Source organism: Polyodon spathula, chromosome 4 (genome assembly GCF_017654505.1).
Source record: "Polyodon spathula isolate WHYD16114869_AA chromosome 4, ASM1765450v1, whole genome shotgun sequence".
In the NCBI taxonomy this organism is placed as follows: Eukaryota; Metazoa; Chordata; class Actinopteri; order Acipenseriformes; family Polyodontidae; genus Polyodon; species Polyodon spathula.
Genome location: NC_054537.1, coordinates 85,722,173 through 85,828,915, shown reverse-complemented (window position 1 = coordinate 85,828,915; position 106,743 = coordinate 85,722,173). Strand labels below are relative to the sequence as shown.

Sequence of the window (106,743 nt, the reverse complement as noted above, 5' to 3'; positions counted from 1 at the left end):
TCTCGAGGGAGGATCCTCACCCTTTAGAATGGCGGCTCTACGTTCAAATAGCGGAGCGCATTTGGGAGCGGTTTAGCAAAGTCTGAGCCGGTCTCTGCTATGGCGGAAACGACTCACTGCCCCTCATGGTTCTCCCCCCACCGCTTTGTCGGTCCACTAGGCGTCTGGACGCTCTTGTAAATGTACCCACCAGTAGCCCAGTAGCCCATACCACTGCATTGCAAATGTCCTTGACAGATGCACCCAGGAATAAAGCCAATAAAGTTTCTGGATGGGCCATGTTGGCCAGATCATAGGCACTCCTGACCGTGTCTGCTATCCATTTGGACAGGCTCTACTTAAACAGGGCTAGATCATGGGACTTTGCCCCATAGTAGACAAAAAAGTTGTTCAGACTACCTTCAACTTTTTGTCAACTTTTCAACATTGTACACCAGAGCCCGCGCTGGGCAAAGCATATGGAGCTGCCGTCCTCTCCATCAGTGGTAAGGAGGTGGATGAAAAAGCCATCATCAGAGGTGGCGATGGACAGCATGTCCTCCTGTTGTCAATCTGCACTCATAGCCCCCTGAGGCCCCAAGGGGACAGGTGGCGCCGAATGTTCACACAGTAATTCTGTGAACACCGTTCCTTGGTGGGAAACAGCTGGCCAGAGTTTTTCTATCAGCCCTGAGTTCGCTGATCGCTTGGAACAGCGACTCTTCATCCTCGGGGAGGAAAAAGACGAGGAAGACCTAGGGATGCCCTACTGTACAAGCCACTGGCAAAACAGCACCAAGACAGTGTGTGAGAGATTGCAAGCAACCACAACAGAAGCAAGTATCTTGGTCCTGGCACTTAGTCTCTGTGAAGGCAGAATAAGAAAATATTTCTCAACAAAATAAATTGTATCAATTACATCAAATATAGAAACCGTCTAGTAATTTTAGCCTAAGCCAAAACGAGAAATAAATAACTCCAGCCAGAGCTATTGCAGCCTGGGGGGAAAAGCACAAAGTCAGCAGACTTATGCTGCTTTATCCCTGGGAATGAGCGACTCAAGCCACTGGCTTCACACAGGGCACAAGGCCGCAGTGCACAAATACATGTAATCAGTAAAACTAATACAACGATTATTTTTAATATCACATATAAATTGTGTAAAACACAATAAATGCGAAAATATATAGCAGAAAAAGTAACAAGTACTTATCTGAATCAGCTCTCCTGTCAGGTCAGTTCTTGAAAGGGAAAATTGTGTTGAGTTCTGTGACTGCACTGTTTGTACATTCTCTGGGGAGGGCCATGACTGTGTCACAGCTTGTCGAGTGACTTTGATGCATCTTATTCAGGTTTCAGGTCTTTAGGTAATGGTTACATTTCGTACTTGACAGGGAACAAATTTTATACTCAAATCCAGAAAACATATGTATTATTCTGCAGATTCCATTTAAGATACCTGTTTGGTTTGGTTACATATGATACACAATGGTGTGCATTTAGTTCAAACTTTCATCAAACTAGGACAATACCTTTCATATACCACTTGTACCTCCATGTAACTTCTTGTGAACTGCAGACTGTTCCACCTTAAACTAATGTAGCATGGTTTTAAAAGAGAAAGTGTCCTTCAATTCTGTGTTGGAGAATTGTATTTACAAATACAAGAATCTAGAGTGAAGTAAAGAAAGTTTGCATGAATACTTGTTATTGCACAAAATTTAAAATAATATTAACACAGATTAATTGAGCTGCTGAAGGCTATGTCATGTAACAAATAATTTAAAATATTGAAATTATTAAACAAAGGAATGTAATCTGCACTTTCTAAAGTAATGAGATAAATAGTTATTCAAAACGTATTGCAAAATTAAAAAATGATTTTGCTACCTCTAATATAAATCACAGTATAACAGAATAGTTTTTCAAATGTTAGAATAGTCTTTATTTTTAAACTTTGACAAAATACCCATAAAATTCAAAGCTTTCCACCGTTACAAAAATATGTATCTCTACAAACTGTTTCCTTTGTCCACAATGCCAGTAATTATTAAAAGGACAGCATAGTAAAAACTTAGCAGCCTTCTCACAGATGTGCATTGCATTTCAGGCAACATTCCCTTCCACCCATACCATACGTACAACATTATAAATAAATCAGTTTAAATTAGTATTCCACAAATATACATTTAAACCATCTCTGATTGTATTATGCACAACAAAAAAGCAGACTAATATACATAAAAGCTATTTCCTCTTATATACTGGCAAGAAAACCAGGTACAGTATTACACTCAAGTTTATTTTGGTCCCACAAATATAAACAAAATAGTGATACCATAACACAGCAGCTCATCTTTAGAAAAGGCAATCCAGTTTCAAGTCAACTTGTGTGTATAACCCAAAGGACTTTATCTTCTTGTCCCGTAGTGCAACTGAGCATATGAAGTGGAGCCTGTAAAGGGGAGGAAAAAAGAACATATTAGCATCTTCACAAAACACAAATGCCAGAGCGTCTATACAGCTATTGTTCCAGAAAATTGACCGCCAAGAATGCTGGCGCTTTGGTTTCATGTCACAAAGAAAGACTCAGTAGCGTGCAAAATGTTTTGTTCTGCATTACCTGACTGTACGCTCCCAAGTCTCCTTTGCAGTGCATCCAGTCTGTGTATATAATCTGTAAGTGCTCTGTCAGGATCGTAATTCTGGAGATGAGAACAAGCGAGGGAACCTGCACTTGACTCAGCTGGCTGACACCTACAGTAGAACACAAACAAACAAACTCTTACTATAGCTTCCACAAGTTATTAATAAATAAATAAATAAAATAAAAGACCACCCATCTGTACAACACCCTGCTCATTACCATCTATAGCGTTATGTGGTTGTTCTTCAGGATTCCAAAGTTAATATTTAAGCATGCTTGCAATATATTAAAACTAAATTGATGCCGAAGAATACAAAATGCATGTCCTACCTCTGCTGCAGTGAGAGAGCTGACCTTGGAGATTCCAGTCCTGATCTCGCTCTGCTGGAGGTTCTGCGGTCTCTGTATGTTTCAACACCCCCAGGATGGAGTGGGGAGCCTGTTCTTGCCTCATTACCTGAAACAATTGAAAAGTCATTTGTACCAATATTATAAGGACCTAATGCTGTTTTGTTTTACATAGGGATGAGAAATGTTTTAACAAAGATACATTTTAACTTGAAATCAAGTTTGTGTAAATACAGTCCTTTTTCGTTAACTATCCAAAAAAAAAAAAAAAAAAAAAAAAAAAAAAAGCTGTTAAAATTAAAGTTCCATTGTTACTCATTGCGACTGATCTCTTACCTGTTATCTGCCCAAATCCATTTCTGTTAACACTGGATGATGGGCTTGACACTGAACCTGCAGCTCTCTGCCATCTTCTGACTAGAAACTTCATTCTGAAATACAAAGTGACTTTGTTCTAACAAGGTAGTAAAGATGACATATGATTTTAGCAACCTACACAGCGAAAACTAAGATCATACATATGTCCTTAAGGCACCCGACTGTCTGAAAGACAACAACACTCATACTGTATGGGAGAAAAATAAATATATCTAGATGACACTTCAGAAGGCTTACCTGGAAATGGCTATTGTAACTCTGACAGCGGACCTGAATCTGGTAAAACCTCTGCAGCGATGTGTTACTATCTCAAGGCTGTGAGACGGCTGTCCACCCATTTTAGCAATAAGGGAGAGGGTAGCCTCTTCACATTCCTGAAAGCCTCCCAGCAACAGCAGCAGGTACTTCTTCTGGTAAATAAGAGCCTTGCGGAAACTTTCTGCCCGCAGGTATTTGCCATAGATCCTCTGGGGATACAAGACAGGCTGTTAAAATCTGAGAAAGATTAACTGCAAACTACAGCACATCACAACTGATGTCAACAGTGTTTTTTTGATTGGTTTTGTACAGTTTATTGCACAAACTGCAGGCATGGCCATTTTAACACTACAAGGTTTGAAGGTTACAGATTATATAATATGTACAGCTGATCCTGCCTCTTATGACAGAAGTGTCTTCTTCTGAGCATGTTAGGGTGGGCAAGAGGACTACAAAGCAAAGTGCAAAAGCACTCAAAGTAACAAACCTTTAATGTTAGACTGTCCACATCAGACCCTGTCATATCTCTGTACAACGCTTCGCTTCTAAGCTCTGCCCTTAGATTGTTCACTTCTGTTTCCGCTTGCTTGAGTGATTTTTCAAGGTTTTCTTTTTCTCTACTCCAGGTCTCTTGATCAGTTGTGAGAACATCAATGCTATCCTGGTTATCCAGGGTCTTCCTGTTGGACTTTACAAAACAGGACATGTTTAATTTTCCACTGTCATTGTAAAAATAAAAAATAGTTGGATAAAAAAAAAAAAAAAAGTATATATATATATATATATATATATATATATATATATATATTTACTTGCTAACTGATAAATATATCATTAAAATAAATAATTGTACAATTATGAAAATTCAGTGAGAAAGCTTACATTAGGTGGAATTATGGAGCTGGCTACTGTAGAATGGTTAAGTTTTTTCCACAGTTTTTTGAAGAATTTAATGTGAATCACCTGTTTTTATGTTCAATACTAATTTGTGTTCCCTTGCAATTAACAAATCTGTAAATGTATGGAATACAGTGAATTCCCCAAATTATGATCACCAACAGGACTAAAAGTGTCTTTAGTGACGTAACATAGTTATGTACAGTATATACAGTTAAAAGATATTAAAAACAAATGGTAATAATCTGATTTTGTACTATATAATTCATATATCATTGGTGCCTCCGAATCTGCTTTCAGACAATTGCTGGCATCAAATTGAAGTTTAAAACTCAGCACATCAATACTTTGCTATTTTACGAAAGAAAGAACCCACTGAAGTTTAAATTTAATTTTCTTTTTTTTTTTTTAATTTAGTAGTCGCCAACTGAGTTTCCCCCAGTTTGATATATTCAATTGTATTTTAAACTCAGCTCACAGCTACCACCCCTGCGCGGTGAAGACGAGCACACACTGTCCTCCGAAGTGTGTGCCGCAGCTGACCACTTTTTTCTCTCTGCAGGCTCTCCATTGCAGCCACCCACAGATACAGCGTCGGAGGACAACGCAGCTCTGGGCAGCTTACAGGCAAGCCTGAAGGCACCCGGTCGCTGGTTGCAGTGAACCGAGGACACCCTGGCCGACCTAAGCCCTCTGTGTTTGGCCAATTGTACTCTGCCCCCTGGGAACTCCCGTCCACGGTCAGCAGTGGAATAGCCTGGCCTCGAACCGGCGACCTCCAGGCTACAGGGGACACCCTGCACTCCACGTGGAGCACAGTTACCGGATGTGCCACTCTGGAGCCCTTTTAAATCTCATTTTCAATGGTACACACTCCATTGCAATCTCCTGTTACCAACCTCAGTAGATGAACTGATTTAGTTTTCAGCTGACGGATCATTAAGCAAGGAGACCAGACACAGATGTTTATAAAAGTCGTATTTGACCACTTACATAATGGAGTCCCCCGAGGCCTCGCTGGCGGGAGAGACGGACCTCCTCCTCCAGTTTAATCAGAGAGTTGCGCAGGTCGTTCTTCTCCTCAGTGAGGCGGCTCACAAACCCTGTGAGCTCTGCGTTCTGCCTCAGCAGCCGCTCTGTCAGGGAGCTGGAGGAACTACTGCCTGTGGGAAGCAGCACACTCTGCTGGAGAAACACGGTACGTTAGTTTCTGGCCAAATGGAATGAAATTGGCAGACAAATTACCCCTCATCATGTGACCAATAGGCAAACACAGCAACCATTACAGCTCACATGTATCCCACATTTGACTACTGTAAACCATTCATATTTACAGCCTTATTTGTTTTACTTAAATCACCATACATTTTAACAAATAACTTTCAATTTAAAGGGTCTCAGTACATTGCATGATCAGCAGTCAAACAAATAAGCAATAAAAAGAACACTACGAAATTGGCTGTCACACAAACTCACCAAAGTGATTACAGATGTTTCAAGTGAAAGACCTTTATAAGTCATTGTACATACCACTGAGATAATAATAATCTTTATTTTTATATAGCGCCTTTCATAGTGGACTATCATCACAAAGCGCTTTGCAAGATACGAAACTATTCAAAATAACATGACGTCAAATTTAGCAGGCTGTGTAGCAGATGCACAATTCCAAGTATTGTAAAAAACAGTGACTGGGTTTATCCACCTATTCCTATTCTGTAATGAAATGTGTACGCATTAACCAGGTCTGACTGCGTTAGGCTAACAAAATCGTGAAGTGCATCCCCACACTGACATTTATAATAACAGTAAGTCACACTAAGTCTCTTATTTACCTCTCCTTTAGGACGGATTGCTGGTAGCTGCTGAAGCTGAGACACAATGTCCTGAATGCTGTTCTGTAGCCAAATAAGATTTTCATCATCTGCTGCTTCGAATGGGATCCTAACACAATGCAAAAAACAAAAATCAATAAATAGAAAAAACAACAAAAAAACAACGGTTTTATTAATTTTATTCACTATGGTTTTAATTTATTCCTGGCTTTTTAACTCTCCAACTCTCCTTAGTGCAAACATCATTAATACTGCAGTCGGTAACATAATCAGTTTTTTAACTGGTTGATCACAAATCTTGAATTCTAAATTCAGTCAATTATCTTACCTGCTGGACACTTTGCTTGCCAGCGTTTTCACCTTAGAAGCAATTAACTGAAGTCTCTGGATGATGCCGTCAAGATGCTTTGAGTCTGCTGCTGCAGCTGTTCCTCCATTGGTTTCATTTAGAGAGTGACCGCTGGAGCCTACTGTCTTCTGCTGCAACACCCACTCTCTCGTTCTGTCGACAGGTATGTCTGCTCTACAGAGACTCTGCATTGTAACAAAAACTTTAAATTATTAAATAAATACATTAAGTAAATATTATTTAATTATAGTTGGAATTTTCATCATAAGATTACCCTGCTGACTAGTTTGGTACACACTTTTCTTATCACAAAAATGTAAATTATATCCCAGGTAAAATTTCTAATCACTGGTCCTGTGTTTATAGCTACCATTTGCTTATCAGACAGCTTACCGTTTGAGGATCAGGCTGATCTGTGTTCTCTCTCTGGTTCTCCTGGTGCTGCAGCTTGCTGACGCTCTCCTGGAGCTGCTCCCTCTCCTGCTGTAGTCTGACGACGAGCTGCCTCTCCCTGTCCAGCAGCCTCTGGAGCTCTTCATCCTTCAGCTGCAGCTGCTCCAGTTTGTCCTGCACCAGCCTGTAAGCCTCCTGCTCCTTCTGCAGGGCCTTGCTGTGGAGCTGCCTCTCCTCTTGCAGCTGCTGCCTCACCTGCACCACCTCCAGCTTGCGTCTCTCTATGTCTTCCAGCAGCTGCACAATACGGGCGTGCTTCTCATCCACCTGGCCTTGGAGGTCTCCAAACAGCTCTTTCATGGTCCGGACACCATCCTCCATCTGACTACACCCAGCATCGGTTGCAGAGTGTCCTGCCTCCAGTCGCCACTGTGTACTCAGATTCAGCTGGCCACGCAGCTCTTTCTCCTGTTCCAGGGCGCTGTTCAGCTCCAGAGACCGGGCCTTTTCTGAATCCAGTAGCACCTGCAGCTCTGATATGCGGCTCAGCTCATGGGAGAGCTGGGCTTGGTGAAGGGTTTTTTCTGTCTCTGACTTGTGCTTCAGAGTAGCTGCTGCCTGTCGTTCCTGCTCCAGGAGGGTTGAAATCTGGCTGTTTTTACGTTTCTGGTCCTCAAGTGTGAACTTCAAGTCCTTATTTTAAAAGGGGGCAAAAGTATGTACAAGTATTTTGTAATGTACATGGCTTTGAGTCAAACAAATAAGTAAATACACTATTGCCAATGTGCCTTTCAGAAATTATAATTTGTAAAACAATTTTTGGAAATAGTTTTTTAATAAGTTAACTGTTTAATTAATGTGGTCATATAAACAGCATGGCCACACAATACCCAATACACATTTGCTGTAACTACCTCAAAGTCTTCCTTTTCTCTTTCTTGTTTTCGTTCTGATTTACACTTCTCGTTTTCAAATGCCCACTGAAGCTCTCTGGATTTCTTTTGCTCATTTGCCAGAGCATCATTTAACATGTCCATTTCAGCAGTCTTTTCTGAGACTTCAGTCCTGTTAAGATATTTATTGGTAATTAGTACAATGTTTTTGGATATGTTTTTGGAGAAATTACTCAAATAAGAAACCATTAGTACCCTCTAGTAGTAAAATTAGTTTTTATCCAAACAAAACAGACAGGCTTTATGAATGAATGTAACTTGCTTTGGTTGCTTGCTTTGCAGGATCCACTAAAGGATAACACGGTTGTATTTTTATTGAATGGCTTGGTTAACATTTTCTTCATTCTGTAAGAAGTATCAGCTGTCTGTCAAAGGTTGCATTACTGCAAACTAACCTGAACACTGTAAAGCTGACAAAAAAGTCACTTGGTTCAGTAAAATAGATAAGCAGCACATCAGATAAATGAACACACTGGCGAGTCAGGGGAGCACACTGTTTTGTGGCTGCTGTTAACACACTGGCAGCTATTTCAGCCCTGCCTCTTAGAAGATGCTCTTTTATTGAACCCTTTATTAATATGTTGTCAACAGAATGGTCAACAAATAGAATTTTAGAATTGCGATTAAAACAAAACCTATATGAACATAATTTAGATCTTTTATTTAGCACTATGTAAATCACAGAATCTACAAAATGACATTGCTGAAGCCATAATAGTAGTACAGTATTTCATGTTAGATTTCTAAAATGTCACATTTTTACATTTGTGCCCATTTTTTGGTTAAGTAAAAAATTATGGAAAACTACAAAGCGGTGTGTAATTCAATATGCTAACGTAACATCAGTCGGCAGGTTTCATTCGACTTTATGAAGCAAAATCTGATCATTCTACAGGGTAATGCAAAACTTTTCTATATAGATGTACAAGCTCATTGATTCCATATATTAATCTACTGCTTGGTATGTTAGTGTTAAAATCAGTACAATACTGTAGAAGAAAAAAAAACAAAAAAAAACAAAACCAAACAAAACCATCACCTGAGAGCTTCCAGCTCTTTCAAATGTTTGTGTTGTGCTTTAAGGGTTGTCTCGAGTTCCAGTTTTGTTTGCGCAAGCTCATTCTTAAGTTCAGCTATCACCATCTTCTCAGAGTGGAAACGATCCTTCAGTTCACTTCCACTTTCCTTCACACGATTCACCTCCAATTCTACAACACTAGCCTGATTGTCCTGCAATGTATAGTCCTGATGTCCATCTAAGGGAGATATAAAAATATAGTTATTACAAAGTCTATTAGTCCATAGTTAGACATGCATAGACTTGCACTTATATGAGAAACAAACCACAAACCAAGGTATGCAAAAACCAATCCACTCTTTTTCTTTGCATCTGTGATAGCGTAGAACGCTGTGACATCAGGCAGGTGGCAGTCTAATTCTGCCTTTACAGAGACTTTTCAAAAGTGTTTTGGCTACATTTAACAGATCAACACCATTTTATGGAATTCAAGATTAAAATACTATATAGGATTTTTGCATAGTTTCCTTATTATGAGCTGGAATATGACACTAAACAAGGACTGACAACATATTAAGCGTAATCTTTTTTGTATACCAAGTATATTTAAAAACAAATAATAAAAAAAGCACCAGAGGTAACAAATAATTACACAAGAAACAGCTATCTATCTAGGTGACATTGTATTGTGAACAAATAAAAAATGTGAAATGACTTTCTCCAAACAAATTATGCAGGTTTCTGTTCTAAACCATATACATCTGTGAACTGTGTTTTTAACCTGTGTGTTCTATGAAACTGTACTATAAACATTAGCTACCAACTACAAGGTTAATTATTTTCTATGAGAAGTTGAGTGTGCACTAGGCTTGTACAAATTAAAATGGAAACCTTGTCGTTCAGTTTTGTATGGTTCTAGTGTTAACTTCAGAATTAAACAAATTCCCTTTGAAAAATTTCATCAATATCAATCTTTGTTAAATAAATTGTGTTTAAGTATTGTGAAAAGGGTCCTGTATGTATATTGTGTATATTACATACAGTAAGTATATTATGCAATTATACTGTATGAATGATGCCCTGGAATTATTTAAATGCTTCCTACTGTCCCTTTATACCACACAACAAAATAAATAAAGTACCAGTTTGAATTAATTGTATCCTGTTCCAGACATTGTGAATCACATATAGTACTAAAATCCAGTACCTGAGCTTGTCTGCAGTGCCAGCTGTGCTGCAGCCCTGTCACCTCTGCTATCACCTTGCTGAGCCCTTTGCAGCTGTGCTTGCAGCTGCCCAATTTCCATCAGCAGACTATATCTGTCAGCATCCTGAAGGATCTCCATGGCATCCCTGTTCCGAGCATCCTGGCAAGGCAAAACATTGTTGGAGTTTGTATTTTCAAATAAAAATAAAACACTTCCATGGGGCATAATATAAGGAGGAAAAACATTAGATTATTATCATAATCAATCAATATTTATTTTATACAGCGCCTTTCATACTGGACAACCATCACAAAGCGCTTTACAAGATAGTGAGGAACAATGCATAACACATTAAATAACCCTGGTTCCCTGAAAGACAAATGTAACCATTACCGAATGGGTATTTACTAAGGCTGAGACGATGCATCATATCATTTGACAACTATTGATAGTCAAGCCTGTGCATCGTTTTTGTGTAAAGGGTTTAAGCAAAGAAAAGCTTTTATTTTTTTATTAAATTTGGAATCGACCACTGTTTTTTGCTTTAAGCGCAAAACATGTGTCTGTTCTCCACTTGTAGAGCTGCTGCTTAGACAAAGCTTGACCATGGGACTTCGCCCCATAGCACACACAAAAGTGTTCGGACTGCCTCCAACTTTTCATCCTGTCAACGTAGTACACCAGCGTCCAAACTGGACAGTGTATGGAGCTGTTGCTCTGTCAGACTGGAAAAGGAGGTGGATGGAAAGTCTCCAATTCACAGACTGGTTGGCACTGAATGCCGAGATTCCTGGCCCCTGTAAAAATTAAGCAGGCTTTCGCTATCAAGAATGCCTGCATCTCACTTACAGGCTTTGCAGAGGTGATAGCATGTAAGAAAACCACTTTGAATGATAAAAATTTCAGCTCAGCTGAATGCAGTGAAAGGGAAGCAGAGCTCGAGGAGGATGAGGAAGACCGTAAGGACGGTTTTCTGCCTGGGCTACTTTCCCGGGGCACAGAGCCCTGGGGTGAGGATGCAGCCACCTTTCTAAGAAAGGGTGATGGAGAAGAGTGCTGAGCAGAAGTAAGGGATGCACAGTGCTCCTTAGAGCTGTGGGATAACCGTTTCTCAAGCGTGCACTTGGAGAAAGGGGCACAAAACCTGCAGAAGCTGCAATTAGCCAGTGCCTCTTTGGTGTACTCTGGCCCCTGGCAGACTTCAGCACCAGGTCGGTACAGGTATGGTATCCGATCAGAAGTGGTTTGGTATGGGTCGGTGACTTTAGCACTGGGATGGTACAAAGACAGTAACCTTGGGAGAGCACAAAGTCAGCCAACTTATGTTGCTGGATCCCTGGCAAGGAGCGACTCGAGCCACCGGCACAAAGCCACAACAGGGCGTAACAAACAAGGCTGTAGTGCACACAATATGTGTAATTAGTAAAAACTACTACAGCGATTAGCATAATATCACATACAATTTGTGTGTAAAAATACAATAAAAACAAATATATACAGACAGAAGCAATAAGTACTTATCTGAACAAAGCCCTCTGATCAGGTCAATCTTGAAAGGAAAAATGCACTAAGATCTAGGAGCACAGTCCTTTTGTGCCCTGGGGGCGGGGCCATGACTGTTTTGGTATACAATTTTCAGGATTTAGTATTTATACTTGAAAGGGAAACTATTCTGCCCACAGAACTGTAATTATTATTATATTTCAACATTCAGAGTTCTTCCTAGACTCCTGCTCATAGTTAACTGGTCAAAACTTTACAAGATTTTTCACCTGTTCACGCAGCTGGTTTTCCAGCTGGTTCAGATGTACAACTATGTCACTAGTCTCCAGTGATGCCACCTGAGTTTCAAGTGCACTCTTAAGAACACTGCGCTCCTTCAAAAAGACTTGCTGGATAGCTTGGAGGAGTTCTCCACGCCAGTCTGCAACACCTTCAGCTGATGCAAAATTCAAAGAAATCTATAGGGCACAAATAAAAACATGTCTGTCATTGCTTTTTAGACAGTGAACAAAAAAAACCCAAAAAGCTTCAATGTTGTTTTTGGCCATACCATTATAAAAATATTGCTTGTTTTACCATTATGTTTTGAATGAGTTTTCATTACTACTATACACATAATTCTTGAATATATTTTTGTTTCGATTAATATGTATTTACCTCAGTATCTCTGTGAACTTGCATCTTGGTAATCAAATCCCTGAGTGACTCAACCGTAGCCAGAAGTGCCTGCCTCTCCTTCTGCCAGCTTTCAGAATACTGCTCTGATGTTCCCATCTCCCCTTCAATGCAAGGGACCTCGGACAGGGAGAGCACCTGCATTCCCTCCTGATGTACTTCTCGCAACAAGTACTAGGGAAAGAACATACATTATTTAATTAAGTGTTCTCTTTTAAAAACAATTGTGCTGGCAGCCAGTGCAAGTAGAGGAGAAAGCGGGGTCACAGTTTAAAGATATTATGCTAAGATTTCACATTGCTTTGACCAACTGTTTGTGTCACTAACTACAGTCATTCCATGTGATACTGTACTCAATTCTGTATTTATTGCTCTAGTATCCAGTGTTGTATAATGTATATTTTAAAATTCTGTTAATGATTTGGAAGTCTGTCAATGGTCTGGCCCAATCTCTGTATACTGTATTCCTTCGAATTTAAGACGCAGACCAAATTTACCACCCTCAATTTGTGGAAAAAATAAAACATCAAATAAATATGCATTTACAAACATACAACCTCAATTAAGCTGTTGCATTGTACAAAACTGACACAAAACAGTGTTGTTGTAATTTAACCACACAGCTTGTTTATTGTGCGACGTACTGAATAATACTTAACAGCAGGAGCAAAGCGGCGGTCATTTTGGCGGTTTTTGGTTTTAAAATGTAATTTTCTCCAGCCGTGTAACACGTATGGGGCTGCAAGCTCATGCACCTTTCTGTCCGTATGTAGTAAATATTCTCACAAAGCATGAAACGTGGGATTGCAGAAATAAAGGAGATATATTACATTATACCTAAAAGCCTCGGGAGCAGTCACATTGACGGCCACTCAGAAAACAACTGTATTTTGATTATACAAAACGGTAATCTACTTTATTATTTTTATTTACCAGTCTGCAATATGTTTAGCTGTAATCAGATTAGTCTCTACTCTTTGCCTGAGTGAATGACTGACTATAGTCTATTGTTTTCAAATTAGCCTTTTGAAAATAAATACCAGAGACCGTGGAGTTTTACTATGCAACATAATATGGAGTTGATGTTTTGGATCAGATGGCACGGAAGTATTCTGTGAAAGCTGGCTCCCGACGGTGGTCTGTTCAGGTGTTTTACAATGTATTGGACCTAGCAGCCATCAACTCCTGGATAATTTACAAATAATGCACGGAGAAGAATTTACCAAGGACAGAATATATTTTACAGTTAGTACAGGAACTTCGCAAGAAGCATTTGGAACAGAAGAGACTGCCAAGCGTGTACCCACAGCTGAAGCTGGCAACACCATGGAGAGCCGCAAGAGACGCCAATGCCAGGTTGGCAAGTGCAATGATTGTGGCATACTCAATTAAAACAAAACAAAAAAAAAAAATTACATCTGACCGTTTCTTCTTTCGTTATACAATTTAGTGTTTTGAATACAGCTGTCAGAAAGACTGCTGCGGGGCTGCTAGGTATAAGTATATCTCCAGTCCTTCTAGTGTTAATATGGCATATCTGTCATACACATACCACTCACTCCACGCATCACGCATCCCGGCAACAGCAAGCACAACATCAGGCAGCATGTAACCCAGCAACCACAAAAGCACTGACCGCATTGCAAACACAAACAACCAGAACCTGTTTTTCTCCCAATTTGTGAACTGTGGTATTGCTTGACATGTCGAAAAATACGGTGGTCTGATCAGCATTGCCAATCTGTCCAAGCTGGTACTGTTAGTTAGAAACGATGAAATTTTAAAAGCTTCTCTTGGTATTCCTCAGGAAGCTAATGACGCTTCTTTGTAAAAAGCTACCTGTATAACATGCATGATTCGAAATCAGGCAGAAGTCTTTGTTGTCATTTCACAGCAGCAAGTCACTTTGCTGCTTGTGTATTCGGCCAGACGTTTTGTCGTCTCTTCTTGGCAGTCATTCACGTTGCTGTTGGTTTACTTGGATAGTCACGTTTTTTGTTGCTGATTTTAATACACTCATCACTATACTGTGCTCGAATTTAAGACGCAGGATACTTAAGCAAAAAAAAATTTAAAAAAAAAAAAAAAAAAAAGAAAAAAAGAAAACTGCATCAAATTCGAAGGAATACGGTACCTTAAATCTTAATTGTTTAGAAAGAATTCAGGTGTCAGGTAATTCATTTGGGACACACCGCAGATTGTAAACATTTGACTGTTGTACATTCCAACCCCTCCTTACCTTTATTCTGTCAGGTAGTATCTCTGATGAAGTCTGAGGCATTTCAATGTCTCTCCTGCCTTCCTCTGGAGTTCTTCTGTACTCCTGGTTTTGAGTGGAAATGTCATAATACATCCTCTGACTCCAGTCTGAACTGCTGTCTGAAAGGGGTTGACAAAATGTTAATGAGAATTTAACAAATTCATTGCAGTAAATTATATAACCTAGCTTAGTACTTTAAACATATACAAAAGTACTGTATACATATCGTTCACCTGAAATAGAAATGTAACCAACACTGAATGGGTGTTTACTTCCTAAAGCGCCGAAACCTGAATATTGTCTACCAAATCTGTCATTTTTCCTTCAAGCCTGCTGCAATTATGGACGTAACGACATTGAAGGTTAATGGATACATTTCTATTTCAGGGAAACTGGGCTGATAATGATAATGACCTAACCTTTCCTTTCAAGTACGAAATGTAACCATACCTAATGGGTGTGTACCAAAGCTGGCGCAAGGGTAAGATTGCTGAACGATTAGAATGCTACCCTGTGCGTTAACCCCAGTAACAAGTAGCTAGGGTGAAAAAATTGAGGGAAAATTTTACCTCTATGTCTGTTTTGTAAAGGTCGACTGAGAAGCTACCCTTAACACTAGTTCCACAATCAGGGTTTTCAGGAGCCACGACATTTTGTCTGTAGAACCTAGTGAAGACATAGGGAGTAGCCCACACCGCTGCTTTGTACCGCTGCTGTCCTTGACAGATCCACCCTGGAATAAAGCCCACGAAGTTGCAAGGTTGCAAGTTGGCCAGTTCAGAGGCAATCTGACCGTCTCTGTTCTACACTTGGACAGCCGCTGCTTAGACAGGGCTTGACCATGGGACCTTGCCCCAGAGCAGACAAAAAACTGTTTGGACTGACTCCAACTTTTCGTCCTGCCAACATAGTATGCCAGTGCCCGAACTGGGCAGAGCGTATGGAGCTGTTGCTCTCTGTCAGACTGGAAATGAGGTGGCTGGAAAGCCTTCAATTCCACAGACTGGTTTACATGGAACACCAAGACAGTTTCCGGCAAGACGGCAGGACTGGTGCGGAACGTGACTTTTGTCTTGGCCAATGTAAAAATTAAGCCGGCTTCCGCAATAGAGAATACTTGTAATACCGCTGGGGATGTGCTGTCTGACTCCACATCCTCAGAAGGACACCTCAGCTCCTGATCGCCCGGGGAAGAGGGGGCAGACAGGGCTGGTGGCGCTGAGCACTCCGGTAGTAGCTGCATGAGGATTGTTCCCTAATGGGAAATAGATGCCCAGATTTTCTCCATCTGCTCCTCTTTGGCATGCTCTGTGCAGAGGCAAGAAGAGGACCTATCGTAATTGTCCTCTTTAGGCAGATCGGCCTTACAGATCTCAAAGGGATGGAACCAGGGCATGATGCAAGAAACAAACAATGCAATATATAGTATACAGTTGCTGCCTCAATCTGCTTATATATAAATCGACCAGGTGGATCAAGACCCGAGCGGGCCCTTGGCACCAGGTCGGTGTAGTTAACACCAGTTCTGTACTGCTCTGGCACAGTTCGCAACTGGGTCGTTACCGGTCCGGTGACTTTAGCACAGGGTTGCTAACGGGATGGTTCAGTACTGATTTAGCAATGGGTCGATAAAGGGTCGGTGCTGGTATTGGTGCGGTAACCTCGGTCCCAGGTCGGGAGCAGAAGCAGTTTGGTGACCTCCGTACGAGGCCACTTGGTTGCAGTACAGTACAGTAGAAGCCATTAGCAAAACCACTCAATCAGTACCAACATGATACTGAGAGAAACCTGCTTGTCAGAATAAACAGTCAGTACCAGCATGAGACTGAGGGAAGCCTGCTTGTCAGAATAAACTAACAGCCTTCGAAATGATGATGCTAATTGCTGTTCAACAAAGCGGCATCAAGACACGATGGTTGTAATACAACCAACAACTGCTCTTACTATAAGCATGTCAAGCACCACGGTACAGGCAGTCCTGCATGCAACATCCGTAAAACAGATAAAAAACAATGAAAAAAAAAAAAGGTGTTTCAAAACACAATTACAAATCAAAAAATACATCAAAAAAATTATATATATATAATGTCTCATATTGGCAAAAGCAACAAAAATGAGACAAATAATAAGCTCCAGTACAAGCTATGCAGTCTGTGGGGAAAGCACAAAGTCAGCCGACTTCAGATGCTGGGTCACTGGGAAGAAGTGACTCATGCCGTGGAGAACAAGGCCGCATCGGTACGTAACCAGCAACAGACTGCACAAAATAAATAAATAGAAAAACAATTTCAGCAATGCACTTAACATCATAAAACAAATTGTAAAAACACAGAAAATATGATATATATATATATAAGCAAAAAAATGTACTTATCTGAACAAGACTCTCTGTCAGGACAGTCTTGAAAGGAAAAATGGTGCAGAGATATGCAATCACAGTACTTTTGATCCCTTGGGGGCAGGGTCATGACTGCGTTACAGGTTCAAACAGCAGCTTTGGTATAAAGTATTCAGGATTCAGGTCTTTAGGAGGTAAACACCCATTAAGTAATGCTTACATTTTGTACTTGAAAGGAAACATAATATAATTTCTGTACCCTCTTCCCTGCGGCTCTGAACTTAAGAGACAGCTTTCAACAGAATAACCCAGAAGCCACATGAAGTCACATATTTGAACATAAACATTTGTGGTGAAATGTGTGTGTACATGTCACAAAGACAGACCAGAAACAGGAACCAGGAAATAAACGACAGAGAAGTGGAGTTGAGTGGAGCTGAGCGCTTGCTTGCGTTCATCATTTAATGAAAGAACAGAACAGTAAATAAAAAGGCTGTAACAAACAAAAACACAGGACACAGCACTGGTAGCCAAAATAAACAGACAAACAAAACGGACTAACACTAAACAACATGGTGAGCTGATATTTTACTTTACGTTATTATTTTATTATTATTACCTCCGTCTCCACACCTGTTCTCCACTCACCGAACACACAATAACCCTGAGTGAGTGAAAACATGCTGCTTTTATGCAGCTGTACCGAGACTCGATTGCTAATCAATCATTCAACTGGAGCTGCGGTACAACTGCACGTGAATTAATAAAGTGCAATTCCCTGTGCTCACATATTATTACTTTTTACTTGCACGTGAAGTGCTGTGCAATTCTCGTGCCTAAATACAAATATACATTTTACACTCGTGTTACACAGACCCGTTTATATCCCGTGTACCAATGACTATACACCAACATTAACATACAACATATAACACAAAATACACACAGGGGCGGGCACTTTGCCACAGTATATAACAAATCACAATTTGACAAATGGTTCAAAATATAAATAACTTACCACTAGTATATCCATCTCTAAACTGGGAAGAACCAGGCTGTTCAAAAACAGAAGCAGGGAATCCCTAATATAACATTTACAAAGTGTGGTTAGATGCATTTTAATATAAGCACAAAATAAATAAATATAAAAAAGGTAAAGCACTGAATGAATGAATAAATTACAAACTGACCCCGGTAGCTCTCATCTTCTCTAAAAACGCATTTAAGGCCTTGCATTGCTCCCTCAGAATCTGAGAATCACTCTTCAGAGTGTCGCTCTCACAAATGTGTCGTGTCTCCATGTCCATTATTTCAGCAGCATGAAGTTCCTGCATCTGACCAATCTTCTCTTTGTACTGTCTGATCACTTCTGTCAGTTGCTCTGAAGAGCTGCTATTCTGTTTAATGAGATCAATTTGGATTTCAGCATCTTTACACAAAACATTTGGAGTCTGGACGCCCCTGTTCACGTTTGCAGGCTTATCGGTTTGAGATGCAGAGTTCTTCCTCACCAGTGAAGGTTTCTCTTTGGTTGAAGTGTGTTTTGTTTTATCGCAAACAATGTCAGGTTTTCCCTCAAAGAGTTTGGTCTCTTTTTTCTGATCATGATGGCCCAGCTCCTCCTCTGCCTTTGCCAAAGCTTCCTTTACTTGTTTAAGATCTTCCTGAAGCTGTGTGATTGTCAAATCCCTCATCTAAACAAAAGTAATTTGTAATTAAAAACATTTTAATAGTTAAGTTTCTTTGCTTTTGTGTTAAACTACTAACCTCTTCAAGCTTAATCATTCACAGTTCCTTGTCCTTGTTCAGTTGTCTTTTACATTGAGCGAACATTCTTCTCGTATTTTCAACCACTTTTGTTTGAAAAATCATAATAGTGTATGTTTCTGTATTTGTGATTACTGCTTGGTAGAATAAACAACGTATACATGTTAATGTGTGCAGCTATTCATGGTACCTTTTAGTGTAATTGTAATTATACAGATGAACCTGCTTTACATTATGATTGCCGTGCAGGCCAAATTCGTGATATAAAACGGGTCAGGATATAAACCAGGTTTCACGTTTGCCTAGGACTGCACATTACAAGTACAAGAAAAAAAAGAAAGAAAACTGTTTAAAAAAATTAAAGAGCAGTGTTTTAATTCTGTACATTTAGTCGTTCTTTACATTTAATCAAATGCATATAGTTTACTACAAGCCAAAGTGTTTTGTTTTGTGCATTTGTACAAAGCCTTGGACAAATACGAGTGGCGCGGCATTGCTTGCGGGGTGGCGTGCGGCAACACCACTTTGCTTGGTGGATATACATCAACGGTTTTGAAGCGGCGATAAAAAAAGAAAGACTGCCCACCATCTCCCTGTACTGTACAACATTTCTCCTAATTTCTTAGCATAACCCCTTTCATGGTAAGCCAATATACCTGGACAGTCTGGAATTTTCTATTGCTTCTGCTTACATACTAGGCTATATATAAAATAAGATGTGAATAATACCTACCTGGCATCCTTACAGCTGTGCAACAGATGTTATTTATCATTTAAACATCCTTGAAATTCTTAGGTCTTACAATCAAATAGCTCGGGATGCTGAGAAACTTCAGCTATCAGTAGCTCCTCCATGTTAATGGATATTCGAGTTCATCATGACATGACATATCCCACACCATTGTCCTGACTGGCCAGGCTCAGATGTGCCGCTGCAGGAAAATGTTTAAGCAGCAAAATATCGTTCACCGAGCGATACTTTGCCGTTCTAAAATTCTGCCGCTGTAACAGTTTTCCGCAATGTAATTTTCTCGTCAATGTGTGTTCACTCTAATTGAAATAAAAGGTGAGCGATATGTGTGGTATTTTGCCGCTCCCGCTAGCGGTGCCGTGCCGCTCATGTGTGTCCTAGGCTTAAGAATTTGGCGACGTTGGTGTTTTGTAACTGAACTGTATCCAGTTAAGACTGCCCACACAGCATTTGACAGGCTGCACAAAATGTCAGCTTATCAGCAGAGATCATTATTGGGTGTTAGTTGTACTGAAAATGAATTATTATCCTGTGGTTACTTAGTACAGCCCGCTTTTGAGAGGCTGCACAAAACGTGACAATAAGATGACATGCAAGATGATATTAAGAGCGGTAACTTCTCAAAGAATCTTGTGGTTTTTGAAAAATCATGATAATAAACAGGGTACAACAGTAAGCGAGATGATATAAAATTGATTCATGTGTAATTGCAATTACTGCAGCTTAACTGTAATTCAACAAAATAACATTGTAATTGTAATTTCAGGAAACAATTATGCTGCAATTGTAATTATAATCCTTACTTGTAAGCCCTCCTTAAGTTTTTCTGCACGTTCCCTGTAGCTGTTCAATTCTTCTTTTGTGACAGCAGCTTCGGATTTAACCTGCTGAAGCTCCAAAACCAGTTTAGATATAGCAGCAGGTTCAGTAGTTTGTGGTATGTGTTTTGTAGCCTGATAAAAGATTTACATGAGAAGATAAAATTACACCATACTGCTATTTGTGGTAAGTCAAAAAAGCTAACCAACATTCTGCATTAAAATGGTTTAATTATGGCTTGTTTTAGTTTATTAGTTAACACTCTATTCGAAACGGCAGCACATCATTAATTGTAATTCATCGTTATGCTTAAATTTTTTAATGCTACAATGTTATATTGCAACAGCTTCACATTTGCCATCTACAGCTCCAAAACAATTTTACATACATCAGTTTTTTTGGAAATCAACAAAACTTAAGTGAACAAGTTGAGTTGGAATTCATTTGATGGACAATCATCTCTGATTATGCTATATCAGCTTTATGAAAATACTTTCTTTATGATATGTATGAAGCATAAATCTACTAAATCCATTGTTTTCCATCACAAAATACAATAATTGGATTTTTCTATTTACCTGTTGAAGATCATCTTGAAGATTTGCAATAGTCAATTCTCTTTCCTAAGCAAAATAAATGTCAAATTTAGTTAAATTTATGCCATTGGTCATAAAACCAGTATCCTGTATCAAGCTGCTTGGGAGATAAAAATATCACTTTACTTGTAAAGGGGTATATTGTGATCATATGCCAATAAATATTTACTACATTTCACTAAATTCAATATATTTTTATTTAATTACATTTGTTTTATTTACTTAGAAACTAGGAAACATTTTTTTACAAAACTAAGGAGCTCTTTTAAAGATGTGTTAATGCAAGACTAACAAAACACATGGTTTTCTGATTCTTACTTGCAACTCATCTTTATGCTTTTCTGCACACTTCCTGTAGCTGTTCAATTCTTCTTTCATTGAAGCAGCTTCAGACTTGACCTCCTCCAGCTCCAGAACCAGCTTAGACACATCAGCTGGTTCATCCCTTTCAAGCTTTGATTCTTTTGCCTATGTAAGCATATTTAATATATACCCTATTAAAACACTTATCATTATGGCAGCACCTTGACTCGGTATACGGTAAGTGTCTACCTATGTGCTATCTATACCTGCTGTACTACAGTAGGCGTTTCCACTGTACTAATCATAAAAACAACAATGAACTGGTGCCTTCTTTGGCGATACAATGGTGAACAGCTTCCTGACATATTACTTAAAATATGGAAGACATGCGCAATACATTATGCTATATATGTGAAACAGAAAGCTATCAATTTTATTTTATTTTACGTAGCCAAAGGAAAGTTTTGCTACAGCATCCTTTACCTGTTGAAGATCCTCTTGAAGCTGTGCAATAGCCAATTCTCTAACCTAAACAAAAGTACATTAAAATGTCAATACGATTTAAAACTATTATTATTATTATTAAAATGTTAACTTTATAAAGCTAAATAATTAAATGTAATTATTTAGTGTATTTTCTATTTGCTCTTACTTGAATTTGCTCTTATTTACTACTGAATTTATTCTATTTTGTAACAACAATTCACCCTGGATATGGGCTTCTGCACAAAATAAATAAATAAATAAAATATAACAAAATACTGACACATATCATAATTCATTAGAGATTAAATAATAAAAAGCAGACTTCTAATATGCTGTGAGCTACTAAACAAACACACCATCAGACATTTCAACAAATCACAAAAACAATATTGTATTTGCCATAACACAGGAATTCTAAATACACAGGAAATCTCTATACCTCAAACTAACAAAATAAACCTTCAGGACATATTTTCTTTTTTAAAACATATTTGTATTGGCACAAAACAAACAGCAGCATGTCCTTACCTGCAACTCATCCTTCAGCTTTTGTGCCTGCATACTGTAGCTGTTCAATTCTTCTTTTGCAATGGCAGCTTCAGACTTGACCTCTTCCAGCTCCAAAACCAGTTTAGATACAGCAGCGGATTCATCACTTTCAGGCTTTGATTTTGTTGCCTATGTAAAAAAGTTTTATTTTTAATTTTAATATAAAAAATAATGAAATTACCACTTACAGTATATTAATTGATCAATACATTTATTTTTATGTAGCTCCTTTCACAAATTTGCCTCAAAGCGCTGAAAGGAAAAAAATAAATAAAACAAATAAAAACATTAAAAGAATGCAGAAATGACTTATTACTTAAAAGCAATACAAACAAGTTATAAATACATACGTATAAGTAAGTAAATACATGAATAGTTAAAAAGCATTAAAAACAAGTAATGAAAAAACTATATACAATTTACAGGACTGTGAACACTCTGTCATAAAAGTAAGCTTTCAGTCTTACTTTAATAGCAGCAACAGAGGAAACCTCCCTCACAGATGGTGGCAAGCCATTCCCCAGTTTAAGAAGAGAATGCTCTGCCACCTGCATTTTTTTTCTGTATCCTTGCAATGTTAAGCAAGGCTGCACCCTGTGATCTAAGGGGCCGACTAGAAGAATATGGAGTCAGGAGTTGTTTTACATATAGGGGTCACAGGGAACCTTTTGTGTATCTTGAAGAATTGCACACCACAGTGTGTTTCTACTTTAGTAGTCCATATCTACTGTGACAAGTTTCCCACTGTACGGGTCACAAAAATAAAAATGAAGAGAAGCAATCTTTGGCGATGTTATGAGGGCTAACATGTTACCATACTACTAACTCATTATTTACTTATATAAATATATTTTTATATTTATGGGATATGTGAAGCAGGGAGCTATTAATTTGACATTTTATATAGCAAAAAAAGGAAAAAAAAAAATCAATAAAGCATCCTTTACCTCTTTAAGATCATCTCGAAGCTGTTCAATAGTCAATTCTCTTACCTGAACAGAAGAAATTCAAATTAAATTTTATTCAACACTCTGGACACAATTTTATTGGGAAAACCTTTGGAATAAATTAAACACAATACAATACAATACAATACAATACAATACAATACAATACACTGTACCAAGTTGCTTTATATGTATATAACATATACTGATTAACTGCAACCCTACCAACAGGGGAAAAAAACACAACCTTTTTCATTGACCCTTACTTGCAACTCATCCTTAAGCTTTTCTGCCAGCTTCCTGTAGCTGTCCAATTCTTCTTTTGCAACAACAGCTTTAGACTTGACCGTCTCCAGCTCTAAAACCAGTTTAGACTGGTCATCAATTTCAGGCTTTGATTGTGTGGCCTGGTAAAACATAGAACACATGCTGACTAGACCAAATATAAAAATGTATGAAGGATTAATGAAAAAAAAGAATAAAAGTAGACTATTCATATGCAATGTGCTACAGAATAAAAGGAATCAAGAATGCCCCAACATTTAAATGTAACAATTCAAAGTACTATAGTTGCCATGCCACAGGAAATGTAAATACCTCTACATTTCTCTATCAAAATATCATTAGCAAATTACTATTATTTTTAAACACATTTATATTGGCACAACACAAATAACTGCATGTCCTTACTTGCAACTCATCATTTTGCTTTCTTTCCTGTTTCTTGTAGCTGTTCAATTCTTCTTGCGTGGCAGCAGCTTTGGATTTGGTTTTCTTCTTACCGGAGGCCAGATTAGATGCAGTAGTCGGTTCATCCCTTTCAGGCTTTGTTTTCAATGCCTATCAGTGCAAACCATTAAAATAATGTAATAAAACATGTACTCGAATGGCAAGACTTGATATACTGTATGTTTCTAAATGTACATGCATCCTTTACCTGTTGAAGATTCTCCTGGAGCTGTGTAATAATTAGTTCTCTTACCTAAAGAAAAGGAATTTGAAATGAAATAGAATTAACAGTTCAATATAACAAATTACACTCTTAACATTGTACCTGCTTTAAAGTATTTATTTCAATTAGATCTTAATATAATTCAAAGAACCATAGTACTTTGGTATATACAGGTTTATTGCCCATTTTCTGCAACCCTTACAATAAGCAAAACATTACACTGTACTTTATACAAATAATTATCATGGAGTTAAATCTTGGTTAAATCTAGTGGAACAAACAAACAATCAGTCAGTGATTCTTACTTTCAACTCATCCTTAAGCTTTTCTGCACGTTCCCTGTAGCTACTGAATTCTTCTTTTGTGACGGCAGCTTCAGATTTGACCTGCTCCAGTTCCAAAGCCAGTTCAGATGCAGAAACACTTTTGTCACTTTCTGGCTTTGTTGTCCTTGCCTAATAAGGGGGTTTAAAGAAGATCATTTCATTTCAACATGCTACTATTTGTGATTAGTTTTCAAGGCCCCCCATGACATTAGGCATCCTCACTTAGGACCTCCACCCAAGACTTAGATTTTGATCCCATTAGTGAGAGAGGTTGTTCTTTTGTACCAGTAGAACAACTACTGTATTCATTATGCTCAGGGTAATTTCTCTGACATTTGGTTTTATTTATTTTATTGGCATATTTGTATACACCTCAATAGTATTATTACACACATGGGTACTGACTCCACACTTTCCTTGCCTATGCTGCAATGCCTAGGTAGAACATGCCTCAGTTAGGATTGATGCATTTGTAAAAACTTTTTTTTTTTTTAATTTAGTAAATCAGCAATTATTTTATTATTTCCCCCAATTTGGCATATCCAATTATTTTTAGGCTCAGCTCTCCGCTACCGCCCCTGCACTGACTCGGGAGCGGTGAAGACGAAGATACGCTGTCCTCCGAAGCATGTGCCGTCAGCTAACTGCCTTTTTTTCAAACTGCAAACCCACCATGCAGCCACCTCAGAGATACAAAGTCGGAGGACAAAGCCGTTCTGGGAAGCTAACAGGCAAGCCTGCCTGCACCCTGCCAGACTACAGGGGTTGCTGCTGAGCGGTGAGCTAAGGACACCCTGGCCGACCTAAACCCTCCCGTCGGGCGGTGCCCGGCCAATTGTGCACCTCCACCTGGGAGTTCCCGTCTACGGTCGGCAATAGAATAGCCTGGACTTGAACCAGCAACCTCCAGGATATAGGGTGCATCCTGAATTCCACTCCGACTACCTTTACCAGATGTGCCACTTGGGAGCGCAATTGTAAAAACTTAACTCAATATCCTTGGTTTTGTGGGTTTGTTTTGCAAACTTACTGTTAAAAAAGTAGTTTTTTGCAATTAATAAATTATAACGTGCATTAAAATAGTTCTCAATACAATCACCCTGTTTTGTTTTATAATGAAACATACTGTTAGCACAGGTACGAGTTGACGTCAGTGTTACAGCTGAAATAACCCCCAGCACCTAACAGCAGCATTTGTGTAAATTTATTTTATCAAGGTCATTTGAGGAGAGAACATTATTGTATGTGCTACAGTCCAACTGCTCCCCGGCCACCAATTTGGGAACCCTCGGCCTACTGAACTTTGGTAATGTAAAATACATGCTTAATATGTTTTGTTTTTTTCCATGATTGATGCAACAAAGTTTTTACTAATGAACGATTCATAAAACAGATAAAATTATTAGCAGATGTTTGAAAGATCTTATGATGGATCGGAAAGCAAGGAAAACGAATCAACATACTAAACATTTAAAATGTAAAGTTACATTTACTTGCCTTAGATGTTTGCACATCCAGTTTTTCTGCAATAGGCTTCTTCATTTGGTCCAACTGAGCCAATAACTGTGCTAGCTTCTTCTCATACTCAACCACACCCTCTTCTGTGCTGTGGACCAGCTGCCTTTGCAGATCTCTGTCCTTCTGCAGCTCAGCTAGCTCTTTGTTCAACTCTGTGAGCTTCAGTGTTAAAACAGATAATTTGCTTTTAGGTTGATCTTCTGTTTTACTGTCCGGCTTTTCATTATCCAATTCTGTAAAACCATGGGTTTTGTCCACTGTCTCTGCCACTTTTGCCATTTCTCTCTGCCCAGTAACTGTAACAGAATGTCCCTGCAGTTCTTTAATTTGGCTATGAAGCTCTTTGGTATGTACTTTAGACTGCTCCTGCACTGCACCAAGCTGTGCTTGGCTTACTAGAGCAGCAGCGACCTTCTCCCTGAGTTTGTCTTCCAGTTCAATAATCTTTTGCTGCAGGAGTTCAGTTGTGGCCTGAGCTTGCACTTCTTGAGAATGACACAAGTCCAGCTCTGCGTTCTTCTCTCGGACAAAAGCTTCAAGTTCTTCCTGTTTAGCTTCCAGGTTGGTTATCTTAACATTAGCACTTTCTTCTAGCGCCTTTATTTCGGCCTGAATGACTAACACAGTAGCTGTCTTTTCTTGTAAGGCTTCCTCCAACTCAGCTGTCGTGTTGGAGCCCTTTTCAACAGACATAACTGATCCCTCCTCTTGTAAACATTTGTATTCCTGCAATAGACGAAGGTGATCAGCCTTTAGGGTTTCCAGTTCTTGGTTTGCCAGCTGTATTTTAACCTTCATGCCTTCAAATTCTTCCTTGGTCAGGCTAACCTCTTTGCAGCCCTTCTCTTGCATCTTTGGAGTGTCCTTCTCTTCTACCATCATTTCCAGAGGGTGCTTTAAACTTGAAGGCTCCTCAGGGTCATCATCCTGTGTTTTGTGCTCAATCTTTGCCAACTCCTGCTGTAGTGTTTCTATTACTTCATTCAGTTGCTCAATTTCATCTTCACTTTTCCTTTTCAAGCGCTCTTGCTCACTCTTTAGACATTCAATTTGAGATTCAAGCTCTCTCATCTGTTCATTCTTTTCTTCTATCACCTAATATGCAATAGGCAAAGAGAAATGGATACCAAATCCTAAATCATTCTTTACATTAATTCACATTACAAATAGCTATGATAAAGCTTATGCCATGTTTTGTTTTGCTATAGACAAGACAAATTAAAGAGATGCATTTTATCTGAAAAACATAGCTACCTTGTTGTCAGATGCAATTTCCAGTTGCTGTTGGCATTTATGAAGCTGTTCATTTAGATGCTCAATTTCTTTATCTTTTTCTTGCATGATCTGAGAGAACTTCCCAATTACAATACGATGGTCCTCAATCGAAACATCATCAGAGTCATTTAGAGACTTCTGCAAAGCTTCTACTTGATGCTACAAACATAGAAGAAAGGAATTGTTCAATTGTGTAACACATTCTCATGTTAAGTGAATTCCCTGGAGCTATACATGGGAGGCTGGTAATAAAGCAATATTGAAAAAGGTGGCTCATAAGCAATACAAGTGTTGAAAGGACTGCCACACCCTGCACAAATAGGTGTTTTATATGTTTCGCTCTGTAGTGGAATAGAAATGAACAGCCATGGCCGTTTACCTTTAACAGTGTATTCTGGTGGTTGAGCTCCTGACATTGGGTGCTTAATTCCTTTCTTTGGATTTCCATTTGCATGTGTAATTGCTGGACCTCCTCGTTCTTATTCTCAAGTTCCTCTCTGAACTGCTCCAACTGCTCTTCCAAATTTGAGATCTGAAAGCACAAAGAAACCAAAGCAGACACAGAAACAAATCAGTAGACCAATTAAACCATCTTTAGCTGGGCAAGTACTAAATACAGTGCAGACAAGGTGTTCTACGTAGCTACAACCATAATATATTTGACGTCAGGCAGGAGCAAAACACCAAACTGCATAAAAGTGCATATGCAGTATATAAAAACTAACTAAATAAATAATTAAATAAATACATTTAGGAAGTTAGCAATTGCTAATTAGTGACAGGGATTCTGCATCATCTTTTCTGGAGAAAAGTTAATACTGTGCAATATGGTTGTCAAAACACCAACCATTACATGTCCTAAGAAACCTGATGACTGACACAATATAACTGCTGGCACAACATATGCAACTGCTGGTAATTGTTTTCTACATAAAATTAATGGTGTTAAAGAAGAGGATGGAAAAACATTGACGGCCATGGCTCATGAAGTGATAAACAGGCACTATCTGGTAGAAAAGGTTAACCATTAGGCTGGTAAGACTGGATACCTCTTTTTCCTTCCTGTCCAAGGCTTCACGTTCAGTCTGCAGTTGTGCTTCAAAGGTTATCTCTCCTTTAAACTCAACTGGTGTATACTGCTTTCTTTCTTCCACCTTAAAAAGATGGATTATTATGTGCTTGTTGCTTGTTCCATAAGGGGGTTGTATTAAAAGCATGGTAACTGTTGAATAAATCTTTGTAAAAGTTCTAGAAAGGCAAATGTTGTACCAGGTCTTGCATGCTCTCACAATTTTAAACTTTAACCCCCAAAACAAACTTCTGCCCTCATTAATGCTTTTATGTGATCACAAATGCATAACTGTACATGCAGGCCAACAAAAACATACCTTTTGTAGCCTGTTTGAGCTGCTTATTAGCGCTTGTTCCAGCTCTCTTATCCGACACTCTAGCTTTTCAATCTCTTCATTGCGCTCCTGCACATCTCTCTGTAGCTGCTCCTTCCCCAGTGCAAGCTCACTACACCGGTCTGTTTTATCTTTTAGCTGACTGGTCAGAACTTCCACCTGGAAAGAAAGTTTTTAAAAGAGAACCATGAAGAAATAATTAAATAAACAAATAACTAAAGAAATACTTAAAAAATATTCAGAATGTAAATTCATTGTGTGAATATTTAGCTTTCGAATTATAAATCTGAGCAATTATAATTATAAAGTCTGTGCCTTTTTCCTTTCAGCAATCAAAAACAAAAAGCTCTAAAACAGAAGAATGATACAGTAATTTTAAAAGCTTTTTAATAATAAAATAACTTTTGTATGCACAGTTCTGGTTTTGGTTTCCTCCCCACGAACAAAACAAAACATGTCATAATGTCAATAGGTCTGTTTGATCAAAAGATCCTGCAATACAGGTTCAGGACTAATTTATTGTAAATAATCCCCAAAAAAACATCTCAAATACGGCGCTGTCAGTTGCACATGGTAATGTAAACAGTTTTGTAAGCAAACATGAGTTCACAAAAACAGCTTTGATTGATACAAAAATATGATATTTTCTTTAAAAACATTTACAGAATTGTTGTACCTCTTTGTTCCTTTGTTCTGTGCTGGACTGCAATTTCTGGGGATACTTGAGCTGCTGTTCTAGTTTCTGTATCTCCTGTTGGAACACATCCCTTTCATGCTCTCTGTCAATAGCCTGCTCCTGTGAATCAATTATGACAATAATATGAGCTTCATGCTACTTTCAAAAAGTAGTTGCTTCAAAATAAAATAATAATAGTCTATTTACCATAAGATGCTAACACTCAAACTATTTAAACCAGTGTAATTACAGGGAAATGTAACTGAAACTGACTTTGGGCATTTGAAACAAAATTATACAGTATGTTTTCATATATGCATGGGAACCACACGAACCAAGTTTTATTAAAATGTTCTATCTCTGCATCTGTCGCCTGTATTGGTTCAAGGTTAGTAATACACTGCTGACAGTATTAACATAATTATATAGTTATAAACCTCTGAGTGTTTGTTTGTTTCCGTGTTTGTGCATTACTAATAATCTTGCTGTTTAGGGGTTACCCCAGAGTGGTTAAACAGTACGCGTATAACTGTGCTGCTGTGGCCCTTGGGTCTTGTGTGACTGAGTTATCAGGTCCCTAAATCTGCTTTATTAGGGTAACAGGACAGAAAGGTAACATTTGTTACATTTACTAAAATAAAAATAATAATAAAAATGGTTTTAAGAAGACCAAATTCCCATTGGGTCTATGTACTGATTTAAGTCCTATGCAGGATAGCCACTATATGATTGTTAACTTTATTAAAAATGTGCACAGATTAATCTACCGATTAATCAACTAATGCCCATAAATTTACAGATCAAAGTTTGACAGCCCTAATATTATATATAACAATTCTGTGGATGGTGTCATGATTATTAGAATAGAATGTTCATTCCCAGAGGTTCCAAACTTCCCAGTTTGAAAATAAATTTTGTTCCTTTTGTTTTTGAGGAACATTTGTTTCATAGCACTGATTGATCACGCAAACTGATGTCTTCAGCAGTGTGATCATCACTGTTGAAGTGACAGGCTATTGTAAATGCAGTGGTGTTAATGCGAATGCTTAAGTGTTCTACAAACCTTTCTGTTAATCGCCTTTTAGTTTCCCCAATATACAATTTGTTGCTTTTTTTTTTTTTTTTTTAAAAATGCAGTAAACTATTCCTTTAGGTGCATGTAAAATGTTCATGAATGTTGAATGCAAATTCAGTGCCTCTAATCTCTGTTTCAGAATGAATGTATTTACAGGTATTACATTGTGGTCTATTACATGGATATGTGCCTTTCAAAGGTTCTCCAGAAGGATGAATAGCACTGTGTACCACATATTCTTGTCTCTTCTATAAGACATCAAGGAGAGGTCCTGAAAATAGGTGCTATAGATGGGTCTTGTTGTGAAATTGTTGTAAAAGGTTTATTTGCACAATTGTCTGTATCTTTCTGTTGGTATGATGGTAAGTGAGGACCAGAGGGATTCTATCAGCTGTGTTGTTATGTTGTTATTATATCAAGCATTTTTTCTATTTATTTGAAATGCGGGATTTAACTTTAGTGATGATCTTATCCGGAAAGCAACAATTTCCAAAAAACACACACATTTTTTTGGTGGTAATTCCAAAGATGTCGTCAATGTACCTAAGACATGGTTTAGGTGTGTTTCTATTGTGTTACAACTGATCCCGCAAATAGGTAAGCATTTTAATTCCCATGTTAACACCCCTAACACAATATCTGGAGTGCAAAAATTACCATCAAAGAAAAAACAATTCAATGTGAGCACAAGTTTAGCCAGTAACAGAATGATATCTGTTGGATATCTGTTGGAGTTTACTGCACTGTTTGCTTTTGTCCGAAACATCCTGAAATTAAAATATTTTTTAGTCTTTGTAAAACAGTTCCTTTGGATGTCCCAAGACCAGACGTATTTACAGCATTACTTACAACCTCTTGTCTCGATTTCAAACACCACATCTTGCCAGTCTCTGATATAAAACAACTTGTGGTGTAAGTTGCTTCAAGATTCAAATGCTGTCTAATATATTGTTTTTAATGTTTTTGGACTGATGCAACATTGAAAAAGTAGGTTATCGTTACCTACATGCACAATATGTACAATCACTGACACAAATATATAGCGATACATCCTAATAAAACTTCAAGTACTATAAAGAGTTGTTCTCAACAAAACTCAATGTAAAAATAAAGCATGTATGGGCAGCATGCTTTGGGGAAATCAATACATCTTAATAAACAAACAAAAAAATAACCCTGAATGCTTACATCGAGAAATTTTCTGTTCTTCTCCAGCTGCTTCTCAAGAGCCTGGATCTGCTGCCTCAAGTCCATGATCTCAGCCTTACTCTCCTGCTCAATCTCTATGACTTTGTTCACTTCCTCCTCCAGCTCAGATTCCAGCGTCTTTACCCGCTTCAGGAGCTCACTGTTCTCTTTTTCTGCCTGCCGCTGCACCTCCACCTTTTCCTTCATGAGCTTCTCCGTCTCCTCCAGCAGGTCTGAATTTCAATGAAGAAAATCAAGCCACCAATTTCTTGTGATGATCATAAAAACGAGCCCTTCGGCTTAATCGCTTTGCTTATGCGAAGGCATAGAAATGTTGAAACATTTCTAGTTTCCTTGCTGGCTGTCAGAGTGCTTTCAGAAAGAATGTTATCTTATCAAATTATGATCAGAATTTATATAACGCAATATAGCCACTTACTTGCATTAGTTTGATTTACAAGCAAATGTGTTTTTTGATCACCGTAAAGGGATCAAACAGCATTGGGCTTAAACCTTGAGACTTGTTTCTGGAAATGATGGGAGCCATAAAGGACTTAGTCTAGATGTATTTTAATAATTCACTCCGTGCTTTGAGTAAAATAAGTTTAAAGGTGTGATGGGTTTTTTGTTAGTGCCTGGCATAATATTTCAGTGACAAAGAACAAGGCAGATCTTGTGGAAGTGTTTATTTGGGCAGCTGACAGCATCAAGGTAAACTCAAATTGTTCCTTTCCCTAGTGATAAATGCAATGGTAAATTCACTACCAAATGCTTTCCCCATTATATACCAGATTTAAGAATGAAACCAATCTTACCCATACCAGCATTAACCTTGTATTGTGAGTAAAATTCACAATAAGTGTTACTTAAAAATCAAAGGATGAGAAAAGTGCAAGAAGAAAAAAAAAAAAAAAAAAAAAAAAAAAAAAACAACTTTGGATAAATTACTGTTTCTGTAACCATATGCATTTCAGGCAGGGAAGTATGCAAACAACAGCAATCACCTTCTTAAAAAGTTCATATAGCCCTAGCAAACAAATGATAAAGATCAATCTCTGTTCATAAAAGCACTGGGAGGATTGATAATGCTTTTATATACTAAAAATAAAAAGGACTTCTCACTTCTTTTCATTAATATCTTCATGGTGTCAAGAGCCAGTGAAGATGATTGCGGTTTAGGATACTTAAACAATTACTGATTAGTGTTTTATCATGCTTGGTAAATCTGTATTGATATAGCTGGTATTGAAGTTAGAAAATGGATGGAAATCAGGAGCCAAAGCAGTAGGTTAGTAAAGTAAGCAAGTACAAGGCAAGCAAGCTTGAAGCTCATAGCACTGATTCACAAATGTCTATTTTCTGCAAGTGTGCCATCCGATTGAAAATTGTCCATGCTCTGTAAAAACACACCTGCTTCAGGTGCTGCATCAACTGCAGCTTCAACTAGGCCTAGGAGAACAGAAAAGCACAATAATTCACAGCCATTTTTACAACATGACTTCAGAAAACAGGCAAGATGTGAAAATGAAAGAAGTGGTCATACAGTTTATAAAAACATTTTTGTTAGAAGATTCTGTAGAAAATGAAGCTGATGCCAACTGAAAAATATCTGGGAGAATAAACAATTTGTAAAACAGTTCCTTAGGATGTCCCAAGATCATACATATTTACAGCATTACTTACAACCTCTCGTCTCGATTTTGAACACCACATCTCGCCAACCTCTGACAGAAAATAACTTGTGGTGTAAGTTGCTACAAGATTCAAATACTGTCCCATATATTGTTTTTAATGTTTTTGGACTGATGCAACGTTGAAAAAGTAGGTTAACGTTACCTACATTCACAGTATGTACAATCACTGACACAAATATATAGCGAGTAATGTGTAGTAATAAAACTTCAAGAACTATAAACAGTTGTTCTCAACAAAACTCAATGTAAAAATAAAGCATGTACGGGCATCATGCTGTTGGGAAATCAATACATATAAAATATATCTTTTATTTTTTAGTATTTAAGATTTTTTTTCATCTCTCTATTCTTGAAGTAAGTCTAAGGTAAAGATGTTTCTATGTTTTAGCTGAGAACCTTTTTTCTTAATGAAAATGACCGGTCACACATTATTTCAAACTGTGTTTAAAGATGTGTGGGAGGTACTATATAGGGTGCAGCTCAACAACAAAACACTCTGAGCTCTTGTAAGCCTTCAGCAAACATATTGTGCCTATTAACTGAAAGAGACTAAAAAAAACTCAAATTACTCTGTAATGTATAAACCAATTCCATAGAAAACATACAACAACTCTGTAATGGTTGCCAAAAAAATGATATGGTATTATCTCACATATTTTTCACACAATGCTAATCGGTTATTTATAAATGACATTGGTGTTTTTTTTAGTTAAAAACAAACAAAAAAAACAAAGATCACTGAAGAATAAATATCACTACAGATTTTAGACACTACTTTGGGGCAAATTATAAAGCTAAACAGTAATAAATGACTGATTCCTACATAGATTTCAAATACAATTACATAGTGTAATGTTTTTAATGCTGTAGTTTTTATTAATTAAGCTTGTTTATAACGTGCATATTAGCAGCAGAATACGAAGTTGTTAAGTGCAATAGAGAAACCTATGTTCTTTATCTAATAAAGACACACCTACTCCCAATGACAACGTTTTAATATGAATAAATAAAAACATTCAGATTATGTCTACCCTGAAAATTTCATAGGATTTCAATTTCATAAAATTTCATATATAGTTACTGACACTTTGACAGAACCTAATCCCCCTTTTTAATCTGATCTACAAAAAACAGACCTATTATGTAACAATAATCTATTTCTTAAAGAAGTTCAGTTGTGTATGTTGGCAATGTGCAATGTGCTCAGTGCAGATCTGGGTGGTGTACTTATGCAGCTCTTTGGGTCCTGCTGTGTCTCTCGTGTACTTACGCAGCTCTTTGGATCCTGCAGTGCCTCTCATGGCGTCCTGCTGCCTGGACAGCAGCTCCCTCTCCTGACGCATTATCTGTTGCTCTTCCTCCAGCTCCCGCAAACGGCTACCTGTCAGTTGGAGCTCCTGCTCCAAGTGCTGCTGGATCTCTGCCTTCTGCTGTACCTGCTCCTCTAGTGCCACTCTCTCACCTGCGTAGCCATCGAGGATGCCTGCAGCACAAACACTGTTTCAGTGAGAAAACTACATCAAAGTTGAGGCACAGTTGACATCTGTTTTTTCCTTCAATTTATAAAAATCCATAGTGATCAAAGCAATATCATAATTATTTTTAGTATACTGCAATGTGAGAACAGACATCTAAGTACTACTGTGTAAATTAAAAGAACAATAAAAACAGTAAGTCGGCAACAACACAAACTAAATGCGACAGGCGATGCCTCCTAACTTATCTAAACCGTTTTTAATTCAGTACTGCACCACTTGAATTACCATACATGGATTCATATTTGAATACTCGCTTTATGTTGCTTGCATACTGCAGTTTGAATACTCATTTTATGTTGCTTGCACACTGAAGTCTGTATCATCATCATACATAGAACAACAAATTGCACACTTACATCAACATCATAAAAGTATAATTGGCTGAAAAATGTAATGTAGTGAAAAAATCAAGCTGACAAACTTTGTTTTTGATTAAAAAGCACTATATATACAAGAAAGGCATACCTCCAATACAATCATATCAGCACAAGTTTCAAACTGGCTTTGGACAAGGCCTTAGTGCAGTTCAGTGTATATGTTTGTATCAGAAAGCATGGATATCCATGGAGGTAATTTAAAAGAGATGATAAGACTGACAAGCTTTTCATATTTAAGACTGACAAGCTTTTACAAGACTTGATATTTATACCTTCGTAAGCAACTGGTGATTCCACTCCCATTTGTCTTAATTCTGTGGGGTGTTGCATACCACGTTGTACCTAGCAGGACCCCTGCAGAACTGCTAGTGTCCTATCGGCCACAGGGGTCGTTGCTGTGTGGTGAACCACGGATTTCCCTGCCAACTTAAGCCCTTCCTACCCGGGCGGCGCTTGGCCAATTGTGCAGCGTCCCCTAGGAACCCCGGTCACAGTTGGCAGTGACATAGCCTGGATTTGAACCTGCAATCTCCAGGTTATAGGGCGCATCCTGCACTCCATGCGGAATGCCTTTACTGGATGCGCTATTCGGGAGCCCTAAATATCAAAGCTTGTAAAAGTTTGTCAGTCTTTTCATCTGTCGAATTGACTCCATGGATATCCATGCTTTCTGATACAAACATATACACTGAGCTGCACTGACGCCTTGACAAAGCCAGTTTGAAACTTGTGCTGATATGATTGTATTGGAGGTATACCTTTCTTGTATATAAAGTGCTTTTTAATCAAAAAACATTTGTCAGCTTAATTTTTTCACTACAGTAACATTATTTTCTGTGGGAACATTTAGAATTCTTACTGCAGCCAGTATTGTTACAAAGTGGGTTGTCCTCTTTCACTGTTTAAAAACAAAAAAAAAAGCTTCATCTTGTGTGATTTTTGTATTGTTGTATGTGGACTCTTATGTACACAATGACATGTAATGTATTATATAGTACTATAATTAGGGATCTACCTAATTTGCGATTTCACGAAAAATCTGTAAATTGAGAGTTGAAAGCAATATTCACCTAATTAAAATGAACTACTGCACACCACAAGATACACTTCTTAATTCTGTAGATAGTTTTTTTATTTTATTTTTTATTCCTGTGTGCATTGCACTGGGGCAAAAAAAAAAAAAAAAAAAAAAAAAAACATCCTTAGGCAAATAACATTTAAAAAAGCTACTCCAAAGCGGTTAACTTTCTTGTTTACTGTTCACATGAAACGATGTGTAAATCAGCCTATCAGTGTACTGATTTTACTGTGACCTGTACTGTACAGTAGAAGGTGGGACAAAGTCAGCGTTGCATTGTTTCTTTGATTTAGGTTGCTAAAAAAAATGCAAAGTATATTTCGGCTGAGGATTGTCAAGAAATTTCCCAGAGAAAGTTTCCATGCAGATGGAGGTAAACTGTTTTGTACATCTTGTAATACAACTTTGGAGAAAATGCAATCGATCGCGATTTAGCTTAAAAAATCACACATTAAAACGAAAGGCTACTACAGCAGCTATACTAAACAGAACGTAAAACAAATAGCTTTCAGAAAAAAAAACTTAAAAGTCAGTGCAGACAAGAATTCCTGTGGGTTGTAGGCAAGTTAAATCAGTACTACAGGTATGATCTAGCACAGCCACCTCGCTTCAAAACAACCTGCTGCTTACTTTTTAAATGCAGTTAGAATTTTAAACCCGAATTAAGCACGTTTTCCTTCTTTTGACACAGTACCAATAAAATAAATTCCTGGATGGGACAAACATGACAACGAACATGTTGCATATATGGCCTTTATTAAAGGTAACCAAGTTTTAGGACTGTCTCCAATCTATTTCCACATCTGTATAACTTGGCAAAACTTTGCATTATACTGCCAACCAATTCAGTGGATACAAAGCGTGCAATCTCAATGTACGGGTAAATTTTCACAATTCAGACAGAGAATGAAGTCAGAAACTGCAGGGAGATGTTGCATGCTTGCTTTAACAAATGAAAGCACTCTGTTTTAGTAAGGAAGAAAGTACCATTATTTTTAGTCTTTTATAGTAATCTGAAATACTATCTACTTAAGTTTATTTAATGTTTAAACAGGCAGCAATATCCTAATTTTATTTCATAACCTACCCAGGAAAATATGTAATTTCTCTGCGATTTAAGTTGACCCCTAATTATAAAGTATAAAAAGCACAGCCCATGAGATTTTTATTAAGCATTATCTTATGTCAGTGCACAACCCTGACTCATCTTTTCCAATTGCTATCTGTTGTATGCCAGATAAAAGCATCTGCCTGTGAAGCTAAATTATTTCACTAAACTTAAAAACACCCCTAAGGAAGTATTTTAGGTTGAGCAGCATTTTACAGGAAAGGTCACAGACAGACAGACTTCTATATGGATCAAAAAGTAGGTTGGAATTTGTGACTAGAATATTAAATTTGGAAACCATGGAGTCACCCATTTCGTTGTCTAAAATAGCCTAACTTAGCGATTCCTTTCAAGTGATCATAACCCCACTGCTTACCTGTTCCTCTGAAATTCAGAACGACACAAGAGTCAATACCCCACAGACTGGCATTAGAAACTTTCCTTTGCAATGTACAAAATAGTATTTATTTATTATATCAAAAGAACAGGTGAGTAAGAGATTGTCTGTCCACCCTCAGAATAAAATAAACATGAATCCCTTTTGTGACCTTGCCTCTAACTCATATATATTTTCTATATTGTATTCTTTTCTCTCAATCTCTCTCCCTCCATTGTTTCTGTGGGTCTATTTAGTCTTCACTTTGTCTGACTTATCCTGCTTCTCAGTCTCTGTCTCAGACTACTCTTCCCTGGTAAAATGAAAATGAGAAAGATCAACACATGGACATCCTGTAAAAATAACATGCATTTACTAACTATAGAATATGCAATAATGTAAATAAACATATTTTCCAGTTATAGATTACATATAAGGTTCATGGTGTTATACGTTTAAGGTAAGAAACTTTATACACAAGTAATATTGTTGATACACTTTCAACACTTTAAAAACCCTGGCTAAACCCTAAGAAAACAACATATTGGCAAATGTAAAATAAGATTACATCACTTTAAAAAAATGATGTGCACCCCATAAATTTGATGCTTTTTAGTTGGATAGAACATAGAAAGCCTAAATCTATTTTAATTAATTAATGTTTGGATTACAGTGGATTCTGTGGAATGTATATGTGTGTGTGCACTTCTTTTGGCACGTTCTGAAAATACAGAATTGTAATGGTACTAAATAGAAATAGCTACATAAAATAGTTATGTGGGCAGAGAATGCAACATTGCCCTTTATCAGGCATGAAAGTATCTCTAGAATTAACAGTTTCTTCAACACTCCCCTGGAATTTTAGCCCTCAAACATAGTTAAGGCAGCAAACTTGAATGGACAACATGGAATAAACAGAATCCCTATCAAAGATTAACACAAACTTAATGAAGCACAACAACATAAATCAGTGGAATGCAGGCCTAGACATGCAATGAATATTCTAATTTGATGTTGAAAGAGCAAGTAGTGGGTTCTGAAAAATACAGCGTTATACATCCCCATATGTTGCTTCAACTGTTTAAATAATGTACCTGACAATAGTTATAACAAATGTTAAACTGACAAGTTTGTTATTTTGAAATTTTCAGACAAAGTGTTCAAAGAAAAGTTTTTTCAGTCGAGATCTCTAGTGCACCCCATTGTAACAGATCTGTCTTATAAATCAGTAGTGCACACACAGTAAGGGGGATGTGACAATAAAAGGTGAAGTTCTTTATATATTAAAAATTATATATTATATATATATATATATGATATATATATATATATATATGTGTATATATATATATAAATGTATGTGTATCTTACTGTACATCGTTGGATTCAATAAATGCAGGGGGAACTGTTTAATAGCCTCCCCAAATGAAAGACTCACATGCTGCCTATAACTTCATTAAGGCAGCTTAACCAGTATTTCAACACCACACCTGTGCAGTAAGCCTGTTAGAAATAGCTATTGAAGGTGTAGGCACAGTACATCTGACAAAAATAAATATATCACATACAATAATTTAAAGTAATATGAAACAATGTATGAATATTATACATACATATTCCTAATTCTTCTTAGGTTGTTATAGATTTAAAGGAATCTACTGTATACTGGGCCCTTCACTCCTTTCATTATTAAAAAACAATCCTCTTACTACAATAATACAAATATAGCTCAGGCAAATTAGATGAACAATCTCCTCACAAGTAACATGACCCCTACAGCAGTGCTCCACTGAAAATCCATAATACAAATTTTAAATTGTTTTTGTATTAATTAATTTGAAATGGTACACGTGACACTAGGATTCATTTATCTGCCAAAAAAATAAAAATAAATCAACAACAAAAAATAAATAAAATACTAGACTTGGTCTATAACAGTTTTTGACAGTGATGATGAACCACTGACCATTCAATTATTTGCTGTAGGCGAAATAACGTGCCTTGGGAAGGAGGTCTTTTTGTTATACCTTCTAGAAAGGTTTGCTAAGTAACACAAGCTAGTGAGTGACCAGCTTAAGAGAATTTTAAGGTACCTGTCATGAACAAGGAAATAAAGGGCTTTTATTATTATTATTATTGAGCACCAAGGAATGTACATGATGGACTTTGAGGATTTTAAAGAAAATTATCTTGATTGTTTAAACAACATGCAACTGTGAATAGATGTGTTTTATAAATGCTGTGTTGTTTTATATAAATACAGTATTTGTGATATCACTTGTCCTTCAAGGGGTACCCATGTAGAAAGTAATATAGGTGGTTCACCACTTGAGTCAAATTTTCCATTAAATACATTTCACAAATACAAAGTACAACTAATTTCTTTGCTATCACCTAGGTTTCCATGCCTCTTACACTATACATATATCAGAAATATGTGAACTTAAAATCAGTTGGTGTACAGTAAGAAAAAAAAAAAAACAAACAGTGGTCTCTGGTCTCATTTTAATTATCCTGGCATGACATTTTTTACTTTAACTCAATGGAGCAGCAAGAACAAGAACAATTAACCCTACTTCACGTGACATTCTCTCCTGACAGTATGATCTAGTTATACTGTATTGCATTTTGTGTCCTCCTATACAGGAGCACTATGTTGATATGCTACATCAGTTAGTCTCTTCACAACTTGCAAAAAGACATATTAAGTTTCTTAGGATGATCAATTATTTATATCCAGCAATTACACCCAAGACCTAAGGATTTTATTTTCCATGTTCTAAAATTAACTTGGTTTAAAACCATAACGATTTCCATTTGCTTCATACATCTCAGACTTATAAAAGCAAATGAGTGTACAGTATTAACTGTGTATATGTCATACAAACCTTCAGCTTTGTGGAGTTCCAAAGCCAACAGCTCCCTGGCCTTGGTCTCTTCACTGAGCCTCTCTTGCAGCTCCTCCTGACGTTTTACAAGTTCGTTGATCTCAGCATTGCGCCTGAATGACTTGCGTGTGAGCTCTGTCTGGGTGATTCTGGCATGTTCAAGCTGAACAAAGCAAAAAATATTTGTTCAATTTATTTACAATTACCTTGTGTAGAATCTTGTAACTCAACACAGTTCAAGGAATAAGGCATATATATATATATATATATATATATATATATATATATATATATATATATATATATATATATATATATATATATATATATATATATATATATATATATACATACAACACACACAACACAACACACACAACAATGCATTTAAACCCGTTTCAGGCTGGAATCAGGTTGCAGGTTTATAAACATCCAAACCCAGCTGAGTTTTGCATGTAAAATATGTACATTTATTATCGGATTCAAAACATTCAATTACAAAAGTATTGATTCCTTGTGCACGTTTTGTGATCTTCATGCATCTCAAATACTAGATAAAGCTGAACGCAGTTATATTATTTATTAACTTATGATCTTTTGCTATATATTATCAAATGATTACCTCCATGGGTCCACTAAAAAAAAAAAAAATCTTTCACAGCATAACACATCTCTCAATCAGCTCAAGCTCTACTCCCTCTCAACTGCCCTAATCCTATTTCTGCAGGCTAATCACGATTCTTCTTTCAAGCTCTCATATTATTATTATTATTATTATTATTATTATTATTATTATGATTATTAAAATGTTTTGTTTGTTAAAACAAATATGTTAAAGTACAGCACATCACCAGTTTGAGAACAGTCCCATACGTAGCAACTTCACAAACTGAACGGCAACTCAAATCTTGATGCCAGGAAAATAGCCTAATAATAATATTAATTCAATAGTGCTACCACTACTAAATGTAGCAACACCTACAATTTCCATTTTCAACAAATACACTTTCTGTAATAAAGAGCCAGTAGTGAAATACTACCTGTGTCTATTATCTTGGTAAATAGTTAATGGTTACACAACAAAACAGCTGGTAGACTGAAGACACACAACCATCTTAATACTAAAAAAATAAGCACGGTTGAAGATTCTTCGTATTAATACGCATATGCTCTGTGGTAAAATATTGTGTGATACCGACTACTAAATAACAAAAGCAAGTTATTAAAGTTTGTTGTAACAAAATGTGGATTTTTGTATTGTCAACCGCACATGACACAATTCAGTGTATCAATCTGCTTCAGGAATTTTTTTTTTTTTTAATTTTCAGATTTTTTTTGGGAGGGGGGGGGCGCAGATTAAGGACAAAAAAAACAAAAACAAAAAACAAAAACAAAACACAGCATCTTATGAAAGGGACAACAATCAAACTAGCATTTGAAATAAGAGACAGTGACAATTCTAGCTTGGGGGTTTAAGCCAATTGTACAAAACTGTTTTTTAAAGCCACATGTTAAAATTAAATTAGCAAGAACAGGACAGTGTGTCACCAAGGAAGAATGATCATTCCAAAATGTATACCAGAGTTCTTGTCTAAACCTGAAACCCTGAATATAAAAACGTATTAAATTGTAATACATTTCAACAGCTCTTCTAAATTCATAAACAGGTTTAGGCATGTGTTAAACAGAATAGCAAATATTATTGGTTATTTTATACTGTTTGTTACAAAACTGATTTACAGTGCAAGGAGAAAGCAAATTCTTTAAAGGAAATTATTTCTTCATAAAGAAATTAATTTAAGAGGAACACTCAAAACCTTATACTTACAGTGTAAGGTGGAGTAGGTAAAGATATTTTAGAGATAACTTTAAGAAGATGCCCATTGCTTCTGTGATTTACATGGGTTATATGTGTCTGCACTAGCACTGCATTTTTATCATTTAAGCTGGTTGGAATTGCAAATGGTCTTGGCAAAGGCACAAAAGTTTCAACTTCATATACATCTTCATCTTGGCCCTCCACCCACAAGTCTCCCGCCGTTTGTGATTTCCAATACGTCCGATAAGAATCCATTCCATAAGGCACTGCTGGAATCCTGTGCTACTCTTCTGCTTCAAAGCCTGTTGTAGAGGCACACGCCATTTGTGAAAATGACTTCTAATACTAAGGTGCCACACTGAAAAGAGGTAATCTTGTAGTCTGTCTCTACGGAACTGCTAGGAAGAGCCTTCAGTAAACAGTACGCATTCACATAAGGAAATCACAAGGTGCAGCAGGATCCATGTAAACAAAGAGATTAAAAGAGCCAAGTAACACTGAAGCTTGCAGTTTGACAAAATGAAAACTTTCCTTATTGGAAAATATGCTTCCAGACCTTCCTCTCAACAAGTTTCTCAATGAACTCTGTGTTCAAAGAGCAATCAGAATGAAGCAAGGTAAGCCAGTGAATTAGATCAGAAACACAGCACAGTTCCCAGGCACTGCATGTAACAGCCAGTTTCTGGGAGTCCAAAAGTAACCATGTTAATAATTCCAGGTCTCCATAACAGCAGCAGCTCAAAGAAGAAAAAAAACAACACACTGGCTATTAACTACTTCATAGAACAACCAATAGAGTGTGAAAATGGCAACATAGCGATTACTTTCCAAAGTAGATTTTCTCACCAAAGCAAGGTAAACACAGCTTCTCACATCCTGCAATGAGTGATTACAGGATATAGGTCACTAGGGAAGGAAGGCGTGGCCTAGTCTGCACCTTTAGACAAGACCGCAAACAGCAGTCCACCCTTTGAAAAAAGCCTGTCAGGCAGGAATCTGATTCCACGTCAGTGAAGATAAAACCCTTCGTAGTGTTCCGACAGGTTTGCATCTACCTGTGTAGGACTGTACAGTAAATGGCCCTTCTCAGTATCACGCAAATAAGCTAACCAAAATCAATCTGGAAAATAATGGGTGTATTGTTTGCTGCTGTTTGGTCATATGAACAGTTTTGAAAAGCCTTGTTGTAGCTATTTTATGTAAAATCCATAAGACATTTTTCACATTTCAATATTTAGCATGATGATTAAATAAATTCCTACACCAGCTGGGGAGTTTGTGATCTATAATCATCACCTTTGTTTTTATAACTGCACACATAGCAGACATGTTCACATTCTTGTTTAGATGTTTGTTTCTATAAAAAGTTTTTAAGGCTTATAACTTCTGAATGCCTTGTCTGTAAACGTGTATACAGCTTCATTATGGTGGGGGGGGGGGGAGTCTCTGATACAGTTTTTTATAACACTCCGTTCCCCCAAAATACAAAAACTAACCCAGTAGCTATTAATAGATCTGAGCATATTCATTAGCAAGTACAGAGCTGTATTAGGTAAGTCTTTGAGTTTTGTCAATTCATTGAGAAGGCATGTGTTCCTGTATAATGGTATTTAAGGGTGCCTTAAAAACATGCAGTACAATTGGGGCTTCAGATTTTCGGATTTAACCAATAAAACACCCCTGATAAAAAAAAATATTCAATCAGCGTATAGCCAATAAACACCAGAAAAAAGTGAAAATGGTTACCCAATTCATGTTGACCACCCCTTTCCCATAAAAAAAAAAAAAAAAAAACTACTAAAAAAAGAAAAACATTTTTACCAGTGCAGCTGGGCAATGTCCCTCCTTCCTGACTTGTATCTATCATTGCTGTTCTGAATACTTTACAACTAGTGCTGGGAGACAAACACAGGATTTTTGTTTTCGGACATTCACTCATAATTGAAATATTTGTTGGGATTCATTATTTTTCAAAAAGTAATAAAAGCCATTATATTGCTCAGAACACAGGGAGAGACAGCATAGCAGCAAGGGCAGGGGGCCATGTCCCCTGTGTGTGTGCCTTTATTTTACAGCAAGACATTACGAAATGTAACACTTTAAAGTAGAAAAATATCCCAGGAGTAAAGACTACGTTGTGTAGGCCTTACTTTACTCCAGTGAATTAACTATAAAACAAAGAATGCCAAATAACAGTTCAAGTTAAACGTTGTTTTGTTTAGTCACGAAATAAACAGTACATAAAGTTGACACCGCATTTTATTTATTTACTTTTTTTTTTCATTTTTGCCATTGCCGTTTCTTCACAGTAAACAGTGGCCATTGACACATTTTCATAAAGTAATAACATGAGGTTTACTTGTCCTTTTTGTAGCTGAACAAGCAAATGAAAACTGAAATGAAACTTTAAACACTTCAAATAAAACAAATGTGGAAATGGCGCTGTAAAATGAAGGGGAAAGAAAACTCACCATTATGGTTCTCGTACATTCCACATAACAAAGTTGCAACAAAAAATATATAATATATACAATCTATATAGAAATCACTACACAACATTTCCAGCAAGTTTGGCACTGTTTAAGCTATGCATTCCAGAATGTTGTGATTGCCTTTTCTCTATGTCTGAGATCACTATGCGTGTGCACGTGCATAATCTGGTTTGTTTACTTTTTGCTGTCTGAAACTTTTAAACGGAGGCTCAACAGCTGCTGTGTTGACCCTGTGTTTGTGTTTTTTTTTATATTAATCTCACATATCAGAGCTCTATTTTTTGCCATTTTTTAAACTGGTCGCGCAACTTCTGGTTAGACGGAAAATAGTGCAAGGCAAAAATCTGATTTTTGTATCCAAATACATGGATATTTGACCCAGCACTACTTTAAAACCACCCAAACTACTGAGTGGCAGCACATTCCTTAATTTCCATTGGAGACTCTGCTCGCAAGATTTAAAACGAGATTACAATTAGGAATGGAGGCTTGTTCGCGGGATTTAAAGCTGTACTACAGTTAGGATACAGAGGATTTAATACAAATTGTGGAGAGTAATGCCTACACACAAAAAAACCCAGAAGAATGTACCTGTGACCATAAGGACTTCATTGTGGAAGACAGCAAAGGAAAGAAGGTCTAACTTAAGTGTGCAAGTACTGTCGAGTTACTATACATATAACTGAAAATAGCTTAAAAAAAAAAAAAAAATAAAACATAAAAAATAAAATTAATAAAAATGGAAGCCTTAATTATAATCATTCACCAGCTGTAAAAAGCTGTAGTGTCATTGAACATTAAGACACCTCTGGCACTTCTTTGACAGAAACATAACTCTAAACTGCTTCTTTCACACCAAGGTAACTGGTAACTACTAATTAAGAATATAAAAATATATCAAATTTGTTTAAAAAAAAGTTCCAAACCCTACAACTCTGCATAAGAGAAGCTGGATACAAATCAAGCTCATATGGACACATTTGCACTTGCTGCTGTTTTGTTTCCACTTGTATTTTCACTTATAGTTGCTTTTATATTGATAATATTTAATTGAATATGTTAACAAAACATTGGTACATTATGACAAGTACTGTGAAATACCGCATTAAGATTTACACCCTGTTTCAATTTGCCCTAAGGGGTTAAAGGCAGACAAAATACAAGACAACCAACTTTATTACTACTGTCCGTGGACCAGAGAACAAAACACATTTCCATGACCTTCCAATATGTTTTCTAATATACAGGCTGTACTGCTGGTACAGTAGCAGTGAGAGTTTTTATCTTCTGATAGAATACATTGAGCCTTATTTTTCTTTTATGGGAGACTGACTAAGGGAATAAGTTCCAGAAATCACTAAGGTTGCGAGTTAATGATTTCTAGGGTATTGGGCTCAAATTTCAACTGAACAATCCCCATCAAGTAAAACACAAGTTATTAGTTTTTTTTAAATGGCTGCAGGCCAACGAAAAAGCCACTCTTAGGAAAATGTCACAATGATAGTTGCTTAACCCTTTTCGGTCCATTTATTCAGCGCCTGTCAGGCGTATCAGGTCTAATTTATTTCCACACAAGCTGTTTATTTTACACACGCTGTTTAAAAGTAATTTTATTCACAGTAAAAACAGGTTTAAAAGACACTGCATATGAAAAGGACACTCAGTACTGCATCTCCAGCCCTGCCCCACTCATTGTTCACTGTATGTATCACAGATCTCTTCATAGTAGTACATACTGATAAATCATCTTCCGATCACTCAATTTATCACCAAACTCCTCAATAATGCTATCCAAGTCATTATTTTATTACTATAAGATCTCAAAAACACTGGCAAATGTCCACGATTTTCTTTGAGTGTTGGATGCGGAAGCAGCTATCTTGTTTGTTTATGTCGGTGGTGAAGGGACTATTTGTATTGCTCAGATCTGCCTCTTTTTTTCCCCGCTTCTAATCGGCCTTTCTCTGCCATTGAAAGATTTTCTCTGCTTTTTCTGGAGAAAAAAATGACTAGGGACCTGTGTATGATGCCTTTTTGATGAAAAAAAATCAAGGTTCTGGAATGGCCTTGTCAAAGTCACAATCTAATTCTGATTGAGAATCTTTGGTACGAAGAAGGCTGTGCATAAGAGAAGTCCTCAGAATTTTGGAACTGGAACAAATTTGCGCTGAAGAAGAATCACTAAAGAATATGCCAAATGCGGATTGACAAATATCCTAATTGTTTAAAAGAGGTTATTATTCCTAAAAGTGCCTGAACCAGCTATTCATTTCATTGTTCTTGTCAGGGCATTAACTGAATAAGAATTTTGCAAAAAATTGCTTAAATAAATAACTGCAGTTTCTTGTAACTATTTTATTTTGTAACCTCTTTCACAAAAGCAAAACTTTTGACTACAACTGTATATTAATCTCACATATCACACAGCTCTTTTTTATTAGCCATTTTTTGAAAATGTCCTGCAAATTCTGGTGAGACAGTATAAGTGCAAGGTATTTTTGTCATTTGTAGTCTGATATTTGTATCCAAATACATGTCAAAAAACATTAGTTTGAATATTCGGATATTTGTCCCAGCATTACTTTTAACCCGTGGTCAACTCAGGCAAAGGCTGGTTTACCTGATTTGTAGTTTCAGTGATGGCTTCCAAAAGTTTTTCTACTGCCGCTTGAAGCCGGGTGCTGATGTTCACCATAAACTCCTCGTTCTCAAGGTCGAGTTCCGCCCCGGTAAACATTCCATCAGCGAGCCTCTGTGACATCTCGAGCCCTTTATCCATCTCTCTGGACCAAACACTAGCATCGTCTCCACTGACATCGCTGCCTTGGCAAGACACCGAAGAAACATCTGAAATGTAGTAAATATATATTATTTTTCAATAAACTGCGTTTACATTTTTGATGATAAGAACTACTTGCTGTGATGTTGATGATGATGATTAGGATTACGATTATTATTATTTTGTTGCTATTTTTACCCTGCATGCTGATTTTTTACAAGACTCATGCTTTGAAACTGTAGGTCTGGAAGAAAATATTGACCAGGGCAATAACAAAAAACACTGCTGCATCTCTAACTTCCACTTGCTTAACATGAAGCTGGAGGCACAGATGCTACACAGCCAGTTGGAAAAATACAACCTAATCCATACAATGTTTAAAGTATATCCCTTTCAAGTAAATTTAGATCTGTAATCATTCCTTTGATGTACTAAAACAATAACTTTATCAAAAGTCAAATTTAATAGTAACAGATCACAGCCTCCTGTTTAATACCTGTCATTGCATGCTAAACTCAGAAAATTCTGAGAAATGTCACACCCATCCAGATCTTTATACAGTGGTTTGCAGAAGTAGTCACCCCCTACCAATAATGTCACATTTTGTTGAATTACAAATAATGTGTGCACAGTTTTTCAAACAAACTTTTTTTTTTTATTCAAAAGCTGTAGTGGTTAAACTGAACACTGTTATATGAGGCGATTAAATGTCAGCAGAACTTGCAAAGAAAATGTACAAAATGATAACTAAATTTACTGGTTGCATGAGTATTCAGCCCCTTAAGTCAGTATTTTGTAGAAGCACCTTTTGCAGCAATCATTGCTATGAGTCTCTTTGGATATGTCTCTACTAGTTTTGCATAGTAGGATGGGGAAATTTTTGCCCATTCTTCACGGAAAACTTCTCCAGTTCCGACAAGCTTCTTGGGGATCATCGATGGACTGCAATCTTCAAATCTCGCCAAACATTTTCGATTGGATTCAAGTCAGAACTTTGATTGGGCCACTCAAGAATATTAATTCTCTTCTTGTTCAACCACTCCAGTGTGGCTTTGGCTTTGTGCTTCGGGTCACTGTCCTGCTGAAATGTGAATTTCTCCCTCAGTTTCAGAGTGTTAGCTGACTTGGCAGATTTGCCTGTACTTTGCATCCTCCATTCTCTCCTCTATCCTGACAAGCTTCCCAGTCCCTGCTGAAGAGAAGCATCCCCATAACATGATGCGGCCACCACCACGCTTGACAGCTGGGATGGTGTTGGCTGGTTGATGTGCAGTATCGGGTTTGCGCCAGATGTAATGCTTGGAATTTAGACCAAAAACTTTGTCTCGTCTGACCACAAAACCTTTTTCCACATGTCTGCAGTATCATCTACATGCTTTCTTGCAAACGCCATACATGATTTAAGATGGGGCTTTTTGAGTAATGGCTTCTTTCTTGCCAGCCGACCATACAGGCCAGCTTTGTGTAGAGACCAGCTTATTATTAATGTGTGAACACTGACTCCCATCTCAGACCCAGAATTTTGAAGATCTCTCAAGGTTATTGTTGGCTTCAGAGTGACATCCCGAACCAGTTTCCTGCTTGCCCGGCTGCTCAGTTTGAGAGGGAGACCTGATCTGGGTAGTGTCTGGGTGGTATGGTGCATCTTCCACTTCTACTGGACTTTACAGTGCTGAGAAGGATAATCAGCGCCTTTGGTCTTCATGGTTGCGTTGTTGGATCAGTATGTGAGCTGCAGCTTGAAAGTCTTTATATACCTGAGGGAAATTATCTACAAGTTAAATCACTTTGAGCACACACAGGCTGGAACCATTTCACAAATTTTGTGACCTTTCAAACAAACAGTTTGCACCTGAGCTAATTTTGGGCTGCTGTAGCAAAGGGGTTGAATACTTATGCAACTGAGATTAATCTGTTTTTCAATGAAAATCTTACTTATTTATATTCTATATGCATTTTTTTTAAACTTTATCACTGTGGAGTAGTTTGTGTAGATTCTACATGTAAAGTCTAATATGAAAGAGTCATGGAGTATGCTCAGGTGCCAACAAATGTAAAAACTTTGCAGGGTGGTAAATACTTCTCCAAACCACTGTAACTGCATATTTTAAAATTCATCATGAAATAATCATACAACGGTACACAAGCTTTATCAGAATGCTCTACTCCCTGAACATATGTACTGTATGTTGAGAACAAACACAAACTGCACACATAACACTGTTAGCTTAAACACCTAACTTAAAATAGCCAAAGCAAAACAATATGTAAACTAAACAAGTTTGGTCTTGCAGTGCTGACCTTTTTAAATATATCACTGTTGTTCACTTTAATCTTATGATAAACCTGGCATTTCATCAACTACTTTCCAACAAATTAAACACTTAAAAAGAGTTTACATGACAGCGAATGCCACCAGCGTAGTATGAACATTCAAACAGTAGCTGCCGTAATTGTCACCTGTACTCATAAGGGTTATAAATCAAGCAGTTTTCAAAAGCTTTGTTTACAGTAATCTCATTCCCTAAAACACTCCTATTCGTGTAAAATTATGCTGTTTTCCCTTTATGTTGGTGTACAGCATGTACTAAAAAACAGCAACAAACTGTACTACTGTACGAAATGTCTATTTTTTGGCGTATGAGATTGAGTTCAAAAGTTAAAAATAAAACAAAAACAACTAAAATACCTCTTTGGAAAGGTGTAGTAATTGTTTGACTAAGTATAGGCTACAAGGAAAAACCTGTATCGCATAAAACTCAACTTGTATCGCTGCTTAAGTTAATATTCTTATTAGTTTGATCAACCATAACACTAAGAGAGTTACTTTTATTAAAAAACTAAACAAAACTAAACAAAACAAAAAAACAACAAAAAAAACAAAAACGTAAAATGTTAAACAAACGCCCTGGCGTTTATTTACAATATTTGCCCTGGCACCTGTTGGAGACCGGTGAATATTTGAGACTATGTTTATTATGTAAGATCACTAACATCTGCAAATACTTCAGATGCAATCATGAAAAGCTGCCTGCACCCAACCTTATAGAAACGACATAAGTAAATTACAACATTCCAGCAACATCATTAAAGGTTGTGTCAGTGGGTAATAACAGTATGTATTTTAATAATAATAAAAATAGTAACATCCACTAAAGACAGCCCTGTAAATATCGGAGCACAAGCGTGTATTAAGGCAGGTTTGCAGTACAATACCAAAACAAACATGGTTTTAAAATTAATAAAAGCGATAAGTATCATCTTTATTAACACACATTTATTGTTCACCCTCAAAACTTGTACATTGGTAAGCATGGACAATCAATCAAAAATTAACCAGCAACAAATCTTCATTGCAAAACAACCGCATGAAATACCGTGTTAATGCAAAAAGTTCATACTGTTGGCCCACAACTCAAAAATGCTTCAAACTGTTTAGAGATTAACAATAAAATCAATACAAATACCAGTTTCATCACAAAACTAAAACTAAACCAATTTGTTTTTAAAACATGTACACTGATAAATAAGAACGCTTGAAAAGGAGCAAAATGTGAATATTCATTGCAAGACTCAAATGCACAAAATACTGGTAACAGAAAAAAAAAACACGTACTTATACGCTAAAAGGCAACCTTGTTAATATCAGAATACAAGCTTTTTTTCAGCACGCTCAAAAAAGCTTCACAACTGATTTTAAAATGAATAAAGTCATAAAAAAACATATGCATTACATGTATCTTTTAAAATAAATACAATTCAGTTTTCTTATTCATCCTGAGCCTCAGGGTCTCTTCATTGCTGTTGAAAAACACAAGCTCACTGTACAGCCGTGTGTGTGTGTGTGTGTGTTGGCTGGAACATTCAGTATGGCGCGCATTATATTATTATTCATAACCCAGCGTTTAAAAGAGATCTATTGATCATATTTCCTAGAAGTCCCAGCACTTATTAGAGACCCAGCGAGTACTGGAGACTGGTGATTATTTGAAGTTTTATGGTATCTGCATTCCGGTTTCACAGGAAATAAGTTAGCTGGGAAATAAGTTAGCGTTTGCCTTTTGAGTCTTTCTACGCATGCGTGAATCTTAGAACTTAAAAAGCAAGATTCTCTGTGGAGATTCATACAAAGTGACAGGATGCCATTTGTATTTTTTTGAGAAACGAAAACAAGTATTGCATTGCAGACAGTAATTTTTGTTTAAATATGTTATCTTATTTGTCAAAGTGCATTGCAGACAGCATTTTTTGTTTTAAAAAAGTGACATCTATCGTAATGTATATTTACATTTAATTTGTATTATAAATACATTTTATCTTCAGGAAATTGCTCACTGTATTTTAGTTTTTTTTAACAAATACATATTTTAAAAACATTAGTTTGTCATAAAATGTCTATGCATAGTTAAAATCACTACTTGCCAAATGTGTATTTCCTTTCAAAAATGTCATTTGTGGACATGTCATATATTGTCCAGCAAATAAGTGTTTAATAAGTGTTTATGTAGGCTTTAATAAAGTTATATTATTTTCATGGTAAATTGCTCGGTGACTTTCAACCTTTTCAATAAATTGAGTGGGAAAGTGGGTACAAACACTTTTCTTCATGTAGAGAATAATGTTTTTGACGCTGTAATCAAGTCTACGTGGGAAATCTCTGAACCTGTTAATACAGAAAACATATACGTTTTGGTGGATGTACTCTCACTGCACTCAGTACTGTATTAAAAATAAAGATAGCTCTCCAATTTAATGTAGTACCCTGTGCAAATCTGTCATCCTCACTTCTACAATGAAAGCCCCCACTCACCAGTCGTTATATTTCAGGAAAGATAAAACGTCATATCATAAAGGTTTCTGTTACAGTACGTCAACACATACAAATTACACATGTACTTATTTCTCTTTCGCTGTTTTATTTGCACAGGGAAAACCTAATATAAATATCCGTGGCAATTACAAATTTAAAATGAGGTTTGGTCTGGTGAGGTTTTGCCAAGTCTTTGTATTTTGGGAATTAAACTTAGCACTTATTATTAAATAATAAATAATATATTGTATTAGAAACTGTTATTGTTACATTTAAAACACAAATATAATTGCACATAAAAATAAATTGCATGACAAATGATTAATTATTTCTGTTTATGTCATAACCCATATACAAAATAATGCATGTATTGTATTTATTTCTCTTTCGCTAATATACTGCAAGTAGACGTATGAAGAAAACCTACAATATAAAGTAGCCAGCGATTAAATGTAATCTTTGTAAACTACGTAGCCTAAAGTTAACCTATTATTAAATAATAAAAAACCTGTTTTCAATTTTTACCACATATAATGTAGCTTTTAATAAAGACGCTGACACATTGGAAAGATCGCAATAACAACAGTCTTCTCAATTAAAGTTCACAGACAGAAAAACCCTGCCTTTAAGTGCTAAGATTCGCACATGCGTAGAAAGGCTCAAAAAGGCAAACGCTAACTTATTTACCAGCTAACTTATTTCCTGTGACACCGGAACAAACCACCTGTTTGTTAAAAGTAGGAATTAAAAGCTATTTCTTCAGATTAATATAAAGGATAATTTCATCTGAATTGAGAAAATTAGGATGCTGGAATGTCACTGATTGTCACTGAGAGGGATGAGACTAAACAAAACAAAAATGAACCCAATATGAACCCTCTCTATTGTATAGCAACTTGTTATGTGCCAACTAAAACAAATCCTATACACAATGCATATAAAATAAAAATTGAAACAAATGTTATTGAATACTAGTCCGTCCATTATCATAATTATTCTCTAAGTAAATTATTAGTAAATATTACATTTCTGTGAAGGGGATTTTCTATTTATGGTAGCCTCAAATACACCATAACATCTTCAAAAGCACACATTTATAAACTGCAGCTTTTTCAAGCTGAACATAAATTTGGATTTAAAAAACATATGACAACCAACATTAATGTTTTGTTCAGCAACCCACATAGGTCCCTAAGAAACTTAAACTGTGAGCAAAAACAAAGCCTCCCCAGAGGCATAATGTAAGCAGAATAGCATCTCTAAATTAAATTGATATGTGAACAAGTGTGTGAATTGTATCCTTCATATGGCCAAAGGTTAAAACAATGTGGCAGTAAAATGGTTAATTGTTACTGGATAATGAATAATCACGAAATACAGCCATATCAAAATCTACCAAATGTGAAGTCTATAATTTCTCTTTTCTAGAAACCTAAAAAGTCACATTGCTTCAATATGGCAGCCATAGCAGAAAAGAGGTCAATGCCACCAACAAACTTAGCATGCAGTGTTTATTTAATCCTCAGTGCCTTAAATAGTCGGAGACAGGCTTTGATAATGTTATTTGTAAAATGACTGCCACAAAAAGCGAATTTTTCTTGTACAACACCCTTGAAATTGACCTTTAGAATAATAGAATACATTTGTGTACTCAGTATGAAGTCATTATCTTGCATTAGATTTTTATAATTTGAAATTTCAAATTTTGCAAGTCAAATCACAGGTGGTGAGGGTCTTTGCTCTTGAATTCCTAAATTTGGAGCTCTTTACTTTCTTGGTCTTATAAAACAGAGTAATCTCTACACATCAGTAACCCCCAGTTGTGGTAGCCACATTGGAAAGCATGGGATCATCCCCTAGCTGTTGAGATTACTTCATGCAAGTAAGATTTTAAAGCTTGTACAATTTTACAATTCTTTTTAGATGTCATTAAAGGGATATGTCCACACGCCAGCAAAAGGCCCGGTCTGTCTTGAGAAACAGGATAAGATCTGGCTCCTTCGTAGCTCAAACGACCCTTTTGGTGTTGGTGCCTGCTTCTATCTCGTAGGCAAGAAACCAAACTGGTTTATTTTATGGTAAAGTCAGCGGTTGTAACCTTGGGCTGAGTGCCCTTGATTATGTATGTAGCTAATCAGAATACCGATTATGATCACAGGTACAAGTCTCAAGCCTGGGCCGGCTTGATCTTCAAAGACTTCAGCTGGGCGACCACGAGGAGGGGGACTGGTTTTGTACTGTATTTAAACCACTGTATTTCTGTATTAAGGCACTCTCTCTCGCTGACTCTCTCTCATTATCCAAACTGGTACCTGCAGGTTTTTCGATCTAGAGAGAGTCCTGCAGGGTTAAACCTACAGAATTGTATTGTTTTGTTTTGAAGATCTGTCTGTACAGTCCGTGGTTACGTTCTGTACTGTGTATCATTGGGTTTCCTTTGTGTGTCAGAATTTAACTGTTTTTGTTGAAAATCACATCAAGTGGACTGGAATTATTATTTTTGAGAAATAAAACAAACCTATTAAATCTTACACACATGTGGGGAAATACGTCTCTCAATTATTAGCCACCTAAACTTCTTTCCTGGACAGAAGCATATTACACATACCAGTTCTCAGTCTTTATTGGGTTTAATCTGACTGAAACAGCTTGACCGGGTAACGAGCCGCTGTCATTAATGCTTTATAGTAGGACGTAAATCTGATTTTTGATACACTTCAAACAGCTCAGGGACAGTGACACGGATCAGCTATAAAGTAACTAGGCAAATAAGACTTTATCCCTGTGCAGTGGATGTGTTGTTTTCTAAGGTTTTAAGTGAATTTAAGAGCACAGATTTCCATGTCAAGGTCATGGTTATCTAATAACATATTGTTATATATATGTGAACACACTGGAGGAAAAAGGAAGGAAGCACAGCTCAGATGGCTAAGAAGCCCAAGGTGTGGCAAAGCAAATACTGGTACTGTATATGTTGACACAAACGACACACACCTCCTCCTGCTCCGTGACCTTGGACAATGTGTGGCTTTAGGTGGTCCTCTGCTGCTGGTTCCCATGCAGCTCTCTGTGGATAATGTTGTCCCTTACTTGATGCAACCAGCAACCCCTCAACATGGCGACCTATCGTCTCCTCAGCAGCAGCAGTTGTCTTCAGCACTTCTGATAAAACAATTCTGAGCCTTTCATTAACCTTCTGCAAGATATTCCTATTTTATGTGAAGACAAAATATTAAGAAAATAAAGTTAACTTTTTTCAAATGCTTTATTTACTTTAAAGGATGAAATGCCCTTTATAGTGCCCTTTTATTTTCATGATATTAAATTTACAGAAAGGCAAGCATCCGAGACTCATCTTGATTAAAATAAGTAATTGTCCCAAAGTCCATTTCTATGTCAGACTGCTGCAAACAGATCTGCTTTGAAAAATACAAATACATTTTAATAATTAATAAAAAAAATCAATAATTATATAACACGATCGTATTTTTATTCATGTAAATTATAATTGGTACTTCAAGGCTTGCGAAATGTTACAGAACTATCTTTGGGCTATGGATTAAATATCTACTGGAAGTATCTTGTGACCTGCTAGATTTTTAGGTAGACTGACACCCAGCATGCTAGATGACAAAGTAATGATCTGCTTATAAAAACATTGTGGAGTTCACATCAGAACAGAAGCTGGAATGTTTTTGCTCATAAAAAGGAGTAAAACTGATATAGCCATGCTATAAGAATTGCATCGAGTTCAAATGGTTACATCACTTGCTACAGCATTTCTGTAGGAGACAATAATCTGCTTCACCCTCCAGGTTAAGTGACGCTCCATTCACCTGCAAACTATGACCATTTATTCTAAGCTGCATGTTGAAAAGTGGATTTTTCAGTATATGTAATAAGAGCAGGAATTCATAATTGTAACCCATTGGACTCTTATGTAATCCAAAATTCCTTTGCTGTGTGTAACTGAAACATACCAGAGTGTTTTCCTGGTATTCAAGTTCATTCAATATTATATATATATATAGATATATTATATATTCTATATCTGATATATATATATATATATATATATCTGTCACTATATATATTATACACACACACACACACACACACACACACACATACACACACACACACACACATATATGTGTGTGTATGTGTGTATATATAACCTTTAAATGTATATATATAACCTTAAAATATATTTCTATTCAGTTTCCTCTAAATACATGCGTGAATTCAGTTAATCTGAAAGCTTCAAAATTCCAAAACAACACCATACTAACCTTTCAACAGTAGGGTCAACAGAGGCTTGCTTGTCAGGCTTTTCTGCATGCTGTGCTGAAGCTTCAGGGTGAGGGGATGCCTCTTGAGGTACCTCTTTATTGTCTCCTTCATTCTGTGCCAAGTTCCGAAGTGGCAGCAGTGACATAAAAGACAAAAAACCTGTCATGTTGTTCACTTCCTATAACCATACATGTGCATAAACAATGTGGCTTGTCCAAAGTACAGCACAAAAGCAAATCATTGGGTATTTAATTAAGATAAACAATTCAGCAAAACACGCGAGAAAAAAAAACAGTCCATTCAGAAAATACAATTAAAGATAAATCCAAGCCAGGGTCAATAGCAAGTAAGTTTTCCCATAAGGCTCAGGAGGCTACAAATTCTCCTTCGCATGATGCTATGGCAACAGAAACACCTGTAGCATATCACAGTCAACTAGGCCCCTCCTTGTTTTTAGCTATTGTGACAGGGCTGAGTGTTTTGTGGCTGCCTTTGCATAGCCACATAATGTAAATAAACAATTGTATAATTGATTAACAGAAAAGTGTGGAATGTGGCCAGGTGGGAATTGAATGATTGATTGTAAATTAGCCCTGGCCACACCCCATATAAAATGCCTGCAATGTTTGTAGTCGGGCTGCCTCTGTTTTGAGGCCTGGAGCAAGCTTGTGGGGACAGACCTGGGGTGGGGGGCGGGGGGTGACAGGTATTTTGGTACTTCTAGGTTTGGTATACAGCTTAGCCATCCGGTTTTTGTAAATTAATAAGTATATCTGTTTTGCTGTGAATATTGTTGAGAACATTTATTCTTACAATAGATTACAGTGTTAAAGGTCCCGAAAAAGGCAAGTAATATTTTATAAAAACATATTATGCAAAAATATTTTATTTTGTTTGTGTGTATTAGCTAATCACTTTATCAAATGGTGACATTCAAGGATCAGTTTCACTTTATTTTTAAGGTGCCAAGTTACCGGTTCAGTTACCGGTTCAGTGCTGCTGGTTTGTATTTTTGGAGGGAGTTTTCCTTTTCCACCTGAAACTGGAGTGTTTACTGTATCTTGGTTTTCTACGTTTAGCCTTTCTTCTTCACCAACAGAGACATCACTGACTGAGGAATTCTATGAATTAAGTAAAACACATCAGAATTGTAGTGTGCCAAGAAACTGTTTGCAAAACCTAAACAAACGTTTAACTAAATACTTATTTCTTCAGGTTTTTAAGTATTTAGGGTTTTGAGTTACTCAGCACAGCCACTGAAGGGCTGGTAAATACATAAATAAAACTGCTTTTAAATATGATAAAAATCAATGTTTTTGTTCATTATTAATTTGGTTTTGAATTGCACTATGTAATTGAGCTGTATTGACTGATCAATAGCTTTTTTATTTTTTATTATTGTAAAATGTCCTGGGATGCTCCCATGAAAAGCACTATATAAAAGCAAACTGCACTGCATTGTGTTGTATAAAAAAGTACATATTAAGTCAGATACATTCTGTATGTACTTCACCTAGAAATCCAACAGGTGCATTACCTTTTTTCAACATCATTCAATGGCTAAATTTACAACAAAAATAGAGGTACAGTAGCACACACTGACTGTTGTGCTATTGTTCCTGAAAAGAAAAAAAAATCCCTTTATCCTGTTTTTTTTTTTTTTTTTTTCCCACAAGGGTTTACAAAAAACCAGTGGGTGTTACTTTATGGTAATTAAGGAGGGGCTATGCCAATATTTCACATAGTATGCGTCACAAGAAAGAACCAATAAATAACTAAATCTGCACTGCACGAAAAAAGGTGTTTACAACAACACTAAGATTTTAGAATGATTTTACAGAAACTGTTCAATTTTACTTTCCTAACTGACCATCCTGGAGCATTTTACTTGTCACCTCTGTTTTTTTTTTTTTTTTCATATGTCCAATGATGGCTAAATGTAATTATTTGTTAAATGTTTGTATTAAGATTCACTCATAGCACAAAAGGGATTCCTGTACTACTAATTAAATTAAGTTTATTTTTTAAAACTACATATATGTTGATATGTTTTTTGGTTACTCAGCGTTCCAACAATCAAAATCACTAGACTATAACACTGTCATAAATTGTCCAGTAAAAGACCTACGATTCTTAACTTCAATACATTTTCAAAGAAATAAGTTTATAAACAGGTAGTGTATAGAGCAAAGCTTTGGATTCAGTAAACACTACAAACAATACACAACTAATATTATTATAATAATAAGATTAGTATTTTGTACTAAATACTTTTCAAAAGCAGGATTCAATTCTATGATCTTAAGAACCATAAGCTTAGGGTTTATTGCTTGATCTAAACAGATACTTTAGCTCATTTTCAGGGATTTATCAGCCACAGTCTGAAGGTATGTATATCAACTTGTATAATAATAATAATAATAATAATAATAATAAACTTCATTTTGTATAGCGCCCTTAAAAGCAGTCATCTCAGAGCGCTTCACAATAGTACTGCAATAAATAAACAGATTATGCATAAAAGAACACAAGGAAATAAAACAAATCATAAAAAATCATAAAAAGCACCTTTCTAAAAAAGTAAGTCTTTAAATTAACTTTAAAAACACTCAAAGAGGCCGAGTCCCTGATCTCTAGTGGAATGCAGTTCCATAACTTGGGGGCATAGTAACAGAAGACCCTGTCACCCTTACAGCGCAGGCGAGCAGGCGGGACACAAAGCAATCAGAGAACTTGTATATTGCATTTATAATTTATATCCGTGTTCTTCACTAATTTTCAGAGGGGGGCCACGATAAGACATCAGTGCGATGGCCGCCACACCACCTTTTTCACATTTGTGTATTGTCGGGGACGGCACTAAAGTCCTCCAGGGGCTGCCTGAGGCCCGCGAGCCTTGCAATGAAGAACACTCACTGACTTATATGAATAAAAAATGTACAGTATAAACAGATTAACCTGTTTTTGCATTATTCACAGAGAATGTACATTTGGTGGAGACATAGCTTTGTGCCCTGTTCATGGCTGGCATTTTAGTTTAAAAAAAACAAAACAAAAAAAAAAAAATGTTGATAGCGAGTTTTATTGGCCCTTGCTTTATTAGTACTGATGTAATGTGATATGCATTTTTTAACACACGGGTTATAGGAGATAAGGAAGAGTATTTCTGTCTCAGTAAGACGATTCTTCAATTTGTCCTTTAACAAGACATACGCGTCCAGATATTCCATGCTTGGAATGTGCATTTCCAAAATACAGAAAACTATTAGTACGATGACATGAAAATTCAAGAAAAAGAACATTCCATTCTGGGTGTCACTGTGAACATAGCCACAGTCACAAGTAAATAAGACTTGACAATACATTGGGATTTTTGTGTACATTTTACCAGACTGGATCAAAATCATGAATTCCTATTTCTGGTTGTCAGTGACAGGACTTGAATATTCAAATATAATAAATCTACAAAATTAGTTTCTCAATAACTTATTACAAAATTTTACAGAACTCCATTTACAAACAATAAATTTGATGTTGTTTCCCCTGTGTTTCTTTGGGTGACAAACCTGAGCAAGCTGTGGTCTCAAGCTGTGCCACTCTTCCGGCTGCCTCTCCAGCTGCTCCTTGTGGGAGTGTCTCAGAGGCTCCACAGTCTGCTCCTCATCCGGGTGAGACAGCTCATGACATATGTCTTCCTGTTGCTCCTTGTCCAAATGTCCAGCGCTTGAAAGGGCCTCTGCTGAAGCGCCTTCTTTATAAACCTGAAATAAATTCAGTCTATTATCTTTGGATTCCCCCTTAGGTAACTTTTCACAATGCAAAACTGCATGCAAAAGAAAGAATGATATGGGACACATTCACACAATTAACGCCAACAGCTCAACAAAACAGCCTGCAAAGACAATCTGATATCTCTGTGCTGTTGTACATTAGTAGAAAATGTATATTCCTTTAATTTCCTAATGTTACCAAAGCACTGCTATTCATGGTAAACTACACTGCATTGAAAATAACTTAACAAGTTTATAGAATACAAATTGATCATCATCTAATGGCTACAGTCAGGCCTTGAATCCACAACTTTTTTGCAGTGCAGCACTAACCAGAAATATTTTTCCTGCTTGATTTCTAATTCACCTACTGTATTTCCCTCTGCTCACCATTGATTCTTGTAGCACAATCTCCTTCTTAGTTGCAACTTCAAGCGATAACTCTATGTTAATTTCAGGAAACTGACACTCCTTGTCCGATGTACAGCTAGTCTGATGAACTTGATTTCTGAGTAAAAATATTTCCTCAGTCTTTTCTTTCAGTTGTTTCTCAAAAATCTTCCTCTCCAGTTCTTGTCGATTTGACTCAAAAACAAGTCCAGCTTCTTCTGTTTTGTTCTCTGCTTCTCTCTCTGGGTCTTCAGAAACCGTCTGCATCTCAGATGTGGTCTCTCTTGCTTTCTTAGTAATTCTTGCCAGTTCAGTCTTCTGAGCAAATTCTACAGACATCTGCACAATTACCTACATACACAAAACAAAAACAAACATGTACATGCTAACCAATTCAAATGTTTTGCCTATTTAAAATTATACAGACATAAAACTACTTTTTGTCCTGTCCTTGATATATGACTTTCAATACACTGATAACATGTAATACTGTATATATATATAAAATATTGCAAGTACCAAAAGAAAAACAATGGAAACCATTTTTATTAAATGCCAGATGCTATTTATAATAGAAGTCTCTTCTGTAATATATTTTGTGCAGAGATTGAAATACTGGACGCTGCTCTACAGCTTGTAATAATCACCTCTGCTAACTAAGGAGTAACATTTCTCATACATGCAAGCTGCCATGATGAGCGAATGAGGCAATACCTTGGCTATTTCTTCCTCTATCTTTTTCTTGTACCATTTCTCCAATGCTTCAATTGTTTGCATAGCATCCTTCTCTGTGATTTCACTTGATTCAGGCTCTTTGATAGACCTGCAGTCTTCGTTCATGTCTTCTTGGTCCTGCTTAGCAGATTCAGTGATCCCCTGCGGAAGGGCTTCTGTCTCCAGGTTGTGCTGCTTCCTCAGTCTGGAGGCCAGCAGGTCCAGTTCTGCCTTGTGCTGCTCCTTCAGTGCCATGACCTCTTGGAGGTACGTGGCGTACAGGGCCCTCCTCAAGGTCTGCAGCTGCTCAGACAGTCGCATTGACTTTATTGGGTATCGGAGTTCAGCTTCTAAACCATCCTCAAGCTCAAAATAAAAGTTTTTTTTTTTTTTTTTTGTTATATAGTATTCCATAGTATGAACACTGGATACTTATCAATTAAAAGTGGTTACTGTATCTCTAAATGCTCATTTTACAATCTGCACTGTAAAAAGAGATAAACAGCAACTCTGTACTTGTCATGAAGAGATTAAAGCAGCACAGTACTTCCTAATATATAGATATATATATATATATATATATATATATCATATATATATTATATAAATATGGATATTTTAATTGTCCATAGCATACAAAAGTAAAGGGATATACCAGCATTTTGAAACTAAATCAGATTTTCATAGACATGAATGGGTAATAGTGTGTCTTGGGTGTGAAACAATTAAAAAAACAGCAATCGTTGCTTTAAAGAAAATAGCCGACATACATACTGCTGAGATTTGAAATGACAGATTTGTCTTTCATATTTTTACTGATCCAGGAATGAAAACATATTTAATATACAGTAATTAAAGGCATATTAAGGCACACTCCATGTAAAGAAATGCCACTACAGTACTTCTAGCGATGGATACCTTTATTTCTTCAGTACACTGTTGCTCCAGATCATAATCCTTTTGCACAGCAAACTGTGATTCACTGGGAAAACAATAAAAAAGTACTATTAATTAAATATTATGCAATACACAGTAAAGGTGTAAATGTTTCTAACACCCAGAATCATTTATTATGTGTCTGAAGCTCAGTTCTCACTACATTATACACACTGCATTATACAGTGCTGTGCGTTTTATACCTTATAATGAAAATGATGCTGCAAGTGAAATGGCACTCATAGTTTTAAAAGTAAATGTAATCATTAAAATGTACTATATAGATGATTGCAATACAAACAAATCAATACTGAAAAATGAAATAAAATAAAAAACCTGAAAATAAAACACATTGGCTCTTTTAGATGCCATTGCCTATGGCAGAGAACTCTATGTTGACATGGTATTTTATTGCCAGCAGGTGGCATTCTAGCATTATCATGCTGTATCTCTATTAAACATTGTTACAATTAAAATTTCTTCAATACATCCAGTAGCATCCACATACTGTAAATCCAATGTCTATATTTAACAAACAACTGGCTGGCAAAAATATTATCATAAGCCACACAAACAGGTGTTTAACAGTTATATAAAAAATACAAAATAAAAAATCAGAAGTTTTTATTTTACAAAAGAAATGTTGACTTTCTCTATGCAACACAAAATGTCACTGTATAGAAAATCATAATTTCCAGGTTTATACAAAATGAATATATTAAGCAGGCCTAACAAAAAAAAAAAATAAAAAAAAAAAATAAATAAAATAAATAACTTATGGCAAGACAGAATTCTACTTGACTAATTGACGAAGTAATCACTACCATGAATGCAATGCCCTGATGATTCAGCTCACAAAGGTGAAAATGGAATTCTTTGTCTATGCATGTACTAAACAGAACATGTATGGTCTTTGTTTAGAGTTAATCTAATGCTTTGTTTTGTAAAGGAATAGTGTACATTCTGAATCTGCATAGTATGTATCCCTTTATTATCCTATTACATATTAGAAACTAAGCTGATTAGGAATTGCAATCAATATAATGGAAGATTTCTGAATAACGTCTCTACTGTTAGCTCTGTGGTGTGCAATGTTGTGCTATGCTATTTATTTTTCTGTACTGTGTCACCCACTTACAATAAATCATCAACATGACAGTAATTTAACATTTTAAAGGTGCTCTTAAACATATATTTTTAAAAGATTCTAAAAGAAATATTGTTGTGGAATCCCAGCTCAAAAGCTCAGACAGAACAGAGTAATTGAAATGCACTTTAAAATTACGAATGAGTCTGCCAATAGTACTCCCATTACTCTTCAGAATGACATTGTATCTAGTATTTTCTCCTGCTTTGGTGTCAGGTCACTCACATACACACTCAAGCTCTCCCATGCCAGCTTTCAAGCAGCAGAACACTGCAGTTCATAAATGTTTCACAAGAAAAACAACAATAAAACCCTCACTTTCTAACCGAATGCTTCAAATGAATAGTTTAAAATGATGAAAAAACAAGGACACATGGCAATCGTCTGTTAATGCCAATCGATTTAGTTTTTCTTGTCTCAAAGGATTCAGCGTAAAGCTAATATAATATTACTGAAAATAAATAATTCACTATTCACAAAGCTTGAGTTTTTTAAAATGTAAATTAAAAAAACAAAACAGTTTGATATTCCATATCAGAAATATATATATTTTTTACATAAATTCTATTTATGCATTATATATTACTACAAATTTCTAAAGCACAACCTTCCAGAGAATATAATGTTATTTTGCCTTGATGTAAAATCCTTGTACCCAAGTGTCCCTCGTAAAGAATCTTAAGAAGCTTCAATACCAATAGCAGAAGTGCTGAACATGATAAAATTTGTTTTAGAAAACAGTTATTTTACATTTGTTGATAAGAATTACAAACAAAACAATGGTACCATAATAGGATCTAAATTAGGAATGCACTTTGCCAGTACATACATGGGGAAATGTGAAATGAGAATAAAATCGGAAAGAGAACCTTCAGAATACATTCGGTTTGTAGATGATATTTTGGGGGTTTGGACACATTGAGAAGAATCTCTTTTCCAGTTTCATAAAATGGCAAATTAAATACACAGTAATATTAAGTAGGACCTTCAATGGACAAGAAAGAATTTTTAGCTATCATACATAAAACTTGAAGATGATTTCCATTACATGAGAGCAGACGTTAAAACTTTATGCTGATTTGAACTTGGCTCTCGCCAAGATAAGCACCAACTAAGACGTAGCTTTAAAGTAAACTAATGTGATCCATCTGCATCTCCATCCATTTTCATTTCTTTCCATCTGTTGATGTAGATATCCTTCTGCCTGGTGTTGATGGCTGAAGTGTAATGTTGGCTCCAGGGATCAGCTCATTTTGTCTCCCCAGTGCATCAGCACACACAGCGGCTGCGATGCTGGCTCCAGGGATCAACCACAGTGCAGTCTCCCCAGAGCGTCATTGTAAACCCACTGACATGGACCAGTATTTATACATGTCCTCTGCACATCCAATACACACTAAGGTCTAGGAATTCTTGGAATAACAATACGAAGAATATGCTCAAAAGAAAGTGACTATGTAAGACAAAGAAATGTATTAAAAACAAATCTTAAAAAATGAGGATACAAGAAAGAATTAGAGACAGAGTTAAGAGAAGTGGATAAACTAAAAAGAGGTGTTCTACTAGATTATAAAAATAGAGATAAAAAGGTCAAGAGTCCCATTTGCAATGAATTACTCTAAACTTTTCCCCAATATTTCTAAGATAGTTTGGAAACACTTGCGAATTCTACATAATTCAGAAAAATTGAAAGAAGTATTTAAGGCCTTCAAAAGAGAAGCTAAATTTAGGTGATATTTTAGTTTGCAGTAAACATAAAATAATAATTGACAGAATAGATGTTCTACAAATACTTGCACTAGTACATGCAAAGTGTGTAAATACATGGACAAAAGTAAAAATATAAAATTAAACATAGAGCAACACATCCATTAAAAATGAATACCTACTGTACAAAATAGCAATGTTTATGGAATAGCCTGTGAAAAATGTGATTAAATAGAATATGTTGGACAGACTGGAACAACTTTATATAAAATAATTCAGAACTACTTTTCACTAAATTAAAAAATAAATAAATAAATAAAATAAAATGAATGAACCAGTAGTACAGCACTTCACCAGTGAAGTACATGACATAAATGATGTAAAGTTTGTAATATTAGAACAGCTTAAATTATACAATGCGACATATAGAAGAATAAAAGAAAGTAAATGGATAAATAGACTGAACACGATTATGCCAGCGGGACTCAACAGAAAATAATGAACTAATTAAATTCAATAAATATATAACATTTAAATAAATAAACAAAATTCATTCAAAAGTTGTGCATGTTGATGTGCTGGCAAGGCCAAATCAAGGCTGATCCTCTGACAGCATTGCATGGTAATATAAATATAAGTTTACATAAAATAATGTTAATCAAAATTAACACAGATTTAGAGATAGAAGTAAAAATGATGTCACAATATATAGAACACCCTTACATAAATTAAGAATAAACCATGGATTTGAATATAAACAACAAGTAGTTGTCATGGCATCAAAAAAGCTATAACTACCTCCAATGTTTTGATTCAAACACATGCTCCCTTGAGAAAGACATGTACAAAATATCGAAACGTTGGGCAGCTGGCTCTTTCAGCTAATTATATATTATATTACATAAGTGCGCCAAAGTCTGACTGGAAATTACATTAGTAGATTCACGCGACAAACCTGTGTTGAAAACTGGAAGAAAATGGATGGCAAAGAAAGCTGTGGAAGATGCTAAGACTGCCCTTTGAATCTGAGATATTATGGGGCAAGTTCAGCATCATAAAGGAGGTTTTGGTCTCAGTTCTGCTCCTCCTACATTGTACAAGGCAACCCCAGCTCAACGGAGGAAGCTGGTAGTCAATGAGGTGAAAAAGCAGGAGGAAAGGATCAGGTGTGTAACGGCCATTTTCCAGGCCAAGCAGGGAGAATGGATGAGATGGGAGAGTGTGGAACAACGCAAGATCGGCTGGCAAGACCTGTGGACTATGGAACACAGCAGGATCAGTTTCCTCATCAGATCAGCATATGTTCTCCCATCACCACAGAACCTAAACCTCTGGGTGGGTGAGGATCCCTCATGCCCTTTATGTTCATTACCTGCAACATTAAGGCACATTTTGACAGGATGTAAGGTGGGTCTCAGCTTTACTTGGCGCCATGACCAGGTGCTGCGATGTTTGGACTTAGCATTGAAAGATAAGCGTAACCTGACCAATAAGTTGCCACCAGTTCCATCAAAGCATTACACACAAAAGTCAATATTTCTCCGTCCAGGAGAGCAACCACCAAGAAAAGGTGTTAAAACCAAGCCTCACCCAGGACAATTGGAAGCTGCTACAGACTGGAAGATGCTGGCAGATGTTGGTCAACGGCTTATTTTGCCACCATTAACCTTCGACCAGACATTGTCTTGTGGTCTGGATCAGCATGCCTTGTTCATCTGGTAGAGTTAACAGTGTCATGGGAAGATGCTGTGGATGAGGCGTATGAGAGGAAGAAACTTCGGTATGCGCAACTAGCTGCGGATAGTAGCGAGGATAGAGAGTCCGAGTTTACCCAGTGGAGGTGGGTTGTTGAGGATTTGTGGCACACTCAACAACCCGGTTTCTCAGAGACGTCAGGTTTAGTGGCCAAGAGTTGTGTGCACAGTGAAGAACTTCTCTGAAGCAGCAGAAAGGAGCAGCAACTGGCTGTGGTTGAGACGGAAAGATTCTGGATGGGGATCTCAAGCACAATAGAAAGAAAGCAACGCTGATGTACAGGTAAGTAAACTGTACCCTACTTAGCTCAATCCAGACGGTTGTCATGCTGATGCGCTTTGGAGACAAAATTAGCTGATCCCTGGAGCCAGCATTACACTTCAGCAATCAACCCTAGACAGAAGGTTATCTACAACATCAAATGGAAAACAACGCAAGTGGATGGAGATGCAGATGGATCACATTAGTTTTCTGCAAAGCTACGTGCTTATCTTGGCGAGAGCCGAGTTCAAGTCAGCATGAAATTCAACATCTACTCTCATGTAATGGAAATCTTATATATATATATATATATATATATATATATATATATATATATATATATGATGTAAGATATATATATATATATATATAATATACTGATGTATAAAATAAATGATGTAACTGTACATACCTAAACTGAGCTTCTGAGCTAGTAACTTCCTGAAGCCTCTGTTGTAGTATAATCATCACCTCTGTTGTGCACCTCTCCTCCGTTTCCTTGATCTGTTGCTGGTAATACATTCTGAGACGTTCAATTTCTTGTGTATGCTGGTCCTCAAATTGAGTCCTTTGCAGATTAAACTCTGACCTCAGCTTTTCAATCTCTTCGAGGCGGGCTGACCTGACTTTCAATTGCTCTTTGAGATCTATAGGGTTGAAAGAAGAACACTATGAGATAATGCACTAAAAATAGTGCAACATATTTGTTGAGAATAAAGCTTTATTTATTTCGCAGAATTAAACTATAAAGGGGCATCTTTGCATAATGCTAGGTAATTGCATAACACTTAATTTTAACATGATGAAACCAATTATCAAAGACAGAATCACAGAATACATATGGGTACCAAATCTTGAAGGTACTATCTCAGTCTGTGGTCTGCATCATAGAGAATACTAGAACACAGCTATACCAAAATGTGTATACAAAAATAAATTAAAAATAAATGTCTGTTACCATGTAAATCTTCAGTACTAGCACGGGCACTCTCAATCTGCATTCGAAGACTAGTCATCTCTTCCTGGCTGCTGCATCTGAATTCATCATAAGTTTTCTGCAATTCCTCCAGCTGCATGTTAGTTATTATTGGAATACAGATAATGCATCAAATAACTTTGACATGGATTTTATACTGCAATAGTGCTGACATTTTGGTTTTATATTATTAAAAAATATATAAGTATTACATTTTCAAATCACATGGATTGGGATACAAAATAACAAATTTGCCTTTTTCCTTACTGAATAATTAAATTGCATTGCATACCTTGTGGCTGTCACTTTTCAATAGTGTTTGAAGTCCTGCAAGACTATTATACTCTTGCAAAATCGTATCCTTCAGCTTCTGCAGCTCTGTGTGCAATTCTACAATTTAAAAAGAAAGACTGTCACCTTTCAGTGTGTTAAGCAATACATTTTTCAACATTGCATAACTATAGGGGCAATATTACCTTTTGCTTCATGTAATAGTGAATTGGGACCCCAAGTTTGCTCTTTAATATCAGCACTGGACTCATCTCTGCTTCTCTTTACTTCTTCTGGTTCTTTGTACTGAAGTGCTTCTAGTTTCTCCTCCCCAAAAACACTTCCAAATGACTACAGAAACACAATAAATAAGAATTATTCCCAAGAACCAAGAATTGTACTATTGTTAATAAGCAAGTATATGTTGTTCTCATGAATGGAGATGATCAAGCTATTATTCTTCTTCTTTTGTGGTCATTTATCTCAAGGTTCAAAATAAAGAAATCATGTTTCCGGGGATGCTCTGTGGTGTATTTTGAGAGATGGATGAGTAACATGACATTTAAATCACTGAATGTGAAACTTAAGCTGGAAAATTAATGACAGGTATTAATCAACATATGAGAATGAAAAAAAGTCCCAACATTCTTAGATTTATAAAATAGGACAGAAAAAGGAAATTCAGTTTTACCAAAATCAGTTGCTTGCATTCTTCAGACACCAGTTTGATAAGTTTCTGAATCTGCTGTTGTGAAGACATTTGTTCATCTCTCTCATCTGAAAATACACAGACATCTTTCTTAAGTATCTATGCAACAAAAACACATAGCATACCACAGTACAGTATAAGGGTACTTTGGCTAATTTATCTAAAACCATAACAGCTCCAAAAGCTTAGTACTGTGCAAAATCACAGATATTGCAATGACAAATGTGGTCGACGACTGTGTAGTACAGTATATGAACCAGTGTACATGCTCAAATAGCAGTGTGACATATGGCACGGGTGTGCAATTTTCCAAGAGACAAAATGCTACAAAAACAAACTATAGCAACTTGTAGGATTTTGGTTTTATTTAACAGTGAACACAATCAATCAATTAGTGATTAACAGGAGCCTTAGCGGCTAGGCTTTTTTTGTTGTTGCAACTGCATTTAAATTTCAGGTTCATGCATTAAGAAAGCAGCATCACTTAATTGCTAATTTACAAAAAACACAAACAATACCTTAAAATTTAAAAGATTAGTCTATGCATTGCCAGAGGCTTTCTTGGCAGCCATTTCTGGGTTTCTAGCAGATCAGCTTTCTGCACAGCTAGCCAATCAGAAGTGATAGGGGTGGGACATAAACAGTTTTTAAAATGTTTATGTGTAAAGACTCTAGTAAAAAAAGTCTTATTACATAGATGTAGGAAGGTTTGTATATACTGCATGGAAATTAAAAGAATAATTATGAATATTATGAAGAGTTTAATTTTGGATAGTTTAATTTTAATTTTATGTCCCCAAGCCTTGTCTGTTCATGCTCCCCTCCCCCCCTCCCAAAATCAACATGCATTACTGCATTACAGAGCAACCCTGGGGGAAGAGTGTATGGGGGAAAGCACCTGTGATGGAATTTTTGTAAACATAAAGCAAAATGCATATGTAGAAAATTACTAATGGTTGTGAAAGTATATAAGGTAAGTATCATTCATGATTTCTAAATACGTAATACAATATTACTGATTAGTATTTGATAGCCACTTGTGCCGACAGTCATCAGGAGTTTCTGAAATTATATTAGCTATTTCTAAATCTTTTTAAACCAGGGCTTTTTATGAACAATTCATTTTGGTCAGACATTCTGCAAATGCCACAGATTGTCATGCTGCTGAAAGGCTGTACCCATGCAAAACAAGAACTGGCAAAATGTATTTGCCTGTTTATTTTGAAGGCTTTCATTCATTTTGCATCAAAGAGAATTCAACCGTTGTGATGTTTTTGCTAGAATAGAAACTCTTAAGCTTTTGCACTTCCTACCTGTTTTTTGTTCTTTCAAGTCCTTTAGCTCCTGCTGGTATTTTTTATGAAGCCTGTCTACCTCCTGTCTGTGTCTAGCAGTGAGGTCCTCTTTTAGCAGAGACAGGCATTGCTTTTTGTCAGTCTGTAGTTTCTCCTGAACCAGCTCGCGCTGTGCAGCATAGATCTGAGTGAGACTTATTCGCTGGGCTTCCATCTGCAGCCTAAACTCAGTCTATGGTGATAAACACATGGAACCAGCTTTATTAACACAATACCATTTGTATGCAAAAAGCTAGTTATTTTAAACTTGTCTTAAATCAGGGTATTGGTGGCTCAGAATACTCCTCCTTGACACAGAGAATTATAACATTGTGATGGGATTACATTATTTACTTGAATAATTAATATTCAAAACACTCCTACCATCCTGTAAGGAGCAGAGAGACACTGATGTTAAATATCCTGTTGTAATTGACAAAAAAAAAAAAAAAACATACTTGCCACTATGACCTGTCCAATTCTCCCACTTCTCCACCCTGTGTAGGGAGTTTGATCCCATTTAAAATTAGGGCAGGAATTTTATCTATAAGGTTCTACATGGTACTCCCTAAACTCCAAGTCACGGAGCTTCAAGTGGTGCTTTATAACAGCTGTAAACCAGTTTTGCTAGTAAGCTAATCAGACTCACTATAGTGAATAACACACCTTCAATCGACATCTAGGGAGAACCCTGATTTTTGTAAACAAATTAAAATTAAAATGACATGGAACCTCAAACTTACTTCAGCCAGTTGCTGCTTATTCTCCATTTCAGGCCAGCTTTCTGTTATTAGTTGTGTGCGATTCTTGTGATCTACAATATCCTTTTCATCCTAAAAAACAATATAATAATACAAGTTAAATTGTTACAAATTATAAGGTCATATGTTATATTATTGGTATACAGTATTACTACTACACAGTACTGTACAGAGTGTGTGTGTGTGCATTGCCTTCTCTTGCTGAATGGCTGTTCCTCTTAAATCCTTCTTTTGCATGCAGTGCAGTGCCTTCACAAGCCCACAGCCAATGCAAATGTATGAGACAAATTGTACCTAGATTGTTCCGTTTTATTCTGAAGTGCTGCAATGCACTGCCTTTAGAGACACAACCTTCCAAGCAGAATGTAATTAGAATTCAGTCAATAGCTGAAAGCATTAAACATCCAGGCTACGAAACAAACAGGTTTAATGAACCACTATACACTGAAACAATGTTCAAATAAAACACATCACTGGTATTGGTAAACTGAACATACTCAACACTGCTATTGCATATATCTTTTTTGATATGATACTACTTTTTTTTTTTTTTTAGCAGCTTTGAAAAGTTATTTTTTGATGCCACACATCTAATGTGTGTATCCAATCAGAAAAAATGTAATTGGGTAATAACATATGAGTTTAAGAAAAAACACAGATATTATTTTATCTGTACCTTATGACCAAGGACAGAAAAATAAAAATGATCAAAACACTCAAATATTGCAGGCAGGAGGTAGCAACAGTACGTGTTGTGAATCCTAAAGCCTGTTAAGTAACACAAATTAATCATCAATATTTTAAGGAACTAATTAAAGTCCTACTGGTATCATTATATTTGTTCAACGAAAATAGAAATCTGTCTAAAGTACTCTGCAGATACATAGAGTAGAAATAATTGCTTTAATACAGTTTTGAGCTTCAAGGATCTTATTAAATTCCCTTAAAAAGGCTAATTAGTTGTCAAATTTAATTGCTAATCTCACATCTGTCCGTAGCATAAACTTAAAGCTTTCTGCTTAAAAAATTTTAGAACACACTAACAAATAACAATAAGAATCACATCCACAGTATGATCATTCATACTTACCTGTTCAATCCCACTACATTCCACCTTCTCTTCTTCGTGCTTTTCTACAAAACGCTCATCAGTACAGTCTCTTTGGTATAGTTTATTCAGTCTCTCATGTAAATCGAACAACTCCTTCTCTGCAGCAATCAATGCCTTTTCCTTTTCCTCTAGCTTCTTGTGCAGGGATTCTTCTACCAAGGCATTCTGTTGCACAAGCTTTGCTAAGCCCAGCTGCTCAGTCTTGAACGCATCCAGCTGCTGCTGCAGTTGGTCCCTGTCAGGTTGTACTGTGGCCACTGCAGGGCTTTCAGTAACAGCTTTACCCTTTAGCTCCTCAAGCTTGGCCAACAGTAATTCCTTCTCATGAATCAGACTTTTCTCCTTTTCTTGAAACTGGTTTCGCTCCAAGGTTGCATTCTGCAATGAAGTCTGTAGTGCAATTACTTTCTCCTCTAACAGTGCTATTTGGTGACAATGATTCTCAAGTGTGCACGACCCTGTGTCAACAATGTCAGTAGCTGTGATTCCAGATGATTGAATATATTCCAGTGTCTGGCATTCTAATGTTTTTACCTGTGTCTCCCGTGCTGTGTCCAGTTCTTTATGTTTCCCCACATGTTGTCTGTATTCGTCTTTCAGTGACCCGAGTTCTTTTTTTAGCTGCTCAATCTCATTTTGCTTTAAATTGAATTCCTCAGAAACCTCAGACAATCTAAAGGACAACTCTTTATTCTCCCGTTGGGCAACCTCAAGCTTTTCCATCAGCTCTGTTGTATCTTTCTCAAAAATGTCCCCACCATCAATACAGTGTACCTGCACAGTTTTGCCTACTTTACCGGTTTCTACTGCCAAAACGCCTGAACCATCCACTTTTTCTTTCTCACTCTGAAGAATCTGTGTTTGCAGGCTATTCATTTTAGCCTCATATTGGACTCTTTCCTTTATGATCCTCTCCTCTAAGCCAGCTTTCACCTTCAAAAGGCAAGTGTACTCATCATTTAGCTCCTGATAATTTACCTCAAAGTTTTTCTCTGCAAAAGAAAATGTATTTCTCTGTCTCTTAATTTCCTCCTTCAGCTGAACCTGTTGATTTTTAAGCTGTTCATTTTCTGAAGCGAGTCTCTCTATTTGCAGCTGTTCACTAGAGGTCTGGGTTTCCATGCCAACAGCACACGTCGCTGCTGAATTCTCTGAAGCAGACATGCCACTATCCAAATTGCTGGCCTGCAACTTTTGTTCCAGTACCTCCCTTGATTTATTTAGCCTTCCATTCTCATCTTCCAGTTCCTTTATTTTTCTGTCTGTGTCGTCCTCTTTCGTCTTCATCTGCTTCTCAAGCATTTCATTCTTTGCCAGCAACTGTTGAATCTTGTTTTCCAGTGTACCATTTTCTTCCTCTACTTTTCGTAGTGTTTTGATCTCGGTCTGAAGTTCCTTTATTTGAAGAGTCATTTCTTCAGTTTTAGAGCTTTCCAGCGATTGATTTAAATCTTCTTTCATCTTGGAGATATCTGCTATCAGTGCCTCTTTTTCAGTGACTAAACTATCCCTTTCAATTTTTACAGACTCAAGTTGTTCATTAAAGCTCTTCTGCACTCCTTCCAGCTCCTGGTTGTACTTCAAGGCTAAATCATCTTTCATATTCTCAATATTTATCTGGCTTCCTTTTTGTAGGTCTTCTTTCAACTTAATGATCTCTTCTTCATGGCTAAATAAAAGCTGCGTCCTCAACCTTTCCAACTCAGCTTCTTGGGATTCAGCCATCCTATCCAGCACAGCATCTTTCTCTCTCTCTAACATTTCCAGTTTGATCTTATAATTAGTAACTTCCGATTCATGCTTCGACTCTAATTCTTTGGTGGATTCTACTGCAGCAACCAGCTGGTCTTTAAGATCAGTAATCGTGGCTTGAAGGTCTCCTACCTCCCCTAGTTTGTGCTCCTGTTCAGATATGCTCCGGGAAGCTCTCTGGGCTTTTTCCCTAGCAAACCTGAGATCCTCCAAGAGATCATCCACCTGCATTTGCAAGATGGATTTTTCTTCTGTAACTTTTGCAAGTTGCTGAGACAGTTCTTGTTTTACTTGATCTTTCTGAATCTGAGTCTCCTGGAGCTTTACATTAAGTTCATTTATAGCCATATTCATTAGGTTTACTTGATCTTCATTAGCTACACTGCCAGAGTGGTGCACTTGTCTCAGCTCTAGTTCAGATCTGTGCTGAGCAATTAGTTTGTCCATTTCTGTCATATGCTGCTTTCTAAGTTCTTGTTTCATTTGCACTATCTGCTCTCCATACATCTCATCCAGTTCTGCTCGGAGCTGATTCATTTTTTGTTCTGTGTCCACCTCCATCTTTTGAATGATCTCACTTTCTGAATGGTTTCCTTTATGATAACGTTTCTGCAGTTCTTCCACAGTCCCCATCAACTGCTTTATCTCACTCGAGGACTGCCTTTCCCTCTGTTTTGAGTTGTTTAATTCAGTTTTAAGAGTTTCTATATCTTGACTTCTCTCCTTGCTTAAATCTTCTAATAACATATCAGAAGCCAAAAGCTTTTCCTTCAATTCTGCTTCAATGTTCATGTGTTCAGTTATTGTGTTCAACTGCTGTTTAATTAACTGCTCTTTCTCTTGTAACCTCTCTGAAACAGATCCCTCTTGCTCTTTCGCAAACTGTATAAAACAAAATAAAATGAATAGATTTTATTTTTTGAAACAATACTTGTACTTAATGCACAGACAAGCAGTTCATATTCTGACTTTAATAGTATTTAAATACATATCAGTTTACTAAGATTATGGTACCATCATTCTGAAATTACTTGACTGAGTGATGCTTTACCGTTTCAAACTCCTTCGCTCTGTCCTGAAGAAGATTTATTTGTAGCTGGTACTCTTCAGTCTTGCTCTGGTAGCTCTTCAGCTGAAGCTGTTGTTCTTCAATCTGTTGCTGATATTTAAGAATCTGCTGCTTGGCTTGTAGCAAGTCTGCGGCATTGCTGCTGTAGCAAAGCTGTGGCAAAGACCAGGACAATGATCAGTTTCAGTATGTTTTATACAGAATATAACAGCTTAACGTACAGGGAACAGCATGAGCATGAAAGTAAAATGGATATGAGATATAGCTGGGTATTAAGAGCGTGGCAGTAAAACAGTTGTACAATGAAAATATATTGAGAAAATTAGATTGATGTTTAACAAATGTGTAGATGGAATCTCAAAGAATGTGGTCTATACCATTATGGTCCAACAATGCAATAGTTCTGATGGAACTTGACCAACAAAATCAATGAATAAAACTCTACTAAATTTGCTCTAGGGAATTAAGAGAACATCTCGATGCGTTTCCTCAAAACGTATTTATCATCTTGACCACAACCTGCTAGCTAGATTAGGTCACGGGTAAAAGTGATGGGTGGTTACAGTTTGCCTGAGAAATTGCCAAAACAGTGAAAAATATAAAAAAGTTGGCATCGCAAACATTTTGAGACACACTGTATGAGCGAAATATTTTCTAAATAATTTCTAAAATGGCAAGAATAGATGGTGTAATCTCATTGCCTAACAAATGCCCCAGCCTGTGGAGATATGTCACCATACCAGCACAGCTTGGAACTTTACCAAATTCCCTTGACACCCAATTCACTTTGGAAGGGGTGGGATTGGGTGGGGGGGTGGCATTTTTTAAGTGCAATAACACACTCACAGGTGTTCAAATATGGTCCAATATCCACAGGCCTAGGCTAATGTCACTTGGCTTCACCATTTTTTTCATAAGCTTCCCTCATGGGTATAGATATTTACTGGACATTTGGTATTTTAAATACATCAATTTATACTTAAATTATAGTACCATCATTCTGAAATTGCTTGACTGTGTGATGCTTTACCGTTTCAAACTCCTTCGCTCTGTCCTGAAGAAGATTTATCTGTAGCTGGTACTCTTCGGTCTTGCTCTGGTAGCTCTTCAGCTGAAGCTCTTGTTCTTCAATCTGATGCTGATATTTAAGGTTCTGCTGCTTGGCTTGTAGAAAGTCTGCAGCAGTGCTACTGTGACTAGTGTTTCTTAAAGTTTCACCGGCTTGCAACTGACGAACAAGACAATGTTTATTATTATTATTATTATTATTATTATTATTATTATTATTATTATTATTATTATTATTATTATTAATATAAAACTGCTACAATATTGCTATTTTACCATGAAATACATTATCAACAAATCATATAATTGAGGGAATTATATAAAGTCACAAATTATGAATCACCCTATCCCGTACATCAGCAAATGTAAGAGTTTGGCAAACATTAACAGGATCCTCTATCTCATTAACATGTTGTTCCCAATGTTCATTACAAAATGGGAAGAGGTACATTGATATATGACGTGCCTGTACATATTTAATCCGTATTTGCACAGCTACATTGGATGTCTTCCAATATGCTTGCTACATTTGTTTTCCTTTTTTTTTCCTGATCTCAATTTACAACAAAATGTCAATCTGAGGGACAGCCAGGCTTGGTACTGATTTACCTGCTGAAACTGAATCTGCAGTTTTTGACTCTGTTCTGTCAATTCCAAGAACTCTCTCATGATCTCATCTTTTTCCTTCCGGGCCTGCTGCAGGTTAGCTGTGAGCTGTGTGATTATTCCATCTCTTTGCTTGACTGCAGCTTCGAAGTCTTGGAGCTGTTAATATAAATAAATAAATAAATAGACTATTAAAAAACCTGTAATCAGAAAGCTCACCACTGGGTCAAAGCTATCTGAACAAAGGAAAAGAGCAACTTGAAAGTAACAATTTACAGCAGATAGTACTAATGACAGAAAATGCACATTTGTAGTTATACCTCAACTATGAAGTGCTTGCAGACAATAGTATTGTCATCTGTAGCAAGGTCATGTTACATAAGTGCTGCAACTGTGTAGCAATGGCCGTACAGTAACCTCGAGCTGTGGCGCATACACTTTTTGAGCTCCGTGCAGCCTCCCCAGTTACGCCCCAGAGCCAATCCAGACCACCTGATCAGCTCAGCGCCACTCAATTGGTTGCCTAGCAATGTGTCTCCTGTGTTGCATCCCAGGCTTGCAGTTATACAATGACATTTGAAATGCGTGTAGCAAAGTAGAAGCCATACTAATGGGGGATTTCAACTTCCTCCATATAAAATGGAAAAACCTGGTGCGTTGCATGGTAGCCGAAATTGAAATGGTAGAAATGACTGCTTCAAGGCACCATCAACTACTGGGGGGGGGGGGGGGGGGGGGGGGGGGGGGGGGGATAGGAGACCATTGGCAAACTCAAATCACACCATGGTCTCATTTGAAGTGCTTTTTAAAACCAAACAGTAACGACTAAAGCTAAGGTTTGCAATTTTAAAAAGGCAAACTATGAAGGCATGAAACAGAGACTAACAGAAGTAGATTGGAGTAAACCAGAGAAAACACCCACATAGAAAGGATGGCTATTTTTCAAAAATGTAGTACTAGAGGCGTAAAACAAATACATCACAAATGTTGTGCCAAACTTTCCCTGGCAAAAAATGTAATGATTTGTTTTTCTTTCGATTTTAGTGTTGCTAACCTAGTTTGCTATTTACCATATTTACATTTTTTTTTTTCGGGGGGGGATAAAAAAAAAAAAAACTAAAAAACCATATGGACAACTTCGTGTAAAGTCTGAGAATCTATTCCCTTCCCAGACTATCACTGGGCACCAGTATTATGTCCTACAATATACTGTAGAATATATTGTAGAGTAATATACTGTAGAATATTTTTAAATTGAAATTTTGTTGTAAATGTATTTAATATTTAGTTAAAATTTGTTGTAGTATCTATTTAAAATACACCTAAAATATAGTATATTGTAAACATAATGTAGAATATATTTACATTTTACTGGGGAAAATGTATTAAATATATGTACATATATTAAAGATAAAACTGAAGGCAATATATTTAACAATTTACAGGGCATGTTCTATACATACACATACATACATGCACACAGATATAGATATTTTTTTTACTTAAAGGCTATATTAATTATATTTGAACAAAAGCGATATTAGTTATTTATTGGATGCGCACAATCCATCGATCTGTGAAACTATTAAAACATGAAGATTGTCAAATATGTTTATAACAATAGAAATGAAATGTTTATATACAAGATTATCTGTACAATATTTTATTATTTTCATGGTAATGTGCTTATATATTACTTAATTTATGTATTTATTTTATATTTATTTTTATTTTTATATTTAATTTATTTTATAGTTCAGAGAAAGAACAATTGACTATGAAACCAGGATCACCCTACTGCAGCGGTGTTCCAATTAGGACATGATGTTAGATGAGGAAAAATAGTTGTAAAATGTTGCACAATGTTTAGAAAAAATAACTATATAATAGAAATAAACAAAAGAAAAAAACATTTTGTCTTTGCAGAATTTGATGGAGCCTACTGTAAATATTGTGTGCATTTCGGTAGAAAAACAGTACAAAATGCAGAGAAAGTTGACAGGTTATACACAAGTCCATTAAAATTCAAGGGTTCAGCAGTTAAACTTTAGTGAACCCGTCAAGCTACAAGACTAGATACGCCCCTTTTAATCACCAATTGATTGCTAGTGTTCAAAGTTAAATAAAACCAAAATCCTACAAGTTATATTTAACTTTTTTGTGTGTGTTTTGTGCAACGGGGAGGAAGCAAGTAGATTGTTTTAGCATTTTGGCCCTTGGACAACAAGTTTTTTTCAAAAATTGCACACCCCTGAACTACGTGTGCAAGTACTGTTGAGTTATTACTACTGTGAAAGAAAATAACGGCCAAGCATTTTGAAAAGTAACCGTAAACAATAATTTCATACAGTACATAAAAAGCTAAAGCCCAGAATTTTTTTTTTAAAGATTTACATAAAACTCAAACAGCTAAAAACAAGCACCAAAAAATGAAATGAATACAACCTAAAAAACAGAAGCTGGTTATAATGAATCATATACACAATCACCAACTTTAGCTTATTTATTTTACTGAACAAGTTTGAGACTAACAAATTGGCAGTATAGCGTGCATTATACAATCTGTTAGGAATTTTTCCCAGATGCAATAAATGCCAGTACGAAGAAATAAATAATATCGCAGCTCTAAGAGAGTAGGAATGAAGTGACAGTGTAAAAACTTTGATTAATTAAGAATTCATGTGGTAGTCCTACCTGCTGCAAGCCTTCCGTCCCAATTGCGCTTCTCATGACCTCCAGCTCCCGAATCAGCTCTTCAATTGCCTGTTGTTTTCCTGCAAGCTCATCCTCCATCATTTCAAGCCGTGTCTGAGAGCTCTGTGCTTTGTGCTCAGAATGAGTTTCAGAGACATGCACGTCTTCCTCCTAAAGCAATCAGTCTTAATTAACAGCCAACCTAATTCTAACACATTCCAAACACATCAATTATCAAATGATTAATCCAAAAAGCATGACCTGCATAATAAAGCAGCACTGCATTAGTTTCAGCTGTGTTGATTTGTACCTACTGCATAAAAATGTCAACAAGCCTTCTCTGACAATGCAAAATGCCGTTAACAAACACTGCTCCACACTACCAAGATAAAGTAAATGCCAAAAGCAACAACAGCCTAACTACCATGTTCTCTGTTAATAGAATGCAGCAAGTGTGAGTAAGTCATGCTATAAGAAAGCAGTTGTATATTGTATTATCTTACGGTACCCTGATCACATCTTCAGAAGATGGCTTGATTTTCAAAACAGCAGAGCACTCATTTACCTGTTAATTCACAACACTGGTTATGCAACTGTCACTAGGGCTCTACTTAAAAAAAGCACTGAGATGATTTCTATAGTTACACAATAGCACATTGACGTTCAGTTATCTCTTGGGTTCCTTGGACATGCCAGTGCAGACACCTATAGCTTTGTCTGCACTGGATATCCTGAATAGTATACAATATTTATAAAACATGTAGGTACAGTATTGAACCTCAATAGTATACTCTGATTCACACAGTAGTACACAGTATAAATGTAGTAACTACGCAGTAATGTAATCATACTTTCTGTAAGGGTTAAAGTGTTACAGACAATCTCTCTCTTGGCTAATGTTCTCAAGCAAAAGTTAAAAACGTAATTTCATAGTTGATTTACTGATGATGTGCGAATACAAAAAACATCAAAACAATAAGGAATATATATATGTGTGTGTGTGTGTGTGTGTGTGTGTGTGTGTGTGTGTGTGTGTGTGTGTGTGTGTGGGGGGGGGGGGGGGGGGGGGGGGGGGGGGGGGGGGGGTGGGGGAAAAAAAAAAACTACCATATGGACAACTTTGTGTAAAGTCTGAGAATCTATTCCCTTCCCAGACTATCACTGGGCACCAGTATTATGTCCTACAATATACTGTAGAATATATTGTAGAGTAATATACTGTAGAATATTTTTAAATTGAAATTTTGTTGTAAATGTATTTAATATTTAGTTAAAATTTGTTGTAGTATCTATTTAAAATACACCTAAAATATAGTATATTGTAAACATAATGTAGAATATATTTACATTTTACTGGGGAAAATGTATTAAATATATGTACATATATTAAAGATAAAACTGAAGGCAATATATTTAACAATTTACAGGGCATGTTCTATACATACACATACATACATGCACACAGATATAGATGAACTAAAGAGGAATTCTAACGTGGGTACTGAACCCCAAAAAACGATGTTGTTTAAATATGTGGAAAACCTCTTACAATATTGAATCCACCAATTAAGAGAAGAGGACCAGAAAATGCAAAATGTGTAACTGCAAATAAATAAACAAACAAGTAAATAAATGAATAAAATATATCATGAAAATAAAGTATATTCAAGATGCTTTTTATTTCGGGAATTTCATAACAAACTATTATATTACAGATAAGGTAAAGTAATGTGCGTTTTGTAAACAATGCAGTGTGTTCTGTAACACTTCACATGTTTTATTATGCATCATGCAATATATTTTTACCATCTAATACCTTCAAATGAAAGCACTGATATTTATGTTGTAAAACCAGCATTGACTCTTTTTTGGCACTTTTTGTTAAATGTACATTTTACATCTTTAAATGACTGATCTTTTTATGGCTGTTTTTTTTACATATGCTGTAAACTGTTTTGGTCACATAAATGAAACAAACAAAATGCTGGAAGATTTTTTCTCCAAACTTGCATTTCCAAATCTGTACCTACGCAAGATCTGAGGACCATGAGGAGGCCAGCACAGTTGCTTTTGGAGAGGAGCCAGCCTCAGCACAAAAACAACAACACTGACACATTCTGTACCATCAATTCCAGATATGGGACATAAAGAATAAGGAAGCGGCAGAGTACAATATAGCTCTATTGCACTGGGGCCTTAGGCCCATAGAAAAGGTGATCTAATTATCTTGTACAAACTGGCACATATGAAACTAAAGCTGGAATGTTTATTAGTGTTTATTTTAGGAGTGGGTAAAGAAACAGGTTGTAATCAGCAGGTACCCGGTTCAAATCCCATCTCAGCCCAGTCAAGTCACTTAACCTCCTTGTGCTCCATCTTTCGGGCAAGACGTTGTTGTAAGTGACTGCAGCTGATGCATATTTCACACACCCTAGTTGTAAAGAGCTTTGTAAAGGTGGTCCACTATGAAAGGCGCTATATAAAAATAAAGATTATTATTATTATATTATAGTCCTGCCCTTATAGTTGGACTATAATAGGCACGAACAGGGTGCCCGAATATGAGGAGGGTGGGGGAGAAATGCAGCCAGAACTGCAGCAGGAGGTTCTTTAAGAACAAAAAGAATGGCTGCAGCCTGGTCCACAAAAAATAAATATGAAACACCGACTCGGACTGACCGCAGAAAGTGACGCAGGATCTCTCCTGACGCAAGTGCTCCGTGCAGAACCCTCCATCCCAGGTCCCCAGATCCCCTGGAGACCAGCCGGGAGTACAGGGCCTCCCACTGGGGACCGACGCCCTCCGGTGGTCGGAGGGGCTCCCGCCAAGTGGTGTCTCGGCGGGAGACGAGGGCGGGGAAGCGGAGGGTGTGGAGCGTCATCACGTATAGGGTCCTCCTCGACACCGATCGCAGGAGGGGGTCAAGGAGAACTGCGAGATCCTGCTCAGGTTGTTCTCGAGGGGAGGCCGAGGCGGGGCTCGGGCCTTGGGTTCGATCAGCAGGACCGGAGAGCTGGGGGTAGGTGGGGGGGGGGATGGCTCCTCGTTCCTGAGAACTCGAGATACCTGACAGAGTCTGGGTGCAATACTGCTTTGCACTCCCGGATCGCTCGGCTGGCCGTCTCGATGGTCGCCCGAGCCGCCCTGGCGACGAGCGACTCGGGCGCCAGCCACTCCGAGCGTTCGCGATCCAGGAGATCCCAGACTCTGGTCACCTTGGCCGAGATCAGCGCCCACCGCACCGAGGGGGACTCCAATGCCTGCGCACCTAGGTGGGGGTTGTGCAACAGGGGCTCCAGAAGGAGTCCTTGGCCCTCGGTCGGCACGGCGTCTCAGCCGACGTTGAACATGCTCCGGGTCCTGAGCAGGTCTTGGTAGAAGACCGGCAGCTCGGGGAGACGGATTCCCCGATATTTGTTGTAGTCAGACTCTGAGACTACGTACTGAAGTGCTGTGTTGCTACTCGTTCCCGCGTCATACAAATCTTTTACAAATCGGGTTTTCTACAACTAAACAACCAATAAGCCAATAGGAAAGCGCTGAAATCAATAAATCGTAAAATTATAGGGGAAAACAAATGAAGACGAACATTTAGAGTGCAGGTTTCATTATGTCAGTGAAAAAAGTAACATTCTGCTTTTTTGGCGTCAATTTCCCAGATTTGTTTTGAATTCCACATTTCGTTTATATCATATCCAGTCTCACAGTAAGATGTCCCGATGGATACCCAGATACGCAATCAAACTGTCTAATTTTTTTATTTTTCGATGTGTTCAGGTCAGAAATACCATTCACAATCTTTCCAGCACCTACTGGTATCGCTCAGCAAGACTGGCGCTGACTTGGGAAAGGCTACACAAACGACAACGCTCTGAGAAGGATTGTTACTATTTTGTATTATGAATATTGTTTTAATAGTGTTTATTATTAGGATTAGGGATGGGAATTACGAATAGTTTCCTATTTGAATACACAGAGGCGGCTGCAACATTTTTGTGTATTCGATTACCCGAACACTAGTCCCTTACGCTACCAAAAGTAAAAGGCAAATGCGAGTGCACAAGCAGACAGCATAACAGTGTAAGCCAGTAAAGTTTAGCCGGGTTCACAAAGTGTACAAACAATGTTCAAGACGAGATTTCTTCATTCAATACCCTATTTTCCTAGGCACAAGTTTTTTTCTTTTGTTTACTGAATTAAAATACAGAACTCAATGACACCAACGGCACAGTGTGTATCTCTTCCAATTAAAACGACAGTAGCATAATATTGCGCAAACCAGCAAATAATTTTTGCTGTAGTGTATTCAGAATAAAATAACACCTGTCATATAGCAACCTAAATATTCTACATCTGTTTTAATTCTAACGAATAATATTTATACAATAATCTTAATAGAGCAAATATTGTAACCTGGCCAAAACAACAGAAAATGCATTCCAACATTACAATAGTTTAACATTACTAATTACAACTATCAAGTACTGACATCAGATGAATTTAAGTCAAGTTACTTTATTTATTCAATAACCTGAAAATAATTCAAAACAAGGATACCTGGCCATTACCCTTATTACCACCATATTTATGAAGCTTGTTTATTATAGTAATGTATTTCATAACTAAAAGAGAGAGACTTAAAGTCTACATGCCAAACATTAGAACCAAAACACAACCTTGAATCATGCCTGTATAAACAAAGAGTAGACTATACAGATAATTGTCTTCACGCAATCTTGAGTATATGACCTTATACAAGAGCAAATAATAGGATAATAAGTAGACTCATGTAATATTCTTTTTTTTTTTTTTTTTTTTTTTTTTTTTTTTAACATCAACAAATGTAATTTCTTACCTCTGACGTGTAGTCATCTGCTGTAGTAGAAATTTCACTTTCAGGCTAAAATATAAAAAGAATAAAAGAAGAGTCACATGCATGGTATAAAAGAATCATCAGCAGCAATTTGATGTGGGAAAACACATAACTACAACATTAGGGATTGTGCTGAGGCTTGTAGAAGAATAGATCAATTATGTCAGTGTCGAATGATGTCCGCTGAACTGACCTACATAATGAAGATACTTCTAAAAGAATCCTTTTCTGTGTAACAGAGTAATACTGTTTCTGTTTTCTGCAGCTAGTTATTTTCCAATTTCTACACAATTGACCACAGACTTTTTTTTCTTTCAATTTTTTTTTTATTTTATTTTTTTTTTACAAAACACATTGACATCCCAGTGTGAGTACTAGTATTTGGACTAGATGGGTAAGCTAAATTATAAAATGTTTTTGTCTGGTTTATTCCAATAGAGAATTACAAGCAAACACAAAACTGTGGGTTTGACAGAATCAGGTAATTTCATAAATACTTCTAGTGGCTGCTCATAAGATGCCAAAACAAGTTATCCTGCAAATCCACCTTTTTGTTCTCTAAAGAACATGATTCAAGCTATACAGTATTTCTGCCACAGACAAGAGGTGGGCGTTCTCTTGCTTTCCTGCTCATATTAACTAGCATCTGATTTACTGGTCCCAGCCGACCAGCGAATCAATTTTGAAAATTCTTCCCTCCAAACAAAACAAAAATAAAAATAAAACGTGCAACCTTGTATCCAGAGTAGGACGACAGACTTATATTCCTGGAAAACAGCCTGTCAATAAATAGTGCACATTGAAAAAAAAAATACTGTATATAGTTTGCGCTGCTTTGGAGTTTCAAAATGAACTGTTATATAATGAATATTTAACAATATTCAATAACGTTAATAAATAAATGAGTGATGTTAAACGCAACTTTGGAGTAAGGATCAACTAGCGGGTATGCAATGTGTGGTAAGTAAATCAATTTAATATTATTATTATTATTATTTTAGGTCAGGATTTCCGCATTGTGTTTCACACATAGTGAAGGTTAGGTGGTACAGTATTAACAAGACGCAATGCATGATGCTGCAGATGTCCCTGAATATATAAAAAAAAAAAGTTTTTCGTAAACTCGTGTCTAGTTTATATAGCTTACATTCCGAAGTGCTGTAATCTGTTTGCAATGAATATTTTAGTTACACTCCTGTAGTATGTTAAACTTGCTAGGCTGGTTGCGAATGCTGTGTTTTGTTTTTGTTTTTCTCTTGACGCTACCAAGGTGCACAAACTTTTACCTAACTGCAACGATATTAAAATAATAACGTCACAGGGAAAGGAATGCACCGAAAATGTATGGTGCAATCATCAATATTTACTAGAATGATTATATTTTGTGTTCTCAATTAACTGATTGCTATTTTGAGGCATAACTGATAGCCCTAGTGTGTACTTTCACTGCAAAAAATATTTATATCTAGGAAATACAGTACCATAGGATGTACATCCAATCCGCAGAATGTGGCAAAAGCACAACAACGAAAGCAGGAACATGCGTGCCCTTCCGTACTTAGCACCAGGTGGAGTTAAAAAAAACAAACCGTGAGCAGTCACCAAGCATGGTCACTTTAATAACATACACTCCCCCCCCAGTGTGGCACCCTCCCTATACTGTCCTCCATTCCACCCTCAATTATCAGTATATAATTTCAATACGTCCATTAAAATGTAGACGTTATAGGCTATTATGCCACCAGAAAAACAGGCTACCTTGGGTAAAGTTGATAATGGTATTGAAATTTGTTTTCTTAAATTATAACTGAAATAACGACAAAAAAAGGAATACGCATAAAGAACATCTGCCCATACTGCTCTATTCCATATTTACAGTTTGTATAGTACAAAATAATTTATTTACTTTGCAGACTATTTGAAAAAAAACAAAACAATAGTTAACAGTATATGTGTAAAGCAAGTACTTTAAATGTATTGAAAGAAATTCAGGTGCTTCATCTTTTGTAATTATGTACTGTTTCTAAGTACATTTAAATAAACAAAATGTGTAAATAAAGCTGGAGGAAAAAAGCTTGCAGTCCCATTTTGACAGACATTTTTTTGCAACTATTAATGATGGTAATATAAGGACAAATTCATTAAGATTATTTTTCTTCCACTTGTGTGCTTGTAAGTTTTTTCATTCTTGCTAGAATCTTGCTCTTTTTTAGTCTGTAGCTTCCTGTGTTGCAGATCATATCCCACAGATAAAAAAATAACAACTTGTTATTTTTTTTTTTTTATTCAGTTAAAAAAATTGAAAAACAACAGCTACTATCGTGATAATCGGTATATCGTGAAAGAGTGGGCTCTCAACTACTCGTATCGTGGAAGTTTACAATCGTTTCATCCCTTGTCCCTAACCAGGGCTCTACGTTTAGAGTTGTAACTATTGGCCCCTTGGGCCAATGAGCTAGTATTTTTACTGGCCTGGATCAATTTTATCTGGCCCAATATATATTATTTATATATTTTTGGTAATGATTGCTTTTATTTTCATTGTGTTTCTAACTGTGTAGGGTAACTGAAGATAATTGTATGTGTACAAATGATACTCATTTTTTCACAAGCAAACTCGTAACCGAGCTGTTACCACATGATCACAGCAAACGCTAAAACTGAATTATAATAATCCTAATTAGGAATGGGTCCGTGTAATCGAACACGAAAATAAAAAAATTCTAATAGCATATTACATATTCAAGTACACACAAAGATGCATGAACTGAAATAAAATAAATGCATTTAGCAAGTGATAAAAAAGGAAGTCAAACTAAGGAAACATTAAAATTAGAAAGGTAATTTAACATTACGATTAATATAAGAAACATACATTAAGCAGAACAACGCAGTGACCAATGAGAAAAAGCAAGATTCTTGGGAGTTGGTTATTTTTGTTTTTAACTCTGGTCTGCAGTTCTCAATGTAAAACATCTACTGTTGACACTTTGTGAATAGATAGTAACGTCAACATTTGCACTGACCATTAAAAGTACTGTACAACCAGGTATGTTCCTTGTTTTGAATTACTTACAGGTTATTGAATAAACAAAGTAACTTGACCTAGATTCATCTAAGGTCAGTACTTAATGGCTAGTTGTAATTGATATAGAAATGTTATGCTATTGTAATGATGGAATGTATTTTCTATTGTTTTGGAAGGTTACAATATTTGCACTATTCAGATTATTTTATAAATGTTATTTGTTAGCATTAAACAGATGTAGAATATTTAAGTTGTTATATGACAACAGAAATACAGAAAAAAGAGAGATTTGGTTATTTGTGCACCATTATGCTACTGTTGCTTTAATTGGAAAAGATAATCCCTGTGACGTTGCTGCTCATTGTGATCTGTATTTTAATTCAGTAAACAAAAGGAAAAACCTGTGCCGAAGGAGTACTGAACAAAGAAACATCATCTTAGATACTGTTTGTACACTTTGTGAATCCAGCTAAAGTTTATTGGCTTACAGTGTTATGCTGTCTGTTAAGTTTGTAGTACACAAAGCCATTTGCCTTTTATTCTTGGGAGCCTCTAGGGACTAGAGTTTGGGTGATCAAATACGTGAAAATGTTGCACCCTGTGCATTCTGATAGGAAACTATTCAAAATTCCCATTCCTAATCCAAACAATAAACACTATTAAAACAATATTCATAATACAAAATAACAACTATCCTTTTCAGAGTGTTGTCGCTTGTGTAGACTCTCCCAAGCCACAGCTAATCTTGCAGAGTGATACCAACGAGTCCTGGAAAGACTGTGAAGTCACACCTGCTATCCTGTGAACTATTACTGTGAGACAAATAAAGCTGCTGTTTAACTGCAAGTCTAGGAAACAAGCCAGAACATTGCTTTCTTTTCACTGTCAGAATAAAGCCTGACGAAGTCTCCACTCTAAATGTTAGTCTACATTTTTCTCATAATTACTTTCTTTATGATATTGATTTCAGCGCTTTCCTTTTGGCTTATTGTTTGCTTAATTGTAGAAAACCTGTTTTGTAAAGACTGTCCATGTAGAGGGAGCAATTCTTACCAATACGGCACTTTGGTAAGTAGTCCCAGATTCTGATGGTGCAACAAAAATTCGGAATTGTTCAATTATGTTGTTATCGGAGGGGGTGGGGGATTGGTTTTTGCAGCTTTTTGGCACACTGGTCCATTTTCCTCAACTCATGAAACGGAAACCATGAGCACTCGAATTATACTATATATTAGTTAAAAAATGTAACCGGCCCAGTCGGGCCTTTGGTGCTTCATAACTACAGGCCAAAATGTGATCTCTACCGGAAACGGACCGCCGGGCCATGGTTAATGTCGAACCCTGCTAATGTTCTCTTTGTTGCATCACAAGGACGAATGACTGAATCTGACAATTGAGCGGGAGATTTGACTATGCAAACATTTAAAATATACGCTGCTTACAGCTTATCAGAGACTCAGGATTCCGAGTGTACTATCAAAACTGGTATGTAGGGAATCAGATAATTATTTTTTTGTTCCTAGTGCATATTCAATGGAAAGACTAAATTTGATTTCCCAACAGAAAATAGATTGCTTCATTGATGCCCAGGCACCAAAATTACAGCTGTAGGGCACCAAATAAGCATTTTCATAAAAACATTTTCATAAATGTTCTTAGTTAATTCTTAAGTCAAGGTTCTGCCTATAGGAAAAAGTACAGAAACGGCGTTCCGCCTCGACTACACCACTGGTAATATCCTTATAAATAAGATACAGCTATAATCTAAAAACCATGAAAAACAGGTCAATTAAAAATATATATTTAGAAGAATCTTGTATAATTCGTTCAAATTGGAGCATTTTAATGCATCTCACAAGCAACCTGCACAGCAATTGGCAAAATACAGCAGAATTCAATTTCAGGCCTTGGCTGATTCAACAATTTATAAGCTATCTTTATAAAAATGCTACTGAGACACAAATGCTTTGAAATACAACATAAAAAATGCAACAGTATCCATTACCAACATATCATGTTTATTTCACAGATTCCCAGAGTCCTAATTGCAGCAGCACAAAAAGGCTAATTAAAATGTACCTAAAGGCATGTCCCTAACAAAAACAACCCCCCCCTTCCACATTGATGATTTAAGGATTACAACATATGTATATAGTATATTTAACCCACCCCCACCCCCCCACCTCCTCTTAAGACAGAGGTTAACAAAAAAGCTCTAGCATATGTCTCAACAGTAAAATCAAAAGAAACAGTGAGTGAAATATTCAGCATTTTCAATTTGCGTTAAACTGCAATAGTCTGGTCCTTTTCCTAAAACCTTTACAAAAGTAACTATTAGCAACAGCATAATTTTCCTCTAATCTTGCATCCTGTTTTACTTCAAACATACCCTTTGATGTTGTAAAAGCAAGCAGAGTAATTGTTCTTTGTAGCACATAAATATTAATCTGTTTAATACAGGTTGCAAAGAAATACATGTGTGTGCATGTGTTTTGGTAAGCATTTAGCCTATATATTCAAAAATGTTATATGAATTTAGGATAAATATTTAGCCACAGAACCTTGTATTTTCAAAATTAAATAAATAAATAAATAAAATAATAATTACAATGTCTGTTGCAGAATAGAAGCTTTTTTGTACTACAATGGGTGATGGGCTATCTCCACTGCACCCTACTCAGCAATTTCTATACAATTTCACCACAAATCCAGCAATTCTGTGAAAGCCTGTAACTCGGTAAGTTTCCGCACTCATCCAGACTGCAGTAACGCGGTGTGAACTCAAAACATGTCATGCAGTATAAAAATAAACAATCAAATAACCTCAAATTTACTTTTATTTAATATAAAAGGCAAGCCAAAAACGTTTCAACCACAAGTTCATCAGATTAATTTGAAGTCAAAGAGTTTTTTTCAATGAAAACTTCCTCACCTCAGTTTAATAATATTTTATGTGTGTCTACAAGAGCCACTGCAAGCTGACTGCGAGGAAACAGATTTTTGCGCTGAGGCTGGGGCTGCGTGTTCATGTACCTTTCTGTCCGTATGTATTAAATATTCTCACAAAGCATAAAAAGCAGAAGTGCAGAAATAAAGGAGATATATTACATTATACCTAAAAGCTTCGGGAGCAGTCACATTGATGGTCACACAGAAAACAATTGTATTTTGATTATACAGAACAGCATTCTGCTTTATTATTTTTATTTACCAGTCCGCAGTGTGTAATTAGATTAGTCTCTACTCTTTGCCTGAGTGTATGACTGGCAGTCTATTGTTTTTCAAAATCAGCCTTTTTAAAGGCTGGCATCTGCTTGCCAGGCGTGCTTTTTTGGTAAGTCCATTACCATCGGGACTAGTGAAAAAAAATACCAGAGACCGTGGAGTTTTACAGCGCAACAAAATATGGAGTTGATATTTTGGATCAGATGGCACAGAACTATTCTGTGAAAGCTGGCTCCCGACGGTGGCCTGTTCAGGTGTTTTACAATGTATTGGACCTAGCAGCCATCAACTCCTGGGTACTTTACAAAGAATGCACAGAGAAGAATTTACTAAGAACAGAATACATTTTACAGTTAGCACAGGAACTCTGCAATACGAATTTGGAACAGAGGGAGACTGCCAAGCGTGTACTCACAGCTGAAGTTGTCAACCCCACTGAGAGCCGCCAATGCCAGGTGGGCAAATAAAACTTCGGACAGCTGTGCCCTGTGCAGAAAGGCGGTGTGTGGAAAGTGCACCGCACGTGTGGAGAAGTGCATTATCTGTGTTGATTGTGAACAGCCTTAAACTCAAGGTAAAATACCCTTTTGTCCAAAAAAAAGCAGAAAAAATAAATAAATCTGACTTTTTTACAACTTTATCTACATTGTTAACCGATTTGTCTTAAAGTAAAAAATGTATTGCTATCGTTTCAGTTTTAAAAATATGTATGTTGTAAACCGATGTCTATTCAGATGTTTATTTACATTTTTGTTTTGATTTGTAAAATAAATGTTCATACACACATATATATATATATATATATATATATATATATATATATATACACACACACACACACACACACACACACTGAACAAATATATAAACACAACATGTAAAGTGTTGGTCCCATGTTTCATGAGCTGAAATAAAAGATCCCAGAAATTTTCCCATACGCACAAAATGTTTATTTCTCTCAAATTTTATGCACAAATTTGTTTACATCCCTGTTAGTGAGCATTTCTCCTTTGCCAAGATAATCCACCTGACAGGTGTGGCATATCAAGAAGCTGATTAAACAGCATGATCATTACATAGGTGCACCTTGTGCTGGGGACAATAACAGGCCACTCTAAAATGTGGAGTTTTGTCACACAACACAATGCCACAGATGTCTCAAGTTTTGAGGTTACGTGCAATTGGCATGCTGACTGCAGGAATGTCCACCAGACCTGTTGCCAGAGAACTGAATGTTCATTTCTCTACCATAAGCCGTCTCCAACGTCGTTTTAGAGAATTTGGCAGTACCTCCAACCGGCCTCACAACCGCAGACCATTTGTATCCACGCCAGCCCAGGACCTCCACATCTGGCATCTTCACCTGCGGAATCATCTGATACCAGCCACCAGGACAGCTGATGAAACTATGGGTTTGCACAACCAAAGAAATTCTGCACAAACTGTCAAAAACCGTCTCAGGGAAGCTCATCTGCATGCTCGTCATCCTCACTAGGGTCTTGACCTGACTACAGTTCGGTGTCGTAACCGACTTCAGTGGGCAAACGCTCACCTTCGATGGCCACTGGCAGGCTGGAGAAGTGTGCTCTTCATGGATGAATCCCGGTTTCAACTGTACCAGGCAGATGGCAGACAGCGTGTATGGCGTCGTGTGGGCGAGCGGCTTGCTGATGTCGACGCTGTGAACAGAGTATCCCATGGTGGAGGTGGGGTTATGGTATGGGCAGGAATAAGCTACGAACAACAAACACGATTGCATTTTATCGATGGCAATTTGAATGCACAGAGATACCGTGACGAGATCCTGAGGCCCATTATCATGCCATTTATCCGTCGCCATCACCTCATGTTTCAGCATGATAATGCACGGCCCTATGTCGGCCCCATTTCTGAAGAGAAACATCCCCGTAACATTATGCTGCTACCACCATGCTTGACAGTTGGGATGGTGTTGACTGGGTGATCTAGAGTGTTGGGCTTGCGCCAGATGTAACGCTTGGAATTCAGACCGAAAACTTCAATTTTTGACTCGTCTGACTACAAAACCTTTTTCCACATGTCTGCAGTATCATCTACATGCCGTTTCACAAACTCCATACGTGCTTTAAGATGAGGCTTTTTGAGTAATGGCTTCTTTCGTCCATACAGGCCAGCTTTGCGTAGGGATTGGGTTATTGTTGATGTGCCAACACTGACTCCCATCTCAGATACAGAACTTTGCAGATCTCTCAAGCTCATGGTTGGCTCCAGTTTCCTGCTTGTCCGGCTGCTCAGTTTGGGAGGGCAACCTGATCTGGGTAGTGTCTGGGAGGTATGATGCATCTTCCACTTCTTAACCCTTAGCAGACCATTTATTCAGCACTTGTCAGGAGCATCTTGCCCAATTTATTTTCACACGCGCTGTTTAAAATATTTTTTAAAAGGCACTGAATCGCAAAAGGACACTCAGTACTGTATCTCCAGCCAAGCCCCACCCCTTGTTCGCTGTATTTTTCACATACCTCTTTATAGACATGACACACTGATAAATCCTCTCCTGATCACTCATTTTATCACCAGGCTCCTCAATAATGTGATCCGAGTCATTATTTTATTACTATAACATCTGGAAAAGCTCTGCAAATGTCTGTGCTATTCTCTGAGCTCCAGATACAGAAGGAGCCATCTCCTTTGTTTATGTCCGTGTTATCTTTGTGGTGTATGGGTTTATCAGATACGCCCTTTTTTCTGCTTCATTCGGCCATTTCAATGTTTTCTTGGCTTTTTCCGGAGAAAAAACAACTGGAGACCTGCACTTTACGTCTTTTTGATGATGTCGGACAGGGTCTGACATCAGACTAGAAAGGGAAAATTGTAATGTCGGACAGCAAAGGGTTTATGATGGACTTCACTGTGCTGAGAGGGATAATCGGCGCCTTTGAAATTTGCTTGTACCCTTCTGTGCCTCTCTACCACTTTATCCCTGACTTGTTTTTGAAAGGTCTTTGGTCTTCATGGTTGCTTTGTTGGATCATAATGTGAGTTGCAGCTTGAAGTCTTTATATAGCTGAGGGGAATTATTTATAAGTTAAACCACTTTGAGTACGCACAGGCTAAAACCATTTCACAATTTGTTTTTGACCTTTCAAACAAATCATTTGCTTCTGAGCTGATTTAGGGCTGCAGTAGCAAAGGGGTTGAATACTTATGCAACTGAGATTAATCTGTTTTTCTCTGTAAATCTTATTTATATTCAATATGTTGTTTTTTTTTGGAGTAGTCTGTGTAGATTCTACATGTAAAGTCTAATTTGAAGGAATTGTGGAGTACACTCAGGTGCTAACAAAATGTGAGAACTTTGCAGGGGGGTGAACACTTTTGCAAACAAATGTACACACACACACACACACACAAGTTCTCCCCAGGCCTTGTCAGCCGCCCTGCAAAAAAAACCTGATCTGCCAGTTTTGCTGATGCTAATGTGTCTTTAACAAAAAGGACTGATTGTGCTTCTAGCAGACAAGATCATTTGCACATTGCTGGGCAAATAAATAAATAAATAAATAGATAGATAGATAGATAAATAATTTTAAAAAGTCAGGGCATGTATTTCTTTGGTATAAAATCCAAACAATAAACAAGACAGCTGGGTTCGACATTAACCATGGCCCGGTGGCCCGGGGCCGGTAGACAGCGCAGTTTTGCCTGTAGTCTTGAAGCACCGCAGGCCCGACTAGGCCGGTTACATTTAACTAGTATAATATACATAGTGCACATGGCTTCCGTCATGAATCCAGGAAATTAACTAAAAACTAATTTACAAGCATTTAAAAAAAAAAACAAAACAACTAATGGTAACTTTCACGTAGCTTTTTATACTTGTTGTACAGTCAGAATCTGAGACTACGTACCGAAGTGCTGTGTTGGTACTCGTTTCTGTGATATGTCAAATCTTTTACAAATAGAGTTTTCTACAACTAAGCAACCAATAAGCCAAAAGGAAAGTGCTGAAATCAATAAATTGTAAAGAAAGTAATTATGAGAAAAAGAAGACGAACATTTAGAGAGGAGGCTTCATCTGGCTCCATTATGACAGTGAAAAAAAAGTAATGTTCGCCATTGTTTGGCGTCAGTTTCGCAGACTTGCAGATAGAACAGCAGCTTTATTTGTTGTGAATTAAACATTTCGTTTACATCACATCCAGTTTCACAGTAAGATATCCTGATCGACACCCAGATACGCGATCGAATTGTCTAACTTTTTGTGATTTGGGATCCGATGTGTTCAGGTCAAAAATGCCATTTACAATCTTTCCAAGTCTCATTGGTATCACTCAGCAAGATTGTCCCTGACTTGGGAGAGGCTACACAAACGACAACTCTCTGAGAAGGATTGTTATTATTTTGTATTATGAATATTGTTTTAATAGTGTTTATTATTAGGATTAGGGATGGACATATTCAACAGTTTCCTATTTGAATACAGGGTACAACATTTTTGTATATTCGATTACCCGAACTCTGGTCCCTTAAACTCCCATGAGTAAAAGGCAAATGCGTGTGCACAAGCAGACAGCATAACAGTGTAAGCCGGTAAAGTTTAGCCGGGTTCACAAAGTGTTCAAACAATGTTCAAGATGAGATTTCTTCATTCAATACTCTACTTCCTTAGGCACAAGTTTTTCCTTTTGTTTACTGAACTAAAATAAAGAACTCAATGAGCAACAACGTCACAGCGTGTATCTCTTTCAATTAAAGCAATAGCATAATCTCAATAGCGTAAATATTGTAACCTGGCCAAAACGACGATAGAAAATACATTCCAACATTACAATAGTTTAACATTACTAATTACAATTCGCCATCCATTACTGACAGATGAATCTAAGTTATACCTGTTAACTTGACTTAGATTCTATCTGTGATATCTGTTACTAGCTGCTGCTACTATTTCATGTATTGTTACTATCATGTATTCTGCACTTTCCACTGCATTTATTGTACTATGTAATGCATTCTGCACTTTCCACTGTATTTAGTGTACTATTTCATATATTATTTGTATATCATTTATTATGTACTTAAACACTGTATATCATGTATTATGCATTTCTCCGTATGTGAAGTATTATGGATTTTCTTGTATTTACTGCATCTTGTAAATAGCTTTGTAATGGTGTTCCACTATGAAAGGTGCTATATAGAATAAAGATTGATTGATTGAAGTTACTCTGTTTATTTAATAACCTGTAAAAAATTCAAAACAAGGATATCTGGTTGTACTTTTAATGGTCAGTACCAATGTTGATGTTACTCCATCCATTCACAGAAAGTCAACAGTAGATATTTTACACTGAACTGCAGTCCAGTGTAAAAAAAGAACTGCAGTAATAAAAGTGCAGTATACAAATAATGTATACTGCACTTGCTGTATACATTATTTTATTTCAGTTCACACATTCAAAGTTCGCCAGTGCCTTGCTCCCGGAAGCTGTTTCACGACTGGCGAACAGCTGCAGAAGCTGCTGTGTACAGTCATTACAGACTAACTCAAGTAGGGATCTGTTAACATTAGTTAAAAACAAGGCAATACAATTGGCAAAAATTTCAAACAGAATATGATTACTGTAGAATGTTGTTATTACAAGCACTGCATAATTAATTAGGGTCCTTACGTTTAATGTGCAAATAACAACGGGTTTGTTAAGCGTCAGCATTAAAAAAAAAGTAGCAAATGTAGGCTTTTTTTGTGTACTCGAATATGTAGTATGCTATTCAAATAGTTTTTGTTTTTTATTTTTGTTTAATCATGTATTCAACTACACTGACCCATCCTTAATTAGGATTATTATAATTCAGCTTTAGCGTTGCTGTGACCACATGGTAACAGTTCGGTTGCATGTTTGCTTGTGAAAAAAAATGAGTATCATTTGTACACTTGCATTTTCATATCTTAATAATATTTTCATTTTCTGACAAGCTGTGATGGGGAGCCCTTCCCCCATATATATTGTGCGCTATTTTTATAATTGATTTATATTATTATTATTCTCATTATTATTGTTAGTAGTAATATGCATTGTGTTGTGCCAGATAAAATTGCATCCAGGCCAGTAAAAACACTAGCTTAGTGTCCCAAGGGGCCAGTAGTTAAAAATCTAAACGTAGAGGCCTGGACATCAAATCAAACCATCTTAAACGGTTTCTTTTTCATTTAGCCACTAAATGTCTGCATTTCAAGAACTATTGCTGTTCTGGCAATAACAGCTATGTATTTAAGACAAAAAGGTTATTGACAACAGTCTTCCAATTAAAATATGTACCTAAGAAAACATGGTATTTAAAAGCCATGCCCTGTATATTTGGAATGTTCTCTCAGCAACTACAAGGTCTTTATTTATTCCTGTATGCTTTGTTTTAAAGGCTTTTGTTTTCTATCTAGAATGTCCTTGTTGCTGATTCATGAAAGTTATTAACTGACAGAGTAACTGTAAACAGCACAAATACCTTTTTTCAAGGACAAAGGAAATAGTTTGTTATTACATTTTTTTGGAAAATTAACATTCATTGGCTAACAGAATTAAAATAAAGGATTTTAAAAGAGGGATCATGAAACACACTAAACAATGTTCCATCAGAAATCAAAAAATAAAAACAAGTGCAATAATATTTCAATAAATTATATTGCTGTACATTGTACTTCCTATTGCTTTTAGGAAATACCAGATCTTAAAACTACTATATTAAATATCAAGACGTGAAAAATAATGCAACACTGCAGTACGGCAGACAAAAGTATGCATTTCAGCTGCCATTTGAAAAAGCTTGGCTTTTGATTGTTCATTGTTAACAATAACCAACACACATAAGAAGCCTACCTCTATGGTATAGGTCTGATCCTGCTTGATGGTGTCTCCACTTCGTAATGTCCTGGATATGGTGAATTCAGCAGCATCCGTGGCGGCACCCCTCCCTGTGCTCTGTTCACTTGGATCCTCACCCAGTGATTGGTTATGATCCGGCCCATCTTGTGCATTCGCCCGTTCTCTAGTGCCTGGTGACTTTTTTTTCTTTTTCTGTTTTTTCTGCCCATCTGCCTGTGCCTTCCTCTGCCTGTATTCAGCCAGCTGTAAAACACACACATTCATTGCAAGTGCACTATTTTATTATACAACACATGAGATTAAAGCAGCTACTTCTAAAATAATTCCAACCAAACAAACACTTACTACTACACTATTTCTAGACAATATAAAAGGGCAAAAACAATGTAGCATCTTACACCCAGAGGGATGATCCCTATTATTCTCAAAAGTGAGAACAAGTACAGTACACTTAAAACGTTCACTTATTGTCTGCTGTATTCCGCTAATTAATATTATTATATATATATATATATATATATATATATATATATATATATATATATATATATACACACACACACACAAACACACACACAGATACATACACACAATTGTGATGCTTCTGAAATGACACAAAAATTATTGAAAAAAAATAAAAATGTAAATAGTAAAATCTTATGCTAATCCACCAAATGAAAACCAGTTATGAAAAAGAATACTTACTGTTACACTACACAATTTTGTAAAATTCATACAAAAACATTTCTGGCCACTGTAGTACTGTCTGCTTAGGCTAGAAAGTAAGACGCTCATTATATCTGCTAAATGTCTCCCTCCCACTGTGTCTCACACTAATCTTTTAAATACCACTAAAGGGATTAATTTCAAAACTTTTAGGCTCACATATCCACTTAATGCAGTGTACTGCAATTGTGGTTAGTTAAAAAAACACTCTGGCAGTAATTTCCGGCCATTCAAAAAAAATTACCAGGCAGTATTTAACACACGATTTATAAAACTACGGCCTGGTTATTTTACCGGCCAGTAATGGGTTCTCAAACAATGTTATGATGAGAATCCTTTATCGTGTTCCAATTTATTGTGGATGTCAAATGGCAATTTATGTTCTTTGAAATTCTGCATTTAATGTACAGAAATCATAATGACAGAAGACCACAATGTCAGTCATAGCAGTGATGTCAAGGCAGAAAAAAATATTTAGTCCAATATACAGTGCATCTCTCTCTCTCTCTCTCTCTCTCTCTCTCTCTTGAAAAAAATTAAGAGACCACTGCAAAATTATCAGTTTCTCTGGTTTTACTATTTATAGGTATGTGTTTGGGTAAAATGAACATTTTTGTTTTATTCTATAAACTACTGACAACATTTCTCCCAAATTCCAAATAAAAATATTGTCATTTAGAGCATTTATTTGCAGAAAATGACAACTGGTCAAAATAACAAAAAAGATGCAGTGTTGTCAGACCTCGAATAATGCAAAGAAAATAAGTTCAGATTCATTTTTAAACAACACAATACTAATGTTTTAACTTAGGAAGAGTTCAGAAATCAATATTTGGTGGAATAACCCTGATTTTCAAGCACAGCTTTCATGCGTCTTGGCATGCTCTCCACCAGTCTTTCACATTGATGTTGGGTGACTTTGTGCCACTTGTGGCGCAAAAATTCAAGCAGCTCGGCTTTGTTTTTCAATGGGGTTCAGGTCTGGAAATTGGGCTGGCCATGACAGGGTCTTGATCTGGTGGTCCTCCATCCACACCTTGATTGACCTGGCTGTGTGGCATGGAGCATTGTCCTGCTGGAAAAACTAATCCTCAGAGTTGGGGAACATTGTCAGAGCAGAAGGAAGCAAGTTTTCTTCCAGGACAACCTTGTACTTGGCTTGATTCATGCGTCCTTCACAAATACAAATCTGCCCGATTCCAGCCTTGCTGAAGCACCCCCAGATGAGTCCAGTTTTCAGCTTTGCCCAACACCTGGTCGTCTAATGGTTAGACGGAGACCTGGAGAGGCCTACAAGCCACAGTGTCTCGCACCCACTGTCAAATGTGGTGGAGGATCGGTATATGTGTGCACAGCGTATTAAAAATATATGCTGCAGTACATGTTCTGCAAACGTGCATCTGAAATAATTGCATGCCATCTCCATTATCTTCATTATAAGGCAACGCACTGTTAGAAAAATCTCCATTGACAGGCTAATACACTGTTACTAATGTACACAGTAATACAGTATGTGTTGTGTCCCAGCCAAAGACACTCAAACCTTCGAACATAATTGCTTGAACTAATCCGGTAGTGTGTTGACTCCTGCACAGGAATACCCTAAATCTGCCTTTTCAAATGTGGATGGATTCTTTAATCCTTTGGAGGTGTGAATAAATCATAGATCTAATTATTCTGCATTGCAATAGGATCAATCCGATGTATTTATTTTATGTGAATAAACCTGTTTCCATTTAATTCTATGCGCATTAAGGAACCTTAATTCGCACTTTCTCAAACTGTCGACTTTCACAAAACGCTAAGGTCACAACAATGGAAACAGAGACAGAAGTATGCAGTACAGGAGTTGAAAACAGACCCAAAAACTACTGAATAAAAACATGTAAAATAGTATAGATTCTTCTTTTTTTTTCAAACTGAAAAAACAAAACCCTGTCCTGAAGTGTGTCCTGAATTGTTATATGCGATGCAAAGTGAATAGTGAAATCCTTTTGAGGGCTTTTAAAGAAGTTTAACATTCCTGACATTTTTCAGTTTAAAAGGTAGGCTAAATATTTGGGCAATCTTAAAACAAATATTACACAACAATTAGAATTATACCTTGCCTATTTTATACAAGTGTTTTTAAAACTAAATTTTTTTTTTTTTTTAATTTATGAAGAGCAATTGCACGATGTTAGATAATTTACAAAGGGCAGTGTTAACACAATTTTAAATTCAGCTGATGAAAGAAAACATTTTAAACCCCATTAAAATGACTGACAGGATTTTCTGGTGTTGTGATCTGTTAATATAATGGTATGACAATGTGCAATGATAAGTGTTTTGTACTTTGCACGGTACGTTTTATTTGCAATGTCATCAAGCTTATTATTACTTAGGACGTCACGTTCATAACGGTCACGTCCATAGTGCTAATTTGGGCAATTATTATTACGAATGGGTCAACATATTTATTCCATAACATAAGTTTTAAAAAGTTAACTTTACAGAGAAAGTTTGAAAAAATATAATGTAGTACACTAAAAACTTTAGCAAGAAAATGTTAGGGACATTATTAACTTGGTATTACATACCCATCAAATTCAAATGGGGCATAATTACAAATGTATAACTAAAACACTTATCCTACAATTGAAACCTAAAAATATATTAAAGTCAGACTTCAGAAAATGTTGCTTTTTTATTTAGCAGTAACTTTAAATGGCTGTAAAGTAAAGAAAAAGGCAAATAGTGAACAAACATAATACAGCATGCACACTGTCACAAAGACGGCCAAGTGGGCGGTGTCAGAACCAGGAAGGAATGAAATATACAAAGACGATGATGTGAAATGAAATGATGAAGAAGCCTGTTGGCGCCGGTTTATTACAAAATAAAAGGTTTAAACAAACACGAAAACACAGGACACAGCACTCTACGCCAAAATAAATAGACAAACAAAAACAGACTAAACTTAACAAAACGTTGCACGGACAGACACACTGACAAACACGGTGAGTTTTAAATAAACATGTATCGTGCTGGTCCCACCAGCACGCAATAGCAATTGATATATTTAAGTTTCTCCTTCTCTCACTCCCGTTCTCCACTCCCGAACACCCAACCCCCAGTATGTGACAACGTGCATCTATATATACTGTTGGGCTGGGATTCAATTACCAATTAATTATTCACTTGAATCCCAGCACGTGAATTAAAAAGTGCAATTCCCCGTGCTCACATATTACTACATTTTACTTGCACGTGAAGTGCTGTGCAATCCTCGTGCCTAAATACACATATACATTTTTAAACACTCGTGTTACACAGACCCGTTTATATCCCGTGTACCAATGTCTATACACCAACATTTAAACACACCACACGCAACACATAACAGATAATATACACAGGGGTGGGCACTTTGTCACAACACATATACATCTTTTAGTAAAAACTGAGATATATATTTTTGATATAGGCAACTGTTTTTATTTACTTTTTTCATGGCCAGGGTCACTTTATCATGGAATTGCCAATTGCCCCTATGCAGATACAATGTGGATAGGAAAGACAGAAATTTGGAGACTTTGACTTATTTATTAATTCCATGCACCATTCAGAATTCTGAATTTGCACCATTCATACAGAATTCTCTTCAATGGGGGGGCAACGTTTTTTTTTTTTTTTTTTTTTTTTTTTACAGAAAACAAAAAATATTACATACCTCTAACTTTGTATGTGAAGCAGAGACTATGACATTTCCATATCCATATTCCATATATAAATTTCCATATTTTTTCTCCAAAGGTCAAAAACCGTGTTAAGGGGTAACTTTACTTATTTAGATTCCTCGCGCAATTTCCAATAAAAAAAAGCCAGCCAACACAAGTCTAGCTCAAACAGTTTTGGATTTGAAGATCGATTTAAAGGTTGGGGGGTTCAAAATCAAACAAATTTTGACCCAATCAGGCTGATAACATAAATATTGATTTTTTTAAAAAAAAATTATTGCCATAACCAAACCCGAGTACCGACTTTGGTGTAACTTATGGAAGGGTGTTAAATCCAATATGTTCTGGTGATTTGTCATGGAATGACCATGTATGTATTTACTGAGAATGCACAATGGTCAGTCTCAGTGGTGATTCCGGTGCAAAGAGCTTTGCACTGTAAATGTGAAATGAGGTCAGCTAGTGGTAAGCAGTTGTGGTGCAGTAAGAACAGAAGTAGGGATAAGGATGCTATCAGGAAAGTACAAATACATTTCTGTTCCAAATCACAGCTTCAATAAATTGCAGCTCAGATAAGATTTATTTAGTAACCAAAATGACCTGACTCAGTTAGAAAAGTGATCAAGCTGTCCCTGTGGGCAGTGGGCACCAGCTTCAGAGGCACAAGTAAGTACAGTTCCACCCAGGATATCCTAGTTATTAAGTTTATTCAAACCATACCTCACTACAGTACCCAAACTGAAGCCACATCTACCATGGTAAACTGTTATGCAATGCTGGTTCAGATAGTAAAACAAGCTTGTTTCCAGAAAACAAAATCAAACAAATCTGAAGCATGTTACAGTAAAACAATATTACCAGTGCCATTAGACAGTCTAGTCGTAAAGTTTGCCAGAGTATAATACACATCCAAAGGGGTAGCTAAGGTCTACCACACAGTACACGAAATATAGAATAATATGTTGTAAGGAAGGGAATTTAGGAGAGAGTTAGCAAAGGGCAAGCAAGAACAAAAGAAAATGAGCAGATGAGTCTGTGAAGAAATGAGCCTGAATTTACTGCATTATGATCTCCACCACTTAATAATATTTTGTGGGTGCTATGGCAACATCTATTTTATAAACGCCTCCGCCACATCATTCAAAAACAACTTATACCATGACCAAGTTAACCATTTACCTTCTATTGCAGTGCCATAAATGTTTAATACAAATACTCTCTTTTTAATCTCTTAACCATATAAAAACATAACTTGGCTATTTCTTATATTTTTACTTTTTATGAATACAAATTAATATAATCCTCCACTGAAGGAAATAATTGATACCTCAAGTATAGTTTACAAACACACACACACACACACACACACACATATATATATATATATATATATATAATGTTTTGCTTATTTTAGTGTGCATTACTACATATTCAACAATGATACTTTGATTATTGAACAGAAAAAACTGCAAGTTCTAAAAAGGCCATTCATACTAAACTCCAATGGCATGTCCCGTCAAAAACTTGTTGTGCTGGTATGTCAACTTTTTTGTGTGTGTGTGTGTGTGTGTGTGTGTGTGTGTGTGTGTGTGTGTGTGTGTGGTGTGTGTGTGTGTGTGTGTGTGTGTGTGTGTGTGTGTGTGTGTGTGTGTGTGTGTGTGTGTGTGTGTGTGTGTGTGTGTGTGTGTGTGTGTGTGTGTGTGTGTGTGTGTGTGTGTGTGTGTGTGTATCACAGGTAACTATCATTATGTGACAAATGTACATTAAGCCCTGATGGCATCTAAACTGCCTACGTTTAACCGTGTTAAAAAATATTAAATAATACAAATTAAAATTTTAATTAAACAAACAAACAAAAAACTGTCATTAAGGTGTATAAGTTATACAGTGACACTTGACAGGAGCTGCCGAATACACAGTAACGAGACGTGGCCTAAACAATATCTCGCGACTGAATGCCTGACACTAGCAGCAAGGTCAGACTGCAGCACGGAGAACAAACCACTTCAATACAACTACACATTTAATTTAAACATGTCATCTATTGACAGTTTATTCTGTCAGATTCATACCTTAGCTTTGCCGGCCTCCAGTTTCTTCTGTCTCTCGTCGTCTTCCATGACTGTTGCCTCTACACGAGGAGACAAAAAAAAAAAAAAAACCGAATTGTTTAGGCAACGTGTCAATCAAAACGTGTCAACTTAAAAATATACTATATCGGCATATAAGCCTTTAGTTTCCTACGTTTACTGAAGCTGCGGTTGGCAAATGTGGAAAACATTATTTCCTACTGCTTTACTGGAGTCGCCATATTCATATCCACGTAAACATAAGGGCGAGATGATGACGTCAGGTAGGTAGTTACACCTCCAAAATAGTCTTGAGGGGTATTTACATGTGAGGGAATGTGCCTGACAAATAGGAATTCTAACTGTTCATTTCACAATGCGGTGTGGTTGTAATAATTTAAGGACATATACGAATTGCTTTAAAAGAATCCGTTATTTGTTTAGGTTGATGAAATGCATAGAAAGCAACAGTACAGAAACAATTTCACAGAATAATCTGTGGTCTTTAAAATTAAAAAAAAATAAAATAAAATTATACAATTTACACAGCTAAATGAAAAAGAAAAAATATGAATTTAACTAGGCATATTTAATAGCACAACATGGGCTTACATTATATATAAAATCAGACTAAAAAAATGGATGTTGGTGTACTGAGAACTCTGCAAACTGATTTCAAAGATGTAGACATTTCGTGTTTTCAGGTAAGAAGGTGACAGTGCTGGTAGATCAGATTACTACCCACAGCACTTGCTTGCTTAAACTTTTAATTCCTAACAACAAAAATAACAATACTAGTCATTTTCAATTTACATGTGGATGTGGAATGAGGTTCTGGTAGTGCTTCCATCCCACCTCAACTGTTATGCATAAAACTGTAGTAGCTTCAAAGCTTTTTTATGATACTGTTATGGTTGTAATCACAACAAATTATACTATATATATATATATATATATATATATATATATATATATATATATATATATATATATAATGACCATCGCATTTTTGTAAAATATGGGGTAAATCAAAAAGCACACACAAAAAAAAGATTCTGTCCTATACAATCGACACAGTTTATTTGTTCATTTAATTAATTAATAATCAGTATTTGGTCGTAGTCACAAAGCTTTACCTCATTTAAACCTGATTCAAACCTTGTGTTATCTTCTTTAACAACAGTATTAAACAAAATTAGGAAATTGCTTTATTTTTATATTAAAGACCACACTTTGAAAAACAGTACTAAAAAGCTTTGTGAATAAGGCTCATTATGTTAAAACAAATAACACAAAATGTTAAAAGCAATATAAAATGTATACATTCCTGGAAATATATTTGATATAAATGCCTTGTATAATTTATACATATTTAAAAATATGATCTTTAAATAAAAAGCATCTGCTAGAATAGTATATAAAATACATTAATTCTTCTATGCGCATTATCTGAAAACGCCATGAATACAGGCATTTTACTATTTATATGTTGTATAGAAGATTATACTGGGGTCTTGTAAAGGCTACACTCTGTAACTTGATAGAATGCATTGGTAGGGCACAAGGGTTCTTACCAGCAGCAGGGGATGGAGGACGTTGTCTCCTGGACACTGGGGTTGTGCAGCTGATAGTCTGGCAAATCTTTAATTCCACCCATCTTCTTTTGGACATTCTTCAAGCTAGCTTCGTCTTACCCTGCCTCTGTCTGGTGCTACTTTGAGAACAGCTAAAAAGCTGTTTCCAGATCATCTAAAAGTTTAGGGGATAAATAATTCATACCAGAGGAGTAATATGTCAGACACAGTAACCTAAGTAGCCACGACTCAAGTCATTAATAAAGTGATCCAGGCCACACATTTTTAATGATTACAATATTCCTTATAGAGCACTGTGTGGCCATTTAACCCCTTTTTGGACATAATGGGTTTTGTACCACATCCAGATACTGTACAATATATAACAGCATAGGAACTAAGTGTTGTAAAAGGAGTGATAAACAAAGATTATTTAGCGCTAACAACATTATTACTGTTCAAATACAGCCTACAGTTTGCTGCTGTATTGTGGTACCTCATCATGTGTTGTGCTTCATGTCAATTTTACTTCAGTGATCTTCCATTAGATGTGAATTAAAGCATAGAAAGGGTTTCGGTACTAGGAAAAAAAAAGGGGGCCATATATATATATATATATATATATATATATATATATATATATATATATATATATATATATATATATATAGTATAGCATTTTATGTGAAAAATATCTCAAATTAAAGTAT

The 106,743-nt window shown here is 36.6% G+C and overlaps 1 protein-coding gene across 12 annotated transcripts; it reads right to left on the bottom strand.

The window, feature by feature from the left end:
* Positions 1-1,904: 1,904 nt before the first annotated feature.
* Positions 1,905-104,724, bottom strand: akap9 (A kinase (PRKA) anchor protein 9). Of its 12 annotated transcripts, XM_041248862.1 has the most exons (64): positions 104,635-104,724; positions 104,463-104,521; positions 97,940-98,188; positions 84,812-84,856; positions 80,464-80,520; positions 79,956-80,126; positions 77,265-77,420; positions 76,618-76,815; positions 75,570-75,740; positions 72,746-75,400; positions 71,638-71,727; positions 70,874-71,087; positions 69,543-69,628; positions 69,058-69,202; positions 68,874-68,971; positions 68,564-68,675; positions 68,018-68,252; positions 62,718-62,781; positions 61,800-62,165; positions 61,086-61,436; positions 60,492-60,686; positions 57,900-58,046; positions 56,925-57,037; positions 55,627-55,841; positions 47,664-47,890; positions 40,733-40,895; positions 34,638-34,850; positions 33,084-33,122; positions 31,674-31,906; positions 29,411-29,530; positions 28,717-28,893; positions 28,378-28,482; positions 27,708-27,860; positions 27,308-27,487; positions 26,033-27,148; positions 24,515-24,664; positions 24,195-24,239; positions 23,948-24,097; positions 23,524-23,664; positions 23,258-23,302; positions 22,290-22,439; positions 21,759-21,803; positions 21,291-21,440; positions 20,955-20,999; positions 20,361-20,510; positions 18,551-18,733; positions 18,230-18,436; positions 18,058-18,121; positions 14,681-14,820; positions 12,424-12,615; positions 12,036-12,224; positions 10,263-10,422; positions 9,077-9,293; positions 7,999-8,149; positions 7,085-7,777; positions 6,671-6,876; positions 6,343-6,451; positions 5,501-5,692; positions 4,098-4,298; positions 3,590-3,819; positions 3,311-3,405; positions 2,957-3,083; positions 2,603-2,736; positions 1,905-2,434 (listed from the first exon to the last, which is right to left on the bottom strand). In XM_041248862.1, the coding sequence occupies exons 1-64, from the start codon at positions 104,669-104,671 to the stop codon at positions 2,391-2,393; spliced, it is 13,560 nt and encodes a 4,519-aa protein (XP_041104796.1). In that variant the 5' UTR covers positions 104,672-104,724; the 3' UTR covers positions 1,905-2,390. The 12 variants fall into 12 exon arrangements, with proteins under 12 accessions (XP_041104796.1, XP_041104788.1, XP_041104789.1 ...); XM_041248854.1 differs by having other exon boundaries at positions 18,230-18,733; XM_041248855.1 differs by having other exon boundaries at positions 5,501-5,689; positions 18,230-18,733.
* Positions 104,725-106,743: the final 2,019 nt, after the last annotated feature.

What these genes read in the sequence shown, in the direction of transcription:
- akap9 (XM_041248854.1), bottom strand. Translation starts at nt 104,671, where the DNA reads ATGTTTTCCACATTTGCCAACCGCAGCTTCAGTAAAC. An exon ending in GGAACTCCACAAAGCTGAAG is followed by an intron (nt 34,851 to 40,732) that starts GTTTGTATGACA and finishes TTTGTGCTGCAG; the next exon opens with GCATCCTCGATGGCTACGCA. An exon ending in AGCTTAAGGATGAGTTGAAA is followed by an intron (nt 24,240 to 24,514) that starts GTAAGAATCACT and finishes CCTTTTCTTTAG; the next exon opens with GTAAGAGAACTAATTATTAC.